Here is a 133,519-nt window from a genome sequence, read left to right as displayed (position 1 = left end):
GTGGCTGAAGCCGGAGAGGCACACCAAGAAGCAGATCCTGGACCTGATGATCCTGGAGCAGTTCCTGACTCTCCTGCCCCAGGAAATGCAGTGCTGGGTCAGAGGATGTGGGCCGGAGACCATTTCTCAGGCGGTGGCCCTGGCCGAAGGTTTCCTCCTGAGTCAGGCAGAGCATAAGAGGCAAGCAGAACAGGTGAGGGGATTCCCTCCAGGTGTGTCTACTTCAAACAACAATATCTGACCTTATCTTAAAGTTTCCTTGCCGTCTAATTGCCCAGAGCCTCTTCTGCTAGAGAATTTCTGACCCCTGCAGATAACTCATCAGAACTGCTGATAGGAGGGTGCAGAGTCTGGGAGTGGGGCAGAATCCATTCCTTGATATCTTTTCCATTCCATCTCTTACCCCTCTCCCTTGCTCCTGTTTCAGATGCAGGGACCACCTTTGGAGATGGAAGCTGCAATCCCTGAGGCAGAAGGAGCTTCCTTGGAGCAGGGGCAGAGGGGGCAGGTGGTGGAGCGTGGCCAAGATGCCCTCTCCTGTGGTAAGGACTCCTTGTGCCTGGGGAGCCTGTGAATGTGATGGGTTGAGAGGTCAGGTCGGGGGGGGGGGAATGCATATTTCTTTAGGCAACACAGAGTTAACTGGTGGCACTCAATAGCCACACACTGTGATGTCTCTAAAAGATCAGACAAACTCCTGGAGGACCATTTATCCCATAACTAAAAATTCATCTCTCACCTTCCTTCCCTAAAAGGTCTCAGATTTCCTGTGGAGGGGAAGGCAGGCAAACCTCGAAAGGGACCCTCCACCTTCGGGGGAGCAGAGCTCTGAAACCACTCCCTGGAAGACAATAATCATGGGGACATTTTCCTTCTGTGCCTGTGCTTGGAGGGTCATCTGGGGGTCGCAGGGGGTGGAGTAGGGATGGCAGCACTTGTAGGCACTGGAGAGGGTCTTGGGGTGGGGCATGGGACAGATGTGATGTCATGTTGCGGTTGTGTCAGGCTGAAAACCTGGTTTAATTTAATTTGCGATTTATACCCCGCCCTATCCCACAAGGCAGGCTCAGGGTGCCTTACAACATCAAAACGTTACAGGAACAATAAATAAAACCTCTCCAATTCAGCATGCTCCAGAGACACTGTGAAAGTTCATTCCAGTGACCCTCCAGTCCCCAGAATTATTCTAGTTATGTCTGATCCAACAGGATGGTGCTATCTCATGCTATTGCATTTCCACTCCTCATTTCCCTCCTTGTAGAGCAAACACAACTCTGACGGTAGTCTGAAATACATTGGCAGTATTTATAATTCCTAAGGCTCAGAGGTCCCTGGTGCTTCTCTTCTGCCTCTCTCAGAATGTAGTATAAAGTATTTTAAAAACGAGTTGAGTGTACATAGCAGAAGGTTTCACAACCCTGAGAATAGTGTGTGTGTGAACCAGGAAACAAACAAGCAAACACCCTCCCTTGTCTCACGAACAGGCAATGAAGAGATGCTGTTGAGCCGTTGTCTTTTCCAAGCTGTGGGAACAATCGCTGCACTTCCAATCCAGGTAGGAGAGATGAGCTGGGGGAGGGGACACAGCCTGGGTCCCTCCTCCTTTCTCAGGGGAGCTCTTGCTCCTTCAGTTTCTACGAGGGGTCCGTGAGAGAGATCCTTTGAATGCTGTTGCATTTACCCATCCCAAGCCTTCCTTTCTGTACCTTCCCAGACAACTCCCAGTGTGAGATCACTGAAGAGGAGGGAATCTTCTTTTTCTTTCAGGGTCCCTTTTCCTTGGAGGAAGTTTCTGTCTCTTTCACGGAGGCAGAGTGGGCCCTGCTGGATCTGGACAAAAAGCTCTGTACAGGGAAGTCATGCTGGAGAACTATGGAACGTGGCCTCTCTGGGTAAGGATCTTTCCTAGGTGCCAAAGGTGTAACTTGCTGCCATTGCGAGGTGGAATGAATCCAAATATTGAATAGCAATGCATCATTTTGACCCCCTTCCCACCACTTCGGGCAGGACAGCAGCTCCCTGGCAGAGCATCTCCTTTGCATGCAAAAGGTCCCAGGTTCACTTCCCAACATCTCTAATGAAAAGGATCAGATAGGAGGTGAAATGAAAGACTCTGCCTGGGACCCTGGAGAGCCAACGCTGGACTGAGTGAATGATACTGACGAAGGGTGTGTAAAAAAAAAAAAAATCTGATTCGGAAATGTATGGGGCCAGAAAATTCGGAATACCGTATATTTCCGAATACTGGTACTCTGAATACCGTATATATGGTAGATGTGCGGCTATTTCCGAATATACGGCCCCATTATACCCTATGGCCATTGAAATCAATGGCAAAATAGGGTATATTGGAAGCTGCCTGGAGGGGAGGGGGTTTGAGGGAGATCCCCCAAATTTGCATGGGACCTGCAGGGTACTCTCCCCTACAAACTCCTTAAGTCCCAAATATATTGGGCCGGGGGGGTCCCATTCCAGGGGCATCCAAAGAAGGTCCCCCTATCCCACCATTATACCCTATGGGTCTTTGAAATCAATGGCAACATAGGGCATAATTAGAGGCTACTGGGGGGCAGGGGATTTGAGGGAGAGTCCACAAAACTGCAGGGGATACGCATGGGACTCTCGCCTACAAAAGCCCCAAGTCCCAATTAGATTGGGCCAGGGGGTCCAGTTCCTGGGGCACCCAAAGCCAAACCTAACTTCACACCAGAGAATCTCTATAGGACCCAAATGCACTACATCCATCTATCCACTCTATGAACCCTGCTGGCCTGGAACCAATATAAACCCAGTTGCCAACGTCACTGCCACACAAAACACAATCTGCTCAAGGTCTGCTCAGCAGACCTGGCTGCAGCAAACCCAGATGCCAGCTCTCCAGCCCTACCCGAAACAACACGGGGAGAGCTGGCCAAGCACAACAAGCATGCTGGTTTTGGTCTCTCACCCAGGTGCCAGCTTCCCTGCCACAGAACACACAATCTACAGATGCCAGCTCTCCAGCCCTGCCCCAAACAACACAACTCTCAAAACAAGAGAAGCGGTAGACAGATCCAAACAACAACAGATCCAAACAGATCACTGAGAAGCCAAGAAACTCAACTGTTAAAATGTCATTTTTAACAATGAAAATTAGGCCAAACAGCCCCTCCCCCAAGAGCCAGAACCAGAAGAGAAAAGGAACAACAGCAGCACAACACAGCAGCAACAAATCAAACACAGAATCCTTTTAAACAGTAAAAAAACTTTACTTTTAACAATACAGGAACTTTTCCGACCCCTCCCTCCAAAAAAACCTTCATCCTAACCCCAAGAAATCCAAGCCACCCAAATCAGGAAAAGTAAAAGGGCCCTGCACTTTTAAAAGTCACCAGGGCCATTGTCTGTCCTGAATTTTTGAGGTTTGCCCAGGACAGTGATGGCAGCAATTAAGTGAGCAATGATATGATTAGCAGACTCCCCTCTTTGAGGAGTGGCCCCCTACCACAAAGGCAGAAATAAGGTGAGCCACAACATGTTTTGTGGCTGCACCATAGTGAGCAGTAGCCTAAAGATACTTAGAGTACATGTCTATGCAAATATGGAGGCAGTATCAGGGTGTCAGGGAAACTATATGGTTAATATCCATTTGTCAAAGTTTGTTAGGGAGCACTTTCCTTATGAGGAAAGGTTAAAACACTTGAGGCTCTTTGGATTGGAGAAACATTGACTGCAGGGTGACATGATAAAGGTTTACAAGATTATGCATGGGATGGAGAAAGCAGAGAAAGAAGTACTTTTCTCCCTTTTTCACTTGTGAGCATTCAATGAGATTGCTGAGCAGTCAGGTTAAAACACATAAAAGGAAGTACTTCTTCACCCAAAGGGTGATTAACATGTGGAATTCACTGCTACAGGAGGTGGTGGCAGCTATAAGCATAGCCAGTCCCAAGAGGGGGCTAGATAAAAATATAGAGCAGAGGTCCATTAGTTGCTATTAGCCACAGTATAGCTATGCATGTGCATATGTGTATGCATAGAAAAAGACATTGGAACTATATTCTGCCCTCCCTCACAACAGACACTCTGTGACATGGGTGGGGCTGAGAGAGCACTGACAGAAACTGCTCTTAACCAGAACAACTTCTGAGAGGGCGATGACCGCCCAAGGTCACTCCAGCAGTTGTAAGTGGAGGAGTGGGGAATCAAACCTGGCTCTCCCAGATAAGAGTCTGCACACTTAATCACTACACCAAAGTGACACACATATTGGTCACTGGATGACACACAGTGCTGGATTGGATGGGCTGTTGGCCTGATCCAACACAGCTTCTCTTATGTTAGTTTGCAAACTACACAGGTTAACAGCATAAATAGAGAAATAACATCTTTTAAAATCTCATCAGCAAATGCATTGCCCTGAGCAATCACACCAGGAAGATTAAAATTAAAGTTGCTTTTCACTATGAGTAACAGAAAATAGGTAACTCACAACAAAAAATTAAAAACTGCAAGATTAAAAATATAGCCAATCTAATTAAGGTCAATTTGGAGAGATACATGCATCAGGAGTACGGCAAAAGCCATTGCTCTAGCAGCAGTCTCAGCCTGCTGCACTGAGCACTGTTGCAAAGTAAAGTGTGTCTTTTTACAATTTCCCCCCAGCAAATTGAGTACTCATTTGACCAATCTCTGAAGAGTGGACGGCTAAGGAACCCTGAGGCAGCTACCTGAATCCAGCTTCCTCCAGGATCAAACTCAGGCCGTAAGCAGAGCTCAAGACTGCAGTACTGCACCTTTAACACTGTGCACCACGGGGCTCTTTTTGAATCCAAATTAGCATTTTCCTTGGCCAATTTTATCATCAATTCTCCTGCTTCATCAGGATTATCAATCTGTCTTCTGATTGCTGCCTGAAGACAATTGATAAGGACTAAATAGGGCTCTTGTAGCTGTTGACAGACAGACAGTTCTCCAGTTTGATCTTCATGCACCACTGATGTAATTACCTTCTTGAGTATGTTTGCCAGGATTGTCGGGAAGATTTTGTAATCACTATTTAAGAGTGAGATAGGTGTATAATTTTTGATGTCAGCAGGGTCAGTTCCTTCTTTATGAATTAGAGAAATAAGCGCTTCTTGCCAGGAAACCGGGATCTCATTAATTTCTTGGATTTCCTCTATTACATTCTTGTATGGAATTAACAAAATTTCTTCAAAGGTTTTGAAAAATTCAATAGGAAGCCCATCTGGGCCCGGTGCTTTATTGTGTTTTTGGTATTTTATTGCTTCAACAATTTCATATAACGTAATCGGTTTTTCCAGATTCTCTCATTGTTCTTTAAATATCCGATTGATCTTAACACTTTCAATATAATCTACTTGCCTTTGATCTGGGATTTCCTGTCTTTTATATAGTCTTTGGTAGAAATCTTGAATAATTGTTTTCAATTGACTATTTTGTGTTACTTCTTTCTTTCCATTTTTCAAGGACCTTATGATCTTTTTTTCTCTCTCTTTCTTCAGTTTGTAGGCTAGCCATCTGCTAATTTTATTTGCATTTTCAAAGTAGCTTTGTTTTGCCCATTTCAAGTTCTTCTCCACCTCTTCTGTAAATAATATGTTCAATTGATGTTGGATGGCTAGGATCTTAAGTCTTATCTCTTTCATATTTTCTTTTTTTGTTGTTTCTCTTGCTCCTTCAATCTAACTACTAGTTCCCTATATACGTTCTCTCTTCCTCCTGGCCGAATACTGTATTGCAATTCCCCTAAAGAATGCTTTAAACGCATCCCAGATTAAATGCCTCTTGGTACCTTTGTTGAGGTTATGATAAAAAATTCTTTTATTTCTTTCTTTGCTGTTTCTATAAACTTTGATTCTTTCAAAATTTGTAAATTAAGAGTCCAGCGAGGATTTTTCTGTATTTTTAACAAATTTATCTGAATTGGATTATGGTCTGCATAGGTTCTGGGTAGTATATCCGCTGTGGGGGAGGGCGCCAGGCAGCGAATCTGCCTAGGGAGCCATGGGGCATCGGGCCACCCCTGAGCATCCTCATACCCTCAGTGTCCTGTTTGCAGAACAGGATAAAGGTTCTCACGATTAACCAATGACCACATTCTGGGATCTGGCCTTGAAAGAAATGATGATGTTAACTGAAGGGAGGCTCAAATTATGAACACCCACAAATCACACCAGACCACATCACAATACCTGCGACCCTTGGGGGAACTAGGATTCTATGGCATACTGCTTATACTGGTTCAGATTCCGGGCTTTGATCTGGACTGTGGTGCTGACCTTCCAGAAGAATCTTTAGTCTTTAATTTCTTTCCTTCCCCATGTAAGACTGATGGCTTTCTCTCTCTGTCTCCCTCTCTCTCTGCAAATGAAGCCAAAAGTATAAGAGAAACTGGCGGAGAAAGAACGGCCTTGCATTCGAAGACCTATTTCAGGGTTCTTCTAGAGCAGCGTTTCCCAACAGCAGGGTCTGGACCCCGCACTCGGCCACGCCAGCCTCAGTGCCAGGTCGCAGGTCAACCGGTGGTCTGCCATCCCCTCTCTGCGCCTCCTCCCCAAAGCATTACGCCCCCCTCATAAGAACATAAGAAAAGCCATGTTGGATCAGGCCAATGGCCCATCCAGTCCAACACTCTGTGTCACACAGTGGCAAAAAATTTTATATATACGCACACACTGTGGCTAATAGCCACTGATGGACCTGTGCTCCATATTTTTATCTAAACCCCTCTTGAAGGTGGCTATGCTTGTGGCCGCCACCACCTCCTGTGGCAGTGAATTCCACATGTTAATCACCCTTTGGGTGAAGAAGTACTTCCTTTTATCCATTTTAACCTGTCTGCTCAGCAATTTCATCGAATGCCCACGAGTTCTTGTATTGTGAGAAAGGGAGAAAAGTACTTCTTTCTCTACTTTCTCCATCCCATGCATTATCTTGTAAACCTCTATCATGTCACCCCGCAGTCGACGTTTCTCCAAGCTAAAGAGTCCCAAGCGTTTCAACCTTTCTTCATAGGGAAAGTGCTCCAGCCCTTTAATCATTTTAGTTGCCCTTCTCTGGACTTTCTCCAATGCTATAATATCCTTTTTGAGGTGCGGCGACCAGAACTGCACACAGTACTCCAAATGAGACCGCACCATCGATTTATACAGGGGCATTATGATACTGGCTGATTTGTTTTCAATTCCCTTCCTAATAATTCCCAGCATGGCGTTGGCCTTTTTTATTGCAAACACACACTGTCTTGACATTTTCAGTGAGTTATCTACCACGACCCCAAGATCTCTCTCTTGGTCCGTCTCTGCCAGTTCACACCCCATCAACTTGTATTGGTAGTTGGGATTCTTGGCCCCAATGTGCATTACTTTGCGCTTGGCCACATTGAACCGCATCTGCCATGTTGACGCCCACTCACCCAGCCTCAACAGATCCCTTTGGAGTTCCTCACAATCCTCTCTGGTTCTCACCACCCTGAACAATTTAGTGTCATCCGCAAACTTGGCCACTTCACTGCTCACTCCCAACTCTAAATAATTTATGAACAAGTTAAAGAGCATGGGACCCAGTACCGAGCCCTGTGGCACCCCACTGCTTACCGTCCTCCACTGCGAAGACTGCCCATTTATACTCACTCTCTGCTTCCTATTACTCAGCCAGTTTTTGATCCACAAGAGGACCTGTCCTTTTACTCCATGACTCTCAAGCTTTCTAAGGAGCTTTTGATGAGGAACTTGACTCCTCTCTACCCCCTCAGGTCAATTTCAGGCTGGTTAACGCGTACCTTCCTCCCCTGCATGGAAAACGGCGCTGAACTCTCACTCAGCGCGGGAACAGGTCGAACAAACATCCAAAAAGGCCGCCGCTGCTCCCTCCCCTACGCTTCCTTCCCATCCAGGAAGTGCGGGGGAGGGAGCAGCAGTGGTGGCCTTTTCGGACGTACGTTCAACCTGCTGCCGGTCTGTCGCTGCGCTGAGTGAGAGCTCAGTGTCACTTTTCCCACCGACCAGAAAGGAGGGGCACATTAACCAGCCTGAAACTGACCTGGGGGGGGAGGGAGGGAAGGAGGAGGGGGGGGGGGACTTGGCCTGACTTCCCTTGGCCAGCTGAGGTCAGGGGACCCACGCCTGCTTGTGCTGCTGGAGCTAGCAGTTTAAAAGGTGATTTGCTCCCATCCCGTTTCTTTCCATTTTTCTTTTTCTCTATTTTTCTTCCTTTTGTCCCTCCTTTCTTTCACTCCATCCCTCCCTTTTCCTTCCTTCCATCCTATTTCCTTTCTCTTTCTTTTTTTCTCTGTTTCCAACTCTCTCCCCTTCCCTCCCTTTTGTTCTTTCTTTTTCTTTCTGTTTGTCTGTCAGTCTTTTGTTTTCTCTGTTTGCTTTATTTCCCACTTCCCTTCCTCTCTCTCTGTCAGTTATCTTTTACTTTGTCTCTTTCCCTCCTTCCCTCCCTTCCTTGCCATTGCTAATCTGAGTGGTGGGGTGGGGTGGGGGGAGGGGAAGGAAGCTTGAAATTCCCTGCCATTTCATGTTTTCCCAGGCTGCCATTTCATGTTTTCCTTTCTTTTTCTCTTTCTCTCTCTTTCTCTCTCTTCTCTCTCTCTTTCTCTCTCTCTTTCTTTCTTTCTTTCTTTCTTTCTTTCTTTCTTTCTTTCTTTCTTTCTTTCTTTCTTTCTTTCTTTCTTTCTTTCTTTCTTTCTTTCTTTCTCTCTCTCTTTCTCTCTTTCTCTCTTTCTCTCTTTCTCTCTTTATCTCTTTCTCTCTTTCTCTCTTTCTCTCTCTCTTCTCCCTCTCCCCCCCCCCCCCGCCGTTTCATGTTTTCCCAGGCTGAGAGCATTTTATCTTTTTTAGTTTTCTGCTCTGTGATCCTTGTACTTTTTCTTGATGTTTTATTTTTAAAATTGCATTGCAAAATCCCACTATTCTCCTACTTTTCCTAAACAAAACATTGCAATAGTTTTAGGCTTATTTGTACATCATTTCCTGTCTCCCTCCTCCACCCTCAAAGTCTCCATCCCCAAATTTTAGTGGGCCACGAAGGAAAAGTGTAACAATAACTGGGCAACAGCGGGAAAAGGTTTGGGAAATGCTGTTCTAGAGGCTCCCAAGAGCATGTCTCCTTCCCAAATGAGTTGGTTCAGAGTGAGTGACCTTCACTCTTATGTCAGAAGAACAGGCCAGAAGTAACCATATGAGATTCCTGATTCCCTCCTGAGCCACATTTGGTCTGGTACAATCATAGAGGCCTGTGGTTAAGGAGGGAGGGAGGCCATAAGCTGGAGGCTCAGATGCTCCTTCTGAGCAAGAGTTCAGCTGAAGTTCTTCATGGGTGGGGGAGGTATCCTTAAATACTAGATATTCTTGGGGGAAGGTGGAGGGGTTATGCAGTCCCACAGATGCCTTTGGATCTTATCAGCCTTCCCAAGTGCTAACAGTTTCTCTCTCTTTATTCCAGCAGAGGATGATCAGAGGAATGAGGAGGGTGAGAAACTTCATCAGGAAATGCCGGATAAAGATAAAAATGAAGACTTGAATGAAAATATCAGGAATCAAATCAGAGTGAAGAGAAAGAAAGGTGGCTTTATGGCTGACAAGTGTGACGGAAGACAGTGGAATATACATTTTCCAAAGCACAGCAAAATAAAAGCAAGCAAATCCATTCAGTGCAGAAAGTATCTCAGAAATAGATCACAGCTTCTTGTGCATCAAAGAATAAAGAGACAGGGGAAAGCTGAATACTCAGAGACCAGACATAAATTCAGTCTCAGTAGTAATATTCAACAGCATCAGAAAGCCCACACAGGGGAGAAGCCTTTTGAATGCTCAGTGTGTGGAAAGAGATTCAGTCAGAGTGGACATCTTCAAAGGCATCAGAGAACCCACACAGGAGAGAAGCCTTTTGAATGCTCAGTGTGTGGAAAGAGATTCAGTCAGAGTGGACATCTTCAAACGCATCAGAGAACCCACACAGGGGAGAAGCCTTTTGAATGCTCAGTGTGTGGAAAGAGATTCATTCGGAGTGGCAGTCTTCAAGAGCATCAGAGAACCCACACAGGGGAGAAGCCTTTTGAATGCTCAGTGTGTGGAAAGAGATTCAGTATGAGTAGACATCTTAAAACGCATCAGAGAACCCACACAGGAGAGAAGCCCTTTGAATGCTCAGTGTGTGGAAAGAGATTCATTACGAGTGATCGTCTTCAAACACATCAGAGAAGCCACACAGGGGAAAAGCCTTTTGAATGCTCAGTGTGTGGAAAGAGATTCAGTCAGAATGGCAGTCTTCAAAGGCATCAGAGAACCCACACAGGGGAGAAGCCTTTTGAATGCTCAGTGTGTGGAAAGAGATTCAGTTACAATGGCAGTCTTCAAACGCATCAGAGAACCCACACAGGGGAGAAGCCTTTTGAATGCTCAGTTTGTGGAAAGAGATTCAGTCACAATGGCAGCCTTCAAACGCATGAGAGCACCCACACAGGGGAGAAGCCTTTTGAATGCTTAGTGTGTGGAAAGAGATTCAGTATGAGTGTATATCTTCAAACGCATCAGAGAACCCACACAGGGGAGAAGCCTTTTGAATGCTCAGTGTGTGGAAAGAGATTCAGTGAGAATGGCAGTCTTCAAAGGCATCAGAGAACGCACACAGGGGAGAAGCCTTTTGAATGCTCAGAGTGTGGAAAGAGATTCAGTGAGAGTGGCAGTCTTCAAAAGCATCAGAGAATCCACAATGGAGAGAAGCCTTTTGAATGCTCAGTGTGTGGAAAGAGATTCAGTGAGAGTGGCCATCTTCAAACGCATCAGAGAACCCACACAGGGGAGAAGCCTTTTGAATGCTCAGTGTGTGGAAAGAGATTCAGTCAGAGTGGTAATCTTCAAACGCATCAGAGAACGCACACAGGGGAGAAGCCTTTTGAATGCTCAGTGTGTGGAAAGAGATTCATTACGAGTGATCGTCTTCAAACACATCAGAGAACCCACACAGGGGAGAAGCCTTTTGAATGCTCAGTGTGTGGAAACAGATTCAGTATGAGTGGACATCTTCAAAAGCATCAGAGAACCCACACAGGAGAGAAGCCTTTTGAATGCTCAGTGTGTGGAAAGAGAATCAGTGAGAGTGGACATCTTAAAACGCATCAGAGAACCCACACAGGGGTGAAGCCTTTTAAATGCTCGGAGTGTGGAAAGAGATTCACTACAAAAGGCCATCCTCAGTATCATCGGAGAACTCACGCACGAGAGAAGCATAATCCTCTTTAAAAGCTGTGTCTGCCTGCGGCCCTCACTACAGCCTCTGGCAGCAGATTCCACATTTTAATCACTTGTTGTTTAAAGGAGTATTTCCTTTTGCCCAGCCTCAGTCTACTGCCCGTCAGGTTCATTGGATTCCCAGAAGGTCTAATAGGGTTTTGTTTTTGTTTTTTTTTGGGGGGGGGATGTCTTTCTGTCAACTCTCTTCACCCCCTGCATAATTTTATAAACCGCCATCAGGCCCTCCCTTAATTGTCCGTCTTCTAAACTGAGTAGTCCCAGACCTACACTGAAGAGAAAATCACATCAATGGGGCTTAGCAGAGATGATCCGACCCTTTTTTTTCAGAGAAGCATTGTGGATCATCAGAAGAGACAATACACTGGAAGTTGTTTTCGTGCCCTGGGAGTTGCAGCTTTAGAGAACAAGAAATGGAGAGGGGAGGAAGATTGCTGTCTTGAGCTGTGTGTGTCAGGATAGGGGGGAAGAGAGGCCTGTGTCTCCAGTGCTGAAAGTTAAGGTGATTTTGGTATCTTGAGACTTGCAGCTTTAAAAGTAAAGGTGCAAGCATCAAGTTGTTACCGACCCTGGGGTGATGTCACAGCATGATGTTTTCCTGGCAGAGATCTTACAGGATGGTTTGCTCTTGCCTTCCCCAGTCATCTACGCTTTATCCCCAGCAAGCTGAGTACTCATTTTACCCACCTCAGAAGGATGGAAGGCTTGAGTCGTTTCCCTGAACGCACTTCCGCTGGGATTGAACTCGGGTCGTGAGCAGAGCTTGGACTGCAGTACCGCAGCTGACCATTCTGCACCACCGGTCAGCTTTAAAAAAGAATATCTGGGAATAGCCTTTTCACCTATTGTTTCTGTGTGGATGTATGACTGGGGAGAGGTAGATAAAGCTGGTTCATGAAATATGGCAAGAGAGGCGATTCCGCTCTCCTGGATTGTACTTCAATCAAACAAAGGCTCCCACAATTTCAGGTCAGGGTATCTGAGATGCTGGAGTGTACTGTGGATTCTGAGAGGCCTTTGACGATTTCCTAGCGTGTATCCGGTATGTAAGTGGTGTTATTAACAATACTCCCTCTAAGCCGTGAAGTCTTGTGTGCAAAAATTCTACTTTGTGCGCTAATGGCATTAAATTGTGAGGTACTGCAAAGATTAGTTTGCTCTGGGGCCATTTTTCCTGAACTAAGACAAAACTGTGTGAGCCAGAGACTAAAAAACTTAGAACGAGATGACACTAATTGAGCTGAGAGGAAGCATTGGTTGTTAAGAGGGTTTGTGTAAGATTAGGGAGTTGTGTTGTTCAGTCACATAGTCGAGACCAACTCTGCGACCCCATGTACCAAGTTACGCCAGGCCCTCCTGTCTTCCACCATCCTCCAAAGTCCGCTCAGATTCATGTTGGTTACATCAGGAACGCTGTCCAGCCATCTCCTCTTTTGCCGTCCCCGTCTTCTTTTGCCTTCTGTCTTTCCCAGCATCAGTATCTTCTCCAGTGAGGGCTCCCTTCTCATTGGGTGGCCAAAGTCTTTGAGCTTCAGCATCTGACCTTCCAGCGAACAGTCAGAGTTTCAATCTCCACTTAGCCACAAAGGACGCTAGGTGACCTTGGTCCAGTCACACACTCAGGCTACGTTGTGGGAGGGAAAGGGGGGGTGGGGAGTATTTCCTTTCATACATGATTTCCACAGCTTGTCGCAGGGAGGCAGTTCACAGCATCTTTCTTTCCAGAAGGTCCTCTTTCTTTGAGAGTCAGACTATGACAAGTGAATAAAATTATATATTTTTAAACCGATATTGTTGATAGCCTTTGGAAGTATAAATAATTTCAAATTTAAACAAATAGAAATTACTAACCCTGTGGGCCTGGAGCAGGTTCAGCCCCTTCCCCCCTCCCAAGAAATTGTGGTCTACGCCCCCATCCCCCCCCCAGCTCTGAGGATGATGTTCATGGTGGTGCCCCGTATGCTCCCTGCGTTAACCCTTTCAGAAACACATGTGCTCTTCATATTTCTTTCCTTTCCTTGCAACTGTTGAAAGCCCTGATCATAGGGGGGAAATACAGCCAAAGAATACTTTTTGGGAAGAGTCTGAGTCCAGAGGCCCCTCTGAGAGCAACAAGAGTTGATTCTGGGTCTAATCCAGCACACCTCTTCAAGTTCAGTGAAACAACTTCTTCAAGCTTTACAGGTAGTAGAAAAGACGGGGCGGGGGGGGGGGGGGGGAGTTAGTTCCCAGCAAGGGCTCCTTAAGAGTGCAGTCACATTAAGAAACTGAATTGTGCCTCTGAGACAACAAGAAGATTCTTTTTCCACCTGAGAAACTGTAAATGCACAACTCTTGCAAAGGACACCGACACACAGGGACATCAGAATGCAAAAAATAAAAAAGATACGGTTGTGTATGTGAGTGTGAGTGTGTGAGAGAAAAACGAGGCTTCCCCTTACGCTGAAGGACCAAAAGGCTGCAGGATCCTTCCCACGCATCCCCCCTCCCTTCCCCTCTAGGCCCTGCAGGCTGCTATAGGCCCTCTCCCCCCCATCCTGGGGTCTTTACAGTCCGGCCTCCCGCAAGTAAGGGGGTCTCCCCGTGGGGGGAGATCTGGGTTTCTCCTCTGCTGGGAGAGGAAAGGGAAACCCAGTCTAGTTTGGGGGGGGGGGGGTTGAGGTCCCCCTCCCTTTGCTGGCGCTTCCTTGCAGCCTGCTTGTGGGTCCTGCTGGGGTGGCGCATCTTGCAGGGCCTGGCTGGAGACCCAGGAGGGAGGGAGGGGGGCTGGGAAAGGCAGGGGGCAGCTGGGGGGAGAATATTTTTTTTTGGGGGGGGGGCTACCACTGGTTTCTTTTGCCTCGATTGGGATGGGATATAAATAAAACTGATGATGATGATGGATTGCCAACCTCCAGGGAGGGCCTGGAGACCTGCCCTAACAAGAGCGCATCTCCGGACTGCAGGAAAGGAAAGGGCGGCTCCGGAGGCGGAACTAGGGGCAGGCATCAGAGCCCTATTGAATGAGCTCATCCTGCCCGCAAACCCCGCCTTCCCAGCCAATCTCCCCCCCCCAATCTCCGGCCGCATTTGAGCTGCAGTGGGGGGGAGGCCGACAGAAAAACGCTTCCTCGTCCATTTAAGAGCAAGCCTGGTGCGCCTCCTCTCCCCCACCCCGGTTCTTCTGCGGTCCTTATTCTAAGGAGCTGCTGGGATTCTGCTCCAGCCTCATTTCCTTGGATCCTCCGGGCATGCAGCCGCGTGCAGAGTTACTCCCGAGCAGCCCCATAGAGCAGCCCCGCAGATGGCAGCCTGGCTCCTCCCGGAGAGGACAGGAAGGCACAGGTTGCGTTCCTCTGCAGCACCGAAAGGGTTAAGGCCAGAAACTCATTGGCTAGAGAGGCCCAGCAAAAAATGCAAGGGGGGGGGGAGGTCAGAGAAGAGGAGAGGCTCTTGCTTGCCTTCCTTGCCTGTGCACGCATGCGCAGAGGAAGGAGTTTGCTTCCGTACTTGGGCCAGAGAACAGGAAGGGCTGCAGAGAAGCTGAAGCGGAGAACAGCAGCGCAGCTGGAGCCTGGAAGCGTTTACTTAAAAGTAAGCCATGGCGGGGATCATGCATGCCAAGGCAGGGCTCTGCTAAGTTGGTGGGGGATTTCTGGAGGGGGAGGACTGGGAGGGGAAGAAGACCACAGAGTCCTCCCTCCCACTCCTTGCTCGGCCTCTCTAGCAAACAGCTCTGCTGCTTTAGTCCTTTCCGAGCTGCAGAGACATGACAGAGGCTTCCGGGCTGCCCTTCAGCCTGGCTTCCCTCGCCCACCAACGCTCTGTAATGATGCAGCTCGGGCGGGGATGGTGCAGGGGCAGGGAGGAAAGCTTCCTGTGCAGCCCGAGGCAGGGACTGTTCCCCTCTTTCTGCTTCTGTCTCTGGGGCAGTAAAGCCAGCGCTTCTACCCCTGGGGACGCAGCAAGCCCTTGAAGGGGGGCGGGGGTGGGGGGCTGGAGCCCGGCTCTGCACTTTCCCTCCCAGAAATGTCAAAACTCCCAGAGGGGTGCTTTCTAGCCACACGAGGTCCAGGGAGCAACAGAAAAAAGGCTTCCTCGTCTGCTTAAGAGCGATCCTATAAAGCCTCCTCCCCTCCCTGGCTGTTACAAACCCAGGGATTCAGGGCTAAAGCCGCCATAATCAATTACTGTGAATACATAACTAACACATTTTACTGCAGATCCAAATATTATTTCTTATGTTCAGTAATCAATAAATGAGCCCCCTTCTATTTCATGCATAGAACCATTGCACAGTCCACTATATGAAGTGCCCTAAATGTCTCTTGAAGGGCAAGCGTCTTCTCGGCCTCTCACAAGAGCAGGGGGAAAGTGCTCGGGTTGATCCTGCATGTCTTGAATCAAGAGCTTTCAAACAGACTTCTCAGTTTCATATGTCGATTTCAGTGTAAAGGGGGAGCCTTGTGAGGATGGCAGGGATCAATTTCTCAGGAATTTCTTTTACACTGTAGTAAACTTTGTTGGTTATTTCTTCAGGGTTCTTGATTGTTTTTTGGCTTCAGCCACCTAGAGATGTTCAGCTATGTAAGCGGAGTATGTTGGGGAGCAGCCATAATCCGTGTCTTTCAATGTAAGGAAAGTTCAATACGTGAAACTGACATTCTCTTACTGGTCCTTTTCATTCTGCAAACCAACAACCCAAGAAGGCCTTTTGGGGAGTGGGGTGAGTTAAGGAAGGGGTGCAGGCTGGGGGAAGGGAAGTCCAGCCTGCACTGGAATCGGCTGCAACCCATCCTAAGCCCCTGATACGGGCCCACTGTGGGGCTCGGGCAGCCAGCAGGGGTCCAAGGCCCACCAAGCAGAGAGGAACATTTTAGATACCTCTGTTGCTAAGGTGGAGAGTGCCTAGCAACCCCATGGGTGCTCATAGAGACACCACCCGTGCCCACCAATCAGAGTATTAGATGGGTCCTCTGACAGGCAGGCAGGGGTGGAGCATGCAGATGTGGCCACACCCCCAATATGTACAAGGCCAGGAGGAACAAATGCTGCACAAAATTCCATCGCTGTGAGGATTGTGTCATGAATACACACCAAGGAGATCCACATATTGGAGTACTGTGTGCAGTTCTGGTCGCCGCACCTCAAAAAGGATATTATAGCTTTAGAGAAGGTGCAGAGAAGGGCAACTAGAATGATTAAAGGGCTGGAGCACTTTCCCTATGAAGAAAGGTTGAAACGCTTGGGACTCTTTAGCTTGGAGAAACGTCGACTGCGGGGTGACATGATAGAGGTTTACAAGATAATGCATGGAATGGAGAAAGTAGAGAAAGAAGTACTTTTCTCCCTTTCTCACAATACAAGAACTCGTGGGCATTCGATGAAATTGCTGAGCAGACAGGTTAAGACGGATAAAAGGAAGTACTTCTTCACCCAAAGGGTGATTAACATGTGGAATTCACTGCCACAGGAGGTGGTGGCGGCCACAAGTATAGCCACCTTCAAGAGGGGTTTAGATAAAAATATGGAGCACAGGTCCATCAGTGGCTATTAGCCACAGTGTATGGAGCACAGGTCCATCAGTGGCTATTAGCCACAGTGTATGGAGCACAGGTCCATCAGTGGCTATTAGCCACAGTGTATGTGTGTATATAACATTTTTTGCCACTGTGTGACACAGAGTGTTGGACTTGATGGGCCGTTGGCCTGATCCAACATGGCTTCTCTTATGTTCTTATGTTCTTACATATGCGGGTTCGAGTCCCCACCTGCAGCAGTGTTTTGCAAAGTGGGAACAAAGGGAGAGAACACCCCTGCCCCAAACGCTTTGCCCCTGCCCCACCCTGCCATGGTTCATTGGGCAGAGGCAGATGTGGTTCAATGCCAGACTATCCCTCCTGCAGTGGGGCTTGGGTGGGAGGAAGGGCATCTTTTGCCAGGTGAGAGAGGTCAGACACCCCCCCCCCACAGGCAGCACAACAGGGAGAAACACCAGGGCCCAGTCCCAGGAGGGGAGGGTTCAGATCTTGTTATGGGAGATGCCAACAAGAATATGAAGCCTGCCTTTTGGGGGTCAGGAGGCCCAGAAAAGAATCCCAGATTTGATCCAATGTGTTAAATCTTTCGTGCTGATTGGCTTGTTGCAATGGCAGGTATTTTGGCTGACTCTCCCCCCATCTTCCATCTCCAGCAGGGCACCATGCAAAGGTGTCCAAGGTCTTGGCATAGGCTTCATTCTTAATAGTCTGGACAGTGGAAAAGGGTCCTTCTTTCAGGGTGAGCAGGAATACGGGGCAGGGAGAAAATCATGAATATTCTCAAGGATGAAGGACTTGTGGTACATTCCCTGCTTCTTTTTTGGAGTGGAGGTTGTATTTATACGTGCATGTATGTGTCTGCGTGTTTGTGTGCATATACGTATCTTCCTTCTCACACACTCCTGTTTATCTCTCTCTGTCCCCCCAAGGAGAAGCCTCTCTTCAGAATAAAGACAACTTTTCAGAGACAGAGGTGGCCCAAGAGAAGGGGAAGGAGATGGAAGAGCAGGACTCAGAAGGACCTGGAACTGAGAAGAGAGCAAGCAAAAGTCTACATCCCACCCCAGCTGGGAGTGGTGTTGAATTCTGGGAAAGGGCTGTGCCAGAGGTCCTGACTAAGAACACCCTGACCTCAGAAGTATGTTGCCAACACTTCCGGCAGTTCCGCTACCATGAGGCCGATGGGCCTCGAGAGGTTTGCAGCCAGCTGCATGGACTTTGCAGCCAGTGGCTGAAGCCGGAGAGGCACACCAAGAGGCAGATCCTGGACCTGGTGATCCTGGAGCAGTTCCTGACTCTCCTGCCCCAGGAAATGCAGTGCTGGGTCAGAGGATGTGGGCCGGAGACCAGTTCCCAGGTGGTGGCCCTGGCCGAAGGTTTCCTCCTGAGTCAGGCAGAGGAGAAGAGGCAGGCAGAACAGGTGAGGAGGGATTCCCTACAGGTGTGTCTAATTGAAGCAACAATATCTCACCTTATCTTAAAGTTTCCTTGCCGGATAATTGTGTCGAGCCTCTTCTGTCAGAGTGTGTAGGAAGTTCCTTGTGTAGAGCACTCTGCGCAGCCCAGCCCCAGCTATAGTTCTAATGAAGACAAACTCAACAGCCAGTTCAACAAGTATATTAGGGTTCAGGCAGTAACCATAAGTCGAAGTCAGTCCAATGGTCGGGTCACTCACATTCAGTCCAGCCAGTTCAGTGGTACAATATCACAGTCCAGAAGAATAGTCATTTACCAGTCCATCAATCCAATACAGTCAATCAATCCAACAGAATAACACGCCACTCTCCAACTCCTCTCCACGTCTCTCCTCCAATATTCACCCACAAGAGTTAGTAGTGTGGCCGCTGTTGTTATACATCCATTAGCCAATCCCTTTGCTCAATTAGCTAATGAGTTTCACATGTTGCTCACATGCTTCTAGTTACGGCTGTATACTGGGAGTTAAATAATCTTTACACAGTATTATGAAGCCTTAAAGTGACATATACTGTCATCTTCTGCTAGAGAATTTCTGACCCCTGCAGATAACTCATCAGAACTGCTGATAAGAGGGTGCCAAGTGTGGGATTGGGGCAGGATCCATTCCTTGGTCTCTTTTCCATTCCATGTCTTACCCCTCTCCCTTGCTGCTGTTTCAGATGCAGGGACCACCTTTGGAGATGGAAGCTGCAATCCCTGAGGCAGAAGGAGCTTCCTTGGAGCAGGGGCAGAGGGTGCAGGCAGTGGAGCGTGCCCAAGATGCCCTCTCCTGTGGTAAGGACTCCTTGTGCCTGGGGAGCCTTGAATGTGATGGGTAGAGAGGTCAGGTTAGGGGTGGGGGGAATGCAGATTTCTATAGGCAACACAGAGTTAATTGGTGGCACTCAATATCCACACACTGTGATGTCTCTAAAAGGTCAGACAAACTCCTGGAGGACCATTTATCCCATAACTTTAAAAATTCATCTCTCTCCTTTCTTCCCTGGGGAGGGGAAGGCAAGCAAACCTCTAAAGGGAACCTCCGCCTTCTGGGGGACCAGAGCTCTGAAACCACTCCCTGGGGGCCAATAATCATGGGGACATTTTCCTTCTGTGCCTGTGGTTGAAGCTTAGGGTTAGGGTTGGAGGGTCATCTGGGAGGCTGCTGAGGGTCGCAGGGGGTGGAGTAGGGATGGCAGCACTTGTAGGCACTGGAGAGGGTCTTGGGGTGGGACATGGGACAGATGTGATGTCATGTTGAGGTTGTGTCAGACTGAAAACATGGTTTAATTTAATTTAAATTTAATTTGTGATTTATACCCTGCTCTATGCTGCAAGGCGGGCTCACAGCAGCTTACAACATTAAAACATTACGGTAACAATAAATAAAACATATTCAATTCAGCATGCCGCAGAGACACTCTGAAAGCTCATTCGTATGACCCTCAAGTCCCAGAATTGTTCCAGTCATGTCTGGTCCAGCAGGATGGTGCTATCTCATGCTATTGCATTTCCACTCCTCATTTCCCTCCTTGTAGAGCAAACACAACTCTGACAGAAGTCTGAAATACATTGGCAGTATTTATAATACCTAAGGCTCATAGGTCCCTGGTGCTTCTCTTCTGCCTCTCCCAGAATGTAGTAAAAAGTATTTTAAAAATGAGTTGAGTGTACATAGCAGAAGGTTTCCCAAACCTGAGAATAGTGTGTGTGAACCAGGAAACAAACAAGCAAACACCCTCCTCCCTCCCTTGTCTCAGGAACAGGCAGTGAAGAGATGCTGTTGAGCTGTTGTCTTTTCCAAGGTGTGGGAACAGTCGCTGCACCTCCAATCCAGGTAGGAGAGATGAGCAGGTGGGGGGGGGCACAGCCTGGGTCCCTCCTCCTTTCTCAAAGGAGCTTTTACTGCTTCAGTTTCTACAAGATGTCCATAAGAGAGATTCTATGAATGCTGTTGCGTTTATCCATCCCAAGCCTTACTCTTGGGACCTTCCCAGACGACTCCCTTGCAGTGTGAGATCTCTGAAGAGGAGGGAATCTTCTTTTTCTTCCAGGGTCCCTTTTCCTTGGAGGAGGTGTCCGTCTCTTTCACGGAGGCAGAGTGGGCCCTGCTGGATCCGGGACAAAGAGCTCTGTACAGGGAAGTCATGCTGGAGAACTATGGGAACGTGGTCTCTGTGGGTAAGGATCTTTCCTAGGTGCCAAAGCTTTAACATGCTGCCATTGTGAGGTGGAATGAATCCAAATATTGAATAGCAATGCATCATTTTGACCCCCTTCCCACCACTTGGGGCGGGGCTGCAGCTCCCTGGCAGAGCATCTCCTTTGGATGCAAAAGGTCCCAGGTTCCCTCCCCAATATCTCCAATGAAGAGGATCAGGTAGGAGGTGAAATGAAAGACTCTGCCTGAGACCCTGGAGAGCCAATGCTGGACTGAGAGGATGATACTGACTCCAAGGGACCAGGGGTCTGATTCAGTGTAAGGAAACTTCACGTGTTCATAGAATCATAGAATTGGAACTGACCTCCAGGGTCATCTAGTCCAACCCCCTACAAAATGCAGGGGATTCAGGACCACCCTTGTTGCATGCCCAGAGGATGGTATTAAAAAAAAAACCTCCACAAACCTTGGCTAAAGTTGCTTCCTGACCCCAAATTGGCAGTCGCATTTCCTTGGGCATGTAAGATGCAGTCCTTCCTTTCCACAGACCCCTTTTAAAAATAAAGTATATTAAGGATTTAAAAATAAGACATCACAAAACAGCACAGTTTTTGCAGCTCAGCAATAGTAAAACAAAAAAAAAAGCTAAGTATTCTAAGATAAGACCCGGAAATTGCAGCTGGTGCAGAACGCCGCCGCCCGGTTGTTATTGGGGCTCCCAAGGTGGGAGCACATTCAGCCGGGACTTCGGGCGCTGCACTGGCTGCCAATATCCTACCGAGTTCGGTACAAGGTGCTGGTTATTACCTTTAAAGCCCTATATGGTCTAGGACCTGCCTACCCGAGGGACCGTCTCTCCCCGCATGTTCCCCAGAGAGCACTGAGATCGGGATCTCGAAATCTTTTGGTTGTCCCCGGGCCAAAGGAAGCCCGCTTGAAGATCACAAGGGACCGGGCCTTCTCTGTAATGGCTCCATTTTGGTGGAACCAGCTGCCGGAGGAGGTAAGGGCCCTGCGGGATCTCACCCAATTTCGCAGGGTCTGTAAGACAGTCCTCTTCCGGCTGGCCGACAACTAACGGCCCTGTATACCGACTACTGAATACTGTATACTGTATACTGAATTTGTATCTGAAGCTGAATAGAGTGTAGCTCCACGACCGCTGTCTGTTTTAATGACGTATAGTTATAACAAATGTTTGATTTTAATTATATATTATGAAATGTTAATTTTAAAGTGTAATTTTATATTTTTATGTTAGTTTTATATATGTTGTAAGCCGCCCTGAGCCACTCGGTGGGAAGGGCGGGATATAAATCCCAGATAGATAGATAGATAGATAGATAGATAGATAGATAGATAGATAGATAGATAGATAGATAGATAGATAGATAGATAGATAGATAGATAGATAGATAGAGATAGGAAGCACCTAAATGGCACTTCTTGTTGCAGCATCAGTATTGCAAATGGAGCCTAATGTACTCTAGAGAGATGTATTCATCATGATGCAGCCAGAATACATCCAGGTGTACTAGCATCCCGGGAGCATAAAGTTAGCCTGACTTCCCTCTCATCCATCCCCATATTATACTTTCTGCCTCTCTAGGATCAGGTGGTATGAATGACCCAATCAGAGGTCCTGCTGGATGGAATTTTCCAGCATCTGCAGGGCTGGCACCCCCACTAGGCAAACTGGGCGGTTGCCTAGGGCGCCAGCAGGGCAGTGGTGGCAAATTTGACCTCCCCCCCTCCTCCAAGGCTAACGCCTACATTGCCCCCCCGCCTCCTCCTCCCTTCCTTCCCCACCCCATGTCAATTTCAACGCCTCTCCCATTCAGGAAGTGGGGAGGGGAGGAATCAGCGGCAGCGGGGCCGCCCTTTAAGGAGGCTGGTCCTGACAGATTGTGAGCACGGCCCCGTGCCATGGTTTTACCTGCTGATCAAGTGCTCGGCAGAGGGAGGGCTTTAGAAAGCCAGAACCTGGTGCTCCTCTGCAGCACTGAAAGGGTTAAGGCCACAAAGCCATTGGCTAGAGAAGCCCAGCAAGAAATACAAGGGGAGGAGGGTCAGAGAAGAGGAAGGAATCTTGCTTGCCTTCCTTATCTGTGCACGCACGCGCAGAGGAAGGAGTTTGCTTCCGAACTTGGGCCAGAGCACAGAAAGGGCTGCAGAGAAGCTGAACTGGAGAACAGCAGCGCAGCTGGAGCCTGGAAAAGTTTACTTAAAAGTAAGCCATGGGGGGGGGGGGGAGGCGGGGCTCATGCATGCCAAGGCAGGGCTGTGCTAAGTTGGTGGGGGATTTCTGGATGAGGGGGGACTGGGAGGGGAAGAAGACCACAGAGTCCACTCCTTGTTCAGCCTCTTTAGCAAACAGCTGTGCTGCTTTAGTCCTTTTTCAGCTGCAGAGACATGACAGAGGCTTCCGGGCTTCCCTTCAGCCTCGCTGCCCTCACCCACCAATGCTCTGTAATGATGCAGCTCGGTGGGGGATGGTGCAGAGGCAGGGAGGAAACCTTCCTGTGCAGCCCGAGGCAGGGACTGTTCCCCTCTTTCTGCTTCTGTCTCTGGGACTACAAAGCCAGCGCTTCTACCCCTGGGGACGCAGCAAGCCCTTGAAGGGGGGCGGGGGTGGGGGGCTGGAGCCTGGCTCTGCACTTCCCCTCCCAGAAATATTGTCAAAACTCCCAGAGGGGCGCTTTCTAGCCACACGAGGTCCAGGGAGCAACAGAAAAAAGGCTTCCTCGTCTGTTTAAGAGCGATCCTATAAAGCCTCCTCCCCTGCCTGGCTGTTACAAACCCAGGGATTCAGGGCTAAAGCTGCCATAATCAATTACTGTGAATACATAACTAACACATTTTACTACAGATCCAAATATTATTTCTTATGTTCAGTAATCAATAAATGAGCCCCCATCTCTTTTCATGCATATCTCCATTGCACAGTTCACAATACGAAGTGCCCTAAATAAAAATAATATAATAATAATACTTTTTATTTGTATCCCACCCTCCCCGCCAGGGCAGGCTCAGGGCGGCTCACAGCATACGAATATCTCTCTCGTCTTGACTTCGCGAACGAAGATTTAAGAAGGGTGCAGTAGTCCACGTCTGCTGCAGGCTCACTGGTGGCTGACAAGACCAATGCGGGACAGGCAGATCCGGCCACAGTGGCTGCAGGGAAAAGTCTGATTTGGGGTTGGTGCTGTAGCAGTGCGATTCTTCCTCAATCTCCTTTTGTCCTCAAGACCAGCTATGCGTGCGTTCTCAAAGGAAGAGACAGCCTGGTGGATGGTGTGCCTCCATGCTTTGCGATCTGAGGCTAGGTCAGACCACTGGTGATGGTTGATGCGACAGGTTCCAAGGGATTTCTTCAAGGAGTCCTTGTACCTCTTCTTTAGTGCCCCTCTATTTCGATGGCCGGTGGAAAGTTCGCCATACAGAGCAATCTTGGGAATGTGGTGGTTTTCCATCCTAGAAATATGCCCTGCCTAGCGCAGCTGCGTCTTCAACAGCAGTGCCTCGATGCTTGTAACCTCCGCCCTCTTGAGGACTTCAGTGTTGGTCACAAAGTCACTCCAGTGGATGTTGAGGATGGTGCGAAGGCAGCGCTGATGAAAGCACTCAAGGAGTCGCAGGTGATGACGGTATAAAACCCACGATTCGGAGCCGTAGATGAGGGTTGTCATCACAACCGCTTTGTAAACATTGATCTTTGTGCCTTTTTTCAGATGCTTGTTGCTCCACACTCTTTTGTGCAGTCGGCCAAATGCACGGTTTGCCTTTGCCAGCCTGTTGTCAATCTCCTTGTCGATCTTGGCATCTGAGGAGATGATGTACCCCAGGTAGCTGAACTGCTGGACTGTCTTCAGAACTGATTCACCCACAGTGATGCAGGGAGGGTAATAATCTTCCTGGGGTGCAGGCTGGTGGAGAACTTCTGTCTTCTTCAGACTAACTTCTAGGCCGAATAGCTTGGCAGCCTCTGCAAAGCAGGACGTCATATGCTGCAGAGCTGATACCGAGTGGGAGACGAGTGCAGCATCATCAGCAAACAGTAGCTCTCGGATAAGTTTTTCCATTGTCTTGAAGTGAGCCTTTAGTTGCCTCAGGTTGAACAGGCTGCCATCGGTGCGATAGCGGATGTAGACGCCATCGTCATCATCTAGATCTACTGCGACTCTTTGAAGCATCATGCTAAAGAAGATCGTAAAGAGAGTTGGCGCGAGAACGCAGCCTTGCTTTACACCTGTGCCTATTGGGAAGGGCTCCAAGAGGTCGTTGCAGTGTCTGACTTGGCCTTGCTGGTCTTCATGTAGCTGGATGATCATGCTGAGGAACCTTGGGGGACATCCTAACCGTTCCAAGATTTGCCACAGGCTTTTCCTGCTAACGGTATCGAAAGCTTTGGTAAGGTCGACAAAAGTCACATATAGACCCTTGTTCTGTTCCCTGCATTTCTCTTGGAGCTGCCTGAGAACAAATACCATGTCGGTGGTGCTCCTGTTAGCTCTGAAGCCGCACTGGCTCTCTGGGAGGAGTTCTTCTGCAATGGTGGGCACCAGTCTGTTCAGGAGTATTCTGGCAAGGATTTTGCCTGCAATGGAGAGCAGGGTTATCCCCCGGTAGTTGGAGCAGTCTGACTTTTCCCCTTTGTTCTTGTGTAGAGTGATGATGATTGCATCGCGAAAGTCCTGTGGTAGTTTGCCTTGTTCCCAGCAGGTGACAAGTACTTTGTGAAGTGTGCTATGTAGTACTGTGCCCCCATGCTTCCAGATCTCTGGTGGGATTCCATCAACTCCCGCTGCCTTGCCACTTTTCAGTTGCTTGATGGCTTTAACAGTCTCTTCTAGGGTGGGGATCTCATCCAACTCTGTTTTCACTGGTTGAAGTGGGGTGAGGTGGATTGCTGAATCTTGAACTACGCGGTTGGCACTGAAGAGAACCTGAAAATACTCCGACCACCGGTTCAGTATGGATGCCTTGTCTGTGAGGAGCACTTGGCCATCTGCACTACGCAAGGGACTCTGAGCCTGATATGATGGGCCATATACTGCCTTCAGGGCTTCGTAGAACCCTCTTAAATCACCAGTGTCTGCACACAGCTGGGTTTTCTCTGCAAGCTTGGTCCACCACTCATTCTGAATGTCTCGAAGCTTGCGCTGGAGGTTGCTACATGCAGTGCGAAAGATTGCTTTTTTCCCAGGACAGGAGGGCTGAGCAAGATGTGCTTGGTAGGCAGATCTCTTTTTCGCTAGTAATTCTTGGATCTCTTGATTGTTCTCGTCAAACCAGTCCTTGTTCTTCCTTGTGGAGAACCCAAGGACTTCTTCAGAGATCGACAGGATGGTAGTTTTTAGGTGTTCCCAGAGTGCTTCTGGAGAAGGGTCTGTGGGGCAACTGGGGTCCTCAATTCTTGACTTGAGTTTTGCCTGGAAGGCAGCTTTAACTTCGGCTGACTGAAGGCTGCCAACCTGAAGCTTCCTCCGAGGGATACCTCCTCTCCTGGGTGTGGGTTTAAAGTAAAGACGGAGATTGCAGCGTACAAGACGATGATCCGTATGACATTCCGCACTGGGCATTACTCGGGTGTGCAAGACATCTCGAAGGTCTCTCTGGCGCACCAGAACGTAGTTGATAAGGTGCCAGTGCTTGGACCGTGGGTGCATCCAGGTTGTCTTCAGGCTGTTCTTCTGCTGGTGATGGTGAGCTGGTGCTCCGTGCAGAATTCTAGCAGGAGGCGCCCGTTATCATTGCAGTTGCCAATGCCGTGTTTGCCAAGTACTCCTTTCCAGGCTTCCAAGTCTTTACCTACTCTGGCATTGAAGTCGCCAAGGATGATCACCTTGTCCTCTGTAGGGGTCTTCCTTACGAGGTTGTGTAGATCAGCATAGAACTTGTTCTTTTCTGCAGGATCTGCTTGAAGGGTTGGGGCATGCACACTGAAGAGTGTTGCATGCTGCTTGTTTTGAAGTGGGAGGCGCATGGACATGATGCGATCGGAGTGACCTGTTGGCAGGTTTTCGAGTTTGGAGGCAATGGAGTTCCTGACCATGAAGCCAACGCCAGAAAGGCGGCTCTCAGCCTTTGACTTACCCGACCAGTAGAGGGTATAGCCAGCACCATGTTCTTGAAGACTACCTTCCTCAGGGAAACGGACCTCATTGAGAGCCGCTATGTCAATATTCAACCTGAGAAGTTCCTGGGCAACTAGAGCAGAGCGTCATTCAGGGTGACCACTGCCTACTGTGTCAAGCATGGTTCTGATGTTCCAACACGCAAGCTTTAGTCTTTGCACACTTTGTGAGGCAGGTGCATGCCTTTTCTTTGTTGTTATTTTTTGACTGCAAGTAAAGATGCTCGTTGACCACGGCTAGCCAACTGGGGTGGGGGAGATGAGCTTTGTTTAGGCCACCTTTTCTAGGCCCCTCTCCGTGTGGAGCAAGCAGTGCTGTCCCTAGATAAGGCTGCTTGGTCGTTCAGGGTGCTGCTGAAAAATGCTTTCATCTCCAGGTCAGCATCAGGCTACCAATACCCTGAACCGCCTACATGCAGGATCGGGACTGCGGCTTCCAGTGGCACCTTCCACCTGCCGTTTCGCCCCTTGCCCATCGCTGCAGGACTTGGTGTGTTGTGGGTTGTGGATGTGGATATGTCCTTCAGGCCTGTGCAGAGGAATTTTTAGGTGAAGCACAGTGTGCGCGGTACTGGCTCCACCCTTCCACCTTGGGGTCATCTGCCATGGCCCAGTTAGCCGGGACGCCGGCAGTGAGTCCTCCAGGTTGTAGGTGTTACATTAACGAGCTCTATCTGCCCGGGTTTGATGTTAGAGTTTTCCTTCTCTTGGCTGGCAAGGTTGGTGAGCCTAGCCTGCCCATCCAGTCATACCGCCGGACATTCAGTCGCACCATGATGTGGCAAACTCTGTGAGAAACGGGGGGGGGGGGGACCAGCGGGAAGGTGTTGCCACGGATGCAGTAATTCAGGGGAGGGCATTGCAGTGACCATCTCCCAGGCCTAGCCGGACAGTGACCACGCAGCGTCCACTACACCGGGAAAGGAGAGGCTATGTATTGCGCATACACTGGGGGGGGGGGCAGGATACCCAAGAGGGAGCCCACCCCTCCCCCCCCCCATACGAATATAAAATACAATAAAACCGGGGGCGGAGCGTCGCTCGGTCATGGCAGACGCGAAATAGATACGCTCTGACAGCCTCCTTCCCCAATCTGTTAAATCAACGTTAAAACAAACTGAAATGTCATCTAAAACAAAAGGAAAAGTGGTGCGAAAGAAGAAGATTCTGGAATCAGGGAAAAAAGCTGCGGTTCCAAGTTACTTCTCGCCAGATAGCTCAGCAAAGGTGGGTGATCCGCTGGTGTGCTCCCCGGCCCCAGGCAAGATGGCGCTTAGCCCTGCAATTTCTCTCCAAAACCTTCCTCCTTCCTCTCCTGCTCCTAGTCGAGATGAGGATGGCCCGATCTGTCGAAGTGACCTCCAATTATTAAAGCAAGACATCCATAAATATTTTAAGGATGCCATTGTGGAATATATTAAACCCTTGAAAGAGAAAGTGCAGGAGCTTATGGACGACCTAGCCACTACCGCTAAAATAGCGGAGAACATAAGAACATAAGAGAAGCCATGTTAGATCAGGCCAATGGCCCATCCAGTCCAACATTCTGTGTCACACAGCAGCCAAATATATATATATATATATACACACACACACACACTGTGGCTAATAGCCACTGATGGACCTCTGCTCCATATTTTTATCTAACCCCTTCTTGAAGGTGGCTATGCTTGTGGACGCCACCACCTCCTGTGGCAGTGAATTCCACATGTTAATCACCCTTTGGGTGAAGAAGTACTTCCTTTTATCCGTTTTAACCTGTCTGCTCAGCAATTTCATCGAATGCCCACGAGTTCTTGTATTGTGAGAAAGGGAGAAAAGTACTTCAGCGGAGCTGGGGCTGTCTATTAAAGAGGAGCTCATTTCTGTAAAAAGCAACGAAATGAAGCTGCAAAATAGAATCTTGGTACTGGAGAATAAATGGAGGTCCCTTAACCTGAAGTTACGCGGTTTTGAGGAGGGGCTGAAGAAAAATGTGATCTCTTGTTATTTATTGCAAACTGGCTCCAAGAAAAATTCTCGTTTTCAGGCAATATGTCCAACAATATAGTAAAGGTACAAAGGCTGGGCTCTAGAAAGGCACTGCGAAATAATTTTACTAGGGATATTCTGGTGCAATTTTCAAATTCCAGGATAAAGGACATGATCCTACAAAAAGCAAGACAAACAGATGCCCTAGCTTATAATGGGAAACGTATTTTATTTTTATTGGATTTGTCACCTGATACTCTGGAAAAAAGAAAAAACTTGAAAATTATTACATCTAAATTGCATGCTAATAATCTGAGATTCCGTTGGAGCCCAACATCGGACATTCTTCTCTTCAAAGATGGCGTTTTACACAGAGCCTTTGACGCACACTCGGGGATTACTTTAATGGATGCCTTAGCGTTAAAGACATCACAGGAAGAGAAGGACGCTCTGTGGCAGCTTTTTCCGGCGCCGAAGAACCAAGCACAAGACGAGACTGGAGAAAATGCAGAGACATAGAACCTGTACAACGCACCTCAGCACGCTTCCTTTACAATGCTGCGCTTAGACTTTGAACTACCTTTAGAGCTGTACCTATAGAAACTGGGTTTAGAGCCTTTTTGTGTTTGCTGTTGGTTCCTTTTACAACTCTGCACCTAAACTTTGTTATAATTGCTGAATGGTAAATATGAAAGTTGGGCTGAGCGTCCCTTTGGGTTTGCTGTTGATAATAGTATACACATCAATGGAGGAAAGGGGGAGCTCTGCTGATTGTTTATGAGTTTATGTTCTGGATAGAGTTTGATCTCTTATTTCTTCAAGCTGATGGTTCTATTTAAAACATTGTGTTAACTACTGAGATATCTGAATAGCACTTAGCTAGCACTTTTTTTTATTTTTTAGATAAGAAGTCATTTCTAAACCTGAAGAAATAATAATCCCCTTACTGATTCCTTCATTCTAAAGCTAATCAATTCTGTATTTCAAATTAAATATAGAAGTTTTCATATTTAAAAAAAAAAGGGAAAAGAAGGGATTACTGAATTCTTTGGTAAATTTCATTAATTTACAACAAATATTGGATGGAGCTATACATAATGGTGCCTTTCTATGAGTCATATTTACTGTTATGAAAACTCAATTTTGTCAACCACAAATATGGTCTAACTGGGCTCACTATTACTGAAGATATTGTTACAGTTAATGTTCTTGTTTTTGTATTGAGAACTGAATTGTTATTTATTGTTTTAAAGAGTTTGTTACTCATTGGAACTAATGGGGAAGGAGGAGGAGTTAGGGATTTGGTAATTTTTTTATTGTGGGTTATTATCGCCCTCTGGAGGGGAGAGTAGGTATTTCAAGGAAGGGAAACGCAGTAGTGTTTTTTCCCTAACCTCTTTCTTTGAAGGAGGCCTTGAGAAGGTACCCGTCGCAGGGTATTTAGTTTTTGCTTTTGTTTTAATTTGATCGCCTTTCTGTGGGGATAGAACAGGAAGGTAACGCCAATTGTGTTATATTCCCCTTTTTGAATATTTATTTTTAACTCCTTTTGATTATTAATTTTATATTCCTTATTGGCAACTTTGTTTATAACCTTTCAGGTTAATTTAATTTGGGAGTTGTTGTTTTTTGGTTTGGGGATAAGGGTGATAAGCTGCTCCAATACTTCACAGCCGGGGGAGGGATCCTAAAAGTCGTCTTTTTCTTTTTTACTTTCTTACTCCAGTAATGGCCAAATCAGTAAAAATCCTTACGTGGAACTGTAGGGGCTTAAAAAACCCGATCAAAAGGGCGCGAATTTCAAATTTTTTGACAAAAGAGCGGCCACAAATAGACTGTTTGCAAGAAACTCATAATAAAAAACAAACTACTCCACTACTATGCTCTAAATGGTTTACCCAGATTTTCCAGGCCACTGGGTCTTCAAAAGCGAGGGGAGTAGCAATTCTAATTTCTAAATCCGCATCATTTAGTTTGCAAGGCATAAAAGCTGACCCTAATGGTAGGTTTGTATTTGTAAAAGGTATGCTAAACGGCCACTTGATAACAATTGCTTCTATCTACTCTCCAAACAGCGGGCAGTTGGAGTTCCTGGAGGACACCTTTGCTGACCTGATGGGATTTAAACAGGGGGAACTCATAATCGGTGGAGACCTGAACCTCATTGTGGATCCTTCTCTTGACAGATCGGGTAGCAGTGGGACTAAACACAGGTTACCGGTACTTAAAAAGACTGGTCTTTCTGATCTTTTTCAATCTTTCAATGTGGTGGACGTCTGGAGGTCACTCAATCAGGGAGCAAGGGATTATACCTTTTTTCCCATGTGCACAACTCTTATTCTAGGATAGACTATATTTTAGTTTCGCCAAAGCTTCTACAGTCTATCCATAATGTTGATATTGGTTCAAGAAATATTTCTGACCACTCTTCGGTGTCAGGAGAATTGGATTTTTTGTGTACTGATAATAAAGGGCCCTCGTGGACTTTAAACAAACTACTTCTCTCTAAAGAGAGTGTGTGTGGGAAAATTAGGAAATCGATACAAGAATACTTTCTATATAATGGAAATTGTGGAGTCTCTCAACAAATTATTTGGGATGCATTTAAGGCTGTAATTAGGGGTTGTCTTATCTCAATTGCAGCGGCATGTCATAAGGAAAGGTGTAACAAAATAGAAGAGCATCAACTTAAAATAGCAGAGCTGGAAAAGAAACATATTAAATTTGGTGGAAAAAAATTGCTAAAAAAACTAACATTGGAAAGGAATAAATTGGAGCTGCTAGAAACCTCTGACATACAAAAAAATTTACTGTATCTTAAACAAAAATTTGTTACCAAAACTCCACAGTCTCCGAGATTTTTGAAGTTTAGATTACATCAAAAGAGTGCATCTACAATAATCCACTCTGTTCGCTCACCCATAGGAGATACCTGTGTAACACCTCATGATATCACCAAGGTTTTTCAGGATTATTACTCCGCCCTATATTCCTCCTCTATTGAGGATGATCTGGACTTCAAAACTTTTCTAAAAAATACTAACTTTGACAGGAAATTATCAAAAGAGGACTCTGACTTCATGGACAGGTCAATTTCAGAATCAGAAATTATGGAAGCAATCTCGTCTATTAAAAACAATAAGGCTACGGGTAAAGACAGGCTTCCGATAGAATTTTATAAGAAATTTAGTTCCGAAGTGTTGCAACCCCTCTTGAAAACATGTAATTTGGCTATGGAATCGGGTACCCTTCCAGACTCGTGGAGGGACTCAAAAATGATCGTGATTCATAAAGAGGGAAAAGATAAACAGAACCCCAAATCTTATAGACCAATTTCAATATTGAATCACGACTTTAAAATTTTTTCAACCATACTAGCCCGTAGACTAAATAAAATTATTTGTTCCTATGTCCATGAAGATCAAGCAGGGTTTATCCCTGGTCGCTCTATCTCTGATAATATCCGAAGAACTCTTAACTTAATACACTTTGGAAAGTCATCTAAATTAACCTCATTAATTCTCTCATTGGATGCGGAGAAAGCGTTCGACATGCTTGAAATCAAATACCTGAAAGCAGTCTTAAATCATATGGGCTTTGGCCCTAACTTTCTTAATTCAATTGCGGCTATTTATAAAAATCCTAGAACGCAACTAACTATCAATAGTTATAGATCAGAAGAAATACAGTTGACCAGGGGTACACATCAGGGATGTCCACTTTCTCCAATTCTATTCGCCATTTCGTTGGAACCACTAGCACATCTAATAAGGTCAGACCCTGAAATTGAAGGCATTGAAGTGAGAGGCACCTCTCATAAAATCAGTCTCTTTGCCGATGATACTGTTTTTTATTTGACTAACCCGGTGCAATCTCTAACAAAACTAATGAAAACTTTAACCCTATTTAAGAAATTTTCAGGTTTAACTATTAATATGTCTAAATCAGTGTTGTTCCCGATTCATGTGCCTCCCGACGTCTATCTACAAATAGAGCAGCTTTTCCCTTTTAAATGGGTGTCTAGATCATGGCGTCATTTAGGGATTCATATCCCTTTAGAATTGTCTAAATTGTTCGAGGCCAACTTTAAACAGCTGATCTCATCTATTAAAACCAAGCTAGCTATCTGGGCAAAATTACAGCTCAACCAGATTGAAAAGATAGATGTATTAAAAATGTTTGTTCTTCCCAAATTTCTTTTTTTATTCCAAAATCTACCTATTCCTATTCCTGACAGGGATATGAAATCCTGGCAGCAATGCCTATCTTCTTTTGTTTGGAATAATAAAAAACCTAGAAGAAGAAGAAGAAGAAGATATTGGATTTATATCCCGCCCTCCACTCCAAAGAGTCTCAGAGCGGCTCACAATCTCCTTTACCTTCCTCCCCCACAACAGACACCCTGTGAGGTAGATGAAAATATTGGATTTATATCCTGCCCTCCACTCCGAAGAGTCTCAGAGTGGCTCACAATCTCCTTTCCCTTCCTCCCCCACAACAGACACCCTGTGAGGTAGATGAAGATATTGGATTTATATCCCGCCCTCCACTCCAAAGAGTCTCAGAGCGGCTCACAATCTCCTTTATCTTCCTCCCCCACAACAGACACCCTGTGAGGCAGATGAAGATATTGGATTTATATCCCGCCCTCCACTCCGAAGAGTCTCAGAGCGGCTCACAATCTCCTTTCCCTTCCTTCCCCACAACAGACACCCTGTGAGGTGGGTGGGGCTGGAGAGGGCTCTCACAGCAGCTGCCCTTTCAAGGACAACCTCTGCCAGAGCTATGGCTGACCCAAGGCCAAGCTAGCAGGTGCAAGTGGAGGAGTGGGGAATCAAACCCGGTTCTCCCAGATAAGAGTCCGCACACTTAGAATCTCATATAATGTTTTATCCAGGCCAATAGATAAGGGAGGGTTGGCAGCACCGCTTCTGAACAACTATTATGTGGCAGCTCAGCTACGTAATGTTTTGCTTTATGCAAAGAAGGTAAGCCACTCACCCTGGATCCAAATCGTGTCAACCAGTATAAACCCTCAGCATCTGAGAGAATTCCTTTGGATTTCCAGGGCTGAGAGGAGCAGAGTATTGCTAACTAACCCATTCTTAGGGCACACTTTGAAGACATGGGACAATTTCAGAGCATCCGTAGTTCAGCCCTCCACTCCGATAATGACCTTTTTGGGCCAGCATTGGTTTCCTCCGGGAACTTCTGAGAGTAGTTTTAAAACTTGGAGATGGCTCAACATCATACGAATTTCAGATGTTAGTCTAAAAGGGAAAATGCTTACCCGATCCCAACTGGAGTCCAAATATAAAACTACTATACCCTGGTTTGAATACCACCAACTCCACGACACTTTGCACAAGGTAATTCCTGTCATGTTATCTACAGATCGACTGAACTCTTTTGAAAAACTAGTGTTAAATGAAAACTCAAATATGAGAGGGGTGATTTCAAAAATTTATAATTTATTAAATTTTAAAAAATGGTCACAAGAGTCAAATCAGCAGAAGAGGTCGAACAAAGACTGCTTACTTGACTTATCCGCAGAGCAGTGGTCCAACATCTGGTCTTCTTCAATATGCAAATCCAGATGCACCAACTTTAAGCTTCAACAGTACAAACTCACTTCACGGTGGTACTTAACTCCCTTATCTTTGAGCCATGCTAGGTCAGGCCTCACTCCCCTGTGTTGGAAGGGATGTGGTGGGACTGGATCTTTCTCTCACTGTTGGTGGTTCTGTCCGAAAGTACAGGTGTTTTGGAAAGTCTTGCTAAACAAAATTGAAGCCATCACTAATGAACACATTCCTTGCACTCCTGAGTCAATACTACTCAATTACTGGCCGAATAATAATTACACCAAACAAAAAACAGAGCTTATTTCTCTTTTGTTTTTGGCTGGGAAAGCTCTATTAGCGAAATATTAGAAAACTACAAGAATTCCCTCAATTACCCTTTGGTATCAGAAAGTGTGGGAAATAGTTATTCAGGACAAAATAGCGTCGCAACTTATTTTTAATGATAATCCCAAAGTAGGGGAGAATTTCATTGAAAAATGGTTGTTTTTTTTTAATTATATAAATGCTAACTCATAAAAAAATGAAATGACAAAGAAATATTTAAACTTTGTCTTATTTTAATTTAAAGACTGTTGGGTTCTCTGAGCTCGGCTGTGGAGTTTGGAGCAGTAGTACAAGGGGTTTTTTTTTCCTTTCCCCCTTTCTTTTCTCCTTATACATTCTGTCAGTGCTTGAATTTAAGCTGTATTTGTACTGAAAAGTGTTGGTTATTGAAAAATAAAAAAAAATTGAGTTAAAAAAATACAATAAAACCATACATAGTAATTACAGTTACAGTTATAAAATCATCATTAAATCATTAAACATTAAAATTAACATTGTGGTGCTATAACTTAGGTCTTTAATGAAATTCAGTGGCTAAAACATGTCCAGCGAAACTTTCTTGACTTGGTATTAGGTGAAGGCTATTTTGAAGAGATAGGTCTTACAGGCCCTGCGGAATTGGTCTAAACATCGCAGGGCCCGTACCTCCTCCGGGAGTTGATTCCACAGCAGTGGGGCTGCAATGGAGAAGGCCCGATCTCGGGTGGTCTTCAATCTGGCCTCCCTTGGCCCAGGGATATTCAGCTGGTTCTTTCCAGCTGACCTCAGTGCTCTCTCGGGTTCATATGGGTAGAGACGGTCCCTCAAGTAGGCAGGTCCTTGGCCATATAGGGCTTTAAAGGTGATAACCAGCACTTTGTAATGGACTCGGTACACCACTGGCAGCCAGTGCAGTCCGCGTAGACCCGGCTGTATGTGCTCCCATCTCGGGAGCCCCAACAGCAGCCTAGCCGCCGTGTTCTGCACCAGCTGCAGTCGCTGAGTTCGGCACAAGGGCAGCCCCATGTAGAGGGTGTTACAGTAGTCCAGTCTCGAGGTGACCGTAGCATGGATTACCGTTGCTGGGTCCAGGCGCTCCAGGAAGGGGGCCAACAGCTTCGCTGGTCGAAGGTGAAAGAACGCGGACTTGGCAGTGGCCGCTATCTGTGCCTCCATTGATAATGAAGGCTCCAGAAGAACCCCCAAGCTCTTGACTCTGTGGGCCGCTTTCAGCAGCACACCGTCAAAAACTGGAAGGTCGGCCGTCCATTAGTAGATAGAGCTGGGTGTCATCTGCATATTGGTGGCACCCAAGCCCAAACCTCCGAGCAATCTGGGCAAGGGGGCGCATGTAGATGTTAAATAACATCGGAGAGAGAACTGCACCTTGTGGCACCCCTTGCACTAGTGGGTGCCTCCGGGACAGCTCTCCCCCAATTGCCACCCTTTGTCCCCGTCCATCAAGGAAGCAGGAAAGCCACTGTAAGGCCGACCCCCTAATCCCTGTGTCGGCGAGCCGGCGGGCCAGTAACCGATGGTCGACCGTGTCGAACGCAGCTGACAGGTCTAACAGCATCAGTACCGCCACGCCGCCTCGATCCAGATGCTGCCGGAGGTCATCCACCAAGGCGACCAGCACTGTCTCCGTCCCATGGCCCGGACGAAAGCCGGACTGGTGGGAGTCTAAGGCGGAAGTGTCATCCAAAAAACTCTGTAACTGTAGCGCCACTGCCCTCTCAATAACTTTACCTAAAAATGGTAAGTTCGAGACCGGTCGGTAATTCGCCAATTTGGCCGGGTCTGCTGTACTTTTTTCCAAGAGAGGGCGGACCATAGCCTCTTTCAAGGATGTTGTAAATTGCCCTTCCATGAGGGATCTATTTATGATATCCCGTACAGGATATCTAAGCTCCCTCTGGCAAGATTTAATTAGTCAGGAGGGGCATGGGTCAAGATCACAAGTTGTAGGGCGCACAGTAGAGAGAATTCCATCAACTTCCCCTAAGCTAAGTGCGTCGAAGTGGTCCAAGATAAAATCGGAAGACAGCCACGGAGCCTCGGGTTCTTGTACTGTATCCAATGTGGTGGGAAGGTCCTGGCGGAGCGACAAGATTTTATCTGCAAAAAATTTCGCAAAAGCCTCACAGCCTATTTCCAATTCTCTCATGTTTGGTCTGCCTTGAGGCAGGGTAGTCAAATTCTCAGTTATCTTAAATAGTTGTGCCGGGCGCGAATTTGCAGACGCAATCCTAGCCGCAAAGTAATCTTTCTTTGAAGCTTTGACTACCATCTCATAAGACTTCATAAACGTTCTGTAGGATGTTCTCGTCGCTTCGTCACGAGTATGCCGCCACCGCCTCTCTAGTCGTCTGAGTCCCTGTTTCAGCTGGCATAGCTCTGAGGTGTACCATGGAGCCAGCCTACTATGGGGACGCAGAGGATACCGGGGTGCAATCTCGTTGATGGCCCTGGATACCTGTCGTGCCAGGTCTCTACCAGGTCATCAAGGGAATCGCTAGGGGGCCAGGGGTCCCGCAGAGCCATTTGGAACCGCTCAGAGTCCATCAGACTCCGCGGGCGAGCCAAAATAGGCTCGCCGCCCATACAGGGTTGAGGCGGGGCACCCACAGGAGCCTTGAGGGCTAGGTGATCCGACCATGGCACCGGTTCTACAGCGATATCCACCAAAATCCCGGACGCAAAGATCAAGTCTAACATGTGCTCGGCCTGATGCGTGGGAGTGGTAACAAATTGGGAGAGTCCCAGTGTCGCCATGGAGGACACTAGGTCCTGCGCCTGATTGGAGGCCATGTCATCCGCATGGACATTGAAATCACCCAAGACCATAAGCCTTGGGAACTCCAATGCCCAGCTTGCCACGGCCTCCATCAGGGATGGTAAGGCGCTGGCCGGTGCGTTAGGCGGACGGTACACCAGCCAGATGGGGCCGGGAGAGCCCTGAAGGAGTAATCCTCCCGTATGAATAGCACCACCCCTCCCCCCCGCCCGTTTATCCGTGATTGGTGAAAGACCGAGTAGCCTGGGGGCGCCATCTGGGAGAGAGCCACTGTCTCCCCGTCCCACACCCAGGTCTCGGTCACGCAAGCGAGGTCCATATCCTGTTTAAGCAGGAATTCCCTAAGGATTGAGGTCTTATTGTTTATGGACCTGGCATTACATAACAGCAATGACGGAGACGGGCTCCTCTTAGCCCCACTACCTGTCACTGTTGGGATGGGTCACAGGCTGGAAGGAGGCCGAGCACTGTTTTGTCTCCGCTTCCTTCCCTCTTGAAGGCAAACGTCTCTTGAAGGCAAGCGTCTTCTCAGCCTCTCACAAGAGCGGGAGAAAGTGCTTGTGCTGATCCTGTATATCTTGAATCAAGAGCTTTCAAACAAAATTCTCAGTTTCATATGCCGATTTCAGTACAAAGTGGGAGCCTTGTGAGGATGGCAGGGATCAATTTCTCAGGCATTTCTTTTACACTGTAGTAAACTTCGTTGGTTATTTCTTCAGGGTAGTTGATTGTTTTTTGGCTTCAGCCACCTAGAGGTTGGTAACTCTGAGAGGCACCAGTTTTGTTCAGCTATGTAAGCGGAGTTTGTTGGGGAGCAGCTATAATCCGTGTCTTTCAATGTAAGAAAAGTTCAATACCTGAAACTGACATTCTCTTACTGGTCATTTTCATTCTGCAAACCAACAACCCAAGCAGGCCTTTTGGGAAGTGGGGTGAGTTAAGAAAGGGGTGCGGGCTGGAGGAAGGGAAGTCCAGCCTGTTCTGGAATCGGTTGCAACCCATCCTAAGCCCCTGACACGGGTCCACTGTGGGGCTCAGGCTGCCAGCAGGGGTCCAAGGCCCACCAAATAGAGGAGAGGAACATTTTAGATACCTCTGTTGCTAAAGTGGAGAGTGCCTAGCAATCCCATGGGTGCTCATAGAGACACCACCCACGCCCACCAAACAGCGTATTAGATGGGTCCCCTGAAAGTCAGGGGCGGAGCATGCAGATGGGGCCACACCCCCAATATGTACAAGGCCAGGAGGAACAAATGCTGCACAAAATTCCATCGCTGTGAGGATCGTGTCATAAATACACACCAAGGAGATCCACAGATGCGGGTTCGAGTCCTCCCCTGCAGCAGTGTTTGCAAAGTGGCCACACAGGGAGAGAACACGCCTGCCCCAAACGCTTTGCCCCTGCCCCATCCTGCCACGGCTCATTGGGCAGAGGCAGATGTGGTTCAATGCCAGACTATCCCTCCTGCAGTGGGGCTTGGGTGGGAGGAAGGGCATCTTTTGCCAGGTGAGAGAGGTCAGACACACACACCCCACGCAGCACAACAGGGAGAAATACCAAGGCCTGGTCCCAGGAGGGGAGGGTTCAGATCTTGTTAAGGGAGATGCCAACAAGAATATGAAGCCTGCCTTTTGGGGGTCAGGAGGCCCAGAAAGGAATCCCAGATTTGATCCAATGTGTTAAATCATTCATGCTGATTGACTTGTTGCAATGGCAGGTATTTTGGCTGACTCTCCCCCCAAATTCCATCTCCAGCAGGGCACCACTGAGATAATTAGTAGCCATGCAAAGGTGTCCAAGGTCTTGGCATAGGCTTCATTCCAAATAGTCTGGACAGTGGAAAAGGGTCCTTCTTTCAGGGTGAGCAGGAATACGGGGCAGGGAGAAAATCATGAATATTCTCAAGGATGAAGGACTTGTGGTACATTCCCTGCTTCTTTTTTGGAGTGGAGGTTGTATTTATAAGTGCATGTATGTGTCTGCGTGTTTGTGTGTGTATATACGTATCTTCCTTCTGACACACTCCTGTTTGTCTCTCTCTGTCCCCCCAAGGAGAAGCCTCTCTTCAGAATAAAGACAGCTTTTCAGAGACAGCGGTGGCTCAAGAGAAGGGGAAGAAGATGGAAGAGCAGGACTCAGAAGGACCTGGAACTGACAAGACAGCAAGCAAAGGCCCCGATCCCACCCCAGCTGGCAGTGGTGTTGAATTCTGGGAAAGGGCTGTGCCAGAGGTCCTGGCTAAGAACACCCTGACCTCAGAAGTATGTTGCCAATGTTTCCGGCAGTTCCGCTACCATGAGGCTGATGGCCCCCGAGAGGTTTGCAGCCAGCTCCATGGACTTTGCAACCAGTGGCTGAAGCCGGAGAAGCACACCAAGAAGCAGATCCTGGACCTGGTGATCCTGGAGCAGTTCCTGACTCTCCTGCCCCAGGAAATGCAGTGCTGGGTCAGAGGATGTGGGCCGGAGACCAGTTCCCAGGCGGTGGCCCTGGCCGAAGGTTTCCTCCTGAGTCAGGCAGAGGAGAAGAGGCAGGCAGAGCAGGTGAGGAGGGATTCCCTACAGGTGTGTCTAATTCAAGCAACGATAGCTCACCTTACATTAAAGTTTCTTTGCCAGATAATTGTGTCGTGCGTCTTCTGCTAGAGAATTTCTGACCCCTGCAGATAACTAATCAGATCTGCTGAAAGAAGAGTGCAGAGTCTGGGAGTGAGGCAGAATCCATTCCTTGGTCTCTTTTCCATTCCATCTCTTACCCCTCTCCCTTGCTGCTGTTTTAGATGCAGGGACCACCTTTGGAGATGGAAGCTGCAATCCCTGAGGCAGAAGGAGCTTCCTTGGAGCAGGGGCAGAGGGTGCAGGCGGTGGAGCGTGCCCAAGATGCCCTCTCCTGTGGTAAGGACTCCTTGTGCCTGGGGAGCCTGTGAATGTGATGGGTAGAGAGGTCAGGTCAGGGCGGGGAATGCAGATTTCTATAGGCAACACAGAGTTAATTGGTGGCACTCAATATCCACACACTGTGATGTCTCTAAAAGGTCAGACAAACTCCTGGAGGACCATTTATCCCATAACTTTAAAAAATCATCTCTCTCCTTTCTTCCCTAAAAGGTCTCAAATTCCCTGGGGAGGGGAAGGCAGACAAACCTCTAAAGGGAACCTCCGCCTTCAGGGGGAGCAGAGCTCTGAAACCACTCCCTGGGGGCCAATAATCATGGGGACATTTTCCTTCTGTGCCTGTGGTTGAAGCTTAGGGTTAGGGTTGGAGGGTCATCTGGGAGGCTGCTGAGGGTCGCAGGGGGTGGAGTAGGGATGGCAGCACTTGTAGGCACTGGAGAGGGTCTTGGGGTTGGACATGGGACAGATGTGATGTCATGTTGAGGTTGTGTCAGACTGAAAACATGGTTTAATTTAATTTAAATTTAATTTGCGATTTATACCCCGCCCTATGCTGCAAGGCGGGCTCACGGCAGCTTACAACATTAAAACATTACAGTAACAATAAATAAAACATATTCAATTCAGCATGCCCCAGAGACACTCTGAAAGCTCATTCCTCTGACCCTCAAGTCCCCAGAATTTCTGTAGTCATGTCTTGTTCAACAGGATGGTGGTATCTCATGCTATTGCATTTCCACCCCTCATTTCCCTCCTTGTAGAGGAAACACAACTCTGACGGAAGTCTCACATACATTGGCAATATTTATAATAATTATAATTCATATGTCCCTGGTGCTTCTCTTCTGCCTCTCCCAGAATGTAGTAAAAAGTATTTTAAAAATGAGTCGAGTGTACATAGCAGAAGGTTTCACAACCCTGAGAATAGTGTGTGTGTGAACCAGGAAACAAATAAGCAAACACCCTCCTCCCTCCCTTGTCTCAGGAACAGGCAGTGAAGAGATGCTGTTGAGCCGTTGTCTTTTCCAGGGTGTGGGAACAGTCGCTGCACCTCCAATCCAGGTAGGAGAGATGAGCAGGGGGGGGGGGGCACATCCTGGGTTCCTCCTCCTTTCTAAGGGAAGCTTTTGCTCCTTCAGTTTCTACAAGGGGTCCGTGAGAGAGATCCTTTGAGTGCTGCTGTGTTTACCCATCCCAAGCCTTATTTTCTGTACCTTTCCAGACGACTCCCTTCCAGTGTGAGATCTCTGAAGAGGAGGGAATCTTCTTTTTCTTCCAGGGTCCCTTTTCCTTGGAGGAGGTGTCCGTCTCTTTCACAGAGGCAGAATGGGCCCTGCTGGATCCGGGACAAAGAGCTCTGTACAGGGAAGTCATGCTGGAGAACTATGGGAACGTGGCCTCTCTGGGTAAGGATCTTTCAAGGGCACCAAAGGTGCAACTTGCTGCCATTGTGAGGTGGAATGAATCCAAATATTGAATAGCAATGCATCATTTTGACGCCTTTCCCACTGCTTCGGGCGGGGCTGCAGCTCCTTGGCAGAGCATCTCTTTTGCATGCAAAAGGTCCCAGGTTCACTCCCCAACATCTCCAATGAAAAGGATCAGGTAGGAGGTGAAATGAAAGACTCTGCCTGAGACCCTGGAGAGCCAATGTTGGACTAAGTGGACGAGGGGTGTGTAAAAAAAATCGGTTTTGGAAATATACGGGGCCAGAAAATTCGGAATTTCCGAATATACGGCCCCATTATACCCCATGGCCATTGAAATCAATGTCAAAATAGGGTATATTGGAAGCGACCTGGAGGGGAGGGGGTTTGAGGGAGAGTCCCCAAATGTGCAGGGGACCTGTACAGGACTCTTCCTTACAAACCTGCCAAGTCCCAAAAAGATTGAGCCAGGGGGTCCCAATCCATTATATTTTTAGTTTTCTGCTGTGTGATCCTTGTGCTTTTTTATTGATGTTTTATTTTAAAAATTGCAATGCAAAATCCCACTATTCTCCTACTTTTCGTAAACAAAATATTGCAATAGTTTTAATCTTGTTTGTACATCATTTCCTTTCTCCCGCCTCCACCCTCAAAGTCTCCTGGCTCCACCCCCAAATTTTAGTGGGCCACGAAGGAGCAGTGTAAAAATAACAGGGCCACAGCGGGAAAAAGTTTGGGAATCGGTGTTCTAGAGGCTCCCAAGCGCATGTCTCCATCCCAAATGAGTTGGTTCAGAGAGAGTGACCTTCACTCTTATGTCAAGAGAATGGGCCAGAGATTCCTGATTCCCTTCTGAGCCACATTTGGTCTGGTACAATCATAGAGGCCGGTGGGTAAGGAGGGAGGGAGGCCTTAATCTGGAGGCTCAGAAGCTCCTTCTGGGCAAGAGTTCAGCTGAAGTTCTTCACGGGTCGGGGAGGTATCCTTAAATACCAGATATTCTTGGGGAAAGGTGGAGGGGTGGCTAAGATCAGTCCAGCTGGATGAAGTCAAAGGGCCATCAGTCCTTTCCTCCTGCAGTCCCATAGATGCCTTTGGATCTTACCAGCCTTCCCAAGTGCTAACAGTTTCTCTCTCTTTATTTCAGCAGAGGATGATCAGAGGAATGAGGAGGGTGAGAAACTTCATCAGGAAATGCCGGATAAAGATAAAAATGAAGACTTGGATGAAAATGTTAGGAATCCAATCAGAGTGAAGAGAAAGAAAGGTGGCTGTATGGCTGAGAAGTATGACGGAAGACAGTGGAATATACATTTTCCAAAGAACAGAAAAATGAAAGCAAGCAAATCCATTCAGTGCAGAAAGTATTTCAGAAATAGATCACAGCTTCTGGCGCATCAAAGAATAAAGAAACAGGGGACACCTGAATACTCAGAGACAAGACATAAATTCAGTCTCAGTAGTAATATTAAGCAGCATCAGAAAACTCACGCAGAGGAGAAACCTTTTGAATGCTTGGAGTGTGGAAAGAGATTTAGTATGAGTGGCAGTCTTCAAAAGCATCAGAGAACCCACACAGGAGAGAAGCCTTTTGAATGCTCAGTGTGTGGAAAAAGATTCATGTGGAGTGGCAGTCTTCAATATCATAAGAAGACCCACACAGGGGAGAAGCCTTTTGAATGCTTGGAGTGTGCAAAGAGATTTATTACGAGTGGCAGTCTTCAAAAGCACCAGAGAACGCATGCAGAAGGGAAGCCTTTTGAATGTTCAGTGTGTGGAAAGAGATTCAGTCGGAGTGGCAGTCTTCAATATCATCAGAAGACCCACACAGGGGAGAAGCCTTTTGAATGCTCAGAGTGTGGAAAGAGATTCAATCGGAATAGCCATCTTGAAACGCATCTGAGAACCCACACAGGGGAGAAACCTTTTGAATGCTGGGAGTGTGCAAAGAGATTTAGTGCAAGTTATGCTCTTCAAAAACATCAGAGAATCCACACAGGGGATTCTTTTGAATGCTCAGTGTGTGGAAAGAGATTCAGTCGGAGTGGCAGTCTTCAAAATCATCAGAGAACCCACACAGGGGAGAAGCCTTTTGAATGCTTGGAGTGTGGAAAGAGATTTATTACGAGTGGCAGTCTTCAGTATCATCAGAGAACCCACACAGGGGAGAAGCCTTTTCAATGCTCAGAGTGTGGAAAGAGATACAGTACGAGTGGCAGTCTTCAGTATCATCAGAGAACCCACACAGGGGAGAAGCCTTTTAAATGCTCAGAGTGTGGAAAGAGATTCAGTAAGAGTGGCAGTCTTCAAAGGCATCAGGGAATCCACACAGGGGAGAAGCCTTTTGAATGCTCAGAGTGTGGAAAGAGATTCAGTCAGAGTGGCAATCTTCAAAGACATCAGAGAACCCACACAGGGGAGAAGCCTTTTGAATGCTCAGAGTGTGGGAAGAGATTCTGTACGAGTGGCGATCTTCAAAAGCATCAGAGAACCCACACAGGGGAGAAGCCTTTTGAATGCTTGGAGTGTGGAAAGAGATTTATTACGAGTGGCAGTCTTCAGTATCATCAGAGAACCCACACAGGGGAGAAGCCTTTTAAACGCTCAGATTGTGGAAAAAGATTCAGTTGGAGTGGCAGTCTTCAAAGGCATCAGAGGATCCACACAGGGGAGAAGCCTTTTGAATGCTCAGAGTGTGGAAAGAGATTCAGTCAGAGTGGCAGTCTTCAGTATCATCAGAGAACCCACACAGGGGAGAAGTGTTTTGAATGCTCAGAGTGTGGAAAGAGATTTAGTATGAGTGGCTATCTTCAAACGCATCAGAAAACCCACAACAGGGAGAAACGTTTTGAATGCTCAGAGTGTGGAAAGAGATGTATTACGAGTGGTGGTCTTCAATATCATCAGAGAATCCACACAGGGGAGAAGCCTTTTGAATGCTTGGAGTGTGGAAAGAGATTCAGTCAGAGTGGCAGTCTTCAATACCATCAGAGAACCCACAAAGGGGAGAAGCCTTTTGAATGCTCAGAGTGTGGAAAGAGATGTAGTACGAGCAGCGGTCTTCAATATCATCACAGAATCCACACAGGGGAGAAGCCTTTTGAATGCTTGGAGTGTGGAAGGAGATTCAGTCAGAGTGGCAGTCTTCAAAATCATCAGAGAACACACACAGGGGAGAAGCCTTTTGAATGCTTGGAGTGTGGAAAGAGATTTATTACGAGTGGCAGTCTTCAGTATCATCAGAGAACCCACACAGGGGAGAAGCCTTTTCAATGCTCAGAGTGTGGAAAGAGATTCAGTACGAGTGGCAGTCTTCAGTATCATCAGAGAACCCACACAGGGGAGAAGCCTTTTAAATGCTTAGAGTGTGGAAAAAGATTCAGTAAGAGTGGCAGTCTTCAAAGGCATCGGAGAATCCACACAGGGGAGAAGCCTTTTGAATGCTCAGAGTGTGGAAAGAGATTCAGTCAGAGTGGCAGTCTTCAAAGGCATCAGAGAACCCACACAGGGGAGAGGCCTTTTGAATGCTCGGAGTGTGGAAAGAGATTCTGTACGAGTGGCGATCTTCAAAAGCATCAGAGAACCCACACAGGGGAGAAGCCTTTTGAATGCTTGGAGTGTGGAAAGAGATTTATTACGAGTGGCAGTCTTCAGTATCATCAGAGAACCCACACAGGGGAGAAGCCTTTTAAACGCTCAGATTGTGGAAAAAGATTCAGTTGGAGTGGCAGTCTTCAAAGGCATCAGAGGATCCACACAGGGGAGAAGCCTTTTGAATTCTCAGAGTGTGGAAAGAGTAGGGTGACCATAATGTCTGAAGGCCAGCCAGGGACACCTTTTGGGGGGGGGAAGGTAGGGGTGTGCGCGCGCAAAGCGTGCGCGCCGCCGGAAACAGGAAGTGACGTCACTTCCGGTGACATCACTTCCCCCAAATGCCACTGCCGGAAACAGGAAGTGACTTCACAGCACTTCCTGTGACGTCCCCAAAAATCCCCCAAATATCACCGCCGGAAACAATTTTGTTCTCAAATCCTGTATATACTTCATCAGTATATGGGATAAGGCACTTTCTCAACTGTGCTGCATAATGCGCCTATTTATTTTGTCCTGTTTGCTCTGTTGGCTCTATCTGCGCCACCTTCATCACTTTCGGGGTGTGGATCCCCCAGTGGGGTGGTCTCCCGACTCCCTCCGCCGGCTGTTTCTGATAGCCCTGCGCCCCCTCTTTCATTTGATATGTGTCCCGTGCGGGTGCCACCCTCCCGCCAGGAGATGCCGCAAAATGAGCCCCCTTGAGGCTTATGGCAGCAGGGCTCGGGGGAAGCGAGCTAGACTGCTGTTCTTTTGAGGGGTTATAGAGTGTTTCGAGCCTGTCCCTGTGGCATCGGTCCCATCGTTGTGGGACCCAGGGGGCCGGCGCAGCGGCACGCCGAAGCAGCCTGTCACTAATAACACAGGTCGAGTTGCAGGACAGGAACCCGGAAGTGACTGACAGGCTGCTTCAGCGTGCCGCTGCGCCGGCCCCCTGGGCCCCACAATGATGGGACCGATGCCACAGGGATGGAGGGCTTCCAGCGACCAGCGGAGGCCGCGGAGAGGCCTCCGCCACCGCCGCCGGGCCCGCGCGGTGGGCCGCGGGCGTCAGCGGGGAAGGCGGCGAGTGAGAGAGGGACGCTCCCTCCCTCACTCGCCGCCTTCCCCGTCGACGCCCGCGGCCCACCTCCTCCGGGGCTGGCTAAACCGGGACCTCTAAATGGTCCCGGTATAGCCAGCCCGGGACGGTCTGGCCACCCTAGGAAAGAGATTCAGTCATGGAGAAACGTTTTGAATGCTCAGAGTTTGGAAAGAGATGTATTACGAGTGGTGGTCTTCAATATCATCAGAGAATCCACACAGGGGAGAAGCCTTTTGAATGCTTGGAGTGTGGAAACAGATTCAGTCAGAGTGGCAGTCTTCAATACCATCAGAGAACCCACAAAGGGGAGAAGCCTTTTGAATGCTCAGAGTGTGGAAAGAGATGTAGTACGAGCAGCGGTCTTCAATAACATCACAGAATCCACATAGGGGAGAAGCCTTTTGAATGCTTGGAGTGCGGAAGGAGATTCAGTCAGAGTGGGTCTTCAAAGGCACCAGGGAACGCACACAGGGGAGAAGCCTTTTGAATGCTCGGAGTGTGGAAAGAGATTCATGTGGAGTGCCAGTCTTCAAACACATCAGATAACCCACAAAGGGGAGAAGCCTTTTGAATGCTCGGAGTGTGGAAAGAGATTCATTACGAGTGGCGATCTCCAAAAGCATCAGAGAACCCACACAGGGGAGAAGCCTTTTGAATGCTCAGTGTGGAAAGAGATTCATGTGGAGTGCCAGTCTTCAAACACATCAGATAACCCACAAAAGGGAGAAGCCTTTTGAATGCTCGGAGTGTGGAAAGAGATTCAGTATGAGTGGCGAGCTTCAAAAGCATCAGAGAACCCACACAGGGGAGAAGCCTTTTGAATGCTCAGAGTGTGGAAAGAGATTCAATCAGAGTGGAAATCTTCAAACGCATCAAAGAACCCACACAGGGGAGAAGCCTTTTGAATGCTGGGAGTGTGGAAAGAGTTTTAGTATGAGCAGCGATCTTCAAAAGCATCAGAGAACCCACAAAGGAGAGCCTTTTCAATGCTCAGAGTGTGGAAAGAGATTCCATACAAGTGGCCATCTTCGGTATCATCAAAGAACTCACACGGGGGAGAAGCCTTTTGAATACTCAGAGTGTGGAAAGAGATTCAGTCAGAGTGGCAGTCTTCAAAGTCATCAGAGAACCCACACAGGAGAAAAGCCTTTTGATTGCTCAGAGTGTGGAAATAGATTCAGTACGAGTGGCCATCTTCAAAAGCATCAGAGAACCCACACTCTGGAGAAGCCTTTTGAATGCTCAGAGTGTGGAAATAGATTCAATACGAGTGGCCATCTTCAAAAGCATAGGAGAACTTACACGGGGAGAAGGCTTATGAATGCTCAGAGTGTGTAAAGAGATTCATGTGGAGTGGCAGTCTTCAATGGCATCAAAGAACCCACACAGGGGAGAAGCCTTATAAATGCTCAGAGTGTGGAAAGAGATTCATGTGGAGTGGTAGTCTTCAATGGCATCAGAGAACCCACACAGGGTAAAAGCTTTTTGAATGTTCAGAGTGTGGAAGAGATTCATATGGAGTGGCAGTCTTCAGTGGCATAAGAGAATCCACACAGGGGAGAAGCCTTATGAATGCTCAAGCATGTGGAAAGAGATTCACGTGGAGTAGCAGTCTTTAATGGCATCAAAGCTGCCTTAAAGGGCTGTGATATAAGCATCAAGTTGTTACCAACCCTTTGGATGATGTCAGATCATGATGTTTTCTTTACAGACTTTTTACGGGATGGTTTTCCATTGCCTTCCCCAGTCATCTACACTTTATCCCCATCAAGCTGGGTACTCGTTTTACTGACCTCAGATGGATGGAAGGCTTGAGTCGGCTACCTGAACCCAGCTTCCGCTGGGATTGAACTCGGGTCGTGAGCAGAGCTTGGACTGCAGTGTATCCAGAAAAGGTGCCAACTGCTTTAAAAGGCTTGACTCTACAGAAGAAACCTTATGCTTTGGGTTCCAATGGGAGATGTTTGTTCATAGAATCATAGAGTTGGAAGGGACCTCCAGGGTCATCTAGTCCAACCCCGTCTCAATACAGGAGACCCACAACTACCTACCCCAAATTCACAGGATTTTCATTGGTGTCAGATTGCCACCTAGCCTCTGTTTAAAAACCTCCAAGGAAGGAGAGCCCACCATCTCCCGAGGAAGCCTGTTCCACTGAGGAATCGCTCTAACGGTCAGGAAGTTCTTCCTAATGTTGATCCAGAAACTCTTTTGATTTAATTTCAACCCATTGGTTCTGGTCCTACCTTCTGGGGCCACATAAAACAATTCCTTACCATCCTCCATATGACAGCTCTTCTAGTACTTGAAGATGGTGATCATATCACCTCTCAGCCGCCTCCTCTCCAGGCTTAACATCCCCAGCTCCTTCAGCCTTTCTTCATAGGACTTGGTCTCCAGACCTCTCTCCATCTTCGTCACCCTCCCCTGGACCTGTTCCAGCTTGTCTATATCCTTCTTAAAATGTGGTGCCCAAAACTGAACACAATACTCCAGGTGAGGTCTTACCAGAGCAAAGTAAATTGATACTATCACATCACTTTATCTGGACACTATATTTCTGTTGATACAGTCCAAAATTGCATTTGCCTTTTTAGCCACCGCATCACATTTTTGACTCATGTTCAGCGTATGATCCACTAAGACCCCGAGATCCTTTTCGCACATACTACTGCTAAGACAAGTCTCCCCCATCCTATAGCTATGCATGGGATTTTTCCTACTGAAATGCAGAACTTTACATTTACAAGTATTGAAAAGGTGCCAACCACTTTAAAGGGTTGTAATCTAAGTAAAGGTGCAAGCTTCGTTGTTACCAACCCCTGGGGTGATGTCAGATCATGATGTTTTCTTTACAGACTTTTCACCGGGTGGTTTGCCATTGCCTTCCCCAGTCGTCTACGCTTTATCCCCATCAAGCTGGGTACTCGTTTTACTGACCTCAGAAGGATGGAAGGCTTGAGTCAGCTACCTGAACCCAGCTTCTGCTGGGATAGAACTCGGGTCGTGAGCAGAGCTTGGACTGCAGCGTATCCACAAAAGGTGCCAACTGCTTTAAAAGGCTTTACAGAAGAAACCTTATCCTGATCAGAAATAAATGTTATAAGTCCTCAGACTGTGGAAAGAGTATTAGCTATGTTCAAAATCCAAAAAAGATTCCACAGAGAAGAAAACAAGGATGGGCAATGGGATCTCCAGGTCAGAAATTCAGCTGATCTCTCTTTTAGAATAAAAGAATCCACCCAAGATAGGAATCTTCTCATTGCTCTGTTTGTAGGAAGAGTCTGAGGCACAAATGTAGCTCCCATGTTCCTTAGAGAATCCATAAAAGCATGAAACTTTCTTATAGCTGTTTCTGATGAGTTTCTTCAAAGGTCCTGGTGCTATGAGTTTAGAAAGGCTGAGAACATAGTTACACCCAGGAGGGAGGGCGTTTTTAGTGGTTCCCCTCCTCCGTGAAACTTGCTACTTCAGGGTATCTGCCAATCTAACTCTTGACATCTTTAAATCTGGCTTAAACAGTTCCTTTCCCAGAGCCTATCAAGGAATAGAAAATTTGAGGTGACGGACATCTACAGCCTCTCTACTGCTGGAGTAAATATAGTGTAATCAGCCAGCAACCTTAATTCACAAACATTTTTATCTGAGAAGCAGTTCTAGAGAGGCATTTCTCAACCCTAATCCCCACTCCCTAGTTCAGCCTGCTGTGAGTTTTTTGGGGGTCTTTCCACTTTGAAGCCGAAAGCATTCTGGCAGTAGGATTAACCTGGGCTGAAAGAAGCAGGTTGTGTTCCCTAACCCAAGAACTCAGTAAATTCAGTGGCCCCTTCAGGTACGATGCAGAACTGATCGAGGGCTATCTGGTGCTCTGAGGGAGGCATTGGTTTTTAAGGTACTGGCACCAAATTTGCTCTGCTGCAGATTGTGCCTCTTCTCAACCCTCCCGCCCTAAATTTATGAAAGATTGGACCAGGGGGATCTATTCTAAGGGACCTAAAGAAGAAGGTGCCCTCTTCCTCCATTTTTCTCAGTGAAGGGGGGTGGGGAAGGCACTCAAAGGGACCGTCCCTCTAAACCCCTTCCTTCTCCAAGCCACAGAACTCCATGGAAGTGAGCTCTGAAGTAGGGTTGCCACTTTCTGGAAAGTCAGGGAAATGGGAATTCCTCAGGGAAAGTCAGGGAAATTGGTCTGAAGTCAGGGAAATTGTGATTAAAATATATTTAAGCTGTGGATTTTTGACCTGCTGCTGTAAGAACATGATCTGTTCTTGTGGCAACTGGAATAGAGAAGTAGCAGAATACAAGTGAAACTTAATGATGTCCTTTCCCAGCTCCACCTTTTTCTCAGCTCCACCCCCAGCAACCAGCCTCATGTGTTTGTTGAGCTCTGTCCCTGCATGATTTCCCAGGTCTGCCTGCAGCATTTGCAAAGCAAAGCTGGTTTAAACATTTAGCAATATGCAAAATTTAAACATCCGACTGTTTTCCTCCCTGCCCGCTAGTACTGCATTTAACTTGCATGTAAAGAGAAACATGTTTTGGGGGTCATGCTTGTGTATGGAATGGATGTTTTGTCTCCTGCTAAACCCAGGACACAGTTGCAAATGAGTTTTGCCACTGTTGGATTTCATAGACAACTAGCACTTTCTACTCTGCACCATGCATAGTATATTTTGCAAATGTGATTGCTTGTTCCTGTCAAGCATGCTCATTTCGGTATCATGGTGTGCTCTGTATAAAACAAGTTGTCTGCCCTGTCTGCTCCCTCCATTGTTTACGATCTCCAGGGCATGTAGTGAAGCATCTGGCTCTGGGATATTTAGAATAGAGTGACCGTTATTACTTTTAAGCTGCCTCTCCCTGAAATTCACACAGACATTCTTATCTCTTCACAGAGAAGTGTGAGAAGGGTGGATGTTTCCAAAAGCTTGAGATTCCTTAGTAATAAAATAGATAGTTGCCTAGTAACCTTTGAACCTGTGACTCATGAACGTATCTGTATTGTAACCTGACATGCTATATAGTAACTGTATATCTGTTGGTACTCCATTACTCCCAAGGCATGTGTCCTTGGCAAAGCTCCTGAGTTTCTAACAATAAAGCTTCTTTGATTAGCAAACAAAGACTGGTTATTGAGAAATATCGGTGCTTGACAGTTCCTGCTGGAGTTTTATTAACCACTTCCCCCCCCCCTGCTTCCTTGATTTGATACTGTCGTTGTTATGTCAATAAAGTTTCTGTGAATTGTGTTTGTGAGTAGTCCCAGTCCCTTCAACCTTTCCTCACAGGAAACTTTTTCCAGCCGCTAAACAGCTAGTGAATGAACATTTCTGGTTTGCCACAGGTCGATGTAGAAACCTCAGACCCCTCAAAACAACTCTGTGTTTTCTAAATTCACTCAGGAGCACAGAGGCTGCAAAGTTCTGTGATGGGAAATTTGGCCATAGGCGGCTTTATAAGGACATCGGCCAGATTCGTGGAGGAAGTCAAAATGAAGGGAATCGGAACATCCTCTGTGTGGGTGCATTAAATGCCTCAAGCCCCCCGCCTGGAATTTCCCAGTTGAGGCAATAACCCCCTCCTCCTTCTGGGTGCCAGTTAGCATCCTGAAGCTGGTTAGGCTTAGACTGTGGTCTCGTTCTCTCTGCTCCTAAAGAGGCTGCCTGCCGCTCTGAATTTGGGACGTTTGCTTGTCACACAGGATCACCCCTTCACTGTCCTGCCTTATGTTTTCCTTTGGGATTTGTAGAAGTTCTGCCTACAGACCCTGCTTTAAAAATTGTGGATCATCAGAAGAGGCAATACACTGGAAGTTGTTTTCGTGCCCTGGGAGTTGCAGCTTTAGAGAACAAGAAATGGAGAGGGGAGGAAGATTGCTGTCTTGAGCTGTGTGTGTCAGGATAGTGGGGAAGAGAGGCCTGTGTCTCCAGTGCTGAAAGTTAAGGTGATTTTGGTATCTTGAGACTTGCAGCTTTAAAAGTAAAGGTGCAAGCATCAAGGTGTTACTGACCCCTGGGGTGATGTCACAGCATGATGTTTTCCTGGCAGAGTTTTCAGATGGTGGTTTGCTATTGCCTTCCCCAGTCATCTACGCTTTATCCCCAGCAAGCTGGGTACTCATTTTACCCACCTCAGAAGGATGGAAGGCTTGAGTCGTTTCCCTGAACGCACTTCCGCTGGGATTGAACGCGGGTCGTGAGCAGAGCTTGGACTGCAGTACTGCAGCTGACCATTCTGCACCACCGGGCAGCTTTAGAAAAGAGGAAATTGAATATCTGGGAATAGCCTTTTCACCTATTGTTTCTGTGTGGATGTATGATTGGGGAGAGGTAGATAAAGCTGGTTCATGAAATATGGCAAGAGAGGCGATTCCGCTCTCCTGGATTGTACTTCAATCAAACAAAGGCTCCCACAATTTCAGGTCAAGGTATCTGAGATGCTGGAGTGTACTGTGGATTCTGAGAGGCGTTTGAAGATTTCCTAGTGTGTATCCAGTATGGTAGAGCCAGTTTGGTGCAGCGGTTAAGTATGCGGACTCTTATCTGGGAGAACCGGGTTTGATTCCCCACTCCTCCACTTATACCTGCTGGCATGGCCTTGGGTCAGTCATAGCTCTGGCAGAGGTTGTCCTTGAAAGGACAGCTGCTGTGAAAGTTCTCAGCCCCACCCACCTCACAGGGTGTCTGTTGTGGGGGAGGAAGGGAAAGGAGATTGTGAGCCACTCTGAGACTCTTAAGGAGTGGAGGGCAGGATATAAATCCAATATCTTCTTCTATCATCATCATCTTCTTCTTCTTAGTGGTGTAATTAACAATATTCCCTCTAAGCTGTGAAGTCTTGTGTGCAAAAATTCTACTTTGTGCGCTAATGGCATTAAATTATGAGGTACTGCATAAATTAGTTTGCTTTGGGGCCATTTTTCCTGAGCTAAGACAAAACTGTGTGAGCCAGAGACTAAAAAACTTAGAACTAGATCACACTAATTGAGCTGAGAGGAAGCATTGGTTGTTAAGAGGGTTTGTCTAAGATTAGGGAGTTGTGTTGTTCAGTCACACAGTCGAGTCCAGCTGTGTGCGACCCCATGGACCAAGTCACGCAAGGCACTCCTGTTTTCCACCATCTTCCAAAGTCCGCTCAGATTCATGTTGGTTACATCAGGAACGCTGTCCAGCCATCTTCTCTTTTGCCGTCCCCTTCTTTTGCCTTCTGTCTTTCCCAGCATCAGGATCTTCTCCAGTGAGGGCTCCCTTCTCATTGGGTGGCCAAAGTCTTTGAGCTTCAGCATCTGACCTTCCAGGGAACAGTCAGAGTTTAAATCTCCACTTAGCCACAAAGCACGCTAGGTGACCTTGGTCCAGTCACATACTCAGGCTACCTTGTGAGAGGGAAAGGGGGGGGGGAGTATTTCCTTTCATACATGATTTCCACAGCTTGTCGCAGTGAAGCAGTTCACAGCATCTTTCTTTCCAGAAGGTCCTCTTTCTTTGAGAGTCAGACTATGACAAGTGAATAAAATTATATATTTTTAAACCGATATTGTTGATAGCCTTTGGAAGTATAAATAATTTCAAATTTAAACAAATAGAAATTACTAACCCTGTGGGCCTGGAGCAGGTTCAGCCCCTTCCCCCCTCCCAAAAAATTTTGGTCTACGCCCCCATCCCCCCCCCCAGCTCTGAGGATGATGTTCATGGTAGTGCCCCTGTATGCTCCCTGCGTTAACCCTTTCAGAAACACATGTGCTCTTCATATTTCTCTCCTTTCCTTGCAACTGTTGAAAGCCCTGATCATAGGGGGGAAATACAGGCAAAGAATACTTTTTGGGAAGAGTCTGAGTCCAGTGGCCCCTCTGAGAGCAACAAGAGTTGATTCTGGGTCTAATCCAGCACACCTCTTCAAGTTCAGTGAAACAACTTCTTCAAGCTTTACAGGTAGTAGAAAAGACGGGGCGGGGGGGGGGGGGGGAGTTAGTTCCCAGCAAGGGCTCCTTAAGAGTGCAGTCACATTAAGAAACTGAATTGTGCCTCTGAGACAACAAGAAGATTCTTTTTCCACCTGAGAAACTGTAAATGCACAACTCTTGCAAAGGACACCGACACACAGGCACATCAGAATGCAAAAAATAAAAAAGATACGGTTGTGTATGTGAGTGTGTGAGAGAAAAACGAGGCTTCCCCTTACGCTGAAGGACCAAAAGGCTGCAGGATCCTTCCCACGCATCCCCCCTCCCTTCCCCTCTAGGCCCTGCAGGCTGCTATAGGCCCTCCCCCCCATCCTGGGGACTTTACTGTCCGGCCTCCCGCAAGTAAGGGGGTCTCCCCGTGGGGGGAGATCTGGGATTCCGCCTCTGCTGGGAGAGGAAAGGGAAACCCAGTCTAGTTTGGGGGGGGGGGGAGGGTTGAGGTCCCCCTCCCTTTGCTGGCGCTTCCTTGCAGCCTGCTTGTGGGTCCTGCTGGGGTGGCGCTTCTTGCAGGGCCTGGCTGGAGACCCAGGAGGGAGGGGGGCTGGGAAAGGCAGGGAGCAGTGGGGGGGGGGAGGATTGGGGAGGGGCTACCACTGGTTTATTTTGTCTCAATTGGGATGGGATTGCCAACCTCCAGGGAGGGCCTGGAGACCTGCCCTAACAAGAGCGCATCTCCAGACTGCAGGAAAGGAAAGGGCGGCTTCGGAGGGGGGACTCGGGGGTGGCATCAGAGCCCTATTGAATGAGCCCATCCTGTCCCCAAACCCCGCCTTCCCAGCCCCCCTCCCCATCTGAGCTGCAGTGGGGGGGAGGCCGACAGAAAAAGGCTTCCTCGTCCATTTAAGAGCAAGCCTGCTGCGCCTCCTCTCCCCCACCCCGGTTCTTATTCTAAGGAGCTGCTGGGATTCTGCTCCAGCCTCATTTCCTTGGATCCTCCGGGCATGCAGCCGCGTGCGGAATTACTCTCGAGCAGCCCCGCAGATGGCAGCCTGGCTCCTCCCGGAGAGGACAGGAAGGCACAGGTTGCGTTCCTCTGCAGCACCGAAAGGGTTAAGGCCAGAAACTCATTGGCTAGAGAGGCCCAGCAAAAAATGCAAGGGGGGGGGAGGTCAGAGAAGAGGAGAGGCTCTTGCTTGCCTTCCTTGCCTGTGCACGCATGCGCAGAGGAAGGAGTTTGCTTCCGAACTTGGGCCAGAGAACAGGAAGGGCTGCAGAGAAGCTGAAGCGGAGAACAGCAGCGCAGCTGGAGCCTGGAAAAGTTTACTTAAAAGTAAGCGCGGGGGGGGGGGGGAGCGGGGATCATGCATGCCAAGGCAGGGCTGTGCTAAGTTGGTGGGGGATTTCTGGAGGGGGAGGACTGGAAGGGGAAGAATACCACAGAGTCCTCCCTCCCACTCCTTGCTCGGCCTCTCTAGCAAACAGCTCTGCTGCTTTAGTCCTTTCCGAGCTGCAGAGACATGACAGAGGCTTCCGGGCTGCCCTTCAGCCTGGGTTCCCTCGCCCACCAACGCTCTGTAATGATGCAGCTCGGGCGGGGATGGTGCAGAGGCAGGGAGGAAAGCTTCCTGTGCAGCCCGAGGCAGGGACTGTTCCCCTCTTTCTGCTTCTGTCTCTGGGGCTACAAAGCCAGCGCTTCTACCCCTGGGGACGCAGCAAGCCCTTGAAGGGGGGCGGGGGTGGGGGGCTGGAGCCCGGCTCTGCACTTTCCCTCCCAGAAATATTGTCAAAACTCCCAGAGGGGTGCTTTCTAGCCACACGAGGTCCAGGGAGCAACAGAAAAAAGGCTTCCTTGTCTGTTTAAGAGCGATCCTATAAAGCCTCCTCCCCTGCCTGGCTGTTACAAACCCAGGGATTCAGGGCTAAAGCCGCCATAATCAATTACTGTGAATACATAACTAACACATTTTACTACAGATCCAAATATTATTTCTTATGTTCAGTAATCAATAAATGAGCCCCCATCTCTTTCATGCATAGAACCATTGCACAGTCCACTATATGAAGTGCCCTAAATGTCTCTTGAAGGGCAAGCGTCTTCTCGGCCTCTCACAAGAGCAGGGGGAAAGTGCTCGGGTTGATCCTGCATGTCTTGAATCAAGAGCTTTCAAACAGACTTCTCAGTTGCATATGTCGATTTCAGTGTAAAGGGGGAGCCTTGTGAGGATGGCAGGGATCAATTTCTCAGGAATTTCTTTTACACTGTAGTAAACTTTGTTGGTTATTTCTTCAGGGTTCTTGATTGTTTTTTGGCTTCAGCCACCTAGAGGTTGGTAACTCTGAGAGGCACCAGTTTTGTTCAGCTATGTAAGCGGAGTTTGTTGGGGAGCAGCCATAATCCGTGTCTTTCAATGTAAGGAAAGTTCAATACGTGAAACTGACATTCTCTTACTGGTCATTTTCATTCTGCAAACCAACAACCCAAGAAGGCCTTTTGGGGAGTGGGGTGAGTTAAGGAAGGGGTGCAGGCTGGGGGAAGGGAAGTCCAGCCTGCACTGGAATCGGCTGCAACCCATCCTAAGCCCCTGATACGGGCCCACTGTGGGGCTCGGGCAGCCAGCAGGGGTCCAAGGCCCACCAAGCAGAGAGGAACATTTTAGATACCTCTGTTGCTAAGGTGGAGAGTGCCTAGCAACCCCATGGGTGCTCATAGAGACACCACCCGTGCCCACCAATCAGAGTATTAGATGGGTCCTCTGACAGGCAGGCAGGGGTGGAGCATGCAGATGTGGCCACACCCCCAATATGTACAAGGCCAGGAGGAACAAATGCTGCACAAAATTCCATCGCTGTGAGGATTGTGTCATGAATACACACCAAGGAGATCCACATATTGGAGTACTGTGTGCAGTTCTGGTCGCCGCACCTCAAAAAGGATATTATAGCTTTAGAGAAGGTGCAGAGAAGGGCAACTAGAATGATTAAAGGGCTGGAGCACTTTCCCTATGAAGAAAGGTTGAAACGCTTGGGACTCTTTAGCTTGGAGAAACGTCGACTGCGGGGTGACATGATAGAGGTTTACAAGATAATGCATGGAATGGAGAAAGTAGAGAAAGAAGTACTTTTCTCCCTTTCTCACAATACAAGAACTCGTGGGCATTCGATGAAATTGCTGAGCAGACAGGTTAAGACGGATAAAAGGAAGTACTTCTTCACCCAAAGGGTGATTAACATGTGGAATTCACTGCCACAGGAGGTGGTGGCGGCCACAAGTATAGCCACCTTCAAGAGGGGTTTAGATAAAAATATGGAGCACAGGTCCATCAGTGGCTATTAGCCACAGTGTATGGAGCACAGGTCCATCAGTGGCTATTAGCCACAGTGTATGGAGCACAGGTCCATCAGTGGCTATTAGCCACAGTGTATGTGTGTATATAACATTTTTTGCCACTGTGTGACACAGAGTGTTGGACTTGATGGGCCGTTGGCCTGATCCAACATGGCTTCTCTTATGTTCTTATGTTCTTACATATGCGGGTTCGAGTCCCCACCTGCAGCAGTGTTTTGCAAAGTGGGAACAAAGGGAGAGAACACGCCTGCCCCAAACGCTTTGCCCCTGCCCCACCCTGCCATGGCTCATTGGGCAGAGGCAGATGTGGTTCAATGCCAGACTATCCCTCCTGCAGTGGGGCTTGGGTGGGAGGAAGGGCATCTTTTGCCAGGTGAGAGAGGTCAGACACCCCCCCCCCCACAGGCAGCACAACAGGGAGAAACACCAGGGCCCAGTCCCAGGAGGGGAGGGTTCAGATCTTGTTATGGGAGATGCCAACAAGAATATGAAGCCTGCCTTTTGGGGGTCAGGAGGCCCAGAAAAGAATCCCAGATTTGATCCAATGTGTTAAATCTTTCGTGCTGATTGGCTTGTTGCAATGGCAGGTATTTTGGCTGACTCTCCCCCCATCTTCCATCTCCAGCAGGGCACCATGCAAAGGTGTCCAAGGTCTTGGCATAGGCTTCATTCTTAATAGTCTGGACAGTGGAAAAGGGTCCTTCTTTCAGGGTGAGCAGGAATACGGGGCAGGGAGAAAATCATGAATATTCTCAAGGATGAAGGACTTGTGGTACATTCCCTGCTTCTTTTTTGGAGTGGAGGTTGTATTTATACGTGCATGTATGTGTCTGCGTGTTTGTGTGCATATACGTATCTTCCTTCTCACACACTCCTGTTTATCTCTCTCTGTCCCCCCAAGGAGAAGCCTCTCTTCAGAATAAAGACAACTTTTCAGAGACAGAGGTGGCCCAAGAGAAGGGGAAGGAGATGGAAGAGCAGGACTCAGAAGGACCTGGAACTGAGAAGAGAGCAAGCAAAAGTCTACATCCCACCCCAGCTGGGAGTGGTGTTGAATTCTGGGAAAGGGCTGTGCCAGAGGTCCTGGCTAAGAACACCCTGACCTCAGAAGTATGTTGCCAACACTTCCGGCAGTTCCGCTACCATGAGGCCGATGGGCCTCGAGAGGTTTGCAGCCAGCTGCATGGACTTTGCAGCCAGTGGCTGAAGCCGGAGAGGCACACCAAGAGGCAGATCCTGGACCTGGTGATCCTGGAGCAGTTCCTGACTCTCCTGCCCCAGGAAATGCAGTGCTGGGTCAGAGGATGTGGGCCGGAGACCAGTTCCCAGGTGGTGGCCCTGGCCGAAGGTTTCCTCCTGAGTCAGGCAGAGGAGAAGAGGCAGGCAGAACAGGTGAGGAGGGATTCCCTACAGGTGTGTCTAATTGAAGCAACAATATCTCACCTTATCTTAAAGTTTCCTTGCCGGATAATTGTGTCGAGCCTCTTCTGTCAGAGTGTGTAGGAAGTTCCTTGTGTAGAGCACTCTGCGCAGCCCAGCCCCAGCTATAGTTCTAATGAAGACAAACTCAACAGCCAGTTCAACAAGTATATTAGGGTTCAGGCAGTAACCATAAGTCGAAGTCAGTCCAATGGTCGGGTCACTCACATTCAGTCCAGCCAGTTCAGTGGTACAATATCACAGTCCAGAAGAATAGTCATTTACCAGTCCATCAATCCAATACAGTCAATCAATCCAACAGAATAACACGCCACTCTCCAACTCCTCTCCACGTCTCTCCTCCAATATTCACCCACAAGAGTTAGTAGTGTGGCCGCTGTTGTTATACATCCATTAGCCAATCCCTTTGCTCAATTAGCTAATGAGTTTCACATGTTGCTCACATGCTTCTAGTTACGGCTGTATACTGGGAGTTAAATAATCTTTACACAGTATTATGAAGCCTTAAAGTGACATATACTGTCATCTTCTGCTAGAGAATTTCTGACCCCTGCAGATAACTCATCAGAACTGCTGATAAGAGGGTGCCAAGTGTGGGATTGGGGCAGGATCCATTCCTTGGTCTCTTTTCCATTCCATGTCTTACCCCTCTCCCTTGCTGCTGTTTCAGATGCAGGGACCACCTTTGGAGATGGAAGCTGCAATCCCTGAGGCAGAAGGAGCTTCCTTGGAGCAGGGGCAGAGGGTGCAGGCAGTGGAGCGTGCCCAAGATGCCCTCTCCTGTGGTAAGGACTCCTTGTGCCTGGGGAGCCTTGAATGTGATGGGTAGAGAGGTCAGGTTAGGGGTGGGGGGAATGCAGATTTCTATAGGCAACACAGAGTTAATTGGTGGCACTCAATATCCACACACTGTGATGTCTCTAAAAGGTCAGACAAACTCCTGGAGGACCATTTATCCCATAACTTTAAAAATTCATCTCTCTCCTTTCTTCCCTGGGGAGGGGAAGGCAAGCAAACCTCTAAAGGGAACCTCCGCCTTCTGGGGGAGCAGAGCTCTGAAACCACTCCCTGGGGGCCAATAATCATGGGGACATTTTCCTTCTGTGCCTGTGGTTGAAGCTTAGGGTTAGGGTTGGAGGGTCATCTGGGAGGCTGCTGAGGGTCGCAGGGGTTGGAGTAGGGATGGCAGCACTTGTAGGCACTGGAGAGGGTCTTGGGGTGGGACATGGGACAGATGTGATGTCATGTTGAGGTTGTGTCAGACTGAAAACATGGTTTAATTTAATTTAAATTTAATTTGTGATTTATACCCTGCTCTATGCTGCAAGGCGGGCTCACAGCAGCTTACAACATTAAAACATTACGGTAACAATAAATAAAACATATTCAATTCAGCATGCCGCAGAGACACTCTGAAAGCTCATTCGTATGACCCTCAAGTCCCAGAATTGTTCCAGTCATGTCTGGTCCAGCAGGATGGTGCTATCTCATGCTATTGCATTTCCACTCCTCATTTCCCTCCTTGTAGAGCAAACACAACTCTGACAGAAGTCTGAAATACATTGGCAGTATTTATAATACCTAAGGCTCATAGGTCCCTGGTGCTTCTCTTCTGCCTCTCCCAGAATGTAGTAAAAAGTATTTTAAAAATGAGTTGAGTGTACATAGCAGAAGGTTTCCCAAACCTGAGAATAGTGTGTGTGAACCAGGAAACAAACAAGCAAACACCCTCCTCCCTCCCTTGTCTCAGGAACAGGCAGTGAAGAGATGCTGTTGAGCTGTTGTCTTTTCCAAGGTGTGGGAACAGTCGCTGCACCTCCAATCCAGGTAGGAGAGATGAGCAGGTGGGGGGGGGGCACAGCCTGGGTCCCTCCTCCTTTCTCAAAGGAGCTTTTACTGCTTCAGTTTCTACAAGATGTCCATAAGAGAGATTCTATGAATGCTGTTGCGTTTATCCATCCCAAGCCTTACTCTTGGGACCTTCCCAGACGACTCCCTTGCAGTGTGAGATCTCTGAAGAGGAGGGAATCTTCTTTTTCTTCCAGGGTCCCTTTTCCTTGGAGGAGGTGTCCGTCTCTTTCACGGAGGCAGAGTGGGCCCTGCTGGATCCGGGACAAAGAGCTCTGTACAGGGAAGTCATGCTGGAGAACTATGGGAACGTGGTCTCTGTGGGTAAGGATCTTTCCTAGGTGCCAAAGCTTTAACATGCTGCCATTGTGAGGTGGAATGAATCCAAATATTGAATAGCAATGCATCATTTTGACCCCCTTCCCACCACTTGGGGCGGGGCTGCAGCTCCCTGGCAGAGCATCTCCTTTGGATGCAAAAGGTCCCAGGTTCCCTCCCCAATATCTCCAATGAAGAGGATCAGGTAGGAGGTGAAATGAAAGACTCTGCCTGAGACCCTGGAGAGCCAATGCTGGACTGAGAGGATGATACTGACTCCAAGGGACCAGGGGTCTGATTCAGTGTAAGGAAACTTCACGTGTTCATAGAATCATAGAATTGGAACTGACCTCCAGGGTCATCTAGTCCAACCCCCTACAAAATGCAGGGGATTCAGGACCACCCTTGTTGCATGCCCAGAGGATGGTATTAAAAAAAAAACCTCCACAAACCTTGGCTAAAGTTGCTTCCTGACCCCAAATTGGCAGTCGCATTTCCTTGGGCATGTAAGATGCAGTCCTTCCTTTCCACAGACCCCTTTTAAAAATAAAGTATATTAAGGATTTAAAAATAAGACATCACAAAACAGCACAGTTTTTGCAGCTCAGCAATAGTAAAACAAAAAAAAAAGCTAAGTATTCTAAGATAAGACCCGGAAATTGCAGCTGGTGCAGAACGCCGCCGCCCGGTTGTTATTGGGGCTCCCAAGGTGGGAGCACATTCAGCCGGGACTTCGGGCGCTGCACTGGCTGCCAATATCCTACCGAGTTCGGTACAAGGTGCTGGTTATTACCTTTAAAGCCCTATATGGTCTAGGACCTGCCTACCTGAGGGACCGTCTCTCCCCGCATGTTCCCCAGAGAGCACTGAGATCGGGATCTCGAAATCTTTTGGTTGTCCCCGGGCCAAAGGAAGCCCGCTTGAAGATCACAAGGGACCGGGCCTTCTCTGTAATGGCTCCATTTTGGTGGAACCAGCTGCCGGAGGAGGTAAGGGCCCTGCGGGATCTCACCCAATTTCGCAGGGTCTGTAAGACAGTCCTCTTCCGGCTGGCCGACAACTAACGGCCCTGTATACCGACTACTGAATACTGTATACTGTATACTGAATTTGTATCTGAAGCTGAATAGAGTGTAGCTCCACGACCGCTGTCTGTTTTAATGACGTATAGTTATAACAAATGTTTGATTTTAATTATATATTATGAAATGTTAATTTTAAAGTGTAATTTTATATTTTTATGTTAGTTTTATATATGTTGTAAGCCGCCCTGAGCCACTCGGTGGGAAGGGCGGGATATAAATCCCAGATAGATAGATAGATAGATAGATAGATAGATAGATAGATAGATAGATAGATAGATAGATAGATAGATAGATAGATAGATAGATAAAGATAGGAAGCACCTAAATGGCACTTCTTGTTGCAGCATCAGTATTGCAAATGGAGCCTAATGTACTCTAGAGAGATGTATTCATCATGATGCAGCCAGAATACATCCAGGTGTACTAGCATCCCGGGAGCATAAAGTTAGCCTGACTTCCCTCTCATCCATCCCCATATTATACTTTCTGCCTCTCTAGGATCAGGTGGTATGAATGACCCAATCAGAGGTCCTGCTGGATGGAATTTTCCAGCATCTGCAGGGCTGGCACCCCCACTAGGCAAACTGGGCGGTTGCCTAGGGCGCCAGCAGGGCAGTGGTGGCAAATTTGACCTCCCCCCCTCCTCCAAGGCTAACGCCTACATTGCCCCCCGCCTCCTCCTCCCTTCCTTCCCCACCCCATGTCAATTTCAACGCCTCTCCCATTCAGGAAGTGGGGAGGGGAGGAATCAGCGGCAGCGGGGCCACCCTTTCAGGAGGCTGGTCCTGACAGATTGTGAGCACGGCCCCGTGCAATGGTTTTACCTGCTGATCAAGTGCTCGGCAGAGGGAGGGCTTTAGAAAGCCAGAACGTGGTGCTCCTCTGCAGCACTGAAAGGGTTAAGGCCACAAAGCCATTGGCTAGAGAGGCCCAGCAAGAAATACAAGGGGAGGAGGTCAGAGAAGAGGAAGGAATCTTGCTTGCCTTCCTTATCTGTGCACGCACGCGCAGAGGAAGGAGTTTGCTTCCGAACTTGGGCCAGAGCACAGAAAGGGCTGCAGAGAAGCTGAACTGGAGAACAGCAGCGCAGCTGGAGCCTGGAAAAGTTTACTTAAAAGTAAGCCATGGGGGCGGGAGGGGAGGCGGTGATCATGCATGCCAAGGCAGCGCTGTGCTAAGTTGGTGGGGGATTTCTGGATGAGGGGGGACTGGGAGGGGAAGAAGACCACAGAGTCCTCCCTCCATTCCTTGTTCAGCCTCTTTAGCAAACAGCTCTGCTGCTTTAGTCCTTTTTCAGCTGCAGAGACATGACAGAGGCTTCCGGGCTTCCCTTCAGCCTCGCTGCCCTCACCCACCAATGCTCTGTAATGATGCAGCTCGGTGGGGGATGGTGCAGAGGCAGGGAGGAAACCTTCCTGTGCAGCCTGAGGCAGGGGCTGTTCCCCTCTTTCTGCTTCTGTCTCTGGGGCTACAAAGCCAGAGCTTCTACCCCTGGGGACGCAGCAAGCCCTTGAAGGGGGGCGGGGGTGGGGGGCTGGAGCCCGGCTCTGCACTTTCCCTCCCAGAAATATCGTCAAAACTCCCAGAGGGGTGCTTTCTAGCCACACGAGGTCCAGGGAGCAACAGAAAAAAGGCTTCCTCGTCTGTTTAAGAGCGATCCTATAAAGCCTCCTCCTCTCCCTGGCTGTTACAAACCCAGGGATTCGGGACTAAAGCCGCCATAATCAATTACTGTGAATACATAACTAACACATTTTACTACAGATCCAAATATTATTTCTTATATTCAGTAATCAATAAATGAGTCCCCATCTCTTTCATGCATATCTCCATTGCACAGTTCACAATACGAAGTGCCCTAAATAAAAATAATATAGTAATAATACTTTTTATTTGTATCCCACCCTCCCCGCCAGGGCAGGCTCAGGGCGGCTCACAGCATACGAATATCTCTCTCGTCTTGACTTCGCGAACGAAGATTTAAGAAGGGTGCAGTAGTCCACGTCTGCTGCAGGCTCACTGGTGGCTGACAAGACCAATGCGGGACAGGCAGATCCGGCCACAGTGGCTGCAGGGAAAAGTCTGATTTGGGGTTGGTGCTGTAGCAGTGCGATTCTTCCTCAATCTCCTTTTGTCCTCAAGACCAGCTATGCGTGCGTTCTCAAAGGAAGAGACAGCCTGGTGGATGGTGTGCCTCCATGCTTTGCGATCTGAGGCTAGGTCAGACCACTGGTGATGGTTGATGCGACAGGTTCCAAGGGATTTCTTCAAGGAGTCCTTGTACCCCTTCTTTGGTGCCCCTCTATTTCGATGGCCAGTGGAAAGTTCGCCATACAGAGCAATCTTGGGAAGGCGGTGGTTTTCCATCCTAGAAATATGCCCTGCCCAGCGCAGCTGCATCTTCAACAGCAGTGCCTCGATGCTTGTAACCTCCGCCCTCTTGAGGACTTCAGTATTGGTCACAAAGTCACTCCAGTGGATGTTGAGGATGGTGCGAAGGCAGCGCTGATGAAAGCGCTCAAGGAGTCGCAGGTGATGACGGTATAAAACCCACGATTCGGAGCCGTAGATGAGGGTTGTCATAACAACCGCTTTGTAAACATTGATCTTTGTGCCTTTTTTCAGATGCTTGTTGCTCCACACTCTTGTGCAGTCGGCCAAATGCACGGTTTGCCTTTGCCAGCCTGTTGTCAATCTCCTTGTCGATCTTGGCATCTGAGGAGATGATGCACCCCAGGTAGCTGAACTGCTGGACTGTCTTCAGAACTGATTCACCCACAGTGATGCAGGGAGGGTGATAATCTTCCTGGGGTGCAGGCTGGTGGAGAACTTCTGTCTTCTTCAGACTAACTTCTAGGCCGAATAGCTTGGCAGCCTCTGCAAAGCAGGACGTCACATGCTGCAGAGCTGATACCGAGTGGGAGACGAGTGCAGCATCATCAGCAAACAGTAGCTCTCGGATAAGTTTTTCCATTGTCTTGGAGTGAGCCTTTAGTCGCCTCAGGTTGAACAGGCTGCCATCAGTGCGATAGCGGATGTAGACGCCATCGTCATCATCTAGATCTACTGCGGCTCTTTGAAGCATCATGCTAAAGAAGATCGTAAAGAGAGTTGGCGCGAGAACGCAGCCTTGCTTTACACCTGTGCCTATTGGGAAGGGCTCCGAGAGGTCGTTGCAGTGTCTGACTTGGCCTCGCTGGTCTTCATGTAGCTGGATGATCATGCTGAGGAACCTTGGGGGACATCCTAAACGTTCCAAGATTTGCCACAGGCCTTTCCTGCTAACGGTATCGAAAGCTTTGGTAAGGTCGACAAAAGTCACATACAGACCCTTGTTCTGTTCCCTGCATTTCTCTTGGAGCTGCCTGAGAACAAATACCATGTCGGTGGTGCTCCTGTTAGCTCTGAAGCCGCACTGGCTCTCTGGGAGGAGTTCTTCTGCAATGGTGGGCAACAGTCTGTTCAGGAGTATTCTGGCAAGGATTTTGCCTGCGATGGAGAGCAGGGTTATCCCCCGGTAGTTGGAGCAGTCTGACTTTTCCCCTTTGTTCTTGTGTAGAGTGATGATGATTGCATCGCGAAAGTCCTGTGGTAGTTTGCCTTGCTCCCAGCAGGTGACAAGTACTTTGTGAAGTGTGCTATGTAGTACTGTGCCCCCATGCTTGCAGATCTCTGGTGGGATTCCATCAACTCCCGCTGCCTTGCCACTTTTCAGTTGCTTTAACAGTTTCTTCTAGGGTAGGGATCTCATCCAATTCTGTTTTCACTGGTTGAAGTGGGGTGAGGTGGATTGCTGAATCTTGAACTACGCGGTTGGCACTGAAGAGAACCTGAAAATACTCCGACCACCGGTTCAGTATGGATGCCTTGTCTGTGAGGAGCACTTGGCCGTCTGCACTACGCAAAGGACTCTGAGCCTGATATGAGCGGCCATATACTGCCTTCAGGGCTTCGTAGAACCCTCTTAAATCACCAGTGTCTGCACACAGCTGGGTTTTCTCTGCAAGCTTGGTCCGCCACTCGTTCTGAATGTCTCGAAGCTTGCGCTGGAGGTTGCTACATGCAGCACGAAAGATTGCTTTTTTCCCAGGACAGGAGGGCTGAGCAAGATGTGCTTGGTAGGCAGATCTCTTTTTCGCTAGTAATTCTTGGATCTCTTGATTGTTCTCGTCAAACCAGTCCTTCTTCTTCCTTGTGGAGAACCCGAGGACTTCTTCAGAGATCGACAGGATGGTAGTTTTTAGGTGTTCCCAGAGTGCTTCTGGAGAAGGGTCTGTGGGGCAACTGGGGTCCTCAATTCTTGACTGGAGTTTTGCCTGGAAAGCAGCTTTAACTTCGGCTGACTGAAGGCTGCCAACCTGAAGCTTCCTCCGAGGGATACCTCCTCTTCTGGGTGTGCGTTTAAAGTGAAGATCGAGATTGCAGCGTACAAGACGATGATCCGTATGACATTCCGCACTGGGCATTACTCGGGTGTGTAAGACATCTCGAAGGTCTCTCTGGCGCACCAGAACGTAGTCGATAAGGTGCCAGTGCTTGGACCGTGGGTGCATCCAGGTTGTCTTCAGGCTGTTCTTCTGCTGAAAGATAGTGTTGGTGATGGTGAGCTGGTGCTCCGTGCAGAATTCTAGCAGGAGGCGCCCATTATCATTGCAGTTGCCAATGCTGTGTTTGCCAAGTACTCCTTTCCAGGCTTCCGAGTCTTTACCTATTCTGGCATTGAAGTCGCCAAGGATGATCACCTTGTCCTCTGTAGGGGTCTTCCGTACGAGGTTGTGTAGATCAGCATAGAACTTGTTCTTTTCTGCAGGATCTGCTTGAAGGGTTGGGGCATACACACTGAAGAGTGTTGCATGCTGCTTATTTTGAAGTGGGAGGCGCATGGACATGATGCGATCGGAGTGACCTGTTGGCAGGTTTTCGAGTTTGGAGGCAATGGAGTTCCTGACCATGAAGCCAACGCCAGAAAGGCGGCTCTCAGCCTTTGACTTACCCGACCAGTAGAGGGTATAGCCAGCACCATGTTCTTGAAGACTACCTTCCTCAGGGAAACGGACCTCACTGAGAGCTGCTATGTCAATATTCAACCTGAGAAGTTCCTGGGCAACTAGAGCAGAGCGTCGTTCAGGGCGACCACTGCCTACTGTGTCAAGCATGGTTCTGATGTTCCAACACGCAAGCTTTAGTCTTTGCACACTTTGTGAGGCAGGCGCATGCCTTTTATTTGTTGTTATTTTTTGACCGCAAGTAAGGATGCCCGTTGACCACGGCTAGCCAACTGGGGTGGGGGAGATGAGCTTTGTTTAGGCCACCTTTTCTAGGCCCCTCTCCGTGTGGAGCAAGCAGTGCTGTCCCTAGATAAGGCTGCTTGGTCGTTCAGGGTGCTGCCGAAAGATGCTTTCGTCTCCGGGTCAGCATCAGGCGACCAATACCCTGAACCGCCTACATGCAGGATCGGGACTGCGGCTTCCAGTGGCATCTTCCACCTGCCGTTTCGCCCCTTGCCCATCGCTGCAGGACTTGGTGTGTTGTGGGTTGTGGTTGTGGATATGCCCTTCAGGCCTGCGCAGAGGAATTTTTAGGTGAAGCACAGTGTGCGTGGTACTGGCTCCACCCTTTCACCTTGGGGTCATCTGCCATGGCCCAGTAAGCCGGGACGCCGGCAGTGAGTCCTCCAGGTTGTAGGTGTTACATTAACGAGCTCTATCTGCCCGGGTTTGATGTTAGAGTTTTCCTTCTCTTGGCTGGCGAGGTTGGTGAGCCCAGCCTGCCCATCCGGTCATACCGCCGGACATTCGGTCGCACCATGACGTGGCAAACTCTGTGAGAAACGGGGGGGACCAGCGGGAAGGTGTTGCCACGGATGCAGTAATGCAGGAGAGGCCATTGCAGTGACCATCTGCCAGGCATAGCCGGACAGTGACCACGTGGCGTTCACTACACCGGGAAAAGAGAGGCTATGTATTGCGCATACACTGGGGGGGGGGGGGGCAGGATACCCAAGAGGGAGCCCACCCCTCCCCCCTATACGAATATAAAATACAATAAAACCATACATAGTAATTACAGTTACAATTATAAAATCATCATTAAATCATTAACAACTTACATTAAAATTAACATTGTGGTGCTATAACTTGGGTCTTTAATGAAATTCAGTGGCTAAAACATGTCCAGCGAAACTTTCTTGACTCGGTATTAGGTGAAGGCTATTTTGAAGAGATAGGTCTTACAGGCCCTGCGGAATTGGTCTAAACATCGCAGGGCCCGTACCTCCTCCGGGAGTTGATTCCACAGCAGTGGGGCTGCAATGGAGAAGGCCCGATCTCGGGTGGTCTTCAATCTGGCCTCCCTTGGCCCAGGGATATTCGGCTTGTTCTTTCCAGCTGACCTCAGTGCTCTCCTGGGTTCATATAGGTAGAAACGGTCCCTCAAGTAGGCAGGTCCTTGGCCATATACGGCTTTAAAGGTGATAACCAGCACTTTGTAATGGACTCGGTACACCACTGGCAGCCAGTGCAGTCCGCGTAGACCCGGCTGTATGTGCTCCCATCTTGGGAGCCCCAACAGCAGCCTAGCCGCCGTGTTCTGCACCAGCTGCAGTCGCCGAGTTCGGCACAAGGGCAGCCCCATGTAGAGGGTGTTACAGTAGTCCAGTCTCGAGGTGACCGTAGCATGGATTACCGTTGCTGGGTCCAGGCGCTCCAGGAAGGGGGCCAACTGCTTCGTTCGTCGAAGGTGAAAGAACGCGGACTTGGCAGTGGCCGCTATCTGTGCCTCCATTGATAATGAAGGCTCCAGAAGAACCCCCCAAGCTCTTGACTCTGTGGGCCGCTTTCAGCAGCACACCGTCAAAAACCGGAAGGTCGACCGTCCATTAGTAGATAGAGCTGGGTGTCATCTGCATATTGGTGGCACCCAAGCCCAAACCTCCGAGCAATCTGGGCAAGGGGGCGCATGTAGATGTTAAATAACATCGGAGAGAGAACTGCACCTTGTGGCACCCCATGCACTAGTGGATGCCTCCGGGACAGCTCTCCCCCAATTGCCACCCTTTGTCCCCGTCCATCAAGGAAGGAGGAAAGCCACTGTAAGGCCGACCCCCTAATCCCTGTGTCGGCGAGCCGGCGGGCCAGTAACCGATGGTCGACCGTGTCGAACGCAGCTGACAGGTCTAACAGCATCAGTACCGCCACGCCGCCTCGATCCAGATGCTGCCGGAGGTCATCCACCAAGGCGACCAGCACTGTCTCCGTCCCATGGCAGGGATCAGGTCAAGCCATGGCTTTCCGGGGTTGGCCAGCTCCCTCCTGTTTAGCCATTTTCTTCCAGGGAACTGATCTCTGTCCCTTGGAGGTGAGTTCTAATTCTGGGAGAACCTCAGGCCCCACCTGGCCGTTACAAACCAAGGGATTCAGGGAAAGAGCTGAAGCCCCCATAATCAATTACTGTGAATACATAATGAACACATTTTACCACAGATCCAAATATTATTTCTTATGTTCAGTAACCAATAAATGAGCCCCCATCTCTTTCATGCATAGAACCATTGCACAGTTCACAATATGAAGTGCCCTAAATGTCTCTTGAAGGGCAAGCGTCTTCTCGGCCTCTCACAAGAGCAGGGGGAAAGTGCTCGTGCTGATCCTGTATATCTTGAATCAAGAGCTTGCAAACAGACTTCTCAGTTTCATATGTCGATTTCAGTGTAAAGTGGGAGCCTTGTGAGGATGGCAAGGATAAATTTCTCAGGAATTTCTTTTACACTGTAGTAAACTTCGTTGGTTATTTCTTCAGGGTAGTTGATTGTTTTTTGGCTTCAGCCACCTAGAGATGTTCAGCTATGTAAGCGGAGTTTGTTGGGGAGCAGCCATAATCCGTGTCTTTCAATGTAAGGAAAGTTCAATACGTGAAACTGACATTCTTTTGCTGGTCCTTTTCATTCTGCAAACCAACAACCCAAGCAGGCCTTTTGGGAAGTGGGGTGAGTTAAGAAAGGGGTGCGGGATGGAGGAAGGGAAGTCCAGCCTGCCCTGGAATCGGTTGCAACCCATCCTAAGCCCCTGATACGGGCCCACTGTGGGGCTCAGGCTGCCAGCAGAGGTCCAAGGCCCACCAAGCAGAGGAGAGGAACATTTTAGATACCTCTGTTGCTAAGGTGGAGAGCTCCTAGCAACCACATGGGTGCTCATAGAGACACCACCCATGCCCACCAATCAGAGTATTAGATGGGTCCCCTGACAGGCAGACAGGGGTGGAGCATGCAGATGGGGCCACACCCCCAATATGTACAAGGCCAGGAGGAACAAATGTTGCACAAAATTCCATCGCTGTGAGGATCGTGTCATGAATACACACCAAGGAGATCCACAGATGCGGGCTCGAGTCCCGACCTGCAGCAGTGTTTGCAAAGTGGCCACACAGCAAGAGAACACGCCTGCCCCAAACGCTTTGCCCCTGCCCCATCCTGCCACGGCTCATTGGGCAGAGGCAGATGTGGTTCAATGCCAGACTATCCCTCCTGCAGTGGGGCTTGGGTGGGAGGAAGGGCATCTTTTGCCAGGTGAGAGAGGTCAGACACCCCCCCCCCCCCCAGGCAGCACAACAGGGAGAAGCACCAGGGCCCGGTCCCAGGAGGGGAGGGTTCAGATCTTGTTAAGGGAGATGCCAACAAGAATATGAAGCCTGCCTTTTGGGGGTCAGGAGGCCCAGAAAGGAATCCCAGATTTGATCCAATGTGTTAAATCATTCATGCTGATTGACTTGTTGCAATGGCAGGTATTTTGCTGACTCTCCCCCCAACTCCCATCTCCAGCAGGGCACCACTGAGATAATTAGTAGCCATGCAAAGGTGTCCAAGGTCTTGGCATAGGCTTCGTTCTAAATAGTCTGGACAGTGGAAAAGGGTGCTTTCAGGGTGAGCAGGAATACGGGGCAGGGAGAAAACTGTGACTATTCTCAAGGATGAAGGACTTGCGGTACAGTCCCTGCTTCTTTTTTGGAGTGGAGGTTGTATTTATAGGTGCATGTATGTGTTTGTGTGCATATACGTATCTTCCTTCTGTTTGTCTCTCTCTGTCCCCCCAAGGAGAAGCCTCTCTTCAGAATAAAGACAACTTTTCAGAGACAGAGGTGGCCCAAGAGAAGGGGAAGGAGATGGAAGAGCAGGACTCAGAAGGACCTGGAACTGAGAAGAGAGCAAGCAAAAGTCTACATCCCACCCCAGCTGGGAGTGGTGTTGAATTCTGGGAAAGGGCTGTGCCAGAGGTCCTAGCTAAGAACACCCTGACCTCAGAAGTATGTTGCCAATGTTTCCGGCAGTTCCGCTACCATGAGGCCGATGGGCCCCGAGAGGTTTGCAGCCAGCTCCATCGACTATGCAGCCAGTGGCTGAAGCCAGAGAGGCACACCAAGAAGCAGATCCTGGACCTGGTGATCCTGGAGCAGTTCCTGACTCTCCTGCCCCAGGAAATGCAGGGCTGGGTCAGAGGATGTGGGCCGGAGACCAGTTCCCAGGCGGTGGCCCTGGCCGAAGGTTTCCTCCTGAGCCAGGCAGAGGAGAAGAGGCAGGCAGAACAGGTGAGGGGATTGTGTAGAGCATCTTCTGCTAGAGAATTTCTGACCCCTGCAGATAACTCATCAGAACTGTTGATAGGAGGGTGCAGAGTGTGGGATTGGGGCAGGATCCATTTCTTGGTCTCTTTTCTCTTCCATCTCTTACCCCTCCCCTTTGCTGCTGTTTCAGATGCAGGGACCACCTTTGGAGATGGAAGCTGCAATCCCTGAGGCAGAAGGGGCTTCCTTGGAGCAGGGGCAGAGGGTGCAGGCGGTGGAGCGTGCCCAAGATGCCCTCTCCTATGGTAAGGATTCCTTGTGCCTGGAGAGCATGTGACTGTGATGGATAGATAGGTCAGGTCAGTGGGGGGGAAATGCATATTTCTATAGGCAACGCAGAGTTAACTGGTGGCACTCAATAGCCGCACACTGTGATGTCTCTAAAAGATCAGACAAACTCCTGAAGGACCATTTATCCCATAACTTTAAAAATTCATCTCTCTCCTTCCTTCCCTAAAAGGTCTCAGATTCCCTGTGGAGGGGAAGGCAGGCAAACCTCGAAAGGGAACCTCCACCTTCTTGTGGAGCAGAGCTCTGAAACCACTCCCTGGGGGACAATAATCATGGGGACATTTTCCTTCTTTGCCTGTGCTTGGAGGGTCATCTGGGGGGCTGCTGGGGGTCGCAGGGGGTGGAGTAGGGACGGCAGGGTCTGGCCCATCATTTGCAGGCACTGGAGAGAGTCTTGGGGTGGGACATGGACAGATGTGATGTCATGTTGAGGTTGTGTCAGGCTGAAAACCTGGTTTCATTTAATTTAAATTTAATTTGCAATTTATACCCCGCTCTATCCCACAAGGCAGACTCAGGGCGGCTTACAACATCAAAACATTACAATAACAATAAATAAAACATATCCAATTCAGCATGCTCCAGAGACACTCCTGTCCCCAGAATTGTTCTAGTTATGTCTGATCCAATAGGATGGTGCTATCTCATGCTATTACATCTCCACTCCTCATTTCCCTCCTTGTAGAGCAAACACAACTCTGACGGAAGTCTGAAATACATTGGCAGTATTTATAATTCCTGAGGCTCTTCGGTCCCTGGTGCTTCTCTTCTGCCTCTCTCAGAATGTAGTATAAAGTTTTTTAAAAACGAGTTGAGTGTAGAAAGCAGAAGGTTTCACAACCCTGAGAATAGTGTGTGTGTGAAGCAGGAAACAAACAAGCAAACACCCTCCACCCCTCCCTTGTTTCAGGAACAGGCAGTGAAGAGATGCTGTTGAGCCGTTGTCGTTTCCAAGGTGTGGGAACAGTCGCTGCACCTCCAATCCAGGTAGGAGAGATGAGCAGGGGGGGCACAGCCTGGGTCCCTCCTCCTTTCTCAGGGGAGCTTTTCCTCCTTCTGTTTCTACAAGGGGTCCGTGAAAGAGATCCTTTGAATGCATTTACCCATCCCAAGCCTTATTTTCTGTACCTTCCCAGACGACTCCCTTCCAGGGTGAGATCTCTGAAGAAAAGGGAATCTTCTTTTTCTTTCAGGGTCCCTTTTCCATGGAGGAGGTGTCTGTCTATTTCACGGAGGCAGAGTGGGCCCTGCTGGATCCAGGACAAAGAGCTCTGTACAGGGAAGTCATGCTGGAGAACTATGGGAACGTGGCCTCTCTGGGTAAGGATCTTTCCTAGGTGCCAAAGGTGCAACTTGCTGCCATTGTGAGGTGGAATTAATCCAAAAATTGAATAGCAATGCGTCATTTTGACCCCCTTCCCACCACTTTGGACGGGGCTGCCACTCTGTGGCAGAGCATCTCCTTTGCATGCAAAAGGTCCCAGGTTCAATCCCCAACATCTCTAATGAAAAGGATCAGGTAGGAGGTGAAATGAAAGACTCTGCCTGGGACCCTGGAGAGCCAATGCTGGACTGTCTGGATGATACTGATGAGGGGTATGTAAAAAAAAAATCGGATTTGGAAATATATGGGGCCAGAAAATTTGGAATGCCGTATATTTCCGAATACTGGTACTCGGAATAGCCGTATATATGGTAGATGTGCGGCTATTTCCGAATATACGGCCCCATTATACCCTATGGCCATTGAAGTCAATGGCAAAATAGGGTATATTGGAAGCTGCCTGGAGGGGAGGGGGTTTGAGGGAGATCTCCCAAATTTGCATGGGACCTGCAGGGAACTCTCCCCTACAAGCTCCCCAAGTCCCAAAAAGATTGGGCCAGGGGGTCCCATTCCAGGGGCACCCAAAGAAGGTGCCCCTATCCCAACATTATACCCTATGGGTCTTTGAAATCAATAGCAACATAGGGCATAATTAGAGGCTACTGGGGGGCAGGGGATTTGAGGGAGAGTCCACCAAACTGCAGGGGATCCGCCGGGGACTCTCCCCTACAAAACCCCAAAATCCCAATTAGATTGGGCCAGGGGGTCCAATTCCTGGGGCACCCAAAGCCAAACCTAACCACACCAGAGAATCTCTATAGGACCCAAATGCACTACATCCATCTATCTACTCTATGAACCCTGCTGGCCTGGAACCAATATAAACCCAGTTGCCAATGTCACTGCCACACAAAACACAATCTGCTCAAGGTCTGCTCTGCAGACCTGGCTGCAGCAAACCCAGATGCCAGCTCTCCAGCCCTGCCCCAAACAACACGGGGAGAGCTGGCCAAGCACAACAAGCATGCTGGTTCTGGTCTCTCACCCAGGTGCCAGCTTCCCTGCCACAGAACACAAAATCTATAGATGCCAGCTCTCCAGCCCTGCCCCAAACAACACAACTCTCAAAACAAGAGATCCAAACAACAACAACAGATCCAAACAGATCACTGAGAAAAGGCCAAGAAACTCAATTGTTAAAAAAGTGACCTTTTCAACAATAAAAAACCTGAGGCCAAATCAGTCAACAACACCCGCCCCCCCCCCAAAAAAAACACCCCAGAACCAGGAAAAGGGACAACAGGACACGATGCAAAACCAGCAACAACAGAGAATAGATCTAAACAGATCACCGAGAAAAGGCCAACAGCCTCAACTGTTAAAATGAAAATTAGGCCAAACAGCCCCTCCCCCAAGAACCAGAACCAGAAGAGAAAAGGAACAACAGCAGCACAACACAGCAGCAACAAATCAAACACAGAATCCTTTTAAAGCAGTAAAAAACTTTACTTTTAACAATACAGGAACTTTTCCAACCCCTCCCCTCCCCCCAAAAAAACCTTCACCCTAACCCCAGGAAATCATCTGTTCTCCTGATCAATCTGTCTTCTGATTGCTGCCTGAAGACAATTGATAAGGACTAAATAGGGCTCTTGTACGTGTTGACAGACAGTTGCAAAACTATGGGCTGACCACCCTTTTACAGCAAGGGTTGCAATAGGGAGCACAGATTGAGCTTCAATAGTACGGAACTGTCCAGATCCATAGAGTTGTTCAGCAGTATAAGACGCATTGGAGCCACACCCTTGAGCATCAGCCAAATGACAATATTCACTGTCCCATGCCACATACTGTTCAGGAGTTAACATCATCCTTATCATATTTTTCCAATCTTGCGGAATCACAGTGTATCCATTAGAGATTCCTTCTAAAGGACTTTGCACATTGGTTTCCCCTATGCCCATATTTTTAATAGCCTTTTGAGTTTCACCGAAGACAGAGTGGGGCAACACAGTATAGGTAACAACTTACTGCCAGTTCTCATTCTGTGCATATATTACTGGGCATACTGATACAAGGTCAGGCACCTCTTCCCTTGTCAAATGCACAGGGCGAATAGACAGCATTTCTGCCAATTCTGGGACATCTTCCAATTTTGCCTGATCAAGTTCCTTCTCCAAAACTTCACAGACCATGCGTTCCAGGGCGTTAGATGGTGGGCCTACGGGTGGATCTGTTGGTGGAGGAGGGGGAGAAGGAGGAGGAAGAAGAAGAGGGGCAGGGGGCACAAGTTGGACACCAGTGCCTTTTAGGGGACAATCTTTGGAGAGCTGGCTTGGGTTAGAAACGGGCATAAATTTCTCTACTGCATACCTGCATTTATGCCAGACTTGCAGCCGTTTAATAGAAGCTTGGGGCTCTGTGTGAAAGGTCTTCCCTATCTTCTCCCAGTCCTGAAGTTTAAAAGAACCTCCCTTCGGATTCCAGGGGCATTGCTTACTGATCTCTTGTAACAGAGACTTAAGTTAGCCAGAAGACACGGACCCGCCGGACATTTGGATCAGAAACTTTAATTCACCTAAATGTTTCTGCTCGGACTGAGAGAACCTTCCACCCATACTTACCAAATGAAAGGGGTCGTTTTAGAACGACAGAGTGCGCACTTCGGGGCCGTAATCCAGGCGTTTGATAAGTAGGAGCTGAGGTGCTGGGCTGTGCCAGCTGATACCTGAAAGCAGGAGCTTTGTCCCGGGAGCTGAGCTGTTCCTGCTTCGGGAGCTGAGGCGTCCCTGTTCGGGCGCCACTTGAAGGAATCAGGCGACACATGTAGGTTCAGGAAGAAGAGAGGTCTGACTTCTTCAGCCAACCCTCACTTTTATTTTTACATCCTGACTTGAAGCTAAATTTACCCTTAGTCCATAGTGCTTAAACAAATAACAGGAACCATCTGTTCGCTGGAAGCAGACCATTGTTTACAAGATGCAATATAGTCATCAATTTGTCAATACTGCCAGGCTCAGCATAAAGAGAATGGTTGAACACGGATGTGAGATGCCTGTGCCCTGTTGACTCTTCAGCCACAATAGGAATATGGGAGCTCCCAGGCTGGTATGCCAAACACCCGGTCTCACCCACGTTCCTGTTTGTGGTCTTTGTGAGACTTGAGAACCAAGCAGTTTCTCAGGGCATGAGATTCCCACAGTTAAAAAAGAAAGGGAAAGTGAAAACATCTGCCTGAGACCCTGGGGAACTGCTGTAGGCCTGAGGCTTCTGACTTCAGTGAGCCGAGGGTCTGATTCAGGCTAAGGGCACTTCATGTGTCCAGGTGGGTCTTCTTGCAGATGGGCGACTAAGGACAGTGTTGTGGCCATCCCTCAATCCAGAGAAGATATATTGACCTGAGACAAAGTGGATGAAAGTCCCTCAGAAGGACTCTGGGAGGCTTCAGATCCTTCTTGCTCTGTTTCCAGCCTTCATAACACACCCTTCCCTCTGGATAGAATTACCTTTGCTCTGCCTGTGATCTGGAAATGATCCTGTGAAGAATCAAAGCTTGGGTCCCCCTGGATCACGTCTCTTTCTACTTGAGCAACACCCTATTAAGGACTTAAAGATAAGACATCACAAAACAGCACGGTTTCTGCAGTTCAGCAACAGTAAAACAAAAACAAAAAGCTAACTATTCTGTCTAAGATAGGAAGCACCTAAACAGCACTCTTTGTTGCAGCATCAGTATTGCAACTGGAGCCTAATGTACTCCAGAGAGATGTATTCCTCATGATGCAGCAAGGAAACTTCCAGGTGTACTAGCATCCCAGGAGCATAAAGTTAGCCTGGCTTCCCTCTCATCCATGCCCATATTATACTTTCTGCCTCTTTAGGATCAGGTGGTTTGAATGACCCAATCAAAGCTCCTGCTGGATGGAATTGTCCAGAGCCTGTCAGCAGCATCCGCTGCGGCGGCTCCCCCACTAGGCAAACTGGCCGGTTGCCTAGGGCACCAGCAGGGTGGGGGCGGAAAATTTGGCCTCACCCCCTCCCCCAAGGCAAATGCCTACATTGCCCCCCACCTCCTCCTCCCTTCCTTCCTCACCCCACGTCAGTTTCAATGCCTCTCCCATTCAGGAAGTGGGGAGGGGAGAAGTCAGTGGCAGCGGGGCCGCCCTTTCAGGATGCTGGTCCTGACAGATTGCGAGCGCGGCCCCATGGTGCGGTTTTACCTGCTGATCAAGTTAGCGGCCGAGGGAGGGCTTTAGATAGCTCGAACGTGGCGCTAGAACCAGTTCCGGCATTGAAATCGACATAAGGTTGGGAAAGGAGGGAAGAGGAGGAGTCTCAGCGAGGAGGGGGGGTACTGAGCTGTGGGGGGGAGCAGAGAGCCACGGGGGGACACTGTGGGGGAGGGCGCCAGGCATCGAGTCTGCCTAGGGAGCCATGGGGCATCGGGCCACCCCTGAGCATCCTCATACCCTCAGTGTCCTGTTTGCAGAACAGGATAAAGGTTCTCACGATTAACCAGTGACCACATTCTGGGATCTGGCCTTAAAAGAAACCATGGTGTTAACTGCAGAGAGGCTCAAATTATGAACACCCACAAATCACACCAGACCACATCACAATACCTGTGACCCTTGGGGGAAGTAGGATTCTATGGCATTCTGCTTATACTGGTTCAGATTCCGGGCTTTGATCTGGAGTGTGGTGCTGACCTTCCAGAAGAATTCTTAGTCTTTAATATCTTTCCTTCCCCATGTAAGACTGATGGCTTTCTCTCTCTCTGTCTCCCTCTCTCTCTGCAAATGAAGCCAAAAGTATAAGAGAAACTGGCGGAGAAAGAGAACGGCCTTGCATTCGAAGACCTATTTCAGGGTTCTTCTAGAGGAGCGTTTCCCAACAGCAGGGTCTGGACCCGGCACTCGGCCACGCCGGCCTCAGTGCCAGGTCGCGGTTCAACCGGTGGTCTGCCATCCCCCCTCTGCGCCTCCTTTCCAAAGCATTACGCCCCCCTTATGACTCCTCTCTACCCCCTCAGGTCAATTTCAGGCTGCTTAACGCGTACCTTCCTCCCCTGCATGGAAAATGGCACTGAACTCTCACTCAGCGCGGGAACAGGTCGAACAAACATCCAAAAAGGCCGCCGCTGCTCCCTCCCCTACGCTTCCTTCCGATCCAGGAAGTGCGGGGGAGGGAGCAGCAGTGGTGGCCTTTTCGGACGTATGTTTAACCTGCTGCCGGTCTGTTGCCGCGCTGAGTGAGAGCTCAGCGTCGCTTTCCCCACCGACCAGGAAGGAGGGACGCATTAACCAGCCTAAAACTGACCTGGGCGGGGGGAGGGAAGGAGGAGGAGGTGGGGGGGGGGAACTAGGCCTGACTTCCCTTGGCCAGCTGGGTCAGGGGACCCAGGCCTGCTTGTGCTACTGGAGTTAGCAGTTTAAAAGGTGAGTTGCTCCCATCCCGTTTCTTTCCATTTTTCTTTTTCTCTATTTTTCTTCCTTTTATCCCTCCTTTCACTCCATCCCTCCCTTTTCCTTCCATCCTATTTCCTTTCTCTTTCTTTCTTTTTTCTCTGTTTCCAACTCTGTCCCCTCCCTTTCGTTCTTTCTTTTTCTTTCTGTCAGTCAGTCTTTCGTTTTCCCTGTTTGCTTTATTTCTCACTCCCCTTCCTCTCTCTCTCTGTCAGTTAGTCTTTTACTTTGTCTCTTTCCCTCCTTTCCTCGCTTCCTTGCCATTGCTAATATGAGTGGGGGGGGGGGGTAAGCTTGAAATGCCCCGCCATTTCATGTTTTCCCAGTCTGCCATTTTATGTTTCCCTTTCTTTTTCTCTTTCTCACTTTTTTTTCTCTCTTTCTTTCTCTTTCTCTCTTTCTTTCTCTTTTCTTTCTCTCTTTCTCTCTCTCTTTCTTTTTCTTTCTTTCTTTCTTTCTTTCTTTCTTTCTTTCTTTCTTTCTTTCTTTCTTTCTTTCTTTCTTTCTTTCTTTCTTTTTCTCTCTCTCTCTTCTCTCTCTCTCCTTCCCCCCCACCCACCATTTCATGTTTTCCAAGGCTGAGAGCATTTTATATTTTTAGTTTTCTGCTGTGTGATCCATGTGCTTTTTCTTGATGTTTTATTTTAAAAATTGCATTGCAAAATCCAACTATTCTCCTACTTTTCCTAAACAAAACATTGGAATAATTTTAGGCTTGTTTGTACATCATTTCCTATCTCCCTCCTCCACCCTCAAAGTCTCCACCCCCAAATTTTAATGGGCCACGAAGGAGAAGTGTAAAAATAACCAAGCCACAGAGGGAAAAAGTTTGGGAAACTCTATTCTAGAGACTCCCAAGAGCATATTTCCTTCTCAAATGAGTTGGTTCAGAGTGAGTGACCTTCACTCATGTCAGGAGAACAGGCCAGAAATAACCATATGAGATTCCTGATTCCCTTCTGAGCCACGTTTGGTCTGGTACAATCGTAGAGGCCGGTGGTTAAGGAGGGAGGGAGGCCATAATCTGGAGGCTCAGAAGCTGCTTCTGAGCTAGATTAACTTCTTCATGGGTGGGGGAGGTATCCTTAAATACTAGATATTCTTGGGGGAAGGTGGAGGGTTTATGCAGTCCCATAGATGCCTTTGGATCTTGCCAGCCTTCCCAAGTGCTAACAGTTTCTCTCTCTTTATTCCAGCAGACGATGATCAGAGGAATGAGGAGGGTGAGAAACTTCATCAGGAAATGCCGGATAAGGATAAAAATGAAGACTTGAATGAAAATCAACAGCATCAGAAAGCCCACACAGGGGAGAAACCTTTTGAATGTTCAGTGTGTGGAAAGAGATTCAGTCAGAGTGGCTGTCTTCAAAGGCATCTGAGAATACACACAGGAGAGAAGCCTTTTGAATGCTCAGTGTGTGGAAAGAGATTCAATGAGAATGGCAGTCTTCAAAGGCATCAGAGAACGCACACAGGGGAGAAGCCTTTTGAATGTTCCGAGTGTGGAAAGAGATTCATTACGAGTGATCATCTTCAAAAGCACCATAGAACCCACACAGGGGAGAAGCCTTTTGAATGTTCCGAGTGTGGAAAGAGATTTATTACGAGCTATCATCTTCAAACACATCAGAGAACCCACTCAGGGGAAAAGCCTTTTGAATGCTCAGAGTGTGGAAAGAGATTCCATCGGAGTAGCGGTCTTCAAATACATCAGAGAACCCATACAGGGGAAAAGCCTTTTGATTGCTCAGAGTGTGGTAAGACATTCAATTGGATTGGGAATCTTCAAGAGCATCAGAGAACCCACACAGGGGAGAAGCCTTTTGAATGCTCAGTGTGTGGAAAGAGATTCATTATGAGTTATCATCTTCAAAAGCACCAGAGAACTCACACAGGGGAGAAGCCTTTTGAATGCTCGGAGTGTGGAAAGAGATTCAGTCAGAATTGCAGTCTTCAAACGCATCAGAGAACCCACACAGGGGAGAAGCCTTTTGAATGCTCAGTGTGTGGAAAGAGATTCAGTCACAATGACAGTCTTCAAACGCATCAGAGAACCCACACAGGGGAGAAGCCTTTTAAATGCTTGGAGTGTGGAAAGAGTTTCAGTAGAAGGGGCAGTCTTCAAACGCATCAGAGAACCCACACAGGGGAGAAGCCTTTTGAATGCTCAGTGTGTGGAAAGAGATTCAGTGAGAATGGCAGTCTTCGAACGCATCAGAGAACCCACACAGGGGAGAAGCCTTTTGAATGCTCATTGTGTGGAAAGAGATTTAGTTCGAGTGGCAGTCTTCAAAAACATCAGAGAACCCACATAAGGGAGAAATCTTTTGAATGTTCAGAGTGTGGAAAGATATTCAGTAACAGTAGCCATCTTCAAACACATCAGAGGACCCACACAGGGGAGAAGCCTTTTAAATGCTCGGAGTGTGGAAAGAGATTCAGTCGGAGTGACAGTCTTCAAACGCATCAGAGAACCCACACAGGGGAGAAGCCTTTTGAATGCTCAGTGTGTGGAAAGAGATTCAGTCAGAGTAGCACTCTTAAACTGCACCAGAGAACCCACACAGGGGAGAAGCCTTTTGAATGTTCAGAGTGTGGAAAGAGATTCATTACGAGTGATCATCTTCAAAAGCACCAGAGAACCCACACAGGAGAGAAGCTTTTTGAATGCTCTGAGTGTGGAAAGAGATTCACTACAAAACACCATCTTCAGTATCATCAGAGAACTCACGCACCAGAGAAGCATAATCCTCTTTAAAAGGTGTCTCTGCCTGCGGCCCTCACTACAGCCTCTGGCAGCAGATTCCACATTTTAATCACTTGTTGTTTAAAGGAGTATTTCCTTTTGCCCAGCCTCAGTCTACTGCCCGTCAGGTTCATTGGATTCCCAGAAGGTCTAATAGTTTTTTTTTGGGGGGGGGATGTCTTTCTGTCAACTCTCTTCACCCCCTGCATAATTTTATAAACCGCCATCAGGCCCTTAATTGCCTGTCTTCTAAACTGAGTAGTCCCAGACCTACACTGAAGAGAAAATCACATCAATGGGGCTTAGCAGAGATGATCCGACCCTTTTTTTTTCAGAGAAGCATGTTTTTGTCATGATTAAACAGAGATTGACATGGAGATTCAAGACCTTAGAAGTCTTGCTCCTGGGCATTGCTCTCCCATGAACTGGAGAGTTCCTTTTAGTTGTTTACTTGCTGAGTATTTTTCTTGTTTGATTGACTCCCGTATTCGAAGGGCGTTTATGTTGTCCCATTTTAATGTGCTTCCTTCTGCCGTGTTATATGGGAAGTTTAAAAAAAAATACCATTCTTTGATAGGCTCTGTCCCTGTGGACTGAAGGAACAGACCATGTACTTTTATTCTGTAGATTCTACTGTGATTTACGTGCATCTTATCTGGATCCTATATTGCAAGCCCCGGAGGGTAAATCTGATGAAAGCAAGATAGTAAGCTTACTAGCCTCAAATAAGGCTGAAACCATCGAAGTGGTAGCAAACTTCCTATAAAGGTAAAGGTAGTCCCCTGTGCAAGCACCAGTCGTTTCCGACTCTGGGATGACGTTGCTTTCACAACGTTTTCACGGCAGACTTTTTACGGGGTGGTTTGCCATTGCCTTCCCCAGTCATCTACGCTTTCCCCCCAGCAAGCTGGGTACTCATTTTACCGACCTTGGAAGGATGGAAGGCTGAGTCAACCTCGAGCCGGCTACCTGAAGCAGCTTCCGCTGGAATCAAACTCCGGTCGCAAGTAGAGGGCTCCAACAGCAGTATTGCAGTTTTACCACTCTGCGCCACGGGGTAAACTTCTTTTACTGTGCTTATAAGAGGAGAAGTCTGTTTAGAATGTTTTATTAACCTCCTTTCCCCCCCTGCTTCCTTGATTTGATACTGTCGTTGTTATGTCAATGAAGATTCTGTGAATTGTGTTTGTGAGTAGTCCCAGACCCTTCAACCTTTCCTCACAGGAAACTTTTTCCACCCGCTAAACACCCAGTGAATGAACATTTCTGGTTTGCCACAGGTCGATGTAGAAGCCTCAGACCCCTCAAAACAACTCTTTGTTCTCTAAATTCACTCAGGAGCCCAGAGGCTGCAGAGTTCTGTGATGGGAAGTTTGGCCATAGGCGGCTTTATAAGGACATCAGCCCGATTCATGGAGGAAGTCAAAATGAAGGGAATCGGAACATCCCCTGTGTGGGTGCATTAAGTGCCTCAAGCCCCCTGCCTGCAATTTCCCAGTGGAGGCAATAACCCCCTCCTCCTTCTGGGTGCCAGTTAGCATCCTGAAGCTGGTTGGGCTTAGACTGTGGTCTCGTTCTCTCTGCTCCTAAAGAGGCTGCCTGCCGCTCTGAATTTGGGACGTTTGCTTGTCACACAGGATCACCCCTTCACTGTCCTGCCTTATGTTTTCCTTTGGGATTTGTAGAAGTTCTGCCTACAGACCCTGGTTTCAAATTGTGGATCATCAGAAGAGACAATACACTGGAAGTTGTTTTTGTGCCCTGGGAGTTGCAGCTTTAGAGAACAAGAAATGGAGAGGGGAGGAAGATTGCTGTCTTGAGCTGTGTGTGTCAGGATAGGGGGGAAGAGAGGCCTGTGTCTCCAGTGCTGAAAGTTAAGGTGATTTTGGTATCTTGAGACTTGCAGCTTTAAAAGTAAAAGTGCAAGCATCAAGTTGTTACCGACCCCTGGGGTGATGTCACAGCATTATGTTTTCCTGGCAGACTTTTTACAGGATGGTTTGCTCTTGCCTTCCCCAGTCATCTACGCTTTATCCCCAGCAAGCTGGATACTCATTTTACCCACCTCAGAAGGATGGAAGGCTTGAGTCGTTTCCCTGAACGCACTTCCGCTGGGATTGAACTCGGGTCGTGAGCAGAGCTTGGACTGCAGTACCGCAGCTGACCATTCTGCACCACCGGGCAGCTTTAGAAAAGAAGAATATCTGGGAATAGCCTTTTCACCTATTGTTTCTGTGTGGATGTATGATTGGGGAGAGTAGATAAAGCTGCTTCATGAAATATGGCAAGAGAGGCGATTCCGCTCTCCTGGATTGTACTTCAATCAAACAAAGGCTCCCACAATTTCAGGTCAGGGTATGTGAGATGCTGGAGTGTACTGTGGATTCTGAGAGGCATTTGACGATTTCCTAGTGTGTATCCAGTATGTAAGTGGTGTAATTAACAATACTCCCTCTAAGCCGTGAAGTCTTGTGTGCAAAAATTCTACTTTGTGCGCTAATGGCATTAAATTGTGAGGTACTGCATAGATTAGTTTGCTCTGGGGCCATTTTTCCTGAACTAAGACAAAACTGTGTGAGCCAGAGACTATAAAACTTAGAACTAGATCACACTAATTGAGCTGAGAGGAAGCATTGGTTGTTAAGAGGGTTTGTCTAAGATTAGGGAGTTGTGTTGTTCAGTCACACAGTCGAGTCCAGATGAAAGTTAGAGAGTCTCTTCTTAATACGAGAGTTATAACATTGGAAAATCGTTGGAGGGCCCTCAACCTGAAATTTAGAGGAATTAAGGGAGGGGCGGAAGAAAATATGGGCATTGCAACTTTCATTGCCAAATGGCTGGCTAGAGCATTACCTCAAGAAAATGGCGTGGCCCCTGCTATTACAAAAACCATGTGTCTGGGACCGTTAGTGTCGGCGCAAAGTGGAAAGCCAATAGATATACTGGTTCAGTTTGTGTACCCTACAACCAGAGCTAAGATACTCCAGGAAGCCAGGAAAAAAGGTGCTTTAAATTACGATGGACAAAAGGTGCTGGTACTGTTGGATCTGCCGGCTGCGGCTTTAGAAAAAAGGAAAAAGCTAAAATTCTTCGCCACCAAGCTGTATAACGAGAAAATCCGATTCCGGTGGAGCCCTATTTCTGACATTCTAGTCTACAAGGGAGGTGCACTTTTTAAGGCATCGGACATAGAAACAGGAAAACTATTAGACAACCTGAACATCAAGCTGTCCAAAAGAGAAGAAGAAGATTTGCGCGCCTTCCTCCCTGTGTTGGAGGAACAACAAACCCCTGCCGCGCCTTGAACCACTGACGTACTAAAAAGCAAGATTATAGTAACGACCTTCTGCCTGGTTTAATATAGATAGAATTATTGAAACCCTTATATGCCTTAATGTACCATAAGTTGTTTAAAAAAATTTTAGAGGATGTTTCTAAACTGATTACTATTAGTACCTTGAATTAGAGCTGGGTATACCTTGTATTTAAAAATTATAGCTAACAAATTTTTGTTCCCTGTAACCTTATAATTTTAAAGGAGATTTTGATTGGTCAAAATGGAGGAAGAAGATTTAAGCGCCCTTTTTTTGCCGGCGTTGGAAGACCAGCGAACCCAGGCTGCAATTTGAATTACTGTAATGACATACGAGACCACAAGAGGGCAACAGCATCCTGACTGGTTTGAATAAGTTTAATATAGATAGAACTACAGAAGCCCTTATATGTTTTAATGTATTATAAGTTTTTAAAGTTTTTTTAGAGTGAGTTTTTTCAAATTGATTACTATTGACACCTTGAAATAGAGTTGGGTATATCTTGTAATTAAGAAGTATAGCTAATGAATATTTGTTTCCTGTTTTTTATAATCTTAAAAGAAGACTTGATTGATATAAGAGGTAAAATTAATTTAATATTTAATGGTTACAAAATTAATGAATTTGAAAACCGATGGTATCTAGGAATCTATTATAGGTTAATGAAAACTCATTTACAATTTTGAAATAATAACTTAAAAGGTGACTACAGCTCAAAGGAAACTTATGTAAATAGTATGAGGCAAAATTAATTTATTGGTTTAATGATTAGAAAATTAATGAATTTGAATACTGTTGGTAATAAGGTCGGTTTTGATGGTTAAAAACTGATACATTTATGTATTGTTGAAGTATAAAAATCTGTTGGTGACTGTTGAAATTCCATCTACAGTGTTTGAAGAATGGTTAATAAGGAAACTAAGCTATGTAAACAATTAAGTGCTCTTGTGTTATATTGAGTACTTTATATCCATAAAACATTGGATTTAATCTTTTTGGGAAAGCAAAAAAAGTGGAATCAATTCTGTTGGCCATTGACGCGGAGAAGGCCTTTGATAAGGTGGAGGTCCCTTATTTACTTACTTTACTACAGCATATGGGCTTTGGTCCAAAATTCTTAACCTCCATTGAATCCCTATATGCCAAACCAAAAGCACAAATTTATGTGAATAATTATAGATCAAAAGATTTTAATTTATATAGGGATACAAGGCAAGGGTGTCCCTTGTCACCCATTTTATTTGCACTCTCCATAGAACCATTGGCTTTTGCTGTACGGAATGAGACATTAATAAGGGGCGATCCTGGATTTGGTCTAAGTAATGCCCAAGACTTGGTGAGAGATGTAAAAGTGATTGCGCCGCTTGGGAGCAGTGACCATAATGTTATTGATTTCACCGTTTGTATAAATAGGGAGTTGTCCAAAAGGACCGCCACAACCACGTTTAACTTTAAAAGGGGTAAATACACTGAGATGAGGAGGCATGTGAGGAGGAAACTGAAAGGAAAGGTAAATACAGTCAAAACCCTTGGGGAAGCTTGGAGGCTATTTAAAACCACAATCCTAGAAGCTCAGATAAAATATATACCACAAGTTAGGAAAGGCACAAACAGGTATAAGAAAAGGCCTTCATGGTTAACAAACAAAGTAATGGAAGCTGTAAAAGGTAAGAAGGACTCCTTTAAGCGGTGGAAAACCAGTCCAAGTGAGATTAGTAAAATGGAACACAGGCTGTGGCAAATCAAATCCAAGACTGTGATCAGGCAGGCAAAAAGGGACTATGAGGAGCATATTGCAAAAAACATAAAGACCAACAATAAAACTTTCTTCAAATATATTAGAAGTAGGAAACCAGCCAGGGAGGCAGTGGGGCCCTTGGATGACCATGGGGTAAAAGGATTACTGAAGGAGGATAGGGAAATGGCTGAGAAGCTAAATGAATTTTTTGCCTCCGTCTTCACTGTAGAAGACGAGAACTTTTTGCCCACCCCAGAACCACTAATTTTGGAAGGGGTGTTGAAAGACCTGAGTCAGATTGAGGTGACAAAAGAGGAGGTCCTACAACTGATAGACAAATTAAAAACTAATAAGTCACCGGGTCCGGATGGCATACATCCGAGAGTTCTGAAAGAACTCAAAGTTGAACTTGTGGATCTTCTAACAAAAATCTGTAATCTTTCATTGAAATCTGCCTCCGTTCCTGAGGACTGGGAGGTAGCAAATGTCACCCCCATCTTTAAAAAAGGTTCCAGAGGAGATTCGGGAAATTACAGGCCAGTCAGTCTGACTTCAATACCGGGAAAGTTGGTAGAAACCATTATCAAGGACAGAATGAGTAGGCACATTGATGAACACGGGTTATTGAGGAAGACGCAGCATGGGTTCTGCAAGGGAAGATCTTGCCTCACTAACCTGTTGCATTTCTTTGAGGGGGTGAACAAACATGTGGACAAAGGAGACCCGATAGATGTTGTTTACCTTGACTTCCAGAAAGCTTTTGATAAAGTTCCTCATCAAAGGCTCCTTAGAAAGCTTGAGAGTCATGGAGTAAAAGGACAGGTCCTCTTGTGGATCAAAAACTGGCTGAGTAATAGGAAGCAGAGAGTGAGTATAAATGGGCAGTCTTCGCAGTGGAGGACGGTAAGCAGTGGGGTGCCGCAGGGCTCGGTACTGGGTCCCATGCTCTTTAACTTGTTCATAAATGATTTAGAGTTGGGAGTGAGCAGTGAAGTGGCCAAGTTTGCGGATGACACTAAATTGTTCAGGGTGGTGAGAACCAGAGAGGATTGTGAGGAACTCCAAAGGGATCTGTTGAGGCTGGGTGAGTGGGCGTCAACGTGGCAGATGTGGTTCAATGTGGCCAAGTGCAAAGTAATGCACATTGGGGCTAAGAATCCCAGCTACAAATACAAGTTGATGGGGTGTGAACTGGCAGAGACTGACCAAGAGAGAGATCTTGGGGTCATGATAGATAACTCACTGAAAGTGTCAAGACAGTGTGCGTTTGCAATAAAAAAGGCCAACGCCATGCTGGGAATTATTAGGAAGGGAATTGAAAACAAATCAGCCAGTATCATAATGCCCCTGTATAAATCGATGGTGCGGTCTCATTTGGAGTACTGTGTGCAGTTCTGGTCGCCGCACCTCAAAAAGGATATTATAGCATTAGAGAAGGTGCAGAGAAGGGCAACTAGAATGATTAAAGGGCTGGAGCACTTTCCCTATGAAGAAAGGTTGAAACGCTTGGGACTCTTTAGCTTGGAGAAACGTCGACTGCGGGGTGACATGATAGAGGTTTACAAGATAATGCATGGGATGGAGAAAGTAGAGAAAAAAGTACTTTTCTCCCTTTCTCACAATACAAGAACTCGTGGGCATTTGATGAAATTGCTGAGCAGACAGGTTAAAACGGATAAAAGGAAGTACTTCTTCACCCAAAGGGTGATTAACATGTGGAATTCACTGCCACAGGAGGTGGTGGCGGCCACAAGTATAGCCACATTCAAGAGGGGTTTAGATAAAAATATGGAGCACAGGTCCATCAGTGGCTATTAGCCACAGTGTATGTGTGTATATAACATTTTTGCCACTGTGTGACACAGAGTGTTGGACTTGATGGGCCGTTGGCCTGATCCAGCATGGCTTCTCTTATGTTCTTATGTTAAGTGGTATTACAGTAGGAAAAGAGGAGCATAAATTAAGTCTGTTTGCAGATGATGCTGTATTTTATCTCACTAACCCCTTTCAGTCGATTACTTCACTACTTCATCGTATCAAAAAATTTAGTGCGATATCTGGTTTTACTATCAATGACACAAAATCTGAATTGTACCCTATTTTTTTGTCCCCAACTTCCAAATTAGAATTATCAAATGCTTTTCCTTTCAAATGGGTTCAAAAATCTATTCGACACTTGGGCATCCAAATACCATTAAACCTGCAGGATCTCCATGCAGTCAATTATAAACTAATAGATAACTCTATTAAAACACATCTAGAAAAATGGAATAAACTCAATCTAACCTTATTAGAAAAAATTGACACGATTAAAACCTTCGTTCTGCCTAAATATTTGTTTTTATTCTATAATCTACCGTGCTATATTACACCCAAAGAATTCAGAGACAGACAAAATATCTTTTCCAAATTTTTATGGTCACATAAAAGACCAAGATTTCAGTTTAAATTAATGACGAGGCCAACAAAACAGGGGGGATTGAGCTTGCCAAACGTAGAGGCTTACTACTTAGCTGCCAACTTAAAAAATATATTATGTTACGCAGTGAAAGATTGTGACAAAGCTTGGGTAAAAATTGAAGCATCCTATTTAGCAGGGGACCACTTATGGGAAGCTATTTGGAATACACCAAATGATAGACACTTTAGTGCTGATGACAATCCCTATTTATCCTTAACATTGAAAATCTGGGATAAACATAAAAAAACTCTAATACCATCCATCTCACCGATGGAAAGTTTCTTGGGACAAGCATGGTTTAAACCAGGCCGCGAAACTAAGGACTTTAAAGTTTGGAGAGATGCTGGTATATACCAATTTCGAGACATCATTAAAAATAAACAAATGCTAACTAAAACACAATTGGAAACTCTATATAAAATATCGATCCCATGGTTCCGGTACCAGCAACTGCATTATATCTTGCATAACCCCAGGATTACAGATGTAATTGACAGGTCATTAACAACCTTTGAAAACCTGTTGAGAAGGAATCCAAAGCAAGCTAAAACTTTAACATCAACTATTTATAACCTGCTCAATGCTAAAGATTGGACCGCAACTACAAGCCAGCAGAAAGCCTGGGAGAAGGATTGTGGCATATTATTTACTTTAGAACAATGGCAGACCATTTGGGAATCTCCACTCTATACCACATATTCATTAAATTTGAAACTCCAAAATTATAAATTATTTTCACGGTGGTATTTGACACCTAAACAACTTTTTTTTATCACATATAAAGCCTACCCCTGAGTGTTGGAAGAAATGCAAGCAGGAAGGGTCATTTTTTGCATTGTTGGTGGCTGTGCCCGGAAATTAATAAATTTTGGAATGAAATTAAACCCATAATAGATAACGTCATAGAGGGTGATATCCCCTTTACTCCAGAATCCTTTCTTTTAAATTACTGGCCTAATATGAAACTTTCTCAGTTAAAAAAAGAACTGGCAACGCTTCTATTGATGGCAGCCAAGCTTTTGATAGCCCAGTATTGGAAGCGAGATGTGTCTCCCAACAAACAGCAATGGATGTCCAAAGTATGGGAAGTAGCAGCTTTAGACAAATTAGCCATACAAATAAGGGTACTTGATATACAGCAGAAGAACAATAATTTTGTTGAGAAATGGTTCCCCTTTTTTATTTTATAAATTCAGAAGAAGACTTTGAAAAGCATATTCCAACGAAATATATTAATTTATCGTACTATTGAAAAATCTTTTCTAAATCCCATGCTATATAATGAATGAGAATTTATTGGAAATAAGGATGATAGATGCAACATTGTGAAATGATAGAAACTCTAGAGGTGCTCTGCTCAGTGTTAATGATAATTAGGCCATGAATATAGTCTGTGTATTGTATTGTAATTGTCTTGTCGTTGAGGGTGTATTAAGGTTGTTGGTTATATTTGAAAAATTAATAAAAAATTTAAAGTTTAAAAAAAAATATCCCAAGATCTTAGAAATCTCTTGCTGAATCATCTGCCAAAACATTTTAGCTCTTTCACAAGTCCACCACATATAGTAGAAAGAACCTTCATACTTTTTACATTTCCAACATCTGTCTGGCATCTTGTTATTCATCTTTGCTAGTTTTTTTAAGAGTCATATACCATCTATACATCATCTTAAAACAGTTTTCTTTAATACTTTGACATGTTGAAAGTTTCATAGAGTTCTTCCACAAATATTCCCAAGTTTCCATCTGTATTTCTTTATTTACATTAATTGCCCATTTAATCATTTGAGATTTCACTACTTCATCTTCTGTAGACCATTGTAGAAGTAATTTATATACTTTTGAAATTAATTTATCATTGTCTCCAAACAGAACTTTTTCCATTTCTGTTTGCTGTTTCCTTATTCCTTCAGCTTTAATATCATTCTGCACCAAGCTCTTTATTTGTTGCATTTGGAACCAATCATAGTTATGATTCAACTCTTCAGCAGTTTTCAGTTCTATTTTGCCACTTTGTATTTTTAATAATTGATTATATGACAACCACTCTTCTTCGCCTATCTCAGCCGTTATTTTTATTACTTCAGCTGGCACTATCCATAAGGGTCTTCTCTCATCTCCATATTTCTTGTATTTCATCCATGTATTTAATAAATTATTCCTTATATAATGGTGAGAGAAAAAACCATCCATCTTCTTTTTTCCATAATACAAATACGCGTGCCAGCCAAATTTATTTCCGTGACCTTCAGTTGGAAGGCAACAGTCAGAATTTAAATCTCCACAGCCACAAAGCACGCTATGGGACCTCGGTCCAGTCACACACTCAGGCTACGTTATGGGAGGGAAAGGGGGGGGGCAGGAGTATTTCCTTTCATACAGGATTTCCACAGCTTGTCGCAGTGAAGCAGTTCCCAACATCTTTCTTTCCACAAGGTCCTCTTTCTTTGACAGTCAGACTATGACAAGTGAATAAAATTATATATTTTTAAACCACATTATAAATTGTGGATAGCCTTTGGAAGTATAAATAATTTCAAATTTAAACAAATAGAAATTACTAACCCTGTGGGCCTGGAGCAGGTTCAGCCCCTTCCCCCCTCCCAAGAAATTGTGGTCTATGCCCCCACCACACCCCATCCCAGCTCTGAGGGTGATGTTCATGGTAGTGCCCCTGTATGCTCCCTGGGTTAACCCCTCCACAAACACATGTGCTCTTCATATTTCTCTCATTTTCTTGCAACTGTTGAAACCCCTGACCATAGGGGGATAAAACAGTGAAACAATACTTTTAGGGAAGAGTCTGAGTCCAGATGCCCCTCTGAGAGCAACAAGAGTTGATTCTGGGTCTAATCCAGCACACCTCTTTAAGTTCAGAGAAACAGAACTTCTTCAAGCTTTACAGGTAGTAGAAATAGGGGGGGGGGGGGGGAGTTAGTTCCCAGCAAGGGCTGGTTAAGAGTCCAGTCACATTAGGAAACTGAATTGTGCCTCTGAGACAACAAGAAGATTCTTTTTCCACCGGAGAAACTGTAAATGCACAACACTTGCAAAGGACACCAACACACAGGGACATAAAAATGCAAAAAAAAAAAAAAGAGAGAGAGAGAGAGAGTGGGGGGGAGGCCGACAGAAAAACGCTTCCTCGTCCATTTAAGAGCAAGCCTGGTGCGCCTCCTCTCCCCCACCCCGGTTCTTCTGCGGTCCTTATTCCAAGGAACTGCTGGGATTCTGCTCCAGCCTCCTTTCCCTGGCTCCTCCGGGCATGCAGCCCCGCGCAGAGTTACTCCCGAGCAGCCCCATGGAGCAGCGCTGCAGATGGCAGCCTGGCTCCTCCTGCAGAGGGCAGGAAGGCACAGGTTGCGTTCCTCTGCAGCACCGAAAGGGTTAATATCAGAAACTCATTGCCTAGAGAGGCCCCGCAAAAAATGCAAGGGGGGCGGAGAAGAGGAGGGGCTCTTGCTTGCCCTCCTTGCCTGTGTACGCATGCGCAGAGGAAGGCGTTTGCTTCCGAACTGGAGTCAGAGAACAGGAAGAGCTGCAGAGAAGCTGAAGCGGAGAAGAGCAGCGCAGCGGGAGCCTGGAAAAGTTTACTTAGAAGTAAGCCATGGGGGGGGGGGGGGGTGGTGGGGATCATGCATGCCAAGGCAGGGCTCTGCTAAGTTGGTGGGGGATTTCTGGAGGGGGGGGGCTGGGAGGGGAAGAAGACCACAGAGTCCTCCCTCCCACTCCTTGCTCGGCCTCTCTAGCAAACAGCTCTGCTGCTTTAGTCCTTTCCGAGCTGCAGAGACATGACAGAGGCTTCCGGGCTTCCCTTCAGCCGGGCTTCCCTCGCCCACCAACGCTCTGTAATGATGCAGCTCGGCCGGGGATGGTGCAGAGGCAGGGAGGAAAGCTTGCTGTGCAGCCCGAGGCAGGGACTGTTCCCCTCTTTCTGTTTCTGTCTCTGGGGCTGTAAAGCCAGCGCTTTTCCCCCGGGGACACAGCAAGCCCTTGAAGGGGGGCGGGGGTGGGGGGCTGGAGCCAGGCTGTGCCTTTTCCCTCCAGAAATATTGTCAAAACTCCCAGAGGGGCGCTTTCTAGCCACACGAGGTCCAGGGGGCGACAGAAAAAAGGCTTCCTCGTCTACTTAAAAGCGAGCCTATAAAGCCACCTCCCCGCCCCCTCCCTGACACCCAACCGACTTCTTCTGTGGGGATTCAGCTTCAGCCTCCTTTTCCTGAGAAGCCTGAACAGCGCTGGATCCTCTGGGCATACAACCCCGTGCAAAGTCACTCCCGAGAAGCCCCATTGAGCAGCATGGAAGACGGAGACTGGCCTCTGCTGGAGACGAAGGGAGGACACATTTTGCACTCCTCTGCAGCACCAAAAGGGTTAATGCCACAGAGCCATTTGCTAGAGAAGCCAAACCGGGGAGGGGGGGGTTGGAAAAGATTGGGGTTCTTTCCCTCTTTGCATGAGCTCATGGATGTGGGAAGGAAGGGGTTTGCTTCTGAACTGGGAAAGAGAGCGGGGAGGGGTGCAGAGAAGCAGCAGTAGCAGGAGGGGGAAACTTTCAGCCAGATCCTCCCCCCCCCCCGGAGGTTTACTTAAAAGTAAGTCACAGAGAGGTGGGGAGGGATCAGCTTCTAGGGAGGCAGGTGGGGATCAGGCCAAGCCATGGCTTTCTGAGGTTGGCCACCTCCCTCCCATGCAGCCATTTTCTTCCAGGGAACTGATCTCTGTCCCTTGGAGCTGAGTTCTAATTCTGGGAGAACTTCAGGCCCCACCTGGCCGTTACAAACCAAGGGATTCAGGGAAAGAGCTAACGCCCCCATAATCAATTACTGTGAATACATAACTAACACGTTTTACTACAGACCCAAATATTATTTCTTATGTTCAGTAATCAATAAATGAGCCCCCATCTCTTTCATGCATAGATCCATTGCACAGTCCACAATATGAAGTGCCCTAAATGTCTCTTGAAGGGCAAGCGTCTTCTCGGCCTCTCACAAGAGCAGGGGGAAAGTGCTTGGGCTGATCCTGCATTTCTTGAATCAAGAGCCTGCAAACAGACTGCTGAGTTTCATATGTCGATATCACTGCAAAGTGGGAACCTTGTGAGGACGGCAGGGATCAATTTCTCAGGAATTTCTTTGGCACTGTAGTAAAATGTGTTGGTTATTTCTTCAGGGTAGTTGATTGTTTTTTGTCTTCAGCCCCCTAGAGGTTGGTAACTCTGAGAGGCACCAGTTCTGTTCAGCTCTGTAAGCGGAGTTTGTTGGGGAGCAGCAATAATCAGTGTCTTTCAATGTAAGGAAAGTTCAGTACATGAAACTGACATTCTCTTGCTTTTCATTCTTTTCATTTTGCAAACCAACAACCCAAGCAGGCCTTTTGAGGAGTGGGGTGAATTAAGGAAGGGGTGTGGGCTGGGGGAAGGGAAGTCCAGCCTGCACTGGAATTGGCTGCAGCCCCCTCCTAAGCCCCTGATACGGGCCCACTGTGGGGCTCAGGCAGCTAGCAGGGGTCCAAGGCCCGCAAAGCAGAGGAGAGGAACATTTAGATACCTCTGTTGCTAAGGTGGAGAGTCCCTAGCAACCCCATGGGTGCTCATGGAGACACCACCCACGCCCACCAATCAGTATTAGATGAGTCCTCTGACAGGCAGACAGGGGTGGAGCATGCAGATGTGGCCACACCCCCAATATGTACAAGGCCAGGAGGAACAAATGTTGCACAAAATTCCATCACTGTGAGGATCGTGTCATGAATACCCGCCAAGGAGATCCACAGATCCATAGGAGATCCATAGCAGTGCTCGACCGCCTTCCTGCCTGCGTCCCATCCCGATGGTGACAGGTAGTGGGGCCAGGCGATCTTTCCCACCTCCGACACTGGTGTTATGTAATGCCAGGTCCATTAATAATAAGACCACTGTCCTCCGGGATTTCCTACTGGAACAGGAGGCGGACCTGGCATGCGTGACCGAGACCTGGGTGCGCGATGGGGAGACCGTAGCTCTCTCTCTCAAACGGTGCCCCCGGGATACTCGATCTTTCACCAGTCCCGGACTAGTGGGCGGGGGGGGAGGAGTGGCACTTCTCATACGAGAGGCTTACTCCTTTAGGGCCCTCCCGGCCCCCGAGATCAGGGGTGTTGAATGTGTCGGCCTGATGTGGGATGTTGGGGAGGGGTTGGCGATTTGGCTGGTGTACCGTCCGCCTAACGCACCGGCCGGCACCTTACCATCCCTGGTGGAGGCCGCAGTGGGCTGGGCGTTGGAGTACCCAAGGCTGTTGGTCTTGGGTGACTTCAATGTTCACGCCGATGACGCGGCCTCCACTCAGGCGATGGACCTGGTGCCATCCATGGCGACACTGGGACTCTCCCAAGTTGTCACAACGCCCACCCATCAGGCGGGGCACATGCTAGACCTGGTCTTCGCGGCGGGAGTTTTAGTGAACGATATTACTGCCAGAGCAGTGCCATGGTCGGATCACTATGCACTTAAGGCTCGTGTGGGTGTGCCACCCCAAACCTGTTTAGGCGGAGAGCGTATTTTAGCTCGCCCACGGAGCCTGATGGACCCGGAACGGTTCCTGATGGCTCTGCGGGATCCCGGGCCCCCTGGCGACTCCTTGGATGGCCTGGTAGAGTCCTGGAATGATAGACTCTCCAGAGCCTTCGAAGAAATCGCACCTAGGCGTCCTCTGCACCCCCGTCTGAAGTCGACACCCTGGTATAACCAGGGGTTGCGACAATTAAAACGGGAACTCAGACGACTAGAGAGGCAATGGCGGCGTACTCGAGACGAAGCGACTCGAACATCTTATAGAGAGATTATGAAGTCCTATGAGGTGGCAATCAAAACCGCAAAGAGAACATACTTTGCGGCTGAGATTGCGTCTGCAACATCGCGCCCGGCACAACTGTTTAATATAATTCGGAGTCTAACAACACTGCCGCAGGGCAGACCAAATTGTAAAGAATTGGAGATTGGCTGTGAGGCTTTTGCGAACTTTTTTGCGGACAAGATCGCGTCGCTCCGCCTCGACCTCCCTGCCACATTGGAGGCAGTTAGCGAAACCGAGGCTCCGGGCCTGTCTTCGGACTATGTTCTGGATGGTTTCAGCCCTCTCAGCCTGGAGGAAGGCAGCTGGCTCCCTTCCTGGAGCGCGACGATCTAGCAACGGTGATCCATGCTACGGTCACCTCGAGGTTGGACTACTGCAATGCCCTTTACATGGGGCTGCCCCTGTGCCGAACCCGGAAATTGCAGCTGGTGCAGAACGCCGCCGCCCGGTTGTTACTAGGGCTCCCAAGGTGGGAGCACATTCAGCTGGGACTTCGGGCTCTGCACTGGCTGCCAATATCTTACCGAGTTCGATAGAAGGTGCTGGTCATCACCTTTAAAGCCCTATATGGCCTAGGACCTGCCTACCTGAGGGACCGTCTCTTCCCACACGTTCCCCAGCGAGCACTAAGATCAGGAACCCAAAACCTCCTGGTTGTCCCCTGGCCAAAGGAAGCCCGCTTGAAAGTTACAAGAGACCGGGCCTTCTCCGTAATGGCTCCATCTTGGTGGAACCAGCTGCCGGAAGAGGTAAGGGCCCTGCGGGACCTTACCCAATTCCGCAGGGCCTGTAAGACATCCCTCTTCCGGCTGGCCCACAACTAATCAGCACTGAGCACTGAATATCGAAGACTGAACTTGTAACCGATGAGTGTAGCTGTAGGACCGCCGTTTGATTTTAATGTGTATGTATATAACAAATGTTTAGATTTTTAACTGTAAATTATGAAATGTTAATTTTAATGCTTAATCTTAGATTTTATGTTAGTTTTATATGTTGTAAGCCGCCCTGAGCCACCTAGTGGGAAGGGCGGGATATAAATCTTAGATAAAATAAATAAATAAATACAGATGCGGGTTCGAGTCCCCACCAAAGTGGGCACACAGCGAGAGAACACGCCTGCCCCAAACGCATCACTCCTGCCCCATCCCTCCAGGCCTCACTTGGCAGAGGCAGCTGTAACACAATGCCAGATCCTCCCTCCTGCACTGGGGTTAGGGTGGGCGGAAGGGCATCCTTTTGCCAGGCGAGAGAGGTACAAACCCCCAGGCAGCACAACAGCGAGAAGCATCAGGGCACAGTCCCAGGAGGGCAGGGTTCAGATCTTGTTAAGGGAGATGCCAACAAGAATATGAAGCCTTCTTTTGGAGGGAGTCAGGAGGCACAGAAACGAATCCCAGATGCGATCCAATGCATTAAATCATTCATGCTGATTGGCTTGTTGCAATGACAGGTGTTTGGGTTGACTCTCCCCCCCCCCCACTTCCATCTCCAGCAGAGCACCACTGAGATAACTAGTAGCCATACAAAGGTGTCCAAGATCTTGGCATAGGCTTAGTTCCAAATCGTCTGGACTCTGAAAAATGGTCCTTTCAGGGTGAGCAGGAATACGGGGAAGGGAGAAAACTGTGACAATTCTCAAGGATGAAGGACTTGTGGTACAGTCCCTGCTTCTTTTTTGGAGTGGAGGTTGTATTTATAGATGCATGTATGTGTCTCTGTGTTTGTGTGTGTATATATGTATCTTCCTTCAGACACACTCCTATTTGTCTCTCTCTGTCCCCCCCCCCCCCAAGGACAAGCTTCAGAATAAAGACAACTTCTCAAAGACAGAGGTGGCCCAAGAGACGGGGAAGGAGATGGAAGAGCAGGACTCAGAAGGACCTGGAACTGACAAGACAGCAAGCAAAAGTCTACATCCCACCCCAGCTGGGAGTGGTGTTGAATTCTGGGAAAGGACAGTGCCAGAGGACCTGGCTAAGAACACCCTGACCTCAGAAGTATGTTGCCAATGTTTCTGGCAGTTCCGCTACCATGAGGCCGATGGGCCCCGAGAGATTTGCAGCCAGCTCCATGGACTTTGCAACCAGTGGCTGAAGCCGGAGAAAAACACCAAGAAGCAGATCCTGGACCTGGTGATCCTGGAGCAGTTCCTGACTCTCCTGCCCCAGGAAATGCAGGGCTGGGTCAGAGGATGTGGGCCGGAGACCAGTTCCCAGGCGGTGGCCCTGGCCGAAGGTTTCCTCTTGAGTCAGGCAGAGGAGAAGAGGCAGGCACAACAGGTGAGGAGGGATTCCCTACAGGTGCGTCTAATTGAAGCAACAATATCTCACCTTATCTTAAAGTTTCCTTGTTGGATAATTGTGTAGAGCCTCTTCTGCTAGAGAATTTCTGACCAATGCAGATAACTCACCAAATCTGCTGAGAGAAGGGTGCAGAATCTGGGAGTGGGGCAGAATCCATTCCTTGCTCTCTTTTCCATTCCATCTCTTACCCCTCCCCTTTCCTGCTGTTTCAGATGCGGCAACCACCTTTGGAGATGGAAGCTGCAATCCCTGAGGCAGAAGGAGTTGCCTTGGAGCAGGGGCAGAGGGTGCAGGCGGTGGAGCGTGCCCAAGATGCCCTCTCCTGTGGTAAGGACTCCTTGTGCTTGGGGAGCCTGTGAATGTGATGGGTAGAGAGGTCAGGTCAGGGCGGGGAATGCAGATTTCTATAGGCAACACAGAGTTAATTGGTGGCACTCAATAGCCACACACTGTGATGTCTCTAAAAGATCAGACAAACTCCTGGAGGACCATTTATCCCATAACTTTAAAAATTCATCTCTCACCTTCCTTCCCTAAAAGGTCTCAGATTCCCTGGGGAGGGGAAGGCAGGCAAACCTCGAAAGGGACCCTCCACCTTCTGGGGGAGCAGAGCTCTGTAACCACTCCCTGGGGGCCAATAATCATGGGGACATTTTCTTTCTGTGCCTGTGCTTGGAGGGTCATCTGGGGGGTTGCTGTGGGTTGCAGGGGGTGGAGTAGGGATGGCAGGCTCTGGCCCAGCACTTGAAGGCACTGGAGAGGGTCTTGGGGTGGGACTTGGGACAGATGTGATATCATGTTGAGGTTGTGTCAGGCTGAAAACCTGGTTTAATTTAATTTAAATTTAATTTGCGATTTATACCCCGCCCTATGCTGCAAGACAGGCTCAGAGCGGCTTGCAACATTAAAACGTTACAGTAACAACAAATAAAATATATCCAATTCAGCATGCCCCAGAGACACTCTGAAAGTTCATTCCTATGACCCTCAAGTCCCCAGAATTGTTCTAGTCATGTCTGGTCCAACAGGATGGTGCTATCTCCTGCCATTGCATTTCCACTCCTCATTTCCCTCCTTGTAGAGCAAACACAACTCTGACAGAAGTCTGAAATACATTGGCAGTATTTATAATTCCTAAGGCTCATAGGTCCCTGGTGCTTCTCTTCTGCCTCTCTCAGAATGTAGTATAAAGTATTTTAAAAACGAGTTGAGTGTACATAGTGGAACGTTTCACAACCCTGAGAATAGTGTGTGTGTGAACCAGGAAACAAACAAGCAAACACCCTCTCTTGTCTCAGGAACAGGCAGTGAGGAGATGCTGTTGAGCTGTTGTCTTTTCCAAGGTGTGGGAACAGTCGCTGCACCTCCAATCCAGGTAGGAGAGATGAGCAGGGGGGCACAACCTGGGTCCCTCCTCCTTTCTCAGGGGAGGTTTTGCTCCTTCAGTTTCTACAAGGGGTCCGTCAGAGAGACTCTCTGAATGCTCTTGCATTTACCCATCAAAAGCCTTCCTTTCTGTACCTTCCCAGACGACTCCCTTCCAGGGTGAGATCTCTGAAGAGGAGGGAATCTTCTTTTTCTTTCAGGGTCCCTTTTGCTTTGAGGAGGTGTCCATCTCTTTCACGGAGGCAGAATGGGCCCTGCTGGATCCGGGACAAAGAGCTCTGTACAGGGAAGTCATGCTGGAGAACTATGGGAACGTGGCCTCTCTGGGTAAGGATCTTTCCTAGGTGCCAAAGCTGCAACTTGCTGCCATTGTGAGGTGGAATGAATCCAAATATTGAATAGCAATGCATCATTTTGACCCCCTTCCCACCGCTTCGGGCGGGGGTGCAGCTCCCTGGCAGAGCATCTCCTTTGAATGCAAAAGGTCCCAGATCACTTCCCAGCATCTCCGATGAAAAGGATCAAGTAGGAGGTGAAATGAAAGAATCTGCCTGAGATCCTGGAGAGCCAATGCTGGACTGAAAGGATGATACTGACTCCAAGGGACCAGGGGTCTGATTCAGTCTAAGGCCACTTCATGTGTCCAGGTGGGTCTTCTTGCAGATGGGCATCTGAGGACAGTGTTGTGGCCATCCCCCAAGCCAGAGATGGTATGTTGACCTGGTACAAAGTGGTTGAGAGTCCCTCAGAAGGACTCTGGGAGGGTTAAGATACTTCTTGCTCTGTTTCCAGCCTTCATAACACACCTTTCACTCTGGATAGAATTAGATTTGCTCTGCCTGTGATCTGAGAATGATCCTGTGAAGGATCAAAGCCTGGGTCCCCCTGGGTCACTTCTCTTTGTACTTGAGCGACACCCGATTCACTGGCTTCACACAAGTAAAACAGACCCCTCTTCAAAATAAAGTATATTGATAATTAGAAAATAAGACATCACAAAACAACACAGTTTCTGCAGCTCAGCAACAGTACATTAAGAAAAAGCTAACTATTCTGTCTAAGATAGGAAGCACCTAAACGGCACTCCTTGTTGCAGCATCAGTATTGCAACTGGAGCCTTATTTACTCTAGAGAGATGTATTCGTCATGATGCAGCAAGGAAACATCCAGGTGTACTAGCATCCCAGGAGCATAAAGTTAGCCTTCCCTCTCTAGGATCAGGTGGTATGAATGACCCAATCAAAGGTCCTGCTGGATGGAATTTTCAAGAGACTCAGCAGCATCCCCAGGGCCGGCTCCCCCACTAGGAAAACTGGGCGGTTGCCTAGGGCGCCAGCAAGGCGGGGGCGGCAAATTCGGCCTCCCCCCCTCCCCCAAGGCAAATGCGTACATTGCCCCCCGCCTCCTCCTCCCTTCCTTCCAACCCCATGTCAATTTCAATGCCTCTGCCATTCAGGAAGTGAGGAGGGGAGGAGTCAGTGGCAGCGGGGCCGCCCTTTCAGGAGGCTGGTCCTGACAGATTCTGAGCGTGGCCTTGAGGTGCGGTTTTACCTGCTGATCAAGTGATCGGCGGAGGGAGGGCTTTAGATAGCTGGAACGTGGCTCTAGAGCCAGTTCCGGCATTGAAATCGACATAGGGTGGGGAAGGGAGGGAAGAGGAGGAGTCTCGGTGGGAGGTGGGGCACGGAGCTGGGGTGGGGAGCACGGACCCACAGGGGGGCGCTGCCTTGAATTTAAAGACAGATTTCAGGGTTCTTCTAGTGCGGCGTTTCCCAACGGCAGGGTCGGGATCCGGCACTGGACCATGCCGGCCTCAGTGGCAGCTCGCAGGGCCACCAGTGGCCTGTCATTCCCCCCCCCCGTGCCTCCTCCCCGCAGCACTGCACCCCCCTCATGACTCCTCCCTCCCCCCTCAGGTCAGTTTAAGGCTGGGTAAGGTGCCCCTTCCCCCGCCGGCGGGGAAAACAGCGCTGAACTCTCAGCGCAAGAGCAGGTCGAACAAACGTATGAAAAGGCCACCACTGCTGCTCCCTCCCCCATGTTTCCTTCCCATCCAGGAAGTGCAGGGGAGGGAGCAGCAGCGGTGGCCTTTTCGGATGTACGTTCAACCCGCTGCTGGCCTGTCTGCATGCTGAGTGAGAGCTCAGCGCTGTTTTCCCCGCCGAATGCGGGGGAGGGGGCGCCTTAACCAGCCTGAAACTGACATGGGGTGGGGGAGGGAGGGAGGGAGGAGGAGGCAGGGGGGGGAACTAGGCCTGACTTCCCTTGGCCAGCTGAGGTCAGGGGATCCAGGCCTGCTTGTGCTGCTAGAGTCAGTAATTTAAAAGGTGAGTTGCTCCCGTCCCATTTCTTTCCATTTTTCTTTTTCTCTTTCTTTCTTCCTTTTGTCCCTCCTTTCTTTCAATCCTTCCCTCCCTTTTCCTTCCTTTCTCTTTCTTTTTTACTGTTTCCAACTCTCTCCCCTTCCCTCCCTCCCTTTCATTCTTTCTTTTTCTTTCCTTCTGTCTCTCTGTCAGTCAGTCTTTCTTTTCCTCTATTTGCTTTATTTCCCCTCCCCTTCCTCTCTCTCTCTCTCTGTCAGATAGTCTTTTCCCCTGTCTTCCTCACTCTCTCCCTCGCTCGCCATTGCTAATCTGAGTAGAGTTGGGTGACGGGGAAGAAGCTTGAAATACCCTGCCATTTCATGTTTTCCCATGCTGCCATTTCATATTTTTCTTTCTCTCTTTCTCACTTTCTTTCTTTTTCTCTCTCTCTCTCCTCCCTCTCTCCTTCCCACCCCCTGCCATTTCATGTTTTCCCAGGCTGAGAGCATTTTATAGTTTTATTTTTCTGCTGTGTGATCCTTGTGCTTTTTCTTGATGTTTTATTTTAAAAACTGCATTGCAAAATCCCACTGTTCTCCTACTTTTCCTAAACAAAACATTGCAATAGTTTTAGTCTTGTTTGTACATCATTTCCCATCTCCCACTTCCACCCTCAAAGTCTCCACCCCCCAAATTTTAGTGGGCCACGAAGGAGAAGAGTAAAAATAACTGGGCCACAGCGGGAAAAAGTTTGGGAAACGCTGTTCTAAAGGCTCCCAAGAGCATGTCTCCTTCCCAAATGAGTTGGTTCGGAGTGAGTGACCTTCACTCTTATGTCAAGAGAACAGGCCAGAAGTAACCATAGGAGATTCCTGATTCCCTCCTGAGCCACATTTGGTCTGGTACAATCATAGAGGCCGGTGGGTAAGGAGGGAGGGAGGCCATAATCTGGAGGCTCAGAAGCTCCTTCTGGGCAAGAGTTCAGCTGAAGTTCTTCATGGGTGGGGGAGGTATCCTTAAATACCAGATATTCTTGGGGGAAGGTGGAGGGGTGGCTAAGATCAGTCCAGCTGGATGCAGCCAAAGGGCCATCAGTCCTTTCCTCCTGCAGTCCCATAGATGCCTTTTGGTCTTACCAGCCTTCCCAAGTGCTAACAGTTTCTCTCTCTTTATTCCAGCAGACGATGATCAGAGGAATGAGGAGGGTGAGAAACTTCATCAGGAAATGCCGGATAAAGTTAGGAATCCAATCAAAGTGAAGAGAAAGAAAGTTGTCTGTATGGCTGAGAAGCATGACGGAAGACAGTGGAATATATATTTTCCAAAGCACAGAAAAATGAAAGCAAGTAGATCCATTCAGTGCAGAAAGTATTTCAGAAATAGATCACAGCTTCTTGCACATCAAAGAATAAAGAAACAGGGGACACCTGAATACTCAGAGACAAGACATAAATTCAGTCTCAGTAGTAATATTAAGCAGCATCAGAAAACTCACACAGGGGAGAAACCTTTTGAATGCTTGGAGTGTGGAAAGAGATTTAGTACGAGTGGCAGTCTTCAAAAGCATCAGAGAACCCACACAGGAGAGAAGCCTTTTGAATGCTCAGTGTGTGGAAAGAGATTCATGTGGGGTGGCAGTCTTCAATATCATCAGAAGATCCACACAGGGGAGAAGCCTTTTGAATGCTCAGAGTGTGGAAAGAGATTCAATCGGAATGGCCATCTTGAAACGCATCAGAGAACCCACACAGGGGAGAAGCCTTTTGAATGCTGGGAGTGTGGAAAGAGATTTATTGCGAGTTATGCTCTTCAAAGGCATCAGAGAATCCACACAGGGGAGAAGCCTTTTGAATGCTCAGAATGTGGAAAGAGATTCAGTCATAGTGGCAGTCTTAAACATCATCAGAAGATCCACACAGGGGAGAAGCCTTTTGAATGCTCAGAGTGTGAAAAGAAATTCATGTGCAGTGGCGATCTTCAAAAGCATCAGAGAACCCACACAGGAGAGAAGCCTCTTGAATGCTCAGTGTGTGGAAAGGGATTCAGTCATAGTGGCCACCTTCAATATCATCAGAGGACACACACAGGGGAGAAACCTTATGAATGCTCAGAGTGTGGAAAGAGATTCAGTCAGAGTGGCAATCTTCAATGTCATCAGAGAACCCACACAGGAGAGAAGCCTTTTGAATGCTTGGAGTGTGGAAAGAGATATAGTATAAGTGGCAGTCTTAAATATCATCAGAGAACCCACAGAGGGGAGAAGCCTTTTGAATGCTCAGAGTGTGGAAAGGGATTCTTGTGCAGTGGCAATCTTCAAAAGCATCAGAGAACCCACACAGGGGAGAAGCCTTTTGAATGCTTGGAGTGTGGAAAGAGACTTCGTACAAGCGGCAGTCTTCAATATCATCAGAGAACCCACACAGGGGAGAAGCCTTTTGAATGCTCAGAGTGTGGAAAGAGATTCAGTCAGAGTGGCAATCTTCAAAATCATCAGAGAACCCACGCAGGAGAGAAGCCTTTTGAATGCTCAGTGTGTGGGAAAAGATTCAGTTGGAGTGGCAATCTTCAATATCATCAGACAATCCACACAGGGGAGAAGCCTTTTGAATGCTTGGAGTGTGGAAAGAGATTTAGTACGAGTGGCAGTCTTCAAAGGCATCAGAGAACCCACACAGGGGAGAAACTTTTTGAATGATCAAAATGTGGAAAGGGACAGAAGGGATAACCTTTCGAATCCTAAGTGTTTGTCCACGGCTCGCCACATTTGGGATTTGGAAATGGCCCTACGGGTGGGACACCATCCCCATGAATGAGACCACTCTCCCCACCATACACACACATACACTGAACTTCCTGAAGAGCTGTTGGCCGATCAGCCTCCTTTACGGCAGTGGCAGCTGTTCTCCCATGCAGCCCGATGAGGGTAAGGGGAGCAGGCAATGGGACAGGCCCCAGAAGAAGCAAGGACAGACTACTGCATTGGAGAATCCAAATGGGAGAAACCTTTTGAGTGCTTAGAGTGTGAGAGAAGATTCATTTAGAGTGGCACTCTTCAGCTGAATCCATGATCCCACGCCTGGGGAGCAAATGTTGAAAAGAGATTGAGAAAGTGTGACGATTTTCAAAAGTGTATATGAGGTTGTGTAGGGGAGAAACCTTTTGAATTCTTAGACTGTGGAAAGAGATGCTGTTGCAGAAGCACTCTTTGATGGCAACTGATAACCCACACAGGAAAGACACAATTTTAATGTTGGGAGCTCTGAAAGAGATTCAGTCAGAGAGGTAGTCTTCTGCTGCATCAAGAAACTCACACAAGGAGGGTCCATGTAAGTGCTTAGCCCATAAAAAGAGCTTTCCTCCTATTTCACACCTAAAAGACAACCACAGACCATAAAAAGTATAGAAAAGGTCCCAGCTGCTTTTAAGGGCTGTAATCTCAGTAAAGGTGCAAGCATCAAGTTGTTACCAACCCCTGGAGTGATGTCAGATCATGATGTTTTCTTTACAGACTTTTTACGGGGTGGTTTGCCATTGCCTTCCCCAGTCGTCTACACTTTATCCCCAGCAAGCTGGGTACTCGTTTTACTGACCTCAGAAGGATGGAAGGCTTGAGTCGGCTACCTGAACCCAGATTCTCCTGGGATCGAACTTGGGTCATGAGCAGAGCTTGGACTGCAGTGTATCCAGAAAAGGTGCCAACTCCTTTAAAAGGCTTGACTCTACAGAAGAAACCTTATCCTTTTGGTTCCAACGAGAAATGTTTGTTCATAGAATCATAGAGTTGGAATGGACCTCCAGGGTCATCTAGTCTAACCACCTTAACATAAGAACATAAGAGAAGCCATGTTGGATCAGGCCAACGGCCCATCAAGTCCAACACTCTGTGTCACACAGTGGCAAAAAATGTTATATACACACATACACTGTGGCTAATAGCCACTGATGGACCTGTGCTCCATATTTTTATCTAAACCCCTCTTGAAGGTGGCTATACTTGTGGCCGCCACCACCTCCTGTGGCAGTGAATTCCACATGTTAATCACCCTTTGGGTGAAGAAGTACTTCCTTTTATCCGTCTTAACCTGTCTGCTCAGCAATTCACAATGCAATTCACAATTCACCTTCACAATGCAGGAGACCCACAAATACCTACCCCATATTCAGTGCTGTCAGATGGCCATCAAGCCTCTGTTTAAAAACCTCCCAAGGAAGGAGAGCCCACCACCTCCTAAAAAGGAAGCCTGTTCCACTGAGAAATCGCTTTAACGGTCAGTAAGTTCTTCCTAATGTTGAGCCGGAAACTCTTTTGATTTAATTTCAATCCATTGGTTCTGGTCCTACCTTCCGGGGCCACAAAATTCCACCCCATCCTCTAGATGACAGCCCTTCAAGTACTTGAAGATGGTGATCCTATCACCTCTCAGCCGCCTCCTCTCCAGGCTAAACATCCCCAGCTCCTTCAACCTTCCTTCATAGGACTTGGTCTCCAGACCCCTCACCATCCTCATCGACAGCAGCACCGACTTCTCATCACCTGACACAAAAGGAATCTTTATTCGCAGCAGGGAGGAGCCAGTTCAACAGCAGCAGATAAACAGACGGATACTATAAAATGTATCAAGCCCTTTTCCAACTGCAAATACTGTTCACTCTTTGTTTTCAAATTAGGATACAGTTGGGTCCTATGATGGAGTGGACTCTATTCTGTCCTGTGGGCTGATGGCATAGATCTAGAGACCAGAGAGAAGCCATCCTAGCTTCATGACTTTGCTGGACTGAGGGCCGAACTATGCTAAGGTCACATTGCAGTGAAGAGCTACCTAGGAAACGCTTCGGTCTCCACTCTGAGGCTGAGACTTTTAAGATTCTGCCATCTAACACCATGTGCCAATGTATTAGATAGAAAAGTTAGATTTCCTCTTTTATGCTGCTAGACTAGATTGTTCTTTAAGGATTTAATAAACCTTCTCTATTTTGCTGAGATCTGCTTTTTTGTGAACCTCTGGCCTTGAAGATGCAGAGAACCCTGGCTTGGGTTCCTTGACAGGGTGGCAGGTTGAGGGGATCGAGGCCTTTGTCCACAACTATAACGCACTCTCTGACTCAGGGAGGGAGGTTATTATTTTGGAGAGTCAGTATGGAAAAGGCAGGGAAGAAGACAAGAACATCAAGGGGTACTGCTGAAATGGAGGTTACTGTGGGGCAAGATTCGGGTATTTCTAGCAGGTGCTAGAAGGCATGGAAGGAGAAAGCTCCAGCCCTCAAATCCCTGGCATGACCAGGAAGAAGAGCTTTATCTAGGGAGCACAAGAAGAGAGCACTGTGGGAGAACTGGGTTTGATTCCCCTCTCCCCCTCCATGTGCAGCCAGGGCCAGGCTATCTGGGGTCCTGGGCGAGGCTACCTGCTTGTGCCCCCCTCCCCCCACAATTTTTAAAAACATGTTCCAGATATTTCTACAGTGCTGTAGGATGGCTGAGAGCTGGAGTCTACTCGTAGGTCTCTTTCTTGCCCTCTGCAGAATTAGAGTCTGATTGCAGCTGTGTCCTATTATTCCGTTCATTCAGCAGTGGCTTGCGTGGGTTCACATGTTTCTAATAAGCATTAGAACATAAGAAAAGCCATGTTGGATCAGGCCAATGGCTCATTCAGTCCAACACTCTGTGTCACACAGTGGCCAAAAAAAAATTATATATATATATATACATACACACACACACACACACACACACACTGTGGCTAATAGCCACTGATGGACCTGTGCTCCATATTTTTATCTAACCCTCTCTTGAAGCTGGCTATGCTTGTAGCCGCCACCACCTCCTATGACAGTGAATTCCACATGTTAATCACCCTTTGGGTGAAGAAGTACTTCCTTTTATCCGTTTTAACCTGACTGCTCAGCTATTTCATCGAATGCCCACGAGTTCTTGTAATGTGAGAAAGGGTGAAAAGTACTTCTTTCTCTACTTTCTCCATCCCATGCATTATCTCGTAAGCCTCTATCATGTCACCCCGCAGTCGACGTTTCTCCAAGCTAAAGAGCCCCAAGCGGTTTAACCTTTCTTCATAGGGAAAGTGTTCCAACCCTTTAATCATTGTAGTTGTCCTTTTCTGCACTTTTCCCAGTGTTATAATATCCTTTTTGAGGTGCGGTGACCAGAATTGCACACAGTATTCTAAATAAGACCGCACCATCGATTTATGCAGGGGCATTATGATACTGGCTGATTTGTTATCAATTCCCTTCCTAATAATTCCCAGCATGGCGTTGGCCTTTTTTATTGCAATCGCACACTGTCTTGACATTTTCAGTGAGTTATCTACCACGACCCCAAGATCTCTCTCTTGGTCAGTCTCTGCCAGTTCACACCCCATCAACTTGTATTTGTAGCTGAGATTCTTGGCCCCAATGTGCATTACTTTGCACTTGGCCACATTGAACCGCATCTGCCATGTTGATGCCCTCTCACCCAGCCTCAACAGATCCCTTTGGAGTGCCTCACAATCCTCTCTGGTTCTCACCACCCTGAACAATTTAGTGTCATCTGCAAACTTGGCCATTTCACTGCTCACTCCCAACTCCAAATCATTGATGAACAAGTTAAAGAGCATGGGACCCATTACTGAGCCTTCAGCACTCCACTGCTTACCGTCCTCCACTGCGAAGACTGCCCATTTATACTCACTCTCTGCTTCCTATTAATCAGCCAGTTTTTGATCCACAAGAGGACCTGTCCTTTTACTCCATGACTCTCGAGCTTTCTAAGGAGCCTTTGATGAGAAACTTTATTAAAAGCTTTCTGGAAGTCAAGGTAAACAACATCTATCGGGTCTCCTTTGTCCACATGTTTGTTCACCCCCTCAAAGGCAAGATCTTCCCTTACAGAACCCGTGCTGAGTCTTCCTCAATAACCCGTGTTCATCAATGTGCCTACTCATTCTGTCCTTGATAATGGTTTCTACCAACTTTCCCGGTATTGAAATCAGACTGACTGGCCTGTAATTTCCCGGATCTCCTCTGGAACCCTTTTTAAAGATGGGGTGACATTTGCTACCTTCCAGTCCTCAGGAACGAAGGCAGATTTCAATAAAAGATTACATATTTTTGTCAGAAGATCCACAAGTTCAACTTTGAGTTCTTTCAGAACTCTTGGCTGTATGCCATCCGGACCTGGTGTTTTGCCTCATAAGCATGCTATAGATGCTTTAGAGTGATTGCATACCAGGCTGTCTACCCGTTTCTGCCCTTTCTGTCAATCCACCTGGTCCCTGGGCATAGCCTCCGCTGGGACCCATACCTTGTCTGCACAGCAGGTGTGGTCCAAAAGAGGCTCCATGCAGAAGGCCCAGACTGGGGAGAAGATGGGGCAGCTTTGGTGCATTGAACCAAACATCTTTACAGCTGGTAGCTTTAACAGTCTGACAGGGGCTGCTGAAAGCTCTGGACAGAAGATGGCAAATGGATCACTATTTAATGTGCAAACGGTGACTATAAAATCCAATCCAGCTATTTCCCAAAGAGAGTTTCTTTTAAAAGCAACATACCCGACGGCTCTTCATTAAACATGGGGCAATTTTTGCCAAATCAAGGGAAGCCCAGCATAGCTTGGGGGTGGGGGGGAGTCCAGTTCACCCCCCTTTTGCTGGTGCTGGTTTCCTTTTGGGCCCCACTGGGGTTGTGCTCCTGGCAGGGCCTTGCAGGAGACCTGGGAAGGAGGGGGAGGGGTGGGGATTGGGGCTGCCATGGGATTTGTGCCTCAACTGGGATGGGATTGCTGACTTCCAGGGAGGACACACTAGAGAGACCCCTGTTCTGTGAATATAGTAATAATCAGTAACACTCAACATTTATGAACACTCGGTAAGTTCAAAGCACTAAGCACGTATTCACATAGAATCACATAAACACAAAAACATGGCAAACATAAGATTAAACAAAGCAAGATGCATGAGTTCTGATGACACACTCCATCAAGGATGAAAAATCCCAGTAAACGGTGGACTCTCATGGTGGCTCATGCATCTTGCATTGTTTAATCTTATCTTTGCTATAATTTTGTAAGCGTTTACGCGATTCTATGCGAATTCTATGCGATTCCATATATTTTGAGGATTGATTAGAAAGCAAATTAATTTTTCTGCATTAAGCTTTTGGAACTTTCCAAATGTTCATTGAGTGTCACTAACTGATTATTATGATGTTAACTGAACACAGGTCTCTGCAGTGTCTCAGCCTTACTGTGTTCCTCCCATTTGGTTTGCAACTTCCAGGGAGGGCCTGGAGATCTTCTGGAATAACAGTGCTGCTCTCCAGAGACCACAGAGATTAGTCCCCCTGGGGGAAAGGGCGACTGCAGAGGAGGGGACTCTGTGGCATCGAACCCCAATTGATCTCATCCGCAACCCCCCCCCCCCCCAGTCTCCAGGCGTTCCCCAACATGGAGTTGGCAACCACAGCAGAGGGAGTGAAGGGCCCTGAGAAGAGTGAGGTGGGAGGGAGAGAATAGTTCAGGTTTTCCAACTGCCTGGAGGAAGGTCTGAATTCGAACTTGACTTTCCCTGGGCCCAGCCTTCCCTCTGGGACTGGTCTGCCTTGCAGGGTGGGTGGGTGGTGGACAGGAGGGAAAAGGGACTTGGGCGGAGCTCCTGGAAGATGGGCGGAGTGGAAATGTCTAAATCTGAGTTGGGGAATTTTCGAGGAGGCAGCCCTCTTCTCCAGACGGAGAAGTGTGGGGATGAATTGTAATCCGGAGAGATCTCCAGGCCCCACCGGGAAGTTGGCCAGTCCAGCAGAGACCCTGCGGGAGGAGAACCCCCCTTCCTCCAGCCTGGGGGCAGGGATAATCCAGGGCGGGGGTCCTTCCCCTTCAGCCCCCTGGCTACCCCCACCAGCTGTGCACCCTCGCCTGACTCCTCAGTGGCTTTCAGCATTTCCCTGGACTTGCAAGGAAGGGCCAGGAGACCCAGAGAGGTTTTCTCTCCAGGGGGGCAACAGAAATGCCAAATGGTCTATTCCAAGAAGAGCCTGGTGCCGTCATCACTAAACCGCCCCCTTTTCTCTCCCCCCCCCCCCCATTTAGTTGGATGGTCCTTATTCCAGGAGGGGGAGGACTCAGGAGGGGGGCCCAAGCTGCAGCCTCCTTTCTCTGAGCAGCCCGGGACACCCCGGGAGGAGCAGAACCGCCTCCACCAAAGTCATTCCCGAGCAGCCCCATTGAGCAGCACAAGGCGTAGCTGACGGCAGCCCGGCTGAAGCTCCTCCAGGACACCTTTCTCCTTCCTCTGCAGTACGGGGAGGGTTAAAAGCACTGAGCTGCTTGCTAGAGAGGCCGAGCAAGGAGAGGGAGGAGGGGGAAAGGGGAGGGGTTTGCATTTGCAGGACTGGGAGGGGAGCAGAGAAGCTGCAGGAGGAGGGGAAAGCCGTGCAGCAGCCGGATCCCAGGAGGTCTCCTTGGAAGTAAGTCTTATGGGGGAGAGAAGCGATTAGATGGAGGGAGGTGGAGATAATTGCAAGCCTGGGCAGTTTTCTGGATGAATTTGTTGTATATTCCCTGCTTTTTATTTTGGGGTGAAGGGTCAAAAACTGGCTGAGTAATAGGAAGCAGAGAGTGAGTATAAATGGGCAGTCTTCGCAGTGGAGGACGGTAAGCAGTGGGGTGCCGCAGGGCTCGGTACTGGGTCCCATGCTCTTTAACTTGTTCATAAATGATTTAGAGTTCGGAGTGAGCAGTGAAGTGGCCAAGTTTGCGGATGACACTAAATTGTTCAGGGTGGTGAGAACCAGAGAGGATTGTGAGGAACTCCAAAGGGATCTGTTGAGGCTGGGTGAGTGGGCGTCAACGTGGCAGATGCGGTTCAATGTGGCCAAGTGCAAAGTAATGCACATTGGGGCTAAGAATCCCAGCTACAAATACAAGTTGATGGGGTGTGAACTGGCAGAGACTGATCAAGAGAGAGATCTTGGGGTCATGATAGATAACTCACTGAAAGTGTCAAGACAGTGTGCGTTTGCAATAAAAAAGGCCAACGCCATGCTGGGAATTATTAGGAAGGGAATTGAAAACAAATCAGCCAGTATCATAATGCCCCTGTATAAATCGATGGTGCGGTCTCATTTGGAGTACTGTGTGCAGTTCTGGTCGCCGCACCTCAAAAAGGATATTATAGCTTTAGAGAAGGTGCAGAGAAGGGCAACTAGAATGATTAAAGGGCTGGAGCACTTTCCCTATGAAGAAAGGTTGAAACGCTTGGGACTCTTTAGCTTGGAGAAACGTCGACTGCGGGGTGACATGATAGAGGTTTACAAGATAATGCATGGAATGGAGAAAGTAGAGAAAGAAGTACTTTTCTCCCTTTCTCACAATACAAGAACTCGTGGGCATTCGATGAAATTGCTGAGCAGACAGGTTAAGACAGATAAAAGGAAGTACTTCTTCACCCAAAGGGTGATTAACATGTGGAATTCACTGCCACAGGAGGTGGTGGCGGCCACAAGTATAGCCACCTTCAAGAGGGGTTTAGATAAAAATATGGAGCACAGGTCCATCAGTGGCTATTAGCCACAGTGTATGGAGCACAGGTCCATCAGTGGCTATTAGCCACAGTGTATGTGTGTATATAACATTTTTTGCCACTGTGTGACACAGAGTGTTGGACTTGATGGGCCGTTGGCCTGATCCAACATGGCTTCTCTTATGTTCTTATGTTCTTATGTGTGTGTTTGTGTGTATGTATTTTCCTTTTGGCACACACTGCCTGTCTCTCTCCATCCCCTCAGGAAGAAGGCTTTCTTCATAGCCCAGTGAATAAAGGCATGTTTTCATAGACAGAGGTGGCCCAAGAGAAGGGGAAGGAGATGGAAGAGCAGGACCCCGAAGGACCTGGAACTGGCAAAGGAGCAAGGAAAGGCCCCCATCCCATCCAGCATGGAAGTCGTGTTGAATTCTGGGAAAGGGCTGGGCCAGAGGTCCTGGCTAAGGATACCCTGAGGTCAGAAGTATGTCGCCAATGTTTCCGACAGTTCTGCTACCATGCGGCTGATGGCCCCCGAGAAGTTTGCAGCCAGCTCCATTTACTTTGCAGCCAATGGCTGAAGCCGGAGAGGCGCACCAAGAAGCAAATCCTGGACTTTGTGATCCTGGAGCAGTTCCTGACTCTCCTGCCCCAGGAAATGCAGTGCTGGGTCAGAGGATGTGGGCCGGAGACCGGTTCCCAGGCGGTGGCCCTGGCCGAAGGTTTCCTCCTGAGTCAGGCAGAACAGGTGAGGAGGGGATTCCCTCCAGATGTGTCTAATTCAAGCAACAATATCTCATCTTATCTTAAAGTTTCCTTGCCAGATTATTGCCCAGAGCCTCTTGTGCTAGAGAATTTCTGACCCCTGCAGATAACTCATCAGAACTGCTGATAGAAGGGTGCAGAGTGTGGGAATGGGGCAGGTCCATTCCTTGATATCTTTTCCATTCCATCTCTTACCCCTCTCCCTTGCTGCTGTTTCAGATGCAGGGACCACCTTTGGCGATGGAAGCTGCAATGCCTGAGGCAGAAGGAGCTTCCTTGGAGCAGGGGCAGAGGGGGCAGGCAGTGGAGCGTGCCCAAGATGCCCTCTCCTGTGGTAAGGACTCCTTGTGCCTGGGGAGCCTGTGAATGTGATGGGTAGAGAGGTCAGGTCAGGGGGGGAAATGCATATTTCTATAGGCAACACAGAGTTCATTGGTGGCACTCAATAGCCACACACTGTGATGTCTCTAAAAGATCAGACAAACTCCTGGAGGACCATTTATCCCATAACTAAAAATTCATCCCTCACATTCCTTCCTTAAAAGGTCTCAGATTCCCTGGGGAGGGGAAGGCAGGCAAACCTCGAAACGGACCCTCCACCTTCTGGGGAAGCAGAGCTCTGAAACCACTCCCTGGGGGCCAATAATCATGGGGACATTTTCCTTCTTTGCCTGTGCTTGAAGGGTCATCTGGGGGGCTGCTGTGGGTCGTAGGGGGTGGAGTAGGGATGGCAGGCTATGGGGCCCAGCACTTCTAGTTGCTTTGGGGAGGGTCTTGGGCTGGGGCATGGGACAGATGTGATGTCATGTTGAGGTTGTGTTAGGCTGAAAACCTGATTTAATTTAATTTAAATTTAATTTGTGATCTATACCCCGCCCTATCCCGCAAGGCAGGCTCAGAGCGGCTTACAACATTAAAACGTTACAGTAACAATAAATAAAACATATCCAATTCAGCATGCCCCAGAGAAACTCTGAAAGCTCATTCCTATGACCCTAAAGTCCCCAGAATTGTTGTAGTCATGGCTGGTCCAACAGGATGGTGCTATCTCATGCTATTGCATATCCACGCCTCATTTCCCTCCTTGTAGAGCAAACACAACTCTGAAAGAAGTCTGAAATACATTGGCAGTATTTATAATTCCTGAGGCTCATCGGTCCCTGGTGCTTCCCTTCTGCCTCTCTCAGAATGTAGTATAAAGTATTTTAAAAATGAGTTGAGTGTACATAGCGGAAGGTTTCACAACCCTGAGAATAGTGTGTGTGTGAACCAGGAAACAAACAAGCAAACACCCTCCCTTGTCTCAGGAACAGGCAGTGAAGAGATGCTGTTGAGCCGTTGTCTTTTCCAAGGTGTGGGAACAGTCGCTGCACCTCCAATCCAGGTAGGAGAGATGAGCGGGGGGGCACAGCCTGGGTCCCTCCTCCTTTCTCAGGGGAGCTTTTGCTCCTTCAGTTTCTACAAGGGGTCCATGAGAGAGATCCTATGAATGCTGTTGCGTTTACCCATCCCAAGCCTTACTCTTGGGACCTTCCCAGACGATTCCCTTCCAGTGTGAGATCTCTGAAGAGGAGGAAATCTTCTTTTTTTCCAGGGTCCCTTTTCCTTGGAGGAGGTGTCCATCTCTTTCACGGAGGCAGAGTGGGCCCTGCTGGATCTGGGACAAAGAGCTCTGTACAGGGAAGTCATGCTGGAGAACTATGGGAACGTGGCCTCTCTGGGTAAGGATCTTTCAAGGGCACCAAAGGTGCAACTTGCTGCCATTGTGAGGTGGAATGAATCCAAATATTGAATAGCAATGCAGCATTTTGACCCCCTTCCCACCACTTGGGGCGGGGCTGCAGCTCCCTGGCAGAGCATTTCCTTTGCATGCAAAAGGTCTCAGGTTCACTCCCCAACATCTCCAATGAAAAGGATCAGGTAGGATGTGAAATGAAAGACTCTGCCTGAGACCCTGGAGAGCCGATGCTGGACTGAGTGGATGATACTGACTCCAAGGGACCAGGGGTCTGATTCAGTCTAAGGAAACTTCACGTGTTCATAGAATCATAGAATTGGAACTCCCCTCCAGGGTCATCTAGTCCAACCCCCTACAAAATGCAGGGGATTCAGGACTACCCTTGTTGCATGCCCAGAGGATGTTATTAAAAAAAAAACCCTCCACAAACCTTGGCTAAAGTTGCTTCCTGACCCCGAAGTGGCAGTCGCATTTTCTTGGGCATGTAAGAAAGGGGCACAAGATCTAAGCACTGATGCAGTCCTTCCTTTCCACAGACCCCTTTTAAAAATAAAGTATATTAAGGATTTAAAAATAAGGCATCACAAAACAGCACAGTTTCTGCAGCTCAGCAACGGTAAAACAAAACAAATACTAACTATTCTAAGATAAGAAGCACTTAAACGGCACTCCTTGTTGCAGCATCAGTATTGCAACTGGAGCCTAATGTACTCCAGAGAGATGTATTCATCATGATGCAGCAAGGAAACATCCAGGTGTACTAGCATACCGGGAGCATAAAGTTAGCCTGACTTCCCTCTCCTCCATGCCCATATTATACTTTCTGCCTCTCTAGGATCAGGTGGTATGAATGACCCAATCAGAGGTCCTGCTGGATGGAATTTTCCAGCATCTGCAGTGCTGGCACCACCACTAGGCAAACTGGGCGGTTGCCTAGGGCGCCAGCAGGGCAGCGGTGGCAAATTTGAACTCCCCCCTCTCCTCCAAGGCTAACGCCTACATTGCCCCCCGCCTCTCCGCCCTTCCTTCCCCACCCCATGTCAATTTCAACGCCTCTCCCATTCAGGAAGTGGGGAGGGGAGGAGTCAGTGGCAGTGGGGCCGCCCTTTCAGGAGGCTGGTCCTGACAGATTGTGAGCATGGCCGCGTGGCGTGGTTTTACCTTCTGATCAAGTGATCGGCAGAGGGAGGGCTTTAGAAAGCCAGAACGTGGCGCTCCTCTGCAGCACTGAAAGGGTTAAGGCCACAAAGTCATTGGCTAGAGAGGCCCAGCAAGAAATGCAAGGAGGGGGAGGTCAGAGAAGAGGAGGGCCTCTTGCTTGCCTTCCTTGCCTGTGCACGCATGCGCAGAGGAAGGAGTTTGCTTCCGAACTTGGGCCAGAGCACAGAAAGGGCTGCAGAGAAGCTGAACCGGAGAACAGCAGCGCAACTGGAGCCTGGAAAAGTTTCCTTAAAAGTAAGCCATTGGGCGGGAGGGGAGGCGGTGATCATGCATGCCAAGGCACTGCTGTGCTAAGTTGGTGGGGGATTTCTGGATGAGGGGGGACTGGGAGGGGAAGAAGACCACAGAGTCCTCCCTCCCACTCCTTGTTCAGCCTCTTTAGCAAACACCTGTGCTGCTTTAGTCCTTTTCCATCCGCAGAGACATGACAGAGGCTTCCGGGCTTCCCTTCAGCCTGGCTTCCCTCTCCCACCTACGCTCTGTAATGATGCAGCTCGGTGGGGGATGGTGCAGAGGCAGGGAGGAAAGCTTCCTGTGCAGCCTGAGGCAGGGACTGTTCCCCTCTTTCTGCTTCTGTCTCTGGGGCTGTAAAGCCAGCGCTTCTCCCCGGGGACACAGCAAGCCCTTTAAGGGGGGTGGGGGCTGGAGCCCGGCTCTGCCCTTTCCCTCCAGAAATATTGTCAAAACTCCCAGAGGGGCGCTTTCTAGCCACAAGAGGTCCAGGGAGCAACAGAAAAAAGGCTTCCTCGTCTGCTTAAGAGCGATCCTATAAAGCCTCCTCCCCTGCCTGGCTGTTACAAACCCAGGGATTCAGGGCTAAAGCCGCCATAATCAATTACTGTGAATACATAACTAACACATTTTACTACAGATCCAAATATTATTTCTTATGTTCAGTAATCAATAAATGAGCCCCCATCTCTTTCATGCATAGATCCATTGCACAGTCCACAATATGAAGTGCCCTAAATGTCTCTTGAAGGGCAAGCGTCTTCTCGGCCTCTCACAAGAGCAGGGGGAAAGTGCTCGGGCTGATCCTGCATGTCTTGAATCAAGAGCCTGCAAACAGACTGCTCAGTTTCATATGTCGATATCACTGCAAAGTGGGAACCTTGTGAGGACGGCAGGGATCAATTTCTCAGGAATTTCTTTTACACTGTAGTAAACTTTGTTGGTTATTTCTTCAGGGTAGTTGATTGTTTTTTGGCTTCAGCCACCTAGAGGTTGGTAACTCTGAGAGGCACCAGTTTTGTTCAGCTATGTAAGCGGAGTTTGTTGGGGAGCAAAAATAATCAGTGTCTTTCAATGTAAGGAAAGTTCAATACGTGAAACTGACATTCTGTTTCTGGTCCTTTTCATTCTGCAAACCAACAACCCAAGCAGGCCTTTTGGGAAGTGGAGTGAGTTAAGGAAGGGATGTGGGCTGGGGGAAGGGAAGTCCTAAGCCCCTGATACGGGCCCACTGTGGGGCTCAGGCTGCCAGCAGGGGTCCAAGGCCCACCAAGCAGAGGAGAGGAACATTTTAGATACCTCAGTTGCTAAGGTGGAGAGTGCCTAGCAACCCCATGGTGCTCATAGAGACACCACCCACGCCCACCAATCAGAGTATTAGATGGGTCCCCTGACAGGCAGACAGGGGTGGAGCATGCAGATGTGGCCACACCCCCAAGATGTACAAGGCCAGGAGGAACAAATGCTGCACAAAATTCCATCACTGTGAGGATTGTGTCATGAATACACACCAAGGAGATCCACAGATGCGGGTTCGAGTCCCCACCTGCAGCAGTGTTTTGCAAAGTGGGCACACAGCAAGAGAACACGCCTGCCCCAAACGCTTTGCCCCTGCCCCATCCTGCCATGGCTCATTGGGCAGAGGCAGATGTGGTTCAATGCCAGACTGTCCCTCCTGCAGTGGCGCTTAGGTGGGAGGAAGGGCATCTTTTGCCAGGTGAGAGAGGTCAGACACACACACCCCAGGCAGCACAACAGGGAGAAACACCAGGGCCCGGTCCCAGGAGGGAAGGGTTCAGATCTTGTTAAGGGAGATGCCAACAAGAATATGAAGCCTGCCTTTTGGGGGTCAGGAGGCCCAGAAAGGAATCCCAGATTTGATCAAATATATTAAATCATTCATGCTGATTGGCTTGTTGCAATGGCAGGTATTTTGGATAACTCTCCCCCCCACTTCCATCTCCAGCAGGGCACCACTGAGATAATTAGTAACCATGCAAAGGTGTCCAAGGTCTTGGCATAGGCTTCATTCCAAATAGTCTGGACAGTGGAAAAGGGTTCTTATTTCAGGGTGAGCAGGAATACGGGGCAGGGAGAAAATCATGACAATTCTCAAGGATGAAGGACTTGTGGTACATTCCCTGCTTCTTTTTTGGAGTGGAGGTTGTATTTATAGGTGCATGTATGTGTCTGTGTGTTTGTGTGCATATACGTATCTTCCTTCTGACACACTCCTGTTTGTCTCTCTCTGTCCCCCCAAGGAGAAGCCTCCCTTCAGAATAAAGAGAACTTTTCAGAGACAGAGGTGGCCCAAGAGAAGGGGCAGGAGATGGAAGAGCAGGACTCAGAAGGACCTGGAACTGACAAGAGAGCAAGCAAAAGTCTACATCCCACCCCAGCTGGGAGTGGTGTTGAATTCTGGGAAAGGGCTGTGCCAGAGGTCCTGGCTAAGAACACCCTGACCTCAGAAGTATGTTGCCAATGTTTCCGACAGTTCTGCTACCATGAGGCTGATGGGCCCCGAGAGGTTTGCAGCCAGCTCCATTTACTTTGCAACCAGTGGCTGAAGCCAGAGAGGCACACCAAGAAGCAGATCCTGGACCTGGTGATCCTGGAGCAGTTCCTGACTCTCCTGCCCCAGGAAATGCAGTGCTGGGTCAGAGGATGTGGGCCGGAGACCAGTTCCCAGGCGGTGGCCCTGGCTGAAGGTTTCCTCCTGAGCCAGGCAGAGGAGAAGAGGCAGGCAGAACAGGTAAGGGGATTTTCTCTAGGTGTGTCTAATTCAAGCAATGATATCTCACCTTATCTTAAAGTTTCCTTGCCAGATAATTGTGTCGAGCCTCTTCTGCCAGAGAATTTCTGACCCCTGCAAATAACTCATCAGAACTGCTGATAGGAGTGTGCAGAGTGTGGGAGTGGGGCAGAATCCATTCCTTGGTCTCTTTTCCATTCCATCTCTTACCCCTCTCCCTTGCTGCTGTTTCAGATGCAGGGACCACCTTTGGAGATGGAAGCAGCAATCCCTGAGGCAGAAGGAGCTTCCTTGGAGCAGGGGCAGAGGGTGCAGGCGGTGGAGCAGGCCCAAGATGCCCTCTCCTGTGGTAAGGACTCCTTGTGCCTGGGGAGCCTGTGAATGTGATGGGTAGAGAGGTCAGGTCAGGCGGGGAAATGCATATTTCTATAGGCAACACAGAGTTAATTGGTGGCACTCAATATCCACACACTGTGATTTCTCTAAAAGGTCAGACAAACTCCTGTAGGACCATTTATCCCATAACTTTAAAAATTCATCTCAAATACATTGGCAGTATTTATAATTATTATAATTCATAGGTCCCTGGTGCTTCTCTTCTGTCTCTCCCAGAATGTAGTAAAAAGTATTTTAAAAATGAGTTGAGTGTACATAGCGGAAGGTTTCACGACCCTGAGAATAGTGTGTGTGTGAACCAGGAAACAAACAAGCAAACACCCTCTCTCCCTCCCTTGTCTCAGGAACAGGCAGTGAAGAGATGCTGTTGAGCCGTTGTCTTTTCCAAGGTGTGGGAACAGTTGCTGCACTTCCAATCCAGGTAGGAGAGATGAGCCGGGGGTGAGCACAGCCTGGGTCCCTCCTCCTTTCTCAGGGGAGCTTTTGCTACTTCAGTTTCAACAAGGGGTCCATGAGAGAGATCCTATGAATGCTGTTGCGTTTACCCATCCCAAGCCTTACTCTTGGGACCTTCCCAGATGACTGCCTTCCAGGGTGAGATCTCTGAAGAGGAGGGAATCTTCTTTTTCTTCCAGGGTCCCTTTTCCTTGGAGGAGGTGTCCGTCTCTTTCACGGAGGCAGAATGGGCCCTGCTGGATCCGGGACAAAAAGCTCTGTACAGTGAAGTCATGCTGGAGAACTATGGGAACGTGGCCTCTCTGGGTAAGGATCTTTCAAGGGCACCAAAGGTGCAACTTGCTGCCATTGTGAGGTGGAATGAATCCAAATATTGAATAGCGATGCATCATTTTGACCCCCTTCCCACCACTTGGGGCGGGGCTGCAGCTCCCTGGCAGAGCATTTCCTTTGCATGCAAAAGGTCCCAGGTTCACTCCCCAACATCTCCAATGAAAAGTATCAGGTAGGAGGTGAAATGAAAGACTCTGCCTGAGACCCTGGAGAGCCAATGTTGGACTGAGTGGATTATACTGACGAGGGGTGTGTAAAAAAAATCAGTTTTGGAAATATACGGGGCCAGAAAATTCGGAATACCGTATATTTCCAAATACCAGTACTCGGAATAGCCGTATATATGGTAGATGCGCAGCTATTTCCTAATATACGGCCCCATTATATCCCATGGCCATTGAAATCAATGTCAAAATAGGGTATATTGGAAGCGACCTGGAGGGGAGGGGGTTTGAGGGAGAGTCCCCAAATTTGCAGGGGACCTCTACAGGACTCTTCCTTACAAACCTGCCAAGTCCCAAAAAGATTGAGCCAGGGGGTCCCAATCCATTATATATTTTGTTTTCTGCTGTGTGATCCTTGTGCTTTTTTATTGATGTTTTATTTTAAAAATTGCAATGCAAAATCCCACTATTCTCCTACTTTTCGTAAACAAAACATTGCAATAGTTTTAGGCTTGTTTGTACATCATTTCCTTTCTCCCGCCTCCACCCTCAAAGTCTCCTGGCTCCACCCTCAAATTTTAGTGGGCCACGAAGGAGAAGTGTAAAAATAACCGGGCCACAGCGGGAAAAAGTTTGGGAAACCCTGTTCTAGAGGCTCCCAAGACCATATTTCCTTTCCAAATGAGTTGGTTCAGAGTGAGTTCAGAGTGAGTAAACCCATTGCAAAAGGATATAAAGGATGAAATCAGAATCTTACAACATAAACTTCATTTGTTAATGTTAGAGGAAATGGACAGGAAAATTTTATACTCTAAACAGCATCATTTCGAAAAAGCTAATAAAGCTGGGAAATGGCTAGCTTATAAAGTGAGGAAGGAAAGGGAAAAAAGACAATAAAGGCATTAAAAGATAAAGAGGGAAGTCTCAAAACACGAACTGAAGATCTAAAAGTAATAATTAAAGAATTGTATACTGAATTATATAGAAAGGGGGAGATCTCTAAGGAAAAACAAGAGGAATATTTAGTAAACAACCTTCAGATGAAACTAACAGAAGATAAGTCAAAAATATTGAATGAACCGATTGCTATGTATGAAATAGAAGAAGTTTGGTCTAACCTAAAGAAAAATAAGGCGGCAGGTCCAGATGGCATACCCCCCGAGTACTACATCACTCTTAAAGATATCCTTATAGATCATTTTAAAAGTTTAACAGAGGAGGTTTGGTCTTCTGCAAAGCTTCCTGATTCATGGGCAGGTAGTTATGTTATGTTGATTCCGAAAACGGGTGGGCAACTGGACGATATTAGGTATTATCGTCCAATTTCCCTACTAAACGTGGACTACAAATTATACGCATCAGTCTTGGCTAACAGATTGAAAAAGATTTTATTAAATGTAATACATCCAGACCAATCAGGTTTTCTACCCAATAGATATATGCGGACCAATATTCGGATACTTGCAAATGCGATGGAATATTTTGATTTAAGTCGGGATAAACAAGCAGCCTTTCTTTTTATTGACACTGAAAAAGCTTTTGATAATTTAGATTGGAACTTTCTGTTTAGAGTTATTAAGAAAATGGATTTTGGGAAGGATTATGTTAGTAATATTGAAGCAATCTATGACAAACAGGCAGCTAAGATAATCATTAATGGGGAATTAACCGAAGAAATAATGCTCGAGAAAGGGACAAGACAGGGCTGCCCGCTTTCTCCCTTATTATTTATTCTATCGCTGGAAGTTTTAAATAATGTGATTAGAGGAAACCCGAAAATAAGGGGTCTGAAGACAAAGGGAGAAGAGTACAAAATTCTGGCCTACGCAGATGATTTGGTCTTAATCTTACAAGATCCGGCTGAATCTGTGGACGAGGTATTAAAGGTATTAGATCAATATGGTGAAGTAGCAGGTCTGAAGGTGAACAAACAAAAATCAAAAATTTTGACAAAAAACATGACTTCACAAGAATCGCGAGACATAGAGAGAAGGATGGATTTTAAATTGGAAAAAAAAATAAAATATTTAGGTATTACATTCTCCAATAGATGTAGTACAATTTATGATAATAATTATATCCCGCTTTTAAAGGAAACGTATCAACAGATGAAAAAATGGAACAATTTAGGGCTATCCTTTATGGGGAGGGCCGCCCTCATTAAAATGTCTGTTCTCCCAAAGATTCTATTTCTATTACAAATGGTTAATTTTGCCGCTAGAAAGCCATTTTTCGTTAAGATTAATCAACAGATAAGATCATATATCTGGCAGGGGAAAAAACCCAGGATTAGGTGGAAGGTCCTAACCGATATAAAGCAAAATGGAGGCTTGGCACTCCCTGATCTTGAAGTCTACCATCTAGCCTGTACAACACTTTGGTTAAGAGACTGGATATTGTTAGAAGATAAACGTATCCTTGCTATAGAAGGCTCGGATCTAAAAACTGGATGGCACGCTAATCTTTGGTATTCGGGGGAACCCCGGAGATTTTTTAAAAACCATCTGATCAGGAAATCCCTTTATGAAGGATGGATCAAGATTAAAAACAAAATTTATGGTGAAAAAACCCCCAGATGGATTTCACCTGAGGAGGCTTCGGTCCACCCTCCTCTGTGGAGCCCGGCAAAGTTGATCAGATACTCAGATTTACTTGACGACAAGGATAATTTGAGAAAGAAAGAGGAGCTTGAGGCTTTAGGCTTGAATCTGGATTGGTGGGTAATGGTACAAATTACTACAAAATATAATAGGGATAAGGTCTCAGGTTTTTCTAAACATAATTTTGATTTTGATAAAATCTTGGTATCAGGTCCACGTAAAATGATCAAGAGAGTATATAATTATGTTTTACAAAGGAAACTGGAGGATGAGGTGGTCAAATCGGCAATGATTAAATGGGCGAAGAACCTAGAGAAAAACATTACGTTAGAACAGTGGACTCTTTTATGGAAAAATAACTATAGTATAATTAAACCAGCTAGTCTTAGAGAGAATTTTTTTAAACTTTTCCATCGGTGGTATATTACACCAGTCCAACTAAACAAAATGAACCCCTCCTACTCCCCGAAATGCTGGAAGTGTGGTCAATGTTTAGGTTCGTTTTTTCATTTATGGTGGTATTGTGAAATGACTAAAAAATATTGGATTATGATACATAGATTGTTAACACAATTGTTAAAGGTGAATATTCAACTGAAGCCAGAGACATTTTTGCTTTCTCACGTTCGAAACGAAATTCCGCGGGAAGATGAGCACATCACTGTTTACATCCTGACAGCGGCCAGGATCCTTTTTGCTAAACTTTGGAGACAGAAGGCTGTCCCACTCCGAGAGGACGTAATTCGTGAGATATTAAATATTGCTGAAATGGATGTTTTGTCAAATCTGATAAGAGGAAAGTCAAAATGTGAGGCTATAAAGAAATGGGAAAAACTATATATTTGGTTGGAAAAAGGTTGATTGGTTTGAATTTAGTCAATGTTTACTGATAAAAAGTTAATTAAGCTATTTGGTTAAAGACAACAATGGTGGCATACCATAATCTACCTCTAATAGGTTGTTTTTTTTCTGTGATTAATTTTTTTATCTTCTGTTGATTAAATAAAAGCAAAATAAAATAATAAAAAAAAAGAGTGAGTGACCTTCACTCTTATGTCAAGAGAACAGGCCAGAAGCAACCATATGAGATTCCTGATTCCCTCCTGAGCCACATTTGGTCTGGTACAATCATAGAGGCCGGTGGGTAAGGAGGGAGGGAGGCCATAATCTGGAGGCTCAGAAGCTCCTTCTGGGCAAGAGTTCAGCTGAAGTTCTTCACGGGTGGGGGAGGTATCCTTAAATACCAGATATTCTTGGGGGAAGGTGGAGGGGTGGCTAAAATCAGTCCAGCTGGATGAAGCCAAAGGGCCATCAGTCCTTTCCTCCTGCAGTCCCATAGACGCCTTTTGGTCTTACCAGCCTTTCCAAGTGCTAACAGTTTCTCTCTCTTTATTCCAGCAGAGGATGATCAGAGGAATGAGGAGGGTGAGAAACTTCATCAGGAAATGCCGGATAAAGATAAAAATGAAAACTTTAACGAAAATGTCAGGAATGCAATCAGAGTGAAGAGAAAGAAAGGTGGCTGTATGGCTGAGAAGCATGATGGAAGACAGTGGAATATACATTTTCCAAAGCACAGAAAAATGAAAGCAAGCAAATCCATTCAGTGCAGAAAGTATTTCAGAAACAGTTCACAGCTTCTTGCACATCGAAGAATAAAGAAACAGGGAACATCTGAATACTCAGAGACAAGACATAAATTCAGTCTCAGTAGTAATATTAAGCAGCATCAGAAAACTCACGCAGAGGAGAAACCTTTTGAATGCTTGGAATGTGGAAAGAGATTTAGTACGAGTGGCAGTCTTCAAAAGCATCAGAGAACCCACACAGGAGAGAAGCCTTTTGAATGCTCAGTGTGTGGAAAGAGATTCATGTGGAGTGGCAGTCTTCAATATCATAAGAAGACCCACACAGGGGAGAAGCCTTTTGAATGCTTGGAGTGTGCAAAGAGATTTAGTACGAGTGGCAGTCTTCAAAAGCACCAGAGAACGCATGCAGAAGGGAAGCCTTTTGAATGCTCAGTGTGCGGAAAGAGATTCAGTCGGAGTGGCAGTCTTCAATATCATCAGAAGACCCACACAGGGGAGAAGCCTTTTGAATGCTCAGAGTGTGGAAAGAGATTCAATCGAAATGGCCATCTTGAAACGCATCAGAGAACCCACACAGGGGAGAAGCCTTTTGAATGCTGGGAGTGTGGAAAGAGATTTAGTGCAAGTTATGCTCTTCAAAAACATCAGAGAATCCACACAGGCAAGAAGCCTTTTGAATGCTTGGAGTGTGGAAAGAGATTTATTACGAGTGGCAGTCTTCAGTATCATCAGAGAACCCACACAGGGGAGAAGCCTTTTCAATGCTCAGAGTGTGGAAAGAGATTCAGTACGAGTGGCAGTCTTCAGTATCATCAGAGAACCCATACAGGGGAGAAGCCTTTTAAATGCTCAGAGTGTGGAAAGAGATTCAGTAAGAGTGGCAGTCTTCAAAGGCATCAGAGAATTCACACAGGGGAGAAGCCTTTTCAATGCTCAGAGTGTGGAAAGAGATTCAGTACGAGTGGCAATCTTCAGTATCATCAGAGAACCCACACAGGGGAGAAGCCTTTTCAATGCTCAGAGTGTGGAAAGAGATTCAGTACGAGTGGCGATCTTCAAAAGCATCAGAGAACCCACACAGGGGAGAAGCCTTTTGAATGCTTGGAGTGTGGAAAGGGATTTATGTGGAATGGCAGTCTTCAAAAGCATCAGAGTATCCACACAGGAGAGAAGCCTTTTGAATGCTCAGAGTGTGGAAAGAAATTCATGTGGAGTGGCGGTCTTCAAAAGCATCAGAGAATCCACACAGGAGAGAAGCCTTTTGAATGCTCAGTGTGTGGAAAGAGATTCAGTCAGCATGGCAGTCTTCAGTATCATCAGAAAACCCACACAGGGGAGAAGCCTTTTGAATGCTTGGAGTGTGGAAAGAGATTCATGTGGAGTGGCAGTCTTCAAGAGCATCAGAGAATCCACACAGGAGAGAAGCCTTTTAAATGCTCAGTGTGTGGAAAGAGATTCAGTCAGAGTGGCAATCTTCAAAAGCATCAGAGAACCCATACAGGAGAGAAGCCTTTTGAATGCTCAGTGTGTGGAAAGAGATTCAATGAGAATGGCAGTCTTCAATATCATCAGAAAACCCACACAGGGGAGAAGCCTTTTGAATGCTTGGAGTGTGGAAAGAGATTTAGTACGAGTGGCAGTCTTAAAAAGCATCATAAAACCCACACAGGGGAGAAGCCCTTTGAATGCTCAGTGTGTGGAAAGAGATTCAGTCAGAGTGGCAATCTTAAATATCATCAGAAAACCCACACAGGGGAGAAGCCTTTTGAATGTTTGGAGTGTGGAAAGAGATTTAGTACGAGTGGCCATCTTCAAAAGCATCAGAGAACACACACAGGGGAGAAGCCTTTTGAATGCCCAGTGTGGAAAGAGATTCATGTGGAGTGCCAGTCTTTAAACACATCAGATAACCCACAAAAGGGAGAAGCCTTTTGAATGCTCGGAGTGTGGAAAGAGATTCAGTACGAGTGGCGAGCTTCAAAAGCATCAGAGAACCCACACAGGGGAGAAGCCTTTTGAATGCTCAGATTGTGGAAAGAGATTCAGTCAGAGTGGAAGTCTTCAAACGCATCAAAGAACCCACACAGGGGAGAAGCCTTTTGAATGCCCAGTGTGGAAAGAGATTCATGTGGAGTGCCAGTCTTTAAACACATCAGATAACCCACAAAAGGGAGAAGCCTTTTGAATGCTCGGAGTGTGGAAAGAGATTCAGTACGAGTGGCGAGCTTCAAAAGCATCAGAGAACCCACACAGGGGAGAAGCCTTTTGAATGCTCAGATTGTGGAAAGAGATTCAGTCAGAGTGGAAGTCTTCAAACGCATCAAAGAACCCACACAGGGGAGAAGCCTTTTGAATGCTGGGAGTGTGGAAAGAGTTTTAGTATGAGCAGCGATCTTCAAAAGCATCAGAGAACCCACAAAGGAGAAGCCTTTTCAATGCTCAGAGTGTGGAAAGAGATTCCATACAAGTGGCCATCTTCGGTATCATCAAAGATCTCACACGGGGGAGAAGCCTTTTGAATACTCAGAGTGTGGAAAGAGATTCAGTCAGCGTGGTAGTCTTCAAAGTCATCAGAGAACCCACACAGGAGAAAAGCCTTTTGATTGCTCAGAGTGTGGAAATAGATTCAGTACGAGTGGCCATCTTCAAAAGCATCAGAGAACCCACACTCTGGAGAAGCCTTTTGAATGCTCAGAGTGTGGAAATAGATTCAATACGAGTGGCCATCTTCAAAAGCATAGGAGAACTTACACGGGGAGAAGGCTTATGAATGCTCAGAGTGTGTAAAGAGATTCATGTGGAGTGGCAGTTCAATGGCATCAAAGAATCCACACAGGGGAGAAGCCTTATAAATGCTCAGAGTGTGGAAAGAGATTCATGTGGAGTGGTAGTGTTCAATGGCATCAGAGAACCCACACAGGGTAAAAGCTTTTTGAATATTCAGAGTGTGGAAGAGATTCATATGGAGTGGCAGTCTTCAGTGGCATAAGAGAATCCACACAGGGGAGAAGCCTTATGAATGCTCAAGCATGTGGAAAGAGATTCACGTGGAGTAGCAGTCTTCAGTGGCATCAAAGCTGCCTTAAAGGGCTGTGATATAAGTAAAGGTTCAAGCATCAAGTTGTTACCAACCCTTTGGATGATGTCAGATCATGATGTTTTCTTTACAGACTTTTTACGGGATGATTTTTGACAGAGTTTTGTGTGCGTAGGAAGGTGCCCCTGTATGAGTAGGTCCAGAACACTGTGGTAAGAAACAAAACTCCAAAACAGCCAAGTAAACAGTTGTATTCAGGGTTAACACGTAGAAAGCAGTCTCAGGCAAGCCAATGGGTCATACACATCAAATCAGTCTGTCCAATATACAGTACCAATTCTATGTCCAAGTAGAGAAGTCAAAAGTCCAGTCCATACATCAAATCAGTAGCCATGCAATCCTCCAGAGTTTCAGTATATAAGCAATATGTTCCTCCTTCACTCACAACGTCCGTCTGCTCCTTCTCATCACCCACACCCACACTAGGCAAGGCTTTTTACTGATATGGTACAGCCATCCAATCATAACTCTGATTGTCACATTAGCTGCACCAGTGATTCTCGTGACTCCTGTATAGCTTAGCTACATAACAGATGATTCAGCAGTTTTTAGTTCTCTTAAAGCAACTTTAACACTGTCAGTTTTCCATTGCCTTCCCCAGTCGTCTACACTTTATCCCCATCAAGCTGGGTACTCGTTTTACTGACCTCAAAAGGATGGAAGGCTTGAGTCGGCTACCTGAACCCAGATTCTCCTGGGATCGAACTCGGGTCGTGAGCAGAGCTTGGACTGCAGTGTATCCAGAAAAGGTGCCAACTGCTTTAAAAGGCTTGACTCTACAGAAGAAACCTTATGCTTTGGGTTCCAATGGGAGATGTTTGTTCATAGAATCATAGAGTTGGAAGGGACCTCCAGGGTCATCTAGTCCAACCCCCTTCTCAATACAGGAGACCCACAACTACCTACCCCAAATTCACAGGATTTTCATTGCTGTCAGATTGCCACCTAGCCTCTGTTTAAAAACCTCCAAGGAAGGAGAGCCCACCATCTCCCGAGGAAGCCTGTTCCACTGAGGAATCGCTCTAACGGTCAGGAAGTTCTTCCTAATGTTGAGCCAGAAACTCTTTTGATTTAATTTCAACCCATTGGTTCTGGTCCTACCTTCTGGGGCCACATAAAACAATTCCTTACCATCCTCCATATGACAGCTCTTCTAGTACTTGAAGATGGTGATCATATCACCTCTCAGCCGCCTCCTCTCCAGGCTTAACATCCCCAGCTCCTTCAGCCTTTCTTCATAGGACTTGGTCTCCAGACCTCTCACCATCTTCGTCACCCTCCCCTGGACCCATTCCAGCTTGTCTATATCCTTCTTAAAATGTGGTGCCCAAAACTGAACACAATACTCCAGGTGAGATCTTACCAGAGCAAAGTAAATTGATACTATCACATCACTTTATCTGGACACTATATTTCTGTTGATACAGTCCAAAATTGCGTTTGCCTTTTTAGCCACCGCATCACATTTTTGACTCATGTTCAGCGTATGATCCACTAAGACCCCGAGATCCTTTTCGCACATACTACTGCTAAGACAAGTCTCCCCCATCCTATAACTATGCATGGGATTTTCCCTACTGAAATGCAGAACTTTACATTGACAAGTATTGAAAAGGTGCCAACCACTTTAAAGGGTTGTAATCTAAGTAAAGGTGCAAGCTTCGTTGTTACCAACCCCTGGGGTGATGTCAGATCATGATGTTTTCTTTACAGACTTTTCACCAGGTGGTTTGCCATTGCCTTCCCCAGTCGTCTACACTTTATCCCCAGCAATTTGGGTATTGATTTTACTGACCTCAGAAGGATGGAAGGCTTGAGTCAGCTACCTGAACCCGGCTTCTGCTGGGATAGAACTCGGGTCGTGAGCAGAGCTTGGACTGCAGCGTATCCACAAAAGGTGCCAACTGCTTTAAAAGGCTTTACAGAAGAAACCTTATCCTGATCAGAAATAAATGTTATAAGTCCTCAGACTGTGGAAAGAGTATTAGCTATGTTCAAAATCCAAAAAAGATTCCACAGAGAAGAAAACAAGGATGGGCAATGGGATCTCCAGGTCAGAAATTCAGCTGATCTCTCTTTTAGAATAAAAGAATCCACCCAAGATAGGAATCTTCTCATTGCTCTGTTTGTAGGAAGAGTCTGAGGCACAAAAGTAGCTCCCATGTTCCTTAGAGAATCCATAAAAGCATGAAACTTTCTTATAGCTGTTTCTGCTGAGGTTCATCAAAGGTCCTGGTGCTATTAGTTTAGAAAGGCTGAGAACGTAGTTACACCCAGGAGGGAGGCTGTTTTTAGTGGTTCCCCTCCTCTGTGAAACTTGCTACTTCAGGGTATCTGCCAATCTAACTCTGACATCTTCAAATCTGGCTTAAACAGTTCCTTTCCCAGAGCCTATCAAGGAATAGAAAATTTGAGGTGACGGACATCTACAGCCTCTCTACTGCTGGAGTAGATATAGTGTAATCAGCCAGCAACCTTAATTCACAAACATTTTTATCTGAGAAGCAGTTCTAGAGAGGCATTTCTCAACCCCAATCCCCACCCCCTAGTTCAGCCTGCTGTGAGTTTTTTTGGGGGGTCTTTCCACTTTGAAGCCGAAAGCATTCTGGCAGTAGGATTAACCTGGGCTGAAAGAAGCAGGTTGTGTTCCCTAACCCAAGAACTCAGTAAATTCAGTGGCCCCTTCAGGTATGATGCAGAACTGATCCAGGGCTATCTGGTGCTCTGAGGGAGGCATTGGTTTTTAAGGTACTGGCACCAAATTTGCTCTGCTGCAGATTGTGCCTCTTCTCAACCCTCCCGCCCTAAATTTATGAAAGATTGGACCAGGGGGATCTATTCTAAGGGACCTAAAGAAGAAGGTGCCCTCTTCCTCCATTTTTCTCAGTGAAGGGGGTTGGGGAAGGCACTTAAAGGGACCGTCCCTCTAAACCCCTTCCTTCTCCAAGCCACAGAACTCCCTGGAAGTGAGCTCTGAAGCAGGATTGCCACTTTCTGGAAAGTCAGGGAAATGGAAATTGCTCAGGGAAAGTCAGGGAAATTGGTCTGAAGTCAGGGAAATTGTGATTAAAATATATTTAAGCTGTAGATTTTTGACCGGCTGCTGTAAGAACATGATCTGTTCTTGTGGCAACTGGAATAGAGAAGTAGCAGAATACAAGTGAAACTTAATGATGTCCTTTCCCAGCTCCACCTTTTTCTCAGCTCCACCCCCAGCAACCAGCCTCATGTGTTTGTTGAGCTCTGTCCCTGCATGATTTCCCAGGTCTGCCTGCAGCATTTGCAAAGCAAAGCTGGTTTAAACATTTAGCAATATGCAAAATTTAAACATCCGACTGTTTTCCTCCCTGCCTGCTAGTACTGCATTTAACTTGCATGTAAAGAGAAACATGTTTTGGGGGTCATGCTTGTGTATGGAATGGATGTTTTGTCTCCTGCTAAACCCAGGACAGAATTGCAAATGAGTTTTGCCACTGTTGGATTTCATAGACAACTAGCACTTTCTACTCTGCACCATGCATAGTATATTTTGCAAATGTGATTGCTTGTTCCTGTCAAGCATGCTCATTTCGGTATCATGGTGTGCTCTGTATAAAACAAGTTGTCTGCCCTGTCTGCCCCCTCCATTGTTTACGACCTCGAGGGCATGTAGTGAAGTGTCTGGCTCTGGGATATTTAGAATAGAGTGACCGTTATTACTTTTAAGCTGCCTCTCCCTGAAATTCACACAGACAGACTTATCTCTTCACAGAGAAGTGTGAGAAGGGTGAATGTTTCCAAAAGCTTGAGATTCCTTAGTAATAAAATAGATAGTTGCCTAGTAACCTTTGAACCTGTGACTCATGAACGTATCTGTATTGTAACCTGACATGCTATATAGTAACTGTATATCTGTTGGTACTCCATTACTCCCAAGGCATGTGTCCTTGGCAAAGCTCTTGAATTTCTAACAATAAAGCTTCTTTGATTAGCAAACAAAGACAGGTTATTGAGAAATATCGGTGCTTGACAGTTCCTGCTGGAGTTTGCAGAGTACCAACTCTCTCACCCTCTCTCCTTACTTCTCCAAAGCATAAAGGTTGCAAATGAGGGTTGTCTGCTTCTCTAGATTGCAGAAACTCCACCCCTTTTCTTGCTGCTTATCTGCTCATTACATTTTCTGGAACCAGAAAGTGAAACTTTCCCAGCTTTGGAAAGTTCCTACTTGTTAGCATTCAGAGTTTACATGATTTGAAGTTTGTGTCTTGGTGTAATCATTGGTGCAATTGCAAAACAGATGTTGCTGCAGTTAATGTTGAAAGAAGCTGATAATAAATCTCTTACTTTGACAAATATTTTTGCAGTTGAGACTTTTGTAGTTCTGGAGTGGAACATTTCATTAAGCATGACATGACCTATTCACTTTTTAACTTGCGGTTATATTTGAATGGTGGTCAGGGAAATTGACAAATGTTGGTCAGGAAAAGGCAGGGAAATGAAAAATAAAATTTTCGTGGCAACCCTGTGACGGCACGGTTCACTCGCCCCGGAGTCGCATGGTTTGGAGAAGGGAGTCATCTAAAGAAACAGTCCCTTAAATTTGGAGAGCTGAATCAGCACCCCCAAATCATAGGCCAGAAGGATTCTCACAAGAACCCAAATGCTGATATTTTGACGCACACAGCCGGTCTGCCACTTAGAATCCGAGAGTTGGAAGGGACCTCCAGGGTCACCTAGTCCAACCCCTTGCAGAAGGCAAGAAACCCACAAAAACCTCCCCCTATATTCACAGGATCTTCATAGCTGTCAGATGGCCATCTAGCCTCTGTTTAAAACCTCCAAGGACTTGTCAGGGCCCAGGCCTTTTCCATCGTGGCTCTGCCTCTGTGGGCGGGGCTCCCCAAAGAGGTGGGAGTGGGGCTCTCCTCAGAGAACTTCAGGAGGGGCTGCAAGGCCTGCTGGGTATTTGGATCTCAGTTCTATCTTAAAGGAGCTCGGCGGCTGCTGCCATGGAGCTTCCAGGCTCAGTGCATGCAGGTGTGCTGGCTCTCCATCCCTCGCATCTGCTTGGGAGCACAGACAGGAGGGACGGAGTGACAACGAGCGACAAGTAGACGTGCACGCGGAGGCTGGAAGCCCCGTGGCAGTTGCCACCGATCGACTGAACAATTTTCTTCACCTTGCAGGCGAGGACGCGCGGGAGGGCCAAACCGGTGCGCTCCTCCTGGAGCCGTGCTCCAGGCAGCTGTCTCAGGCTGCCCAAGGGACGTGCAGGCGTTGAGAGAACCACACCATCATGGAGTGGGGCTTGGTGGATTGGCTTAGGGTCTTTTGCAAGGGGATGGAGTGCCAAGGAGCCAGGTGTTGCAGCAGCCGGTTGAAAGCTGCATTTTGCACAAGGGGGAAGAGTTGGCCACCCGCGGCAATCCTCTTGAGGTGAGCGACTGCTTCTGACGTCTTCCTTAGATACTGCCTCCCGGCACCCCAGGATTCCAAGGCTGACTGTGTCTGAACATGGAGGTTCCCTTTAATGACGCTGCCTAGTAGCCATTATTAGACCTCTCCTCCATGAATCTGCACAATCCTCTTTAAAAGCTGTCTCTGCCTGTGGCCCTCACTACATCCTCTGGCAGCAAATTCCACATTTTAATCACTTGCTGTTTAAAGGAGTATTTTCTTTTACCCAGCCTCAGTCTACTACCCGTCAGGTTCATTGGATTCCCAGAAGGTCTAATAGGGTTTTTTTTTTGGGGGGGGGGATGTCTTTC

The 133,519-nt window shown here is 47.6% G+C and overlaps 1 protein-coding gene across 1 annotated transcript; it reads left to right on the top strand.

The window, feature by feature from the left end:
* Positions 1 to 55,322: 55,322 nt before the first annotated feature.
* LOC132571635 (zinc finger protein 208-like) lies at positions 55,323 to 126,466 on the top strand (the record flags this gene model as incomplete). Its single annotated transcript, XM_060238434.1, is given in 7 exon segments — positions 55,323 to 55,421; positions 58,339 to 58,829; positions 80,163 to 81,438; positions 87,832 to 87,845; positions 103,394 to 104,534; positions 125,193 to 125,883; positions 125,968 to 126,466. Coding segments are annotated over 6 exon segments (4,044 nt in total), but the record flags the coding sequence as incomplete, so codon positions are not given.
* Positions 126,467 to 133,519: the final 7,053 nt, after the last annotated feature.

The sequence above is a fragment of the Heteronotia binoei genome, chromosome 5, assembly GCF_032191835.1.
Source record: "Heteronotia binoei isolate CCM8104 ecotype False Entrance Well chromosome 5, APGP_CSIRO_Hbin_v1, whole genome shotgun sequence".
NCBI lineage: Eukaryota > Metazoa > Chordata > Lepidosauria > Squamata > Gekkonidae > Heteronotia > Heteronotia binoei.
The sequence above is the reverse complement of the archived record's forward strand: the minus strand, read 5'-3'. Positions and strand labels throughout refer to the sequence as shown.